At 38.6% G+C, this 125,726-nt stretch overlaps 12 protein-coding genes, 1 long non-coding RNA gene and 4 pseudogenes across 23 annotated transcripts in view; 9 read left to right on the top strand and 8 right to left on the bottom strand.

Annotated features, from left to right (window-relative positions):
• Positions 1–4,248: 4,248 nt before the first annotated feature.
• LOC149044449 (uncharacterized) lies at positions 4,249–6,211 on the top strand. The gene is made up of 4 exons (XM_089208473.1): positions 4,249–4,555; positions 4,927–5,302; positions 5,513–5,585; positions 6,098–6,211. The coding sequence occupies exons 1-2, from the start codon at positions 4,363–4,365 to the stop codon at positions 5,232–5,234; spliced, it is 501 nt and encodes a 166-aa protein (XP_089064599.1). The 5' UTR covers positions 4,249–4,362; the 3' UTR covers positions 5,235–5,302; positions 5,513–5,585; positions 6,098–6,211.
• A 440-nt stretch (positions 6,212–6,651) lies between these two features.
• On the bottom strand, positions 6,652–8,982 carry LOC149044448 (uncharacterized). Its single transcript, XR_016187350.1, has 2 exons — positions 8,908–8,982; positions 6,652–7,423 (listed from the first exon to the last, which is right to left on the bottom strand). It is a non-coding gene; the product is annotated as an uncharacterized LOC149044448 (long non-coding RNA).
• A 3,382-nt stretch (positions 8,983–12,364) lies between these two features.
• LOC149044447 (uncharacterized) lies at positions 12,365–14,843 on the bottom strand. Its single transcript, XM_089208470.1, has 3 exons — positions 14,377–14,843; positions 12,952–13,259; positions 12,365–12,796 (listed from the first exon to the last, which is right to left on the bottom strand). Exons 1-3 carry the CDS (start codon positions 14,669–14,671, stop codon positions 12,689–12,691), a joined length of 711 nt encoding a protein of 236 aa, XP_089064596.1. The 5' UTR covers positions 14,672–14,843; the 3' UTR covers positions 12,365–12,688.
• Positions 14,844–15,512: 669 nt separating this feature from the next.
• Positions 15,513–20,247, top strand: LOC149044446 (uncharacterized). Its single transcript, XM_089208484.1, has 4 exons — positions 15,513–15,940; positions 17,364–17,635; positions 18,126–18,168; positions 18,900–20,247. The coding sequence occupies exons 1-4, from the start codon at positions 15,640–15,642 to the stop codon at positions 19,388–19,390; spliced, it is 1,107 nt and encodes a 368-aa protein (XP_089064610.1). The 5' UTR covers positions 15,513–15,639; the 3' UTR covers positions 19,391–20,247.
• Positions 20,248–20,841: 594 nt separating this feature from the next.
• On the top strand, positions 20,842–25,646 carry LOC149044445 (uncharacterized; annotated as a pseudogene). The gene is made up of 5 exons (XR_016187344.1): positions 20,842–21,238; positions 22,728–23,005; positions 23,221–23,307; positions 24,303–24,399; positions 25,269–25,646. The product of XR_016187344.1 is annotated as an uncharacterized LOC149044445 (transcript).
• A 990-nt stretch (positions 25,647–26,636) lies between these two features.
• Positions 26,637–31,571, top strand: LOC149044444 (uncharacterized). Of its 2 annotated transcripts, XR_016187340.1 has the most exons (5): positions 26,637–27,072; positions 28,311–28,702; positions 29,401–29,491; positions 29,867–30,833; positions 30,933–31,571. XR_016187340.1 is itself a non-coding variant. In XM_089208450.1 (4 exons), the coding sequence occupies exons 1-4, from the start codon at positions 26,772–26,774 to the stop codon at positions 30,199–30,201; spliced, it is 1,119 nt and encodes a 372-aa protein (XP_089064576.1). In that variant the 5' UTR covers positions 26,637–26,771; the 3' UTR covers positions 30,202–31,571. The 2 variants fall into 2 exon arrangements, 1 of the variants encoding a protein (XP_089064576.1); XM_089208450.1 differs by having other exon boundaries at positions 29,867–31,571.
• Positions 31,572–32,506: 935 nt separating this feature from the next.
• On the top strand, positions 32,507–38,631 carry LOC149044443 (uncharacterized). 2 transcript variants are annotated; one of them, XM_089208458.1, is made up of 4 exons: positions 32,507–33,091; positions 34,272–34,564; positions 35,334–35,412; positions 35,830–38,631. In XM_089208458.1, the coding sequence occupies exons 1-4, from the start codon at positions 32,791–32,793 to the stop codon at positions 36,201–36,203; spliced, it is 1,047 nt and encodes a 348-aa protein (XP_089064584.1). In that variant the 5' UTR covers positions 32,507–32,790; the 3' UTR covers positions 36,204–38,631. The 2 variants fall into 2 exon arrangements, with proteins under 2 accessions (XP_089064584.1, XP_089064585.1); XM_089208459.1 differs by having other exon boundaries at positions 32,678–33,091; positions 35,836–38,631.
• A 67-nt stretch (positions 38,632–38,698) lies between these two features.
• Positions 38,699–42,523, top strand: LOC149044442 (uncharacterized). Of its 2 annotated transcripts, XM_089208466.1 has the most exons (5): positions 38,699–39,111; positions 39,909–40,204; positions 40,524–40,578; positions 41,046–41,349; positions 41,498–42,523. In XM_089208466.1, exons 1-5 carry the CDS (start codon positions 38,811–38,813, stop codon positions 41,586–41,588), a joined length of 1,047 nt encoding a protein of 348 aa, XP_089064592.1. In that variant the 5' UTR covers positions 38,699–38,810; the 3' UTR covers positions 41,589–42,523. The 2 variants fall into 2 exon arrangements, with proteins under 2 accessions (XP_089064592.1, XP_089064591.1); XM_089208465.1 differs by having other exon boundaries at positions 40,524–40,566; positions 41,046–41,510.
• Positions 42,524–42,598: 75 nt separating this feature from the next.
• Positions 42,599–48,309, top strand: LOC149044441 (uncharacterized). 3 transcript variants are annotated; one of them, XM_089208456.1, is made up of 5 exons: positions 42,599–43,479; positions 44,853–45,139; positions 46,273–46,344; positions 46,801–46,873; positions 47,327–48,309. In XM_089208456.1, exons 1-5 carry the CDS (start codon positions 43,182–43,184, stop codon positions 47,623–47,625), a joined length of 1,029 nt encoding a protein of 342 aa, XP_089064582.1. In that variant the 5' UTR covers positions 42,599–43,181; the 3' UTR covers positions 47,626–48,309. The 3 variants fall into 3 exon arrangements, with proteins under 3 accessions (XP_089064582.1, XP_089064581.1, XP_089064580.1); XM_089208455.1 differs by having other exon boundaries at positions 46,801–46,912; positions 47,333–48,309; XM_089208454.1 differs by having other exon boundaries at positions 46,801–46,912.
• A 612-nt stretch (positions 48,310–48,921) lies between these two features.
• LOC149044440 (uncharacterized) lies at positions 48,922–52,677 on the bottom strand (annotated as a pseudogene). The gene is made up of 5 exons (XR_016187349.1): positions 52,485–52,677; positions 52,144–52,324; positions 51,343–51,544; positions 50,454–50,730; positions 48,922–49,884 (listed from the first exon to the last, which is right to left on the bottom strand). The product of XR_016187349.1 is annotated as an uncharacterized LOC149044440 (transcript).
• A 693-nt stretch (positions 52,678–53,370) lies between these two features.
• Positions 53,371–61,054, top strand: LOC149044439 (uncharacterized). Of its 3 annotated transcripts, none has more exons than XM_089208427.1 (9): positions 53,371–53,507; positions 54,945–54,992; positions 55,298–56,048; positions 56,277–56,519; positions 56,750–59,037; positions 59,237–59,285; positions 59,464–59,718; positions 60,259–60,336; positions 60,613–61,054. In XM_089208427.1, exons 2-9 carry the CDS (start codon positions 54,987–54,989, stop codon positions 60,804–60,806), a joined length of 3,864 nt encoding a protein of 1,287 aa, XP_089064553.1. In that variant the 5' UTR covers positions 53,371–53,507; positions 54,945–54,986; the 3' UTR covers positions 60,807–61,054. The 3 variants fall into 3 exon arrangements, with proteins under 3 accessions (XP_089064553.1, XP_089064552.1, XP_089064554.1); XM_089208426.1 differs by having other exon boundaries at positions 60,241–60,336; positions 60,613–61,045; XM_089208428.1 differs by lacking the exon at positions 59,464–59,718 and having other exon boundaries at positions 60,613–61,045.
• Positions 61,055–62,299: 1,245 nt separating this feature from the next.
• Positions 62,300–66,441, bottom strand: LOC149044438 (uncharacterized). The gene is made up of 4 exons (XM_089208438.1): positions 66,010–66,441; positions 64,847–65,698; positions 64,056–64,286; positions 62,300–63,457 (listed from the first exon to the last, which is right to left on the bottom strand). Exons 1-4 carry the CDS (start codon positions 66,377–66,379, stop codon positions 63,126–63,128), a joined length of 1,785 nt encoding a protein of 594 aa, XP_089064564.1. The 5' UTR covers positions 66,380–66,441; the 3' UTR covers positions 62,300–63,125.
• Positions 66,442–70,030: 3,589 nt separating this feature from the next.
• LOC149044437 (uncharacterized) lies at positions 70,031–76,523 on the top strand (annotated as a pseudogene). Its single transcript, XR_016187339.1, has 6 exons — positions 70,031–70,167; positions 70,896–71,288; positions 71,662–71,842; positions 73,172–73,389; positions 74,009–74,284; positions 74,995–76,523. The product of XR_016187339.1 is annotated as an uncharacterized LOC149044437 (transcript).
• Positions 76,524–79,795: 3,272 nt separating this feature from the next.
• Positions 79,796–106,213, bottom strand: LOC113683253 (uncharacterized). The gene is made up of 26 exons (XM_089208479.1): positions 106,068–106,213; positions 102,846–102,984; positions 102,344–102,393; positions 99,559–99,622; positions 98,607–98,666; positions 97,605–97,670; positions 97,178–97,228; positions 96,479–96,579; positions 95,796–95,915; positions 95,188–95,290; positions 94,491–94,590; positions 93,535–93,600; positions 92,210–92,315; positions 91,660–91,747; positions 89,924–89,997; positions 89,101–89,151; positions 88,346–88,394; positions 87,412–87,507; positions 86,996–87,082; positions 86,462–86,627; positions 83,654–86,034; positions 83,238–83,283; positions 82,908–83,087; positions 82,387–82,623; positions 81,983–82,060; positions 79,796–81,392 (listed from the first exon to the last, which is right to left on the bottom strand). Exons 2-26 carry the CDS (start codon positions 102,921–102,923, stop codon positions 81,199–81,201), a joined length of 4,692 nt encoding a protein of 1,563 aa, XP_089064605.1. The 5' UTR covers positions 102,924–102,984; positions 106,068–106,213; the 3' UTR covers positions 79,796–81,198.
• Positions 106,214–106,691: 478 nt separating this feature from the next.
• LOC149044436 (52 kDa repressor of the inhibitor of the protein kinase-like) lies at positions 106,692–108,320 on the bottom strand (annotated as a pseudogene).
• Positions 108,321–108,881: 561 nt separating this feature from the next.
• The window catches only part of LOC113678483 (uncharacterized), a 41,280-nt gene continuing 24,435 nt past the window's right edge, over positions 108,882–125,726 (bottom strand). Inside the window, exons 15-23 of the mRNA XM_089208480.1 lie at positions 125,614–125,709; positions 125,192–125,278; positions 124,717–124,882; positions 121,981–124,364; positions 121,566–121,611; positions 121,236–121,415; positions 120,735–120,953; positions 120,319–120,396; positions 108,882–110,979 (exon numbers count right to left, since the gene is read on the bottom strand). Coding sequence (XP_089064606.1) covers positions 110,786–110,979; positions 120,319–120,396; positions 120,735–120,953; positions 121,236–121,415; positions 121,566–121,611; positions 121,981–124,364; positions 124,717–124,882; positions 125,192–125,278; positions 125,614–125,709 — 3,450 coding nt within the window. The 3' untranslated portion in view covers positions 108,882–110,785. The remainder of the gene's footprint in view (positions 110,980–120,318; positions 120,397–120,734; positions 120,954–121,235; positions 121,416–121,565; positions 121,612–121,980; positions 124,365–124,716; positions 124,883–125,191; positions 125,279–125,613; positions 125,710–125,726) is intronic.
• Positions 112,207–117,161, bottom strand: LOC149044435 (uncharacterized). The gene has a single exon (XM_089210012.1). The coding sequence runs from the start codon at positions 117,159–117,161 to the stop codon at positions 112,377–112,379; it is 4,785 nt and encodes a 1,594-aa protein (XP_089066138.1). The 3' UTR covers positions 112,207–112,376.

The following is a 125,726-nucleotide window of genomic DNA, read 5'->3' as shown; positions in this document are numbered from 1 at the left end:
TCCCTATTTTGGGTTACAAGAAAACCAATTAAATAAGGATGAACCAAATAACGCGCACTGATAACAATTGGGACGAGTGAGGTGTGAGATCGCGGAATCAGGACAATTTAATTTCTCACCAGTATAGGCCGAGGAAAGACAATGTCTTGCTTCTCTCCGATTTTTAAATAGACATTATCAATTTCAGTCCATCAAGCCTTTACGAAAAAGTAACAGTAAAGCAAGAAAACAGTAACTTACCCTTCAATTCCTGGTTATTTTGTCACATCGAAGCAAAGTATGCAGCTGTATGTTTAGAAAGTGCTGAACCGTGCCGATCTGCTGCCCTTTGACATCTCCTAAAGTGGATGTCTTTCTCTGCGATTTGCTGAAAATCTGAACTTCTCGTAGAGCCTCTGAAATGCGTTCCATTTCTCGTGGAAGAAGATAAGCCAGTGCATGCGAGTCATACGTGTTGTCGTCTTCACTTTGAATAACAAGCGGTGTTCCACGTGGAGCTTTGATATTGAAATTATGATACCTGGAAAATAAACGCCAATAAATACATGAGTGGGATAAAATAAAATCAAGTGGTCACAATCTATATTAAGACCAATACACATGATTGAATTCAATGGAAGAGAATCATACAAGGTATTTTGCGCGCTATTGATCGATTCGCTGGAGAATCTAGGTCTCAGAACACTACAAATTCGGTCCTACAGCTTTTAGTCAGCAATAATATGTCCTTTACAATTACCCTTTGATTTGAACACCCTGTATAGAAAGTTTGTTTAGGAAATCACTGCAAAATGTGAAAGCACGAGCGGTGTTTCTAAACGAGTTTCACAATTACAGACAAGTCCCTTGTGGTTTTAGACGAAAATTTCACTCTCATCAGTTCGTGTAGTTAAACTCCAACCTTTGTTTCCGGAATGCTGTAAAAGAGACACTTCGGCAAGGCTTTCCACCAATGTGATTTCTTTATTTTCATCTTCATGCCGCTCTTATCGCACATTTCCCGGATACGATACCTGAAGATGTGAGAGCTCAATGAACGAATACCTCTTTGTTTTATGTTTGCCCGAAGGAGAACTAACTCGCTGGATAATCACATTTATGTGTTAGATCCGTGGTTTCCTGAAATTATTTTTTAGTGTGCATTCGCCTTGGCTGAATGAATCTCTCTGATGTCAAGATCGACATTGATTCGAAATTTCATCCAGAGCTCCGATTTAAAAGATTCTTTGTTTGTAGCACTGACCCAGGTCCGTGGCAGATTTGTGCCACAAAGACGACAAAGTGTATCGAGATACTGAATGTGTTCATCCATGCTGTTGGCTTGATCTGAAATTCACAATGTAGGCTTATAAAGTTCCGATAAATAATTGTCCCTTCACTTTAAATTGGCCGGCCACAACGTATGGTTAAAATTTATGGTTTACACGATACTCCGATGGATCTGAACAAAGGAATCCGTCTGGTAGTTTGCACACTAACAGACTTTCAACATTCGTGCACTCGAGCAAAAACCTCGTGCACTCGATTGGAATTTTGACAAATTGGAAGCAAATTTACTCTAGTTTTTTAAAAGATTTTTTTTAGGAATCAAAAAAAATGTTGCATACCTGAAAACCTCAACTAATAGAGGTTATTCCTCGATCGAGCCCTTCGCAACATGGACCTCCACCCGACTTTTCTTCTGAATTTTTCCTTCTCGTCATCGCGACCACCATCAGTTCTTTGCTTGTTGTGTGTAATTGCTTGTCTTCTGTAATTTTGCAAGGTTTCATGGGATATGGGTAGGGAACTAAGTCGCTAGGGCTCGAATAAAGTAATGAGTGAGTTTCCTCGATGTCCCACTACGACATCCATGTTGGTGACGTCATCAAGTATCCAGAAATGGTTATGGCCCGGACTGACAAATGTCGTTTTGAAATTTAAATAGGACTTCCGGTGTTGGTTGCGAATATTAAAGTACGCCATTTACAAATGTATTATTCACAAAAATCCGGTGTAATGATAACGAAAATATAGTAGCAGTTCATTATTTTTTTCATGCAATTACAATTTTAAACGAATGGGAATATATGAAATCATCATTACTGCGAAGATCGCTTTCATATTCACAAATTACAGTTTTGTTTGGCGGAAGTGAACCATGGGAGGGGAGGGTAGAGAGTTTTATACCCTTTTGATTTGTAGATTTGTCGATCGTATTCGTTCGATTGCTTTCTTTCTATGTTTTTTAAGGCTATGTTGAGCTGATGTCCGATTCAGCGTTGAGGACAAGAGATCTACTTGAGATGGATCACGGCCAATCATCAAGCAAGGAAATAGAGAAAAGAAAGGAGGAAGAGAGGTTGATCAAACTTAGAAGTGAACTTGTGAATTATAACTTTCATGCTTGTCCAAGAGTCATGAAAGAATCCTTCAGGGGTTTAGATGCTGACGACATCGACTTGATTCGAATTGCTTTAATTGGGCCTGCAGCTTCTGGGAAAACTAGCTTCGTGGGTAAGTAAACCGTGACTCACGTCACATAAGATGCCAAGGGTTTTCAGAAAATTCTCAAGGGATAAACTCAGTAGTTTTTCCCGCAGGTGAAAAATATGTAATCTGGAAATCCTAGACAAAACATAGAACTCCTACCACAATATTGAAATGGCATGGTGATCTGGTCTTATGCAGAGAATCTCCCCGTTTATATCTAGGTATATCATAGAGGAATGTGATCGGGACGACTAAACCGGGACTACCTGATGTCAAAACTCTTAAACTCTCTCGATATGACTTGTGATTTTCCCCTAGCTCTAACTACCATAGATTTTCCTTCTTAATTAAAGAAACGTTTTCGAATTTACTGGTGTATCAAGATTTTAAGTAGTAAGTAGTAACCTTCTAGCTTAAAAGTTTTGCTATTCTCACCTCTTCCATGGAGGGGGATGCATTCAGAGTTGCAAAGAGAGGCTACATTTTAATAATTTCTGGAAGGAATGATCACAGGTCCCTTCTCATTTTTTTTTTTTGATTCAAGAATTCGACCAGGAGAAGAAATCACGAGGCATTATCACGAGACATTGTACTAGAAGGTAAATATTTTATTTATCGCACCAAGCTGAATAAGACTTCTCTATCCTTTAAATCCTTTTTCGAAAGAATTAAGAGTACGTTTCAAATAGAACGTTTTAAAGCCAGAAAGAATTAAGAGTACGTTTCAAATAGAACGTTTTATAGCCAGAAAGAATTAAGAGTACGTTTCAAATAGAACGTTTTATAGCCAGAAAGAATTAAGAGTACGTTTCAAATAGAACGTTTTATAGCCTGAAAGAATAATAAACTTGAGATCCATTACAACAAATGGAAACCCCTCCTTCAACTGATAGAACATAAGCTGAACTATTATTAAACTATTTATTTATATCAATACGCGATGCCTCTTTTTTTTTTTTTCTTTCTTTCTTTCTTTTCTTTTATTCTCGTAGTCCAGTGTAGTGGTATTTTCTTTGTGTAATAGAGTAGTGTAATGTAAATTTATGCATGTAGAAGTTTGTGATGTATCTTACGTACTTGTAAAAACTGTAAAAACCCAAAAACAAATAAAATACAGAAAAAAAAAAACGAGGCATTATGATAACTAAGATGAGGGAGGACTGGTGAGCACAGCGGCCAGAGGAACTCCATCACTTGCTAGATGTGCACACGCTGTGATTTTTGTTGTGAATGCGAACGAAATGGTAATAATATCAAAGGTCTCAGTAATATATTCCCAGCTAAGAAAAATTTTAAGGGGCAATGTGACGTTTTCACGAGTAGTTACTAGAGACGTACAAAACTACAATTTGAGGCTACGACATCATTGTTACTTTTATTAGACGAAGAGGGCAAAATAGGCAATGATAACTCAAGAAGAAACAAGAGTGGCGTAGATTGGCAAAGATTACCAAGGATTACTATTGAAAAATATGAAAAATCCAAAATAAATTTTCCTGATACATTGATAGTTTCGTAGCACCCATAAATAAACATTACCAAGTTCTCTTGACACCACTCACTACACTAAGGTCAACTTCTATGGTAAACAGTCATCAAAATAAATCTTTTCGCTCTTGAAATTCTGGACTCCGCGTTGCTTTTTGCTGAGAAGTTTATCTTGATTCGGAAGCAGTATGACAAAATGAGATAGACAGAGAAGTTATTAATTTAATTAATTCCTTACACCACCGTGAAAATGATTTTTTCCACGTGTTTGGCAATTTATAGTCTTTTGGCACCGATTATCCTTCATTTCATTTTCCAGGTTATGCTCCCGTAACTGTGATTACCTTTCTAGAAAAGCTAAAAACTGAGGAGGATAAGGAGGAAGTGTTTGACAAAGCATCTATGGTGACCAGTAGTTCCGGTGAGAGGACTTATTTCATTGCAAATTATACACACGAGAATGCTGAGCAGTCCAATGAAGTGGATCTTTTAGCTCTTGAAATTCTGGACTCAGTATTGCTCTTTGCAGAGAAATTTATATTGGTTCGGAAGCAGCGAGAAAAAAATAAGATGGACAGAGAAGTTATGGCTAAAGGTAAGACATTTTGCAAAGAGAAGAACCAAATAACAGACTCAATCCCTTTCTCTAGGCATTCTCTCCCTACTCAGGAATTAAATACTGCCCTTTCCTGAGATTCCAAAGTAAAACAGATTTGTATATTTCTCTCGTGGACACTATTTTCAAAAATGACATATAAAGTAGCACGTGATTATCCTTGAGGGGGGGAAAGAATCTTTATCATTCTAATTACCAACCCCCTCCCGTTCTCAAAATCCTGCGACCCCACTTCCCAACTCAAAATCCTGCAACCTCCGCCTTCCCTCGAGTTCTCTTGCTTCAGTTCTTACAAGATGTTCCATTTTTCCCTTTTCCCTTTTACTTGCTTTTCCTCCATTGTCAATTAGGAGCGTCCAGCTTTGGGGAGACCCTAGAGCAATTTTTAACCCGCCTAAAGAATAAGTACCACTGGACTGACCAAGGAAGATTGGAGGCTCTGATGAAAGAATTAAGAAAAAGAAGGATTACCACTGTAAGAACCCTCAGAGCAATATGGGACGATATTAATTCAGAATTGCCGCTATCGATTGGAATTAAGAAAACCTTGGAAAAAGGTTCAAAACGTCCTTGTTCAAACGAATGTAAAATGGAGAGCGGTTTTACCGGACATGATGGGTTGAAGCCTTCTGCGTTTTATTTTGCCCCCGTCGCATAACAAATCAGCGTTTAACCGGAAAGAGAGAAAGATCTTACAGTTTTACAGCTTTGGAGTCTACCCGAGAGGTAATTCATTAAATATATATCTGTATATCTTCTATAAGATTGGGAGTAATATTCCCCTTTGGCAGATTCTGATCCGTCTATGGTATTTCACGCCATGTGCATGGGCACTGGTACCCGGCCGTGAAATTCATATCTGACTGGATTTTCTAACATCTAACCACTGACCTTTTTTTATAAGTTGTGAAACTCAGAATTCTCCTCCATTTGTAGGTCATTTTTTGCTGTGTAATGGAAGGCTTGTCAGCCTTTCGGCTTTCAGGGATGTTGTCGTAACGTCGAATTGGTAGGTGCCTTACTATTTTAATTTTTTCAGCAATCCCCTTCTCGAGGTGGAGTGGGACTTGACTTCGTGAGAGAAGCCAGTGTGATTAGCATTTTGCACGATGCAAAAGTTAGTGCTTTGCTTTTTCTCTTCAGAGAAATTGAAAAATATCAAATTTCGGCATTATGTAAACATATAGTTTTTAACTTTTACCGCCCTGACTGCACTCTGTCTTAATTACTTAAAACTTTGAACATGATTTTATTTTTCAAATTACTCGCGGCGTTCTGCGAGAGACTGTCTTTAGTCCTGTGCTATATATTCTGAAGAGCATTAAGTCTCCTCCAAAGTGTTTTGAAGTGTGCAATTCAGTGGTGCATCTCTCTAGTGATTAAGGAGAGAGAAGGATAGCGTTTTCTAATGCGTCCATAATGATCCATTTGAGCATATAGACATCAATCGATTGACAGTCAGGTAGACAGTTCAGTTGAAAGCTCGGTAGATTCAAATCGACTGAATCTCGTACTTTCTAGAGACTAAGATCATGAGATAAAGTGCACCACGAGCTTATAGCCCACGTGTGATGTTTGGACGCTATTCAGATAAAACATTGGTCGGATACATCATGTAGAGGTGATAAACTATAAACTATCCGAGCGCATTTATTAAAACGACAGTTTTTAACAGTAATCATTGGCTTTTTATTCTTCTTTCACGTTTCACAGAATTCCACGATACGTGCATTAGTCCCAAATTCCCGTACACTTGGGCTCAGAAGTGATTATAACGGATTTTTCCTTCTTTTACCATAAGGAAATACAACCTTTAGCCTAGAAGCTTCTCAATCGATGTCTCTCTCATGTTTTATAAGACTGCAAACCAGCAAATCGAAAATTAACTTCTACTAGCCTTGAAAGAGAAACAGATACGAATTTTCATCGCAATAGAAGATGGATTGAGACCGAATTAAGTGTCCCTCCCATTCCCCCCACATTACATTCAGAGGTTATCTAACGGTATTGCATATTTTTATTGCAGGTTGTTAAATTCTATTGCTCAATGAACATAAGCTACTTTGTTGCTTTCGTTTCGTTTCGAGTGTAAACTAAAATGTTTTTCCCATTAAACTTAGGGGTAAAAGAGAAAAAAACACAAAAGTTGAGTGTTATTTAATGCTACTGACTGTCCCCTCTTCTCTAAGTCAAATTAATTTTGCCATAACCGATAACTTGTGAGAAAATATCATTCAATCAAGCTGTCTTTTTGATTGAATTAAACTGATTAAAAATTAAACTGCAGTTAATTAACCATTGAAGCCCGACCTCGGAAGTACTACAGCTATTGAAATCATAAATATTGATTCGGTGATTACTAACAAACAACTATTTGTGAAAGTTCAGTTTTTTGGGGGACTAATGTATAGGGAATGTCAATTAGCTCTTGCAAAGTTCTGCTATAAAGCGACAGTAGGTGGCGAAAAGAGGCAGATTTCTTGATTTGACAGTAGGGTGAAGATCTGAAAATCAAGAGAGGATATCCTGCCCCTAATTACTAATTTTCATCACAACAACCACAAAACCAACACATCCTAAAGCAATCAAAACATTTGCGCCAACAAGGTGTGGGAATAAAAGCGTAGATAACCCCATTGTTGCCTTTACTCCTAAACTGCACTGAAAAACTTCCGGGTTGCTTGGGCTTGTCTGCTCTCACATTCAAAACCTGTGTATCAGATGGCTTCCATGCATCTTGTCGTTCTCTAATGTGCCACTTTTTGTATGAAATCTGGCCCTGAAACAAACGCGTCTCCAGGAGTACAATGCCCTCTGGGTAATGAGGATTGCACCTCATGGCTGCAGCTTTGATAAACAAAGACAGGTTAATAACAACTAAGAATTCAAACAGACAATATTCCACATTCGAAGTAAGGGTTAAGTTTCTAAAGAAACTGTGGTACTGCATCGGTGGGAGAGTATAACAGGGTAATTTAGTGTTAACAACTGAGTTGAAAACGTACATCTGCCACCGTAGAAAGTTTCAGATCTGACGTTTCGAGCGTTAGCCCTTCGTCCAAGAGCGAATGGCTAACGCTCAAAACGTCAACTTTGAAACTCTTTACCATGGCCAATTTACGTTTTAAACTCAGTTGATAATACTAAACTACCCTGTAAGATTCCACATTCGATATGTTAGAATGGGGTTCGGGAAAACTCTCTGCTCAAGCTCATCGTGTAAGTGTAATGGCGCGTAGGGTTTGACATGATTTCTTTCTGTTTCTTTTGCTCTTTTCCTGTTTTTTTGTTGTTGTTGTTGCTTGCTTGTTTATGTGTGTATTTTTTTTTTAATTTAAGCAGGAGTTCTTGCGGATACATGAACACTGGTCTCGAAAAAAGACAAATTCATCATTATTAGGATTATTTTTTTTGTAACAGTATTAGTTCTGGGAGCTTTCCTTGCCTGTACCAGGACCAGTTTTTCATGGCTTGAGCGAAGCAAATTAAACATTAGCCTTCAGTTTTAATTTTCTCTGTCACTAATTTGTCCTTCTGCATCACAAAACAAAGGTAACTTGGTTTACTCGTGCATAATTCTTAAGAGAGGATGTCAGAATCCATCGAACAAATTTGAAATATTGTGGCAAGTCGCCCAAAATTCATTTTCTCCCCTACTTTCGCATTTTGTAGCCCAATATGTCCTAATTATTGTGGTGTAGTTTTTTTGTGAAAATATATTTTAATTTTCGAGAAATGATTTTTTTCGTTCGACCGCTCAAATATGCAAATTTTCACCGTGAATATTACCCGAGTTGTGTGACCTCATGTAACGAATTTACTGGACGTCCGATATTTCTGACAACATAATCCTTTGTTTTATCATCTAAACTTAATCCCCTGTCATTATTGAAGTTGGCAAATAAATATTTATTTTTTGGTGAATATTTTTGTTAAATTTCTCTGTTCGTCTGACGCATGTTGACATAAGCTCTTAAGAATTATTTCTAGAGCCCCTCGACTGCATGCTACTGAAATGAGAAATTTACCATTAATCAGTTTCTTTCACTCTAACATTTTTCATTTTTGTGTATTCCAGATGGGAGGGTGCCAAAATAGATTTGCGCTCAATGCCGTTAAACCTTAACGGCATGGATAATGATTTAGTTTATGATCATTTTAGGATAATGATTTAGTATTGAATTTTTCTCATATATCGCAGTCTTTTCCTGAGTAATGATGACCGCGAATAATAATTTCTACACCATCCCTAGATCTTCCAGATAAACAACTCTTCACAACATAAAAGTAGTTCCATTCTCAACGGAAATTTAACAAACTAACGCTATTACCTCCATAATTAGGTTGGTTTTGGGAACGTCTTAACTCACTAGTTTCTCTCTCTCCTGTCTTTTCACACTGCGTGAATTAACAAATATCAGGGGGTGTAATGAGCCCGTATACATGACGTACACGGAGAGATATACTGACATATAAGGATATCGATGTATAAGGACTGAGTAATGATCAGTATATGTTTGATTCCTTATTCCTATGTATACTAGATGTTGCACATGACCGTATACTAAGTGTTAGGACATCGTATAGCCAGTATTTCACCAATTGTCATGAAGCTACAAATTTACGTAATTTACTTATATACAACTACTGAAGATATTTCTATACTGAATATTTACTGAGAGGCAGTTTTTTTCTGTACCCTTTCCCGACAATTTTGTCTGGACATAAGTGTATACTGTTTTGTGTACTGATTATTACACATAACCGTATACTAAGTATTAGGACACCCTATATCTAGTTTTTCACCAAGCATTATAATGCTTTAAATTTACTTGCATACAGGTACTGCGTATATATTGCACTAAAAATTTACTGAAAAGCAATTTTTCTGCACCCTTTCCGACAATTTTGTCAGGACACAAGTGTATACTACTTTGTATACTGATCATTACGCATAGACGTATACTAAGTGTAAGGATATTGTATATCCACTATTTTTTACTAATTATACCAAAGCTCTTAATTTGCTCATCTATAACTACTGCAGAAATTCTTACCCTAAAGCTGTTAGAGATTTTTCACTTTACCACCCTTCAGCAACTTTGTCAGGACACAAGTGCATACTGTTTTGGATACTGTTAATTACACATAACTGTGTACCAAGTGTAAGGACATCGTATATCCGTCATTTTACCAGTTATTCCAAAGCTTTTAATTTGCTTACCCATAGCTGCTGAAGACACTCTTGTCCTAAAGTTGTAAGACGTTTTTCACTTTTCCACTTTTCAAAAATATTTTTTCAGGATGCAAGTGTTCACTGTTTTGTATACTGTTAAATATACTTCTGACTTAATACTAAGTGTTAGGGCATGTTATTGTACATTCATTATTTACCGAGTTGAGCACTTTTGAGAAAGTGATGTGAAGGACTTGTGTCATTTGAGCTGGTAGTGCAATCTGAGTATCTTGCTGAGCATTTCAGTTGGGTCGTTTCAGCCAGTTTTGCCATCTGAGATAGTTAGGTTATTTGTATCAGCTGGTCACCTAAGCCAGTTTGATCATTTGAACCAGTCCGATCACTTAATCCAGTTTGTTCATTTGAGGCACTTGGGCCTTTAAGGGCAGCTGGGTCACCTGAGTCCGTTTGATAATTTCAGCCGGTTGGGTCATTTGAGGCAGTTGCGTGATTTGAGCCAGATAAACCGGTTTAGTGACCTGTGGTAGTTTGGCCATTTGAGGCAGCTGGGTCATTTGAAGCAGTTGGGCCATTTGACTTAGTTGCATCATTCGACGAGGTTGCATCATTTAATTTGAATGGGTTTGGTCAGTTGGGCTAGTTTGGCAGTTTTAGACAACGCTGTGCCGTTTTCACCGGTTGGGTCATTTCAGCCTGTTTGGCCATTTGAGGTAGTTGGGTCATTTGAAACAATTTTTATTATTTGAGTGAGTTTTGTCATTTCAGTCAGTTGGGTCATTTGAGGTAGCTGTGCCATTTGAAGCAGTTGGTAATTTCAGCCAGTTGGGTCATTTCAGCTAGTTGCTAGTTAGTTGAAACAATTGGATCATTTGAACTGATTTACTCACTTGAGCTGGTTGGCAATATTAGAGAGTTGCATCATTTGAACTGATTGAGTTATTTGATCCAATTGGGTCATTTGAGGCAGTTGGGTCATTTGAACCAATTTTGTCATTTGAGTGAGTTTGATTATTTCAGCCAGTTGGGTCATTTGAGGCAGCTGTGCCATTTAAGGCAGCTAGTCATTTCGACCACTTGTGCCATTTTAGCAAGTTGGGTCATTTTAGGTGGTCGAGTCATTTGAAACAATTGGATCATTTAAACTGGTTACTCATTTGAGCCTGTTGGTTCATTATATTTGAGGCAGCTGAGCCATTTGAGGCAGCTGTGCCTCTTGAGGCAGTTGGTCATTTCAGCCAGTTGGTGTCATTTGAGGTAGTTGGGTAATTTCAAACAATTGCATCATTTGAACCGGTTTACTCATTTAAGCCAGTTGGGCCATTTGAGACAGTTGCATCATTTGAACCGGTTTAGTCATTTCATCCAATTGGGCCATTTGAGGCAGTTGGGTCATTTGAACCAATTTTGTCATTTCAGCCAGTTGAGTCATTTGAGCATGTTTGACCATTTGAGACAGTTGCATCATTTTAGGGTTTGGTCATTTGATCCAATTGGGTCATTTAAGGCAGTTTGGTCATTTGAACCAATTTTTGCATTTAAGTGAGTTTGGTCATTTCAGCCAGTTGGGTCATTTGAGGCAGCTGTGCCATTTCAGCAAGTTGGGTCATTTGAAACAATTGGATCATTGTAACCAGTTTACTCATTTGGGCCTGACTGGTCATCGGAGAAAATTGCATCATTTGAACTGGTTTAGTCATTTATAGAATTGGGCCATTTGAGGCAGTTGGGTCATTTGAACCAATTTTGTCATCTAAATGAGCTTGGTCATTTCAGTGAGTTGAGTCATTTGAGGCAGCTATGCCATTTGAGGCAGCTGTGCCATTTAAGGTAGCTGTGCTATTTGAGGCAGCTGTGTCATTTGAGGCAGCTGTGCTATTTGAGGCTGTTGGTCTTTTCAGCCAGTTGGGTCATTTCAGCAAGTTGGGTCATTTGAGCCGGTTTGGCCAATTGAGACAGTTGCATCATTTGAACTGGTTTGGTCATTCAGCCAGTTGAGTCATTTGAACTGGCTTGGTCATTCAAAGAAATTTGGTTGACCAATTGAACTGGATTGGTCATTTGAGGCAACTGGGTTGACCAATTGAAATGGTTGGTCATTTGAGGTTTTTTGGGTCATTTCAACTGGTTTGGGAATTTGAGGCAATTGGGTCAACAGAGCTGGTTTGGTCATTTGCAGTAGTTGTGTTATTTGAACCAGTTTGGTCATTTGAGGCAATTGGGTCAATTGAACAGGTTTGGACAATTGAGGCAGTTGGGGAATTTTAACCAGTTTGGTCATTTTAGTAATTTTAGCCAGTCAGCTCATCTTACCCATTTGGATCATTGGAAGCACTTTGGTCATTTTAGAGAGTCAGTATCAGTGAACCTCTTTGATCATTTGAGACATTGTGATTGTTTGAGGAAGTTGAGTAATGACTGTAGTCAGTCTGGTCATTTAACACAGTCCAATCACTTGATACAATCTATGATTTAAGTTTGGTGAAAATAATCTATAGTCCAAAGCTAAGAATCTTGCCAAAAAAACCCACACAAGAATAAAGGCAAAAAGTTGCACTATCCCGCTAGAGGTCACTACCATCACCATACAGTTGTTTACTAAAGTAAAATTTCATTTATTTGCTAACTGTATTGCTAAGAATTACAGTGCAAACCACCACTGATGAAAATATATAGGGCATTACTCGAATTCAACAAAACAAAGAAATCAGTGAGTTCTATTTTGTTGAATTGTGAAGTACATTGACCCGACTTGCCCTTTTTCTCGCAGAAAAATAGTGATAATTATATTTGTTAGGCAATATATTTGTTTATAATAAAAAAAACAAGAATCATTAACGGCAGATCTTGCATATTGCTACAATTTAGCCTATTCAAAAATAATCATTTTAACTTTAAGTTTGTAAACAATAAAATGATTAGTTACCTCCATGTTCTTCTGACCTCTCGTCCTGGGTTGATTTTTCATGTTCAAGATTCAGTACATCATTATCCATAAGCTGATCAGCGGCACCTTCTTCTATAACCTGTTTAGGGAAATTAAGTAGACTCGTAAGAAATACTCTCCTTATTTCTTGCAAGTGATGATAACTTGTGAACAAAGGGAAGGGGAAGGAGAGGAACATACTTCAATCAGCCATCCGAAAAGCGATAAAAAGAAAGGTATTTGGCACCACCCTACCTTATCACCCTCTCCTGGGGTGGTTACTGACGAGGTGACCTGGAACTCAGGGAGAGGCTTTGGTTTTGGTTGATATTGAAACTTCTGTCCTTCCTTGTTTGGATCAAAGAAGTGCAGAAGTGCCTCCTCGTGGATCGTTCGGTGCTTTGAGTTCCAAGAAAAAATAAAACTTTTCCTTCCATCAAGGTACTCGTCATCAAACTGCGAGGCCACTTTTCTCCGTGCCCAGCGTGAGATCACAAACTGTTCCTGTTCAGTTTCATCTTTGTAATACGTGTCTCCAGCGATGACTATCAACACTTTGTCACCTGTATAATCAAACAACCATTATAACTAAATAATAATAATAGTAGTAATAATATTAATAGCAATGGTGTCATAAAAAATACTATGATGATGAATGATATTGACGACGACCATAATGATGACAATGACAATAGTAACGGCATGGGTAAAGGCAGTCGAAAGTGACAGGCACGGGGACAGGTACAGGTACAATAACAGTGACAGTGACAGAGACTGTGCTGGAGACGATAAAAGTGGTAGATACTGTAACAGAGAGAATAACAGTGACAGAGATTGTGACAGTGACAATGAAATTGAGAGAGATTGTGACAGAGACAATGGCAGTCAAAATGGCAAGGAAGGTGACTGAGACAGTAACATTAATGACGACAGTGTTGGCGACAATAACAACAACAGTGACAGTCTGTGACCGAGACGATAACAGTGACGATGCGAGTGACAGTGGCAGAGACAGTGACAGGGTGAGTGCAAAGAAAAAAACAGTAACAGCGACAGTGAAAATTTTTACGACAGAGTCAGTGGCAGTGACAAAAACAGTGGCACTAACAGCGAAAGTAACAGTAAATTATAGTGACATTAACAGTGACAATGAAAGTGACAGTGACAGTAAAAGTAAGAGAGACGGTGACAGTGATCATAATGATGAAAAGGAAAACAATATATATCAATGTGAGTGTCATGACTTTTGTAGCTTTGGGCTTGAAAATATCTCTGTTAAAATTGCCAAGGGTACCCTCCATTTGATTTTGCACTTAAAATTAAAAAAATAATGCTTTCATCAGTTGTGTAATTCCTAATTTTATCGATACTCTAAATACTTTATTTCCTCAGTTCACCAGAATAACCCTTAAGTACAAGATTCAAACTCATACTTTGTAGCAAACTAAGCATGGCCCGACTTGTTAGTCTAAGCGGCGGGACTCTGTTGGAGCCATTATCGAAAGTGAAAGTAACTGAATAATGATAAAATAATACGGTAAACCCGACTGGTAAAAGCTGTCATCGATGTTTCATAACAAAGTGGTACTTCAGACCCTTTTATGCTTGTTGTGTAACACCGGAACGGGTTTATTTACGAAAGTACGACTTTTCAAACGCTTCCGCCCTTGAATTACTCACCCGTGGCTCTTGACAATGCTTTATACAACTTGGCGTAACCAATTCCAGCGTTTTCTTCGTTGATCGAAAGCCGAGATTCATCTGCATGGACAGCGAAAACGGCAAAATCAATTTTTAAGTGAGGAATCTTACTGTCGCAAATTTCAGACATGCTTTTCAATCCAAAATATAGCTTTTCAACATCGATCTTCAGGTTGTGCTTCTCTTCCATTTCAAAGAGAAGTGCTTCGACTTCTTTTAGCTCGCATGTCTTGTCACAGTTGAACAAGTAACCTTTCATTGATTCTCTTTCCATTTTTCCACTAGCTTTTAGAACTCGCAAGCGCTATAGGAAGGATTACTGTGTTTTGGAAATTAATGTTAACCGCCGTTCCGTGAACTGTGGAATCGATTGTTACAGATCGATTTCTTAGAAACGAGATCAACCTTCGCCAATCATAAACAATAGCTGTGTTGTTGACTTCGTCACGTGGCTAAAAAAAATAATTTGCCCTTAAAATTAAATTTTAAAAAAATAAAATACAATTGAAATAACATGTACTAAAATGAGAAAGAGCTTAAGATATCTAGCGAAGCTATTGTAAAGTACAAAATCATCTCAGTCGCACTGTTATTACAATATCACGAAAAAAAGTTTGTATTGATTCATCGTGGTGATCACTCTGAAACAAATACGAGGTATAATCGTTTGTCTGTCAATAAAGTAATTAACATAAATCACTTCGGAAGTGAAACCAACGATTTTACATAATTTCTTGTCTTATTACAGTTGGATGTCATTATAATTTGTATAGGAGGAAATAGCTCTGAACATTCTTAGATGTGGCTTGAAGATTTCAGCACGAACCCAAAGTTTTCGAGGAAAACCAAATAAAAATAATCGACGATTTCTTCTCAGAAGCATGTCCTCGCAGAAATGGTACACAAGAAGTAACATAAGATACCGCCAACAGATTTGCTCTGAGACAATCCAAGATATCAGTATTGCTATATTCCATTCAGGGACAGAAGTCCCCGTTAGTGTCGAATCATTTCTCAACCTTACTTGGTTTTTCAAATGAGGGGTACCCAATGGCGAGATATTCGATAAAAAAAAACCGAAAGTGGCGAATAAATAAAGAAATTATTGCGTGACAATTCCGAGAAAGGCAAATGAACTTTGTACTAGTAAAAAGAAAGCTATCCGTCTGTAAACGAAGTTTTGAGGCCAACGAACGAAGACGCATGCATTGAAAGCTCCCTGATAATAAGAATTGTTGAAAAATGGCCAGCCTAGGAAGGCCGATAAAGTTCCACCTTTTTAACTGTGATAACACGTATAGGTTGGACTCAGCAGAAACCTTGTTGCTCAAAATGGCAGACGATCTTAACCTTGGAATATCGATGGATAGGCGAAATTTTCGCCTTCATGAAATGTCGGATGTATGTGAAAACATCATTCCTCAGCTGCAGATGGATTATGCTGTCCTTGTTGTCCATGCTCATGAATCTCGTCTTTCTATCAACGAAGACAACGCTGGTATTGGCTACGCGAAGATCTACAGAGCTCTGCTGCAAGCGACTGGTAGATCGAATGTAAACATTGAAATGATTATTTAAAATTTGTGCACTGGTAACCTATCGCTACTTTCGTGAGATGAGTTATTTGCGCAACGTAAGAGGTTTTCTTACAAAAGTGGTAAATCGTTGTACTTCGAGAAGAAATTTAGATATCAATGGCATAACCGAGGTGCTTAATTAATGCATATTTACATACTCCCATCTAATTTGGCTTCGAAGGAAAGGAGAAAAGAACATAACTGGATCCGTTTGTAAATGCCGTTAATAGTGCTTATAATACAAAATGACCCAAGCACAAAATATAACAATGTCTCATCAATGTGGTCGACTTTTGAATCTTTCTTGGAATATATCTGCACTCAAACGTAAAGGGACCCATTAAGCCGAATTAACCATCTCAGAGTGCTCTGAATAACAACAATTTTGATTTTATTCAGCAGGGCAAAAAAATTTTTAGAGAGAACTTTATTTAGCTGAGGTCGAGATACCTTACTTTCAGATCAGAGTCCATCATGATGGCGTAAGAACTTTTGTTTTCTAAAACACCACGTGCCATTCATACCTTGCAAGCCTCTCACCTTTCCTGTATTATGATTCGCGAGAGGAACTGTTTCGTTACTCATGTTAGTTGTAAAAAAGATTTTAATTATAATACTCTTCTCTGACCAAAATCAGTTCAACTGAAGCCAATAATGATAAACTTTCGGTTGTCATTCGTATTTTGTCCAGATTCCGCTCTTTATTGTTAGGAGGATGATATCATTTACGACTTATTTACATATCCCGGACTTTGTACTTTTTGTAAAAAAGATACCTTTTTATGAAATCGGAGGTAAAGTACAGCGATTGCTTTCGTTCGTGAATCTTATCCCTGCCGAAATAAACATCACTTACACAAAATACGCTAGTTTTCTGAGCTTTGATTCATTGTTTGGTACGAAGAAAGATTGAGGCTGAGGTGTAAGACATTTTCCAACATGTATGAGTGACGTAATGGTATTATAATATCCCTTTTGCGGGGTTTTGGTCTGTTGAACATGGTTGACATACAGTTGACAGAAGCACTCTGGAAAAAGCATGGAAAATTCTCCCCGTCAAGCTCTCTTTTAAAGAATTGTTTACTTCTCCTATATAATACTTTACTAGTAGTGGAGGTAACCGTGGACTCCAGGTAGCTTTCAAACCCTCTTTTAATTGGTCAAAACTAATAATTACAAATCAAAACGAACATTTCTGAGCGCCTGCATTCCCCCCACAACGAAGGCCCCTCCTCTTCATGTTGTGGGGTAGAAAGGGGCAAGTAAGAAATATGAGAGACACTGATGACTTTAAAATGAGCAACTTTTAACCAAGAGGTAAAGCCACCCTCAGTTGAACTATCACCTGTGTAAAGGTGTAATATAATACATTTTGTCCTGTACTTTAAGGAAACAAAGTCTTGATCGTCATCGGTGGCGATGATAATTACAGAGATCAAGACGAGGAAGAACAGGTTGTTATCTCACGCTGGGCACGAAGGCAAGTGGCGTCACAGTTTGATGCGGAGTATCTAGATGGAAGAAAAAGCTTCATTTTTTCTTGGAATAAAGCGCACAGAGAAATCCACGAGGAGGCACTAAAGCACTACCTCGATCCTAGTAAGAAAGAACAGAAGTTCCAGTATGTGCCAAAACCTAAACCAAAACCAACACAAGACGAGGTATGGCTTATGTTTATTTTCCACTCATTTGACATCTACTTTTTCTGTCAAAGGGTAATTGGAAGTCATGGTAAAATACGGGAACAAGTATTCTGAACTTGTTTCTGGAGATTTGGCTGTAAACGTTTCTTTATTGTTGTGAACTACTTTTCTACAGCCAAATTAGGCAACTGGGGGTGAAAGATTCCTCAGCTCATTAGGTCTTCCTTTCGAGAGGTGCATACACTAATACTGCGGCAATATAGTGACCCACATCCTAGAACTACCAGAAATGCGTCCTTCCCTTTTTGATGAAATTTCGTCAGGAAATGAGGGTAGGACTGAAACTGGAATTTCCGTTCATCAAACCTCAGACTCCCTGATACCCTGACTACTTAAATCTCCAATTTTTAAATTACTTCCAACATCATTTGTTTTCTTTTTGTTAATATTTTGCCGTTTTCTTTCTTATCTTTTTACCTTCTTGTTTACTGTTCCTTTTGAACCGAAGAAATCTGAAGATGACAAGGAATTTCCACGAATAAGAGGAATGGGTGAGTTCAAAGCATTCCCAGTAGAATCCAATTCTAAATGCGAAATTTTGTTTGTGTAGATTGGCCCTCGGTTCAGAGGTAATCTTGCTATTTAAGCTTACTAGATGAATGACAAGGTTCTTTGTAACTGTCACGGAGATGTTGGCATCTTTCACAAATTTCCTCTCAAAGCCTTCCCTCACCCAGCTTGACAATTAAAGAAGAAGGCCTTGAGCCCATAAAGACAAATTGCGCTAGATTAAAGAACAAGTTCATGGTACAGATATGATTCATATCCTTTGCTATTTTCTTAAAACAGTTGATACCTGAACGTATTTGCAGCGCTTTTGCTTCTGTGACGCACCTTGCCTCTCAGAATGCAAGTTATTCATTAGCCATGTTTTGTCGTGAAGATCAGAACAAAACTTTTCTAATTCCGTTTGCTGAGCTTCTAGTTTGGATCCAAGTCAAGACTTTCAAATCTCAAGTCATACTTCAATTATCAATATCAAACTATTAATACACAAAATCCTAAACTATCCCTAAGCGTCTCTTAACACCCCAAGACTCCCACTCCATAGATCATAGGTCTCATAGCTATTCACCGAGTCCCGAATCTGCAAGTCCCTGGCTTCACTGAATTTGAAAGCCTCAGATTCTTTAGCTCCCACTGCGCTTTCCAAAACCCATTTTAATGCTAGCTGATGCCTCTTCTTAATTGTTATTAACAAGTTTATTCAACCAAACTTCAGGGTCCCTACAAGAAGAACCTGTCGATCCCAGACCATACTATCTTGAAGGTACCGTTCTGCTGGACACTGTCGTGCGCTTTGGAAGAATATCGTATGAAGAGGAGGACGTCAAAGTATGGGATCAGAGATGGGAGCCTTCTGGAATGATTGATCGTCACCTGTTGAAAGACTGGATGTTTAGACCTTATGCGAATATTCGATTTGTCGCTACAGCTGACGGAGGTGTCTCATATAGTGTGCGACCACAGAGTATTGCTATCTGGTTGAGTGCTGTATTACTGGGTATTTTGAATTGGTTGTTTTCTGGGTTACATTTCCAACTCTACCAGTCTTTGTTTGTGTTGTTACCCGTTTTGAATTTTTGTGAGTTTTTTAAGTGGCTTATAGAAGAGGTTAAAACGATAGTCGAGCAAGTAAAAAACACAATTACCCAATCCATAACCTGGCTTATGGACGTGGTTAAAGCAAGAGTAGAGCAATTATATACATAAATAACCCAATCAATAATCTGGTCGGTGGAAAGTGTAGGAAATTATGGACACATTTTCTGTGCATTAGTTTTTGTGTGATCTCGTGAGATCGATATCTTGGTGAATTATTATCCATAGGTAGGGTTTGTAAACAGTTACAGAATTTTGCATGAAAAAAAAAACATGATTCTTCTCTCAAGTACAATGATCACTTTATTTTGCTCCAATACTTTTCAGACAATCCTGATTTACCCAAAAGGTGATTCTCTTGGAGACGCGAGCTCGCGCCTTAACCTGTTTCTTGTGTTGTGTTCCTAAATAAGACACTTTACTCTCCAGGTGCATCCAAGCACACAGTAGAGAAATCGATTTTCCGCGAAACTGTCGGGGACCGAAACTGTTCTTAATGCTAGGTAATCTGTAATGCACTGACCTTCTGCTCATGGGGGAAGTAATAGCGCTCCTTGTTGTTTTCAGGGCAAGGAAACTCTGCCAGGATAGGCTGCTCGCCACCCAAGTTGGCGATACCTTTAACTTTTCGGTTTCTAAGGTTAATCTTGTAGGAAACCTTTCGCAGTGTTTCTACGCAACTTTTATATGCGATTGCCGGAGTAGTCGATGCAATTTTGTGAATTATTATCTTTTGTCCCGCCTGAATATGAAACATATATGCCTAATTCTCAGAAACAGGTTTTGCGTTAGTTTAGGTAGAGTGGACAAGTCACATAGTGTTAATGAACAGTGTTTCAAGTTATGTCGCTTGCGCTGGTATTCATGATCAATGCCAGCCGCCATTAATGTTGACTATCTAGGTCGTGTCAATGTAAGTATTACCTTTCTGTTGTTTTTCTATGATAATAAAGTGTCATTTGGAACGATAACTCGATTTTAGACTGATCTTGTTTAGGGTCTGACTATTCGCCATTTGATATGACGCAGCTTTCCTTTTTACTTGGTTTTTTTTGGTGGAGGGGGTTGTCTGGGCATTCTGAGGTTTTCCTAAGATCGTGATTACGGCAAGGCCGGGGCTCCGTGAATTCCACCGCGAAAGAACCATCCAAGGATTCATTTATTGTTATCAAGACAATTCACTTTCCTTGGAATTAGTTACCCTCCATATCGCGCTTCTTTAAAAGAAAGCCATACTAGCCATAATTGTGATGCCTTATGACGTCTAATCTTTTTATATAGACCAATCTATGAAATATATAGTATCTTCCTAGAATAATATTTTCTGGGAGTTAGTTTCGGAAGAAATATTTACTTTAAAACATTTTATGGAAATGAAAACTATGCAGACATACTCTGGACTAGACCCTCCGGTTCCAGCCACCAGCAAATCAGTCATTTCTGAAATCAGCTCGCTTTACCAGAGACGAAAAAAAGGAGCAACATTGAAATGCGAGTTAAGTTTTTAAAAAAACCGGAAGTCATTTTGAAGTAGAGTGATAGCATTGCGTGACGAATTGAATTTCCGTGAAAGACGAATGAACTTTACTCAAAGCCAAATGGTCGCCATACTGCAGTAATCGATTCGTATCCATTGAAAGTTCTTTAGCAGAACCAATAAAAATGGCGAGTCAAGTGTGGGTAATGAAGTTTCATCTTTTCAACTGTGATAACACGTATAGATTGGACTCAATAGAAACATTTTTGCTCAGAATGGGAGACGATCTCCTTAGAATATTGGTGGATAGGCGAGATTTCGCCTTCCTGAAATGTCGGATGTGTGTGAAAACATCATTCCTCAGCTACAGATAGATTATGCCGTCCTTGTTGTCCATGCACATGAATCCCGTCTCTCTCTCAACGAGGACAACGCTGGTATTGGCTACGCGAAGATATACAGAGCTTTGCTGCGAGCGAGTGGTAAGTCGACTGTAAACATTGGAATGATTGTTTTGGCAACTTATCCATATTTGCTTGGGATGAACTGTTTAAGGGCCTATTTACACGGTACGACTTTGTCGCATGCGACAAGCTTACGACAGGCTTACGACACGAATTGTTTCGTGTAAATCAAACCTACAACTCGCTTACGACTCTTAAGTCATGTCGTAGGCCTGTCGTAAGCTTGTCGCATGCGACAAAGTCGTGCCGTGTAAATAGGCCTTTAGGGGTTTCTTGTAAAAGTGATAATGAACGTAAGACATCGGGTTTCAAGAGGAAGTTTAGATATCAAAGGTATTTGTGCATGTTCTGTAGTTCCATACTCTCATCTTATCCTGCCGGCTACAGGGAAAAGGAGAGAAGAGTAAAAGTGGATCTGTTGCCACTAGATGTTAGTAATGAGAGTAAAATGCTTAATACCTAAGCACAATATCTGATAATAGCTCATTGTTCAGTTCGTCGTTAAAAATATCCTCGAAATCCATGTTTACTCAAACTTACAGAGACATCCTAAATGCATGGCCTATTAAGTTGAATTAACCATGTTAAAAGTGCTCCAGGTTACAACCGTTTTCATTATACTACGAGCCTCAGACTTGTCATGTCATATGATTCTTGCGAGGAACGTTACTAATGTTTTTTTGTTCCACTCAGAAATTGAAATTCATTGACTAAAATGATTTCAGTTGAAGTCAAACGTGATGAACTTTCTAATGTGATTTGTAATGTGTCAATATTTTACTCTATATTTCTCGAGTATGGTATAAAAACCTAATTCGATGGTTTAACACGAAAACAACAGAGAAAAAATTTTTAAGTGTTCTTTGCGCCCAAGAAAATGATCTGTCGTGCTTAAAAATTCGTTTCTGTGAAGGTGAAGCCTAGTTAGTTTAGTGCGGCCATTTTGTTGCTCCCTATTAAAGCACCCAAAGGCAAGAAACATTCTCCCCCTAAACCACCCGTCAAGCTACTTTTTGAATAATATTTGATTTGTTTAAAATGTTCCAGTTCATTGTGGAGGTAGCCGGGGACTCCAGGCAGCTTCCAAACCTCAGTTTAAATTGTCAAAAGCAATAACTTAAAATAACATGATTATGCTATTCCATCCAACTCCAATTATTTCAAGTGAACTAAGGCCGAAAGGAAAACATGACAAAGATGAGAAACGAACAACTTGTCAACGAAGCAATAAAAACGCTTATCAAATGATCTTTTGCAAAGATATAAGGTGCAATACTGTTTTTTTTAATTCAAGGAAAAAGTATTGATCATCTATGAAGGGAAGGATAACTTCGATGATGAAGACGAAAAAGGAAAGGTTTTTATCTCACGCTGGGCACGAGAGAAACAGGGGCGTAACATTTTTATTTGTGCAAAAGTTCTTAACTCTGTCAAAACTACTTTCGGTGCAGAATCAGTATTATTTGTTTAGCGGTGTTATGTGTAACAGTGTGTTTTGTACTTTAAGGAGGCAAAGTCTTGATCATCATTGGTGACGATGATGAATACAAAGATAAAGATGAGGAAGAACAGGTTGTTATCTCACGCTGGGCACGAAGAAAAGAGGTGTCATAGTTTGATGGAGAGTATCTCGATGGAAGTAGAAGCTTCACTTTTTCTTGGAATGAAGCGCACAGAGAAATCCACGAGGAGGCACTGAAGCACTACCTCGACCCTAGTAAGAAAGAACAGAAGTTTCAGTATGTGCCAAAACCAAGAGCAGAAACAAAACCAACACAAGACGAGGTGTGGCTTATGTTTTTTTCCACTAATTTTAAATCTACTATGCTTCTGTCATGGGGGATGAAAGTCATTGGTAAAATATGGGAACAAGTATTCTGAATTTTTGCCGAGGGAGAAAGCCATATGCTTGTACCTGGAGATTTGGCAGAGAACATCATTTTATATTTGTGAACTTAAGCAGATTACCCCTTTTAACTACTTTTCCACCCTTTCATTAGGTAACTGGAGGTGGAAGATTCCTCAGCTCATTAGAACAGAAGTTCCAGTATCTACCAGAACCCAAACCAAAACCAACACAAGACGAGGTGTGGCTTATGTTTTATTTTCCACTAATTTTAAATCTGCTATGATTTGGACAGGGAGGATAAAAGTCATTAATGAAATACGCGAACAAATATTTGGACTTTTTGCCGAGGAGCAAAGAAATTTACTTGTATCTGGAGATTTGGCTGTGAACTTTATTTTATAGTTGTAACATCGAGCAGACAACTCCTTTCAACGACTTTTCCACCGCCAAATTAGGTAACTGGAAGTGAAAGACTCCTCAGCTCATTTGTTCTTCCTATTGAGAGAAGCATACACCAGTATTGTGGCAATGAGTGGCCCACATCCTAGAACTACCAGATTTATTTTATTTTACTTCTTATTTTCATGGTATTGTGTTAACATCGCTATGGTTTTATCACTATTATCATCATCATTTCTATTATTGTCTTTTTCGTTTGATCATTATCATTTTTATCGTTATTAGTATTTTCATTACTATTCATTATGGTATAAATTGATGAGCCTCATTAAAGATAGTTTGATAGCGATGAACGAGAAGGAACAAGGACTGGAGCAAGCAGCACCGTTCAAACAAACTTTTAATAATGAGAACAAATATATTATTCCGTCTCTTAATAAACATCACTTGGAAAAAATGTTTGTACACCGAAGAGCGGTTGCGGCGTGGGTCGGAGAAGGTTGTAGTTATTATCAATTTCAGGACGATATTGATGTCAGCACAATCTTCCTTGCCCTTTAGGACCTCAATGGTGTTTCCCTTACTCTCTACTGCGGTTTGTTACATGCATGACGCTAACTGACAGGTATGACAATATTACATCGAATGGGTGGGGGCTAATATAACAATTCATAAAGAGTGGCGTTGTAGTTTAAAAGCACTGTTTACCAATTAAAATTTGTGGCTGATTGTGATATATATTATATAAAGTCTATTTACAAAGGCAAGTTCAAGAAAATAAGGAAAGGGGCTTATCCTTAAAATATTCAATGTTACATCATTTTCCCCCAACAGGTAACAAGAGCAAGCTCCCGTGATCTACTTGTGGAGAATGATGAACTGGATATTGAGTTTAATTCAAATAATAGGGACAGGCACAAACGTTATGGAGGTAAACAATGATTATTTGTTTTATGCACTCCTGTTATCAAATTTTATTTGAACAAGCTTAAGCATGGCTCCATGAAAACCGTGCAGGGCACCGTAAATGTTCTCCAGTCCATAAAGGCGTTTTATTGTATTTATGCAAATGACATGATATTTCCATGTGGATCTACAAGTACGTCGTCCTTTTTTCTCCCTCAAAAGTGCCACGCCAATCTTAGTTGCAGCTTTTTTATTTTTTTGCAGAACTGTTTTTCTTCCGCGCCCCAGATATAAACACCTCGCACGACATGATCATGGCGAGATATGATACAATCCTTGATCAATCAGAGAGCGCGTATCTCGATAATCACTAGGTCCGGTTGTTCAATGGGCAGATAACGCTATCCAACGGATAAATCAATATCCAGTGGATAGACAAAATTATTGCACTATCCACTGGATGGCGATTTATCCAATGGATAGCGTTATCCAACCCTATGAACAACCAAGGCCAGGGCTAGTAAGAAAGAACAGAAACACTAACAGTTTACATAGCCAGTCTAAAGTGTACTTAAATGAAGAAAAAAAAAAGCGCGAGTAAACACTCAGACTTGGCAGACAAACTCCATTATAAAGAGGATAACATCTTTGCAATTACCAAAAACCCAAAAGCTTCCTAGCTTTCTTTTGCTGCGTTATTTCTTTTTAGGGTTTTCTTCTGAAATTTCCCTCTGACTGACATATTTTGATCATGTTTGGTATTTTTATTGTACACTGAACATTTTAAAATTATGCGAATGTTATTCCCTGTCACAGGGGTGGCTGTGATATTGAGGGTCGACCGTACCCAATAATTTCATAAAATAATTATTTTTTCCTTGGCGGCCACTTTAGGTACAGACAGAATACCTGCTTCAGTAGACTACCCAGAGGGAACCTTGCTGCTTGAAACGCGTATGCGTTATGGAAAAGTATGGCAGCCATCTGTAGAAGCCGTAGAAGACTTGGAACGAAAATGAAAATTAGTCCGTGATGCAAACGTGCGATTCATTGTTAATGATGATGGTACGGTCAATAGTCACGTTACCAGACAAAAAAAGGTTTTTGGCAAAGATTGATGCCCTCAAGTCAGCGATGGTTTTGCTGCTTGGCCATTTTCTATCGTAAAAGGGCATGTTGTTGCAATTGTTGTTACGACTGTTGTTGTGATTGTTGTTGCGATTTTCGTTGCGAATGTCGTTGTAATGCATGCAATAAATAAGTTCCATGTTTCTGTGTCTGTGGGCCTGTTTAGTAATAGATTTTAGAGGACGTCAAGAGTAAAAATGAAACATTCGACTGAGCTGCAAGCTCGTATGCCACTTTTTAGTATTTACCACTATGACGTTTTCTGTAAAGTATAATTGAACAGAGGCACGACAACATGGAAAAAAAGTTGTTGATCGTGACGTCTGTCCTCCAACAGCTAAGAAAAATGCGTATATGATCGCACACCTTATACAATAAGCACTTAATGACTGGCCTCCAGCGAAACAGTGACTTATGTCTCCCGGACAGCCTTTATTCTTTCGATACGAAACCGAGGGGAACATTGAGGATCGAGGGGAGACAATGGTTACTGCTTCGCCGACATTCCCAGCTCTTCAGGCGGCTAGTATGTCGGCCTATACTGTTTGCGTAGGAGAGACTCTAAAACAAAACCAATATTCAGACGAAAAGTGAAGCTTCGAGGGCAAGCGTGACAGTTTGAGGAAAATTTCTCAGCGAAAAACACGATCAGCCGATAAACCAGTAAACCAGAAAGGTGTTTATTCATTTCATCACCCCTCCCCCCTCCCCCCCCCCCTCCTCCGTTACATTGCACCGGTTACATTTGTTCATTTATAATTGTTTTTAATGCTCCATGCTTAAAATAAGATTAATTTGGCTGTTTATCTAGACATGGTTGGGCTGAAGGGTGAATAGTTGTGTAATGCAAGCGTTATATCTTAAGTGTAATTATGATGCGAGCGGGTAAGTTGTTTTATTTGCTGACGCTTCTTGTAGAATGATGTAAACTGTGGCCTTAACTTGGCGATTTAAACAGGAACTTTTCACTTCAGCTTTTTCTTATTTGGATTTGACCCTTGGGTTCCAGCCACCAGAAAATCATTTCTCAAATCAGCTCACTTTACCAGAGATGAGAAACAAGGAGCAACACTGAAATGCGAGTTAGGTTCTAAAAAAACCGGAAGTTATTTCTAAGTAGAGTGAGAGTATTGCGTGACGAATTGAATTTCCGAGAAAGACGAGCGGACTTTACACAAAGCCAAATGGTCGCTATACTGCAGTAAACAAAGTTTTGTGGCAAGCAACTGATTCGTATTCATTGAAAGTTCTCTGATATAACCGACAAAAATGGCGAGTCCAGTGAGGGTAATGAAGTTTCACCTTTTTAATTGTGATAACACGTATAGCTTGGACTCAGTGGAAACCTTGTTGCTCAAAATGGCAGACGATCGTAACCTCAGACTATTGGTGGATAAGCGAAAATTTCGCCTTCATGAAATGACGGATGTGTGTGGAAAGACTATTCCAATGCTACAAATGGATTATGCCGTCTTTGTTGTCCATGCGCATGAATCTCGTCTCTCTATCAACGAAGACAACGCTGGTATTGGCTACGCGGAGATCTACAAAACTTTGCTGCGAGCGACAGGTACGGTCGGTCGTCTAACATTAAGGACCTTTAGCAAACCACGACGGCGACGGCAGCGAGTAGGTGGCGAAACAAAAGATCTAATGAGCAGAACAATAGCTCAGCTCGTACGTTTTCGAACTTTGTACATTTCTTAGCCGTCCTCTGCAAAATAACAACGTGAAATCCTCAAAATTACCGAGGTTCGAGAAAGGAAACCTCGACGGCAAATTATCTAAGTTTCCATTTGGAACTCAACACTCTTTCATATGCTATGATGAGGTTAACTTGCGGCGCTGTAAGGGATGGTAGTCACATCCACTCATTCGCGAAATTTCAACCGAAAATATCTCTTCATTTTAAATTCGACGTCTTCTTTGGCGTTGCCGTCTTAACTACTAAAGGTCCCTATTTCAGTATGATAACGATGCCATACTAGTATAAATTCTCATTTGAACTCTTGTCAGTTTTCTTGCAGTAAGTGCCATGATATTTTTGCTTGTCAATCAATATCATTCTTAAATTGTCGGCCATCTATCCAATTACTCAATACTAAGGCTTCAAATGACGAAAAGCGAAAGACGCTAAGATGAAAATATTGCTGTTTTACACATGTTTCAGTTAAATACAAAACGACGCGAACGCAAGATCCGATTAAGTTTGGCTTTTGAATAAGCTGGGAATACATGGCCTGGCATCAGAATAAACCGTTTTAAATGTTCATTACTATAGTATTTAGAATTTGATGACTTTGGACACGGATTTTCGATGCCGGGTAAATGCTATTAAAATAGTTTGGGTTTGACTGATGCAGGAATTTCAGATCAGAGTCCATCGTTACACACCAAAAAATTTCTTTCGAGGAGAACGCTTTGATACTTTGCGGGCTTCCTTTCCTCAGATGTGGCATTTATTTTCATGAAGAAAATCGTCATCTGCATCTCCAATTGTCTTCTCACTAATCCTTTTCACCGATTCATCTGAACTGAGGCCAAAAATAACCACCTCTCCATTTAGGAATTGTATTTTGGTAGAATCTAGTAATGTTTCGGATCGATAAGCATTTAAAGGAAACAAACGACTACAGCGGTGCAAACTCTTTGTGAAAATGTTGATTAGAGCAGAGTGACAAGTGTTCATTCGCTCATACTACCTCTCCCCTATGGGTTGCCTTGAAGAAGTGCAAAACGTTTAAAAAGAAAATTTGTCATCCATTTAAATCCATGATGGATGTGTAACGGTGTGTCTTGTACTTCAAGGAGACAAAGTGTTGATCGTCATTGGTGGCGATGATAATTATAGAGATGAAGACGAGGAAGAACGGTTTGTTATCTCACACTGGGCACGAAGGAAAGTGGCGTCACAGTTTGATGAAGAGTATCTCGATGGAAGAAAAAGCTTCGTTTTCTCTTGGAATAAAGGTCACAGAGAAATCCACGAGAAAGCATTAGAGCACTACCTCGACCCAAGTAAGAAAGGAGAAAAGTTTCAGTATGTGCCAAAATCCATAACAGTAAACATTGCTTCTGGAACCGTTGATGATTCAGACGAGGAAGCAGAACTGCACTTCTTAGAGTTTGGTAAGGAAGAGCTAAAGTTAAGGTATGTGCCAGGATCACAACCTCCTCCCACCACAGATGTTTCAGAAGAGGTATGCGCTTTGATTCAGATTGTTTAGTGGTCATGATTTGCACGTTTTTGCTATCGACTAAATTTGTCTCAACAAGCAATGCGTGAATCATTAGACTAATTTGAAGCTTTAAATCACGCAAACCATACCTGAAACAAAAAAGAGCTGTCCTTGTGCTGTCTGTGACTTCCATTCGCAGTTACTTATATGTTCACTGAAAATACACTGTATGGAAAATTTATCGTAATTTTCTCTGACAGGGCAGTTGGAGTTTAATTTATATATTGTGCCAAGACGGGACGACGAGCATACAGAGAGTGACAGGAACACAGACAGAAAGACAGACAGACCAGATGTATAGCGCATATAAGGACGGACAAACAGACAGGCAGGCAGACATAGCTGGAAACTGAACGAGAGAGGAAGTCGACTGGATGCATGCTTCATTTCCTGTGATAGCTCCAACATTTTTTCAGTTACCAAACTTGTGATTCTTTTGACTTCCTTGATATTTTATTCCCTAGATCCTTTTAATCTTTAACTTCTCGATTCCTGGGTACCCTTATCTCCTGACTGGTTGTTTGTTTCATTTTTCAATTGATCTATTAACCATCTTCCATTGTTTCCCTTCTGTCGTTCCCACCTGGATTCATTCTTCCTAATTTCTTTCTTTCTCATTTGTCAGAATTTTTTGTTTATTCATCCATTTATTCACGTAGGACGTAAGTGATGATGCCAAGAACCCTCTTCTACCTCGAAGTGGAGACGACTCAACCCGAGAGAAACCTAAGAGGAAAGAGGGAAGAAAAAGTAAGCGCAGAATCCAAATCTGGAGATAAATTATTTCTAGGGGCAAAACCTCTCGTTCACGAAGTTGCCTTGTTTATTGCACTTACGAATTGTTAGGGATTAGGGTATCATTTGAGAGGTCCTCTGACCCTGTCCTAACTGAAGAGAGGAAAAGGAAGCGCTGGAATCAGAAAGTTATTTGGCAAATATTGATTTGATTTAGCTAACAAACTTATATCTTAAGGGACTTAATGCAATTGATGCTTTTATGCAAATTATTTTGTCATCTTTTTTTCTATCATAAACTAACCCAGGCTTCTATTGAGCAAGGGCCAAAATCCTTAGTAAGGGTTTTTTCAGTTATTAATGAATCTATTATAATCTAACCTTAATTAGGGATTAGGCCAGATCCATTCAATGCTCAGCCGGAATTTCTCGAGGACACCATTCTGCTAGACACGGTCCTGCGTTTTGGAAAAATCTCCTACAGAGAAGAGGATGTGAAGGCCTGGGATCAGAGGTGGGAGCCATCGGAAAAAGTTGTTCGCCACTTGTTGCAAGTTTGGATGTGTAGACCGCTTGCGAATATTAGATTTGTCGCTACAGCTAACGGTGGGGTATCTTACACTGTGAGACCTCGCAGTTTCTGTTGTGGACTGCGTTTGATCCTTTGGGCGTTCATAATTATCACTATTATCATCATTATTTCTATTATTGTCTATTTCGTTTGATCATTATTATTTTTATCGTTATTAGTATTTTCATTACTATTAATTATGGTGTAAATTGATGAGCCTCATTAAAGATAGTCTGATCACGATGAACGAGAGAGAACAAGGACTGAAGCAAGCAGCACCGTTCAAACAAACTTTTAATAATGAGAAAAAATACATTTTTCCGTCTCTTAATAAACATCACTTGGAAACAATTTTTGTTCACCGAAGAGTGGTTGCGGCGTGGGTCGGAGAAGGTTGTAGTTACAATCAATTTGAGGACGATATTGATGTCAGCACAATCTTCCTTGCCCTTTAGGACCTCAATGGTGTTTCCCTTACTCTTTACTGCGGTTTGTTACATGTATGTCGCTAACTGACAGGTATGAAAATATTACATCGAATGGGTGGGGCTATTTTAACAATTCATAAAGAGTGGCGTTGGGATCAAACCTGGGAGCCATCGGAAAAGTTGTTCGCCACCTGTTGCAAGTTTGGATGTGTAGACCGCTTGCGAATGTCAGATTTGTCGCTACAGCTAACGGTGGGGTATCTTACACTGTTACATGTTTGAATGGTTCAGTGAACGAATTAAGCGATGTACATGTCCAACAAAGGGAACTAGTCAAGCGATGTCCATGTCGAACAAGGTATTGCCTTTTTCGGATGTTTTATTACTTGTATGGAAAATTATCAAGGCGTTTTGAATGGTTCAGGGAACTAGTTAAGCGATGTGCATGTCGAACAAGGGATTGCCTTTTTCGGATGTTTTACTGTACGGGAAAATATTGAGGTGTTTTGAATGGTTCAGAGAGCTAATCATCTAATGTATATTTTGAACAAGGGAATGCCTTGTTTGGATGTGTTAGTGCTTGTAAAGGAAATTTTCAAGGTGTTTTGAATGGCTCAGAGAACGAATCAATTGATGCAGAATCACTTTTGGATTTATTCCTCGTTGGACGTAACTTTAAAAATGACCATTTCTTTATTAAGTACGAACTCGGGATTGATATCATGTAGCCGTGAGTTTTTTCTCGAGTTTCACAGCCTTTCTCAAACTTGAAAACACGAAACGTACTTCTTTGTTCAGAAAAGTAAAAACTGGCATATTAAAGGAAGTGTGTCATGATTGTGAGGTAGCGAACGCGTGTGAAAATACATCACCGGCGTTCGTCCAATCGATCAGAGACACGAACGATAGTACTTCACTGTGTAAATCTCAGTGTTTATGAAATAATTTAATTTACGCCGCACTGTTAGAATAGTAATCTGTACTAATTGTGTATTGCCAGGTATGTAAGCAATTTAATAACTGACAGACGTGTAAACTGAATTTTCGTATTTTAGTAATAATAATGATAAAAATAAAGGTCCTCAATTGACTCAAATTGTTGTGGCGTAGTTCCATCAATCTTGTAGACGCAGCGGCTGAATGGCAAGATCTCTATTCAAGCATCCGCTCGATGTTCTTTTGAGGCAGGGGAGGGTAGGGGTTAACTTGCAATGATTAGCTACATGGTTATGCACTTCAGAGTGGATGGCTTTTATGAGTGCAGATAAAGACTCAAAAAATATGGCTACCTTTGTAAACTGTCATTAGGCGGCTGATAGGAAACTTAAATGTTCAGGGAAATATTTGCTTGATGTGAAAAAAGGACAGTGGGTTTCCTTTATGAATATGAAAAGGGTGGTGCTTTGGTCAGATATGAAACGTGAAAAGGTGAGGATATGCACCAAACCAAACACACACGTGTACACGAATGAAACTGTCTCCTCTATTTCTTATAACTGTATATACCTCCATCCTGCAAAACCAAAAAATTACAATCAAACTTCAGGTTTTAACACCCCCGTCCCCTCCTCCCCCCCATCTTCTGAACGGTGACACATAAAGAACAAAGGTTAGCACAAACAGAACGACAACCTCTGTGTAAACATTATGGCGAAGAGTTGATATCGCGCTTATTTAGCAATTTCCTTTTCTCTGCCTTCGCGCTTAGAGTATTTTCTACTATTGCTGGGAAATTTATAAGTTCCAGTTGGTAATGTATCACTGATGCCGGAAACTGAAGCTCAGGGTAATTCATCTCGCCCAGGATAATGCAATATTTGGACAAAATACAAATAGCCTTGTAGATATTTTCAAATATGGTTATGCCGGCGGCTAGCATACTTCTGAAAAGTTTTTAGTTCTTTTGCCTTTTCGCACCTTTTATTGCAGTGAGCTTTCTCCATTTCGGAGAATGCACAGTGATATAGCCCAAGACGTTTCATGACACTTGATTGTACTCTCAATGCCACCCTGTACCTGCTGCTTTGTTTTGTCGTGTGTGACAAAAATGGCTCTTAGCCACTTCTGTTTCCAGAATTGAAAGGATTTTAAATAGTTAGATATATACGATTTATTCGTATTTTATCTCTGGTTCCATCAAAGGATTACATGCCTTTGGCTTAAGCGTCACCAAAAAGTTAATGTTAAATCCCGGGTAACGCAATATTCTCGGAAATCATTTTCGTGGAATGACAAACGAATGGACTTTGTTCGGCTGCATTCAAGACAGATGGCCCTTACTGTTCGCTTTTTAACTGTTACGAAAGAAAAATACCATGGAAATGAAAGGAAATTCTACCAACATTTATCTTTTTAACTGCGATAATACTTGCAGTTTGGATCCAATAGAATCCTTGCTACTAGCCGTGCAAAACGACGTGAAGATGCGGTTTGCTGTAGACAAGCGCATTTTTCGGTTGCGCGAAATGTCAGAGATGTGCGAGAATATTATTCCTGAACTGCAGATGGATTATGCTATTTTTGCTGTTCATGCCCGAGAATCGCGTCTCTCAATCAACGAAGACAATGCTGGAATTGGTTTCGCAAGGATCTACAGAGCTTTACTGAAAGTAACTGGTGAGTAAAAAAGATCGAGTTCATAGGGTTTTCTACAATATCGTGTCAAGCCATAAAATCTTACCATTTCCTAATTTTTGACGATTCATAGTCAAAAGGCTTAAACGTTTTTTATGTCCCTGATTAAACCAACCATTCTGAGAATTAGTGTTGCGTAAAACTTATGCCTTAATTTGTTGTTCGTATTTTTACTCCGAGAAGAACACAAAGCAATCAATCCAAACATACAATGGCCTGTCAGTCTCTCAAGGTGATCGAGTTTTTCCACTTTTACTTGGACAATGAAAGTTCGCTTTTCAAAGCTAGTTTCTCATTGTTATCACTCTCGCTTTGCAGCAAGCGACTGGTAGGTCGACTGTAAGCATTGAAATAAGTACAGTGATGTTTGTGCAGCGATAAATAATCAAAATAATGCGGAACATTTATTCCGAGAAGCAACATGGTTCTCGATTGCATGCAATGCCGAATTGTCCTGTTCTCTGGCATTTGGGGGAAATTATGTCAATTGAGTCAAACTGATGTTACTACATTTAGCTTAAGGAAAGATGCAAAATGTCCCATATACTTCCTCTGAAAGTGTATGCAAGCTCGAGATAACAAAGTTCAGATCAGAGTTCACCTTGATATGAACAGTAACTGACGTTAACAACGTTAGCCTCTCAGCCTCACCGTAATGATTCTCGAGAGAAGAAAAACGTCTTCATCTTCATAAAAAATGAAGAAATGTTTTAACTTCACGTGCTACCAGTTGAGACACGTTATATGCCAAAGGAGTTTCCTCTCGGTCTCTTACCCATTCACTTGTCTTTTTTTTTATTTGTTTTGGTTTTTTAACGAATAAGTTATTTTTTCATGATACTAGTAATTCTGGTAAGCTTGCAGACAGTAGCGTCAAATATTTACAGACAATTTTTCTGGATGAGTAACGTGGTATAAAAAACTGTCATTTCCAAATATTCCACCTTGTGTATTTTTACCCAAATAATACTGCCTTTCTTCCAAACGTTCTATTGGTGGGATCCAATCGAAGAGGGCAATCACGTGCAAAGTGAGACATTAACGATTATCAAACCTTGACCAATGTGTAAACTGCCCTTCAACAGTGAAAACCACTACCACTTCAGTATCAGTATAACTCGTTTAGAATAGTAAGGTGTAATACAGTGTCTTCTATTTAAAGGAAATAAAGTATTGATCATCATTGGTGGGGATGATGAATACAGAGATGAAAACGAAGAAGAACAGGTTGTAATATCACGCTGGGCACGAAGGAAAGTGGAGTCACAGTTTGATAAGGAGTATCTCGATGGAAGAAAAAGCTTCATTTTTTCTTGGAACAAAAGTCACAGAGAAATCCACGAGGAAGCATTAAAGCACTACCTCGACCCAAGTAGGAAAGGAAAAAAGTTTCAGTATGTGCCAAAACAAAAGCCAACAACCTTTCCTCCACCAGTCAATGATTCTCCAGACAAGGTTTGACCGTTTTTTGTCTTTATTTGTTTAACCCTTTAACTCCCATGAGTGACCAAAGCAGAATTTCTCCTTACTATATCGATACAACATTAAGCAGACAATTGATGAGAATAAAGAAACAGATTAATTAGGGGATTATTAGTAGATCCAATACCAAAAACTCCAAACTAACATCACTAGAACTATATAGCAGACAGTTGGGAGATTAACTAATGAGATCTTGGGAGTTAAAGGATGATCAAGCATGCATCCGGCTCAAGACACACATAATGTAATATCAAGAGGAGAGGTAGCATCTAGTGCCACACAACGATGAGATCAAAGTTCGTTTATGGTTGTACCCTCTGATGGTAACCTATAACCTTATTTCGACATTTGTTTATAACGCATCCACCCTGAATTATTTACAAATTGAAAACTTAGAGAAGTGGAAGAGAGCAATTATTAGCTTACTACTCCTTAGATTACTATTCGGGTTGTGGAATTGCATTTTAGAGTCATCAAGTCTATTCATTGGTGTCCACTCTTCCATTATTCTCAATGTAAGTAGTAGATAGGCATGTTGCAATACCGAGTTAAAGTGTTTAAAACCTCTAAAACATGTTGAGTCAAGATTCCTGTATTTGTTCATCAAGCCAATCTGGAGTCCCATATGTGGTTTATTCATTCATTCATTCACATTCTTTCGTTCCCTCTAATCTTGTTCCTCCTAAATCATTTGTGCTTCTCATTCAAGTTTGTTGAACGCTTTCTTTCATGTATCCTGCAGAACGGTATTTCTGGTGATGATGTACCTCCTCAAGGAGGAAGAACCCAAAGAAGGCCCACAGGCCAAGAAAGAGAAAAATGTGAGTCAACTATTTTACTTAAAGAATCCATTTCTTGTGATAAAATCATTTCTCAGAGGCTGAACACTTATTTTGGAGGCAGTGTACTTTATCAAACGAATAATTTGGTTCAGATTAAATATTTACTTATTTTAATATTTACTTTCCATACCTTGTGACATTGCATATCAACCATGGTTGTGAGCTCTCCGACACAAACTCTACGCTCTACACCAGTCTCGAGTCCCTAAAGGGTCCCAAAAATCTTTAAGTTTAATTTTAGAAGCCACAAGCTCTCATCCTTTGTCCAGTTCCCAAGCACCAAATTGCGTAACCTCAACCTTACCTTCTCAGTATTGGGCGAGGGCTGAAACCTTCAGTAAGGGTTATTAATATTTATTTATTTATTTATATATTCAGAAATCTATTTTAATCTAGCCTTAGGGCCCAGGCCAGATCCTACTGATTCCCGACCGGAATTTCGCGAAGGTACCGAACTGCTGGACACACTCGTACGTTTTGGGAGAATCTCGTATAAGAAAGAGGACGTGAGGGTCTGGGACCGCATATGGAAGCCGTCTGGAACAACTGTTCACCACCTGTCGAAAGATTGGATGTTTACACCTCTTGCAAATGTTAGATTTGTCGCTTCAGCTAACGGTGGGGTCTCTTACAGTGTGCGACCTCAGAGTATTTGTAGTTGGGCGAGCATACTGTGTTGTTTAAAGTTAGTCTGGAATTTCCTTGCTTGGATTTGGTCTTGCATACTGTGGATTTTAGTAGCAGTATGTGAATGGCTTGGAAAAAAATGATGGATAAAAGTCGCTGTCCATAAAAATTATAAACATTTGGGCCTATGGACCTAGTTAAACCTGATTAAACCTAATTAAACCTAATTTCAAATTTTATTGCAATTCATCAAGTCAAGTTCAAACTACAGTCGAACTTCCTCTTTAAGACATCTATTCATATATTCATATTGGACAGCTTCATATATTCCGATCGTATTCTGGCATGCTTTCTTCTAAAACAAACCTCTGTAATATGCAATCTCTTTAATACGGTAAAAGGGAACATTAAATCTCAGCTCAGAGTTGCCGTAATTATGTAAAACAACCTCCTGTTTTCAGTTATATGCTAAATACTAACGATTTATTTACCAGAGCTGAGCCTTACAAAAGTTAACACTGTTGCAATTAGTAACCAATTAAGATAAAAATTTCTAAATGAAAAAAAAATTCGAAAAGAAACGAAAACTATTCATACACTTGGCAGGAAATAGGTACTGCTTATTAATGATAAAATAAATGCATTTGTACGCCTGTTTCTAGATACAGGACATTTTGAAATTCGAAGTAACGTCACCATAATGACCCAAACGAAGCGGACACCCTTCCAATACAGCTATTTTTCATATTTTTTTAAAATGTCGTGGCCATATCAGCTTTACTTAGGTTTGATTGTGTATGCTCTTTGCTTTGTCCTTTTGTGTCCGATATTCGAGAGCTTTACCTGTACCTCAAGATAGGCAACGGAAAGCAATTAGCGATGGGCGATCTCTGTTTTATTTGTTTTCAAATTTTACAGGGTATCAAATCACGTCAAAATTTAAAAATAAAATCATGGTTTTTGTAATGGATGGCCTAGGAAAGGATATTATAATTGTCGAGCGTTAGGAGAAATAGAAACAGTCTCTGAATATGTGAAAAATGTATTTTGCTGAAACAGTTCTGTTACCTATATTCACACTTTTAACGGCTCAGTTTTACCTTCATTCGTCATCTCATTCGTAATTTGCATTGTTATTTTATCTGTTAGTTATGTTTAGTAAAGGTAATCACATGATTTCGAGTGCAATTTGAAATAAATAAGCCCGAGTAAATTTTTTCAAACACTAACGAAATTGCACGAGCCCGTAGGGCAGGTGCAATTTGTAGTCTTTGAAAAAATTTTCAGTGCTTATTTGTTCCAAATTGCACGAGAAAAATCATGTGATTGCGTATTAATAACATACATAAAAAAATACGAGATAGCTTATCATAATTATGCAGAAGCAAAGCGCGCTCATCAAATGCAAAAATAATTTATTCAAACCCTACAAGTGACACTGTGCGTTCGGTCAAAACAACCGCCTACGATCAAAACAATAATATACCACGATATTTTCACATCTTAAGTATAGGTAATCATATGATTTCGAGTGCAATTTGGAATAAATAAGCACGAGTCAATTTTTTCAAGGACATACAAAATTGGACTGAATTAACCCTCTTCCCCATTGAATTACCTGAAAACTACATTTATCTTAACCAATCAGACCTAAGTAATTTTTTCATGTATGTGATTTTAATCGTAATTAGCTGGATTTAGTTAGTTAGGAGATGAAGAACCTCGTAGGATGGATACATTTTCAAAAACTGTTTTATTATTTCTTTTTTTATTTTTATTAACTGATTTCCTAACGATCGAGTGCCTTGGAAACACAGATTTTTAATATTTTGTGGAAATATCTGTTGCGTGTTTTCACAGTTTAAATCAGTTAGGATTTCATCCCTTTATTCCTATATTTGTTTGCATACCTCAGTCCAAGGTTCCAACATCCTATTTTCCCAGTAAGGAATTAATCAAACCAGGGGGAATGGAAATTGACGTCGACACTCTAAGCGGTCGAAATGTCTCTGGTCTGTTTGATAGTAAAGTTAAGGTCCAAAAATCTAGCATTTTATATCATCCCCTTAACTGAACGCCTCCAAGTAAGAGAGCGGGATGGACAGCATCGACCTCAGATATCACGACCTGATTTGTTATGCTCTGATTTCGTGTTGTTTATCGTGCTCGTCCATGCATGCAATACTGACAAGAGAGCGACCGTTTCCGAGACATTTTCAACCAAAGGTCATATTCGCTTGATTAATTGTCTTATCTTTCGAAGAAATCGTAGCTTTTAATTGCAATAAGCTTCCTCTCTTTAGAAAGCTGTCGGTGATTTGGTGACAGATGTATGGTGTTACATGTGACTGAAATCTGTATTCTTGAGTGAACTTGTTGTTTTGTTCGCGACAAAGCTAATGAAGACGTTTGAGGAATAATGACAAAAATTGAAACTCTTCGCCTCGGGTAATTAGCCGCTCTTACCCTTCCAGCTGCAAGTATTTAAATAAACTAAAAATTTAACTTTCATATTTTTTGTAGTTACTGGTTTCAGTTGAGGATTTGAAAAAGTAAAAATAAAAAGAAAAATGTTGTGTCCACGTGCAGTTGCCGTACACGTCATCAAGAGGTTCGGTTACAAATGGGAGTAACGCAACATTCTAAGAATTCGTATTCCGGGAACGACAATCAAAGAGACTTTGTTCGGCTGTGTTCGAGAAGGGTTTACTTTCCTGTTCGTTGGTAAAATCATTCCAAAGAAAAGTGCCATGGATACTAAAGGAAAGCCGGCCAACATCTATCTTTTTAACTGCGATAGTACTTGTAATTTGGATCCAATAGAATCCTTGCTACTAACCGTGCAAAACGACGTGAAGATGCGGTTTACTGTACACAAGCTTAATTTTCGACTGAGTGAAATGTCAGAGATAAGCAAGACAGTCATTCCCGGACTACAAATGGATTTTGCTGTTTTTGCTGTCCTTGCCCATGAATCACGGCTCTCGATCAACGAAGACAATGCTGGAATTGGTTACGCAAGTCTCTACAGAGCTTTAAAGAGAGCGTCTGGTGAGTCGAAACGATTGAGTAGATAGTGTTTTGCATCAGATCTTTTCAGAGCGATAACGATACACTTTTTCCTTTTTATGACGATATATACTCTCTGAAGAGGTTAAATGTCTTTTCAGTCCCGGATAAAAAAACGATACATCGATTCTAAAAATTGTGGCTGTGTGGCATTTGTAATGCTTCTATTTATTATTCGTATTTTTGTTCGTGAGAAACATTAACTGGCGTTTATCTCTTAAGGAAGTCGAGTTTTCAATTTTATTTTCTTGATGAAAGAAAAGACGCGAATCATTGGTCCGATTAACTTTCAAAGCTTGCTGCTCAGTATTAACTCTCTCGCTTTCGTGGAAAACACTTGGTTGTGTCTACGTTGGGACTAACCAAAAGCGGAAGTTACTTCCGACCTCGCTTCGAGTTTCACTTTCACAAACCGTTCTATGATTCACGGTTTCTCGGAAGGAACTTGGATGTCTGAAAATAATAGAGAAAAAATTGTATAAGTATTTGTTAAGGCATGCTTAGGAGGAGAAAAAGCATTCAATTCCGCTGAAAACTCGTTTTATTGGGTATTGCTATATTCAGATATGGATATCCGATAGATGTGATGGTAGCTTTTTCGGTAAAATTACATGCAATTTTTAGTTCAGTGATTTTAATGATGACAGTGATACAATAAATTAAATAAAATTATTTTTTTGCGCGTGTGTGTGTCCAACTGGGAGAGAGGTCTCTACCCTCAGCATCGATCGTTGACTCATAACAGTTTTCAAATTAATTGATTCATTTTGTTATCCAAGGTGGCAAGGTGTTGATAGTCATCGGTGGAGACAACAGCTACAAAGATACAGACGAGGAAGACAGATTTGTGATCTCGCGTTGGGCACGTAGAAAAGTGGCCTCGCAGTTCGGGGAGGAAGATCTTGACGGAAGACAGAGCTTCATCTTTTCCTGGGACAAGTATTACAGGGAAATCCATGAGAAAGCATTGCTGCATTACTTTGATCCCAGCAAAACAGGAAAGAAGTTTGAATACCAGCCGAAACCAAAGCCACCACCAAAGCCAGTGCCACAGCCAGAGCCGATTCCTCAGGAAGTATGAGAAAATTGAATGAGCTTTTTTGTATAAATAAAATAATTATTTGGTGTCATGAGAAAGGAGTATAGTTATTCACCAAGAGAACATCTTAGTTAAACAGTCAGCAAAAAAATATCGTTTAATACCATCGAGTGATTACAAAATGTCACCCATAATCATAGGGTCCTGATCAAAGTCAGCAAAAAGTTGCTCTCGTCTTGTCATAGACTTCTAGCAATCTAGGTCCTCATTTATCACCACTCGCTCTTTAGAATTCTCATTTCGTTGGTTTGCTCGATTATTTGCTTTCCCTATCCAATAATTTTTTTCCTATCAGCTTTTAGAGCATGGAGAAACGAAAGTTGACGTGGAAGAATCAGGTCCGTATCCAGGTATAATAAGTAAATGTAATCAAATTACGACAGTCATTGGCAGCTAGTTTTGGAAACAGCTGAAGGCGAAACTTTTGTAAAACTATGCGTAAATTTCCGCGTACCCAGGTGTTCGTAATGATAACATCGAAGTGCTCGATTCATACGGTTTTTACACTTGTTTAAAATGAAATTTTATATACATGTAAAATCTACCGTATAATTGGCATACGAAAAAAGAATTCGAAAAGCTGGTAAAACATTACATCAATGGCTCACAGTACTTTCAAATGCTTCTCTTTTTTTAAATAATCGAGGCCAACATGAGAAAAATCAGACTTTACGCCCACTTTTAAAATGTTGACAATGTTTTCTGAACCAAGACAAACGACCCGTGTTTTAAAATTCAGTTAACCTCCATCTTGTTGTAACCTTTCGTACATCATTCCTCTCTAAACTAACCTTTGCTTCTTGATTTGGACCTTCAGGCCCGTTGCACTACCCAGAGGGCACTGTCCTGCTAGAAACTCTGGTTCGCTATGGTAGGATCTCTTTCAAGGACGGTGACGTTATGATCTGGCACCAACAATGGAAACCGTCCGAGAGGACCATACTGGACATAGCACGAGATTGGGGAACAGTCCCTGAAGTTAAAGTGCAATTTAGATCTCTTGGTTCCGGTAATGTCACTTACACCGTTTCTAAGGTTCAGCCGCGTCTTTGGGCGAGCTTGTTTGAACGGTGTAAGAAGCAACCACAGATCGCTATTTTAATTCTTCTCATTGTGGCGTTGTTTATAGGAAGAACAAGACACACACAGGTGAAGTAACACAGGTCTATTTAATCGATGTCCGACGAACTCTACAAAACCGGAAAGCATGGTCTCTAAAGTTTTGTTGCCATGGTAGTTATGACGTAAATGCGGACCGGAAGTAAATAGAACAATAAACATCGATATCGTTACACTGGGCACTTATTGTATTTGGAGGTTAGCTCCGGTTTATAACCGACCGAGAATGCCTGATCAGTAGGGACAGTATTAGAGTACTTTTAAAACAGTTTGAAGATTATGTTGTGTAGATGTTGAAATATTATAACAGTTTTTCGTTTGAACTGTCAGAACCCCAGACAGATTTAAGTCTACATTAAAAACAGTGCACAGGAAAATTAACCTTTCGTTCTTCTACATAGCTAAACCTAGAAAACAGATCTTAACTTAGAGGGTTCCTAGAAAAGATTTGGTCAGATATACAAACAATCTGATTTGTCGACTATTTCCCACTTTTGTTGCTTACTTTCATCCGAGGTTAATATGTTATATGGGGTGAGATTAGCTAAACCTGGTATTCCTGCGAACACAAACCAGATTTACCAACACAATGTACTGGCTTTGGGAATTCATGAAGTTATTCTTTCAAGTTTACTGCTCAGCACAGTGATGAGCTCCGACAGAATCGGCTGTAAGGCCTCTAAGCTGCCTGTCCTTCGAAATTTTTGTTTCATGACTTCAGTACTGTAGTATACCTTTTTCACTTTATTGAAAAATTTAAAATGTAATTTCGAGTGTAATTGGTAATTTTCAAGAGAATATTGTCAGTTTTAAGTTGTTATGGCAAAAAACAATTCAATTAGGATTACAAAAAACGGTTTTTGTTTTGTGAAGTCAAAGTAAGCAATCAGCTGATTTCTTTATGACTTGATTCACGGAAGTTCTACTGTAGCTATTAAAGCTAATATACCTTTATTTTTACCTTTGGGGAAAAATAATTTTCTGTTGTTGTAGTTTTTTTTATTATCATTACTAACCGACTATTTTCAACATTAGATATTTTATCAGGTTTTTTTCTTTCCTGTGATAAGTTATCATTATAGGTGTTCACATCATGATCATCGACTATGTTATCCAAGTTGTTCAAAAAACATAAAACAATGATGGAGGTCTAAAGGAAGATTAAAATGGACGTTACACATACAATGGACATGATTTAGCATTGCAATTTCTCTTCTCCTACCAATCCCATCCTTGCCTTGAACATCCAAGCAACTATTTATTAACATAGTGTCTTAACATGGCCGTGTAATATTTACATGGGAATAGTGATGCTGAAATGAGATGAGGTTTCATGATAAGAACATATCCTGGGCTAAGGTTTTGTTCAGGACATATTTATGCATTGTTCAATTGACCGAAGAAAAGGCCAAAGAGGGAGTTATGTTGGCTGCTAATTCCCGTTGGGGTAACAGAATGTCTTAAAGCATAACAATCATTGTTTATCGTCCATCGCGAGGTTCAATGTATATCTTTATCCTTTTGAGACTGAAAGGAACTGTTTAATTTTGCTCAATCCGTTTTTCGTTTTAACAACTAAGGAAAGACGAGAAGCAGAGTTTTTCTCTTGTTTGGTTGAGCACTTTGTGCGCTGAAGTAAGAGAGTATCACATCACGGTGTGAAACACTCTTTTCTTTTTTTGAGACTGCATTGCGTGACAAAACAGATGAAAAACAACGTCACAAGATTACCGTTTCTGGGAAATCTGCTATTCATAGAATCATCACCCTGAGATAAACGACACTCACTGATAACATAAAGTTGAGCTTTTGGCGAAGAAATAGTAGTCATATTATGGCGGATAAGTCGAAGAAAACCATTTGTCTTTTCAATTGCGATAACACCTATAAGCTAGATGTGGTTGAGGCGTTCCTGATGGAAATGAATAAGAAACATGGCTTCAACTTCGCGATTGGGAAGCACAACTTTGAATTGCAACAAGTGGCTGATTATTGTAAGACCAAAATTCCTCAAATTCAGATGGATTGTGCAATTTTTGTCGTACAGGCACACGAGTCGCGTCTCTCGATCAACGAAGATAATGCGGGGATTGGCTACGCGAAGATCTACAGAGCTTTGTTAGATGCCACAGGTAAGTTAAGGGAGAAAAACTGTTTCATTTAACGGGCATGGATGGCATAGAACTAAACAACAGACAGTTTATCGCGTTATTAAGTGTTGAACGGGAGATTCGGTAAAAGAGAATATGCGCAAATACTTTACTTTCTCTTTCGAGCCGTTGTTGTCACACACCATAAGGCGGAAGCGGTTTAGGGGTTTTTTTCGGCATTTGATCCATTTATCCTGTGAAAACGAAATGACATGTTCGTGATACAACATTCGAGGTCATATTTTTTTAAAATAAGGAGAAATTTATTTTTACGAAGGATGGGAAATGTGATAATATTCAAAACATTTGATTCAACTCGCCTGGTAGGTAGTCTAGGTATGCGAATGCTTATGAATAAAGATTCTACTTGCAATTCGTACGGGACTCAGTTTATTTGTAACAGAAGCTAAAGAATTTAGAGTCTTTTTTTGGCATTTGATCAATTTATCCTGTGAAAACGAAATGACATGTTCGTGATACAACATTCGAGGTCATATTTTTGAAAATAAGGAGAAATTTACTTTTACAAAGGATGGGAAATGTGATAATATTCAAAACATTTGAATTAACTTGTTTGGTAAGTAGTCTAGGTGTGCGAATGCTGATGGATAAATCTTCTAGTTGGAATTCGCACGGGACTCAGTTTATTTCTAACAGAAGCTAAAGAATCGCATTTGTCATCAGGGGAAAAGAGGGTATTGGTTAAATCTGTGACATTATTAAAACCGCGCAACACACCGGCGGAGCGAAATGGAAACAAATATACATGTAAGACACGCATGAAAAAGCTTGGTACATCAGCTGCAATATTCACGCTTGTGGTAAACAACTCGGATGAATTGCAAATAGCAAGTCGGCGAACGACGCTTCCTTTTTCTTAACTATCTATTACTATTAACTATTGGTTACTAAATGCTGCCAATTCGATACAACAACGATAAATTTAAGTTCAGAGGAAGCAATGACTGAAGTCATGGGGGAATTAATTTAGCTTAATTACTCATTGTTATAAGAAGCACGAATGGCCGAACAAAAATTCAGTTAATGAGTAACGTAGAAAAATATAAGGGGTATTTTTCTCGGAAAAAAGACGGATCTAAATTTCATTTACGGTCAGAACTTCGAAAAAAAGAGGGAAAAAAAATATCGATGTACTTTTTCCTATAAGATCTATATTTGATTATTTGATAGAATATATATCTTTTGAACTTTTAGTTTATTTGAGGAAAAGGTTAGTTTACAAGTGTCGCAAAGAAAATAGTTGCAAAACAGAGAAGAACTGCAAATATCGTACACTTAAGTAATTATTGCACGCTTCATGTTGTCTAATCTTTTTTTGAAACATTGTTTATCAGACAACAAGGTGTTGATCGTCATCGGTGGCGATGATGAATACAAACAAGATGAAGACGAGGAAGGACAGGTTGTTATCTCACGCTGGGCACGAAGGAAAGTGGAGTCACAGTTTGATGAAGAGTATCTCGATGGAAGAAAGAGCTTCATTTTTTCTTGGAATGAGACTCATAGAAAAATCCACGAAGAGGCGCTATTGCATTACTTTGATCCAAGCAAAAATGGGGAAAAGTTCCAAGACCAACCAAAACTGAAACAAAAACAAGAACCAACAACTCACTACGACGAGGTATGACTTAATTAAGCGACATTCACTAATGGTGAGTTATGGAAAAATGTTTTAGACGCTCTCTGAAACCAATGAAATAAGCCAGGTTTGTTCAGATATTATAATCTCGATATTTGGTTGGTGAGAAATGAATTAGTGCGATGTTCCTATACTAGAATAGTTGAGATATAAAATTTCAACTACGTTTGCAAATGTTTACGCTGGACCAAAAAGTCACTGATAACGCCGTCAAAACAAAAAAGCGTCCTTGAATGTCCTGAAAGAAAACTGAATAGTGAAAAAAAAAATACAAATAATTATGATAACGGTAACGAGGATGATAGGTATAGTAACAATTATAACACAAATTTTCTTGGTCATGCAATATTGTTCTCTATTATCAAAGTTATAGTATTGTGCTTTGTGCTAGTAAGGCTCAGAGGTATATAATGGTGATTGAACTTAGTGGAGTGCAAGTTGAACTGAAATCATATGCGTGATCGGCATGATTGCAAAACGGAACTAGCGCGCAGCACGAGTTTGATTTGAAATCACAAGTATGATTTCAGGCCAAAGTTACACGACATAAGTCCAATCATCACTTTATTACATTCTATTTTGAAATTACAATTTTTAAGCGCCAAAACTGATACAGGACTTAAGTCAGTACAAATTCTTCATTATCATTCATTTTTTCTTTCTTTGTCCGAAGCTCGTGACAGGATGAAAACACCTTTCCCTTTTTCTTTAACGAGCTCAAAACTAACCATCTCTTTTATTCTATTGACTACATCGTCGTTATTCAAATGCCGTTAGAAAGAGAATTCATCCATTTTTGGCAAAGAGAGGAATTCTCCACCCAATGGCCTCTTTGTCTTCCGTTTTCCTGCAATTTGATCGATTATACGTAAAAAAAGCCATGACATCTGATTGATTATTTTGGTTTTAATGTTACTTTTTCATTGGTTGGGGAGATGTTTTTAGGGGAAAACAGTGCGAATCGAGAATATACTACATTACTGAGAGCCAATTAGTTTACAAGCATCACCAGAAATTTCAAAATGCATGTATTAAACTATAATTATGTGGAGTGCAAGTTGTAAGAAGGCTAAGAGAGATGCTATATACACGGCATCTGGTCATTCATATTGCAGGCACCGCTTGGAGATAGCAAGGAAACACCTTTTCCGAGAGGAAATGCAAGGCAGGAAAAACCCTCCGTTGAGGTATGAGATTACCAAGGCTAGCCCACCAAAGTTAACCCACTTACAGAATTAGCGCCAAACGACTTAAAAACCAAACAAAAAGATTTCTCCATTGGGTGAAAGTTTAAAGAAAATGTGTATGTTTGTCTTCATATGCGTGTTCGGGTCGAAAGGAAATGTCTGGAGATTGAATCAGACACACACACCAAATCTTAGGAAAAGATAACTACAATTTAAAGTACAATTCGCCCGAGTAGGGAGCAGGGATCTCAGCAGTTTCTGTGAGAGGAATAAATAGGGGCCGTAATTTGCGAGTTTGTGATATGGTTTACATCAAACAAGCTAGTATGGCCAAACGAGAATGGAGTCCGTGAACCACAAAACTTAGTTTAGAAAGTAAGACTGAGCTTTATAAATTCAAGGAAATGATATGAATGGTTGAATGAGTGGAATGAAAACTGGGCTTTTATCTTGCAGCCGAAATTTGTAGGCGAGAAACATCATTATGAAGGAAATGAAGCAAGTGAAAGGACAGGAATGAACGAAACTAGTGAGTTAAGACGTTCCCAAAATCAACCTAATTATGGAGGTAATAGCGTTAGTTTGCTAACTTTCCGTTGAGAATGGAACTACTTTTATTTTCCCGAGTTTTCCTGAACCCCATTCTAACATATCGAGTGTGGAATACTACAGGGTAGTTTAATATTATCAACTGAGTTGATAACGTAAATTGGCCACCGATGAGTTTCAAAGCTGACGTTTTGAGCGTTAGCCATTCGCTCTCGGACAAATAGCTAACGCCAGAAACGTCAGATCAGATACTCTCTACGGTGGCAGATGAACGTTATCAACTTAGTTGATATATTTAACACTAAATTAGCCTATTACACTCTCCCATCGAAGCAGCACCACAGTTTCTTTAGAAATTCAACCCTTAATTCGAATGTGGAATATTTTCTGATTGAATTCTCAGTTGTTATTGACCTGCCTTTGTTTATCAAAGCTGCAGCCGTGAGACGCGATCCTCATTACCCAGAGGGCATTGTACTCCTGGAGACGCGTTTGGTTCATGGCGAGATTTCATACAAAAAGTGGCACATTAGAAAACGACAGGGTTCATGGGAGCCTTCTGACTCACAAGTTTCGAATGTAAAAGCAGACAAGTCAGAAGGAAGTTTTTCAGTGCAGTTTAAGAGTAAAGGGAACGGTGGGGTTAGCTACGTTTTTATCCACACACCTTGGTGGCGCAGATGTTTTGATTGCTTTAGGATGTGTTGTTGTTTTTGTAGTTGTTGTCATTAAAATCAGTAAGGACTTTGCGGCAAGAAAGGGTGTCCTCTCTTGACTTTCGATTTTCAGATCTTTACCACACTGTCAAATCAAGGAATCTGCTTGTTTTCGCCACCTGCTGTCGCTTAATAGCAAAACTTTGCAAGAGCTAATTCAGATTCCCTATACATCAGTCTCCGAAAGAATTGGACGTTCACCGAGTTATTTATTAGAAATCACCGAATATTTACGATTTCAATAGCCTTAGTACCTCCGAGATCGGGCTTCAATGATTAATTGACTAAGTTTTAATTTCTCGGGTTTTTTTGTGTAGGTTTTTTTTTTTCGGTAAGGGAGTTTCTCCTCTAACTGTTACAAAACAATCGCCTTGATAAGAAGACAGCTTGATTGAAAGGTATTTACTCACAGGCTATCGGTGACCTCGGCAAAATTTATTTGACTTTGAGAAGAGGGGACAGTCAGAAGCACTAAATAACGCTCGATTGTTTTTTTTTTTCTTTTACTACGAAGCTTTATGGGGAAAAAACGTTTTGGTTTACACTCGAAACGAAAGGAAAGCAACGAAGTATCTTATGTCCATTGAACAATAGGATTAAACAACCTGCAATTAAAAAATGCAGTACCATTAGATAACCTCTGAATGTTATGTTATGTCTGTTATGAGACTACTTTTAGATTAAACTGCTATGTTCTAAATTGTGGCAGGAATAAACATAGCTGTTGTGTGGCAATTTTCATCGGATGATATTGAACTGTTTAAAACTGCTCTGCAGAAGAAAAAGTTTATCAAAATATTTTCACCAAAGGGAAGGTCACCATACTCGCTTAAATGCTGACTTCATCATTTTCAACTGAGATGGAAAAAATAGCAATCTTTAGTTTGATTAAAGATACTTCACTCATAGCAACCATTAGCACTATCGAGATAGAAGAAATGGCGTGAAATATCTCCTGGTATTGGTTGTATGGTATTCCAGAAGAAATTTTACGTTTTATTTGGATTTAGGTTTGCAATTATGTGTAGCGTTCCAGGAAGTCACCTATTTTCTTGTTTGAGAAAACTCCTTTTCTTGGTTGAGACAGCTCATTTCGGGGGTGGGGGAAAGGGGGGGGTGGGAGAGACACTTGATTCGGTCTCGGAACGAAAAATGTTTACATACCAAAATAATAAACTGTGACGATAAATGGAAATTTATTGATGCCCGCATTTCCGAAAAACTACTGAACTTCACTCTGTATTGATGTATTGAGGGCATGTAATCTCACACAACTACAGTTAGCAGTTACAGATGAAAAACTTTAGTTACAGATGAAAATTCGAACCTGTTTCTCCTTCAAGGCTATATATTTAAAAAATAGAGAAGCCTTGATTGTGCTCTGTTCTGTTGTAAAGCACGCAGGAAGCGATTAGAGCACGAAAGAAGTGTAGGGAGAATATATAATAAAGAATCCATTCAATTCTCCGCGCATTCTACTTTCACTTTTCAAAATCAATTTTAATTCTAAAGCGAGCCACAGTGTCGTCAGCATGCTCTATACTCTCCTAAAGCACGCTATAACAAGCCAATCATAATCATCATTAAAATGGTTCAAATAATCTGATTGGCTGTACAAAACTAAAGCTGTCAAAAATTTCAAACCTTAAAGTTCACATTCTGCGGCAATTGTTTACAAACTTAAATAGTTTGGCAGGTCGAATCTAACACAGCAAATAATGACCTACAAATGGAAGAGAATTCTGAATTTTAGAGCTTTAAAAAAGTCAGTGGTTAAGTTTTAGAAAATTCAGTCAGAAATTAATTCCATGGCCAGTTACCAGTGCCCATGCACATGGCGTGAAATACCATAGACGAATGAGAATCTGCCGAAGGGGAATATTACTCCCAATCTTATAGAAGATATTAATATATATATATTTAACGAATTACTTCTCGGGTAGACTCCAAAGCTGTAAAACCGTAAGATCTTTCTCTCCTTCCAGTTGAACGTTGATTTGTTATGCGACGACTTTAACCCATCATGTCCGGTAAAACCGCTCTCCATTTTACATTCGTTTGAACTCTTTTTCCAAGGTTATCTTAATACCAATCGATAGCGGCAATTCTGAATTAATGTCGTCCCATATTGCTCTGAGGGTTCTTACAGTGGTAATCCTCCTTTTCTTATTTAATTCTTTCATCAGAGCCTCCAATCTTCCTTGGTCAGTCCAGTGGTACTTATTCTTTAGGCGGGTTAAAAATTGGCCCAGGGTCTCCCCAAAGCTGGACGCCTCTAATTGACAATGGTGGAATAGCAAGTAAAACAGGAAAGGGAAAATAGAATATCTGGTAAGAACTGAAGCAAAAGACTTGGGGGGGGGGGGAGAGGAGAGGAGGGGGTTTACAGGATTTTGAAAACGGAAAGGGGGGGCGTGCAGGATTTTGAGAACGGAAGGGATTGGTCGTCTCTAAAAGGAAGAAAAGGGAGCACTAAAGAAATTGAATGCCAATAAGGGGGATCATTAGAAGAATAGAGATTTATTTTACATAGAGAATAAATAATGACCGGTTCCTGAGATCAAGGGAGATGTAAAGCCAAGATGTAAGAGTCCTCCTAAGGGCTTCATTACAGACGAAGTCCTTCCAAAGCTATTGTTGGACTCGATAGATTTGGTTTCCAAGGATAATCACGTGCTACTTTACATGTCATTTGGGGAAATAATGTCCACGAGAGAAACACACAAAACTGTTTTACTTTGGAATCTCAGGAAAGGGCAGTATTTAATTCCTGAGTAGGGAGGGAATGCCTCGAGAAAGGGATTGAGTCTGTTATTTGGTTCTTCTCTCTGCAAAATGTCTTACCTTTAGCCATAACTTCTCTGTCCATCTTATTTTTTTCTTGCTGCTTCCGAACCAATATAAATTTCTCTGCGAAGAGCAACACGGAGTCAAGAATTTCAAGAGCTAAAAGATCCACTTCATTGGACTGCACAGCATTCCCGTTTGTATAATTTGCAATGAAATAGGTCCTCTCGCCAGAACTACCGGTCACCATAGATGCTTTGTCAAACACTTCCTCTTTCTCCTCCTCAGTTTTTAGCTTGTCCAGAAAGGTAATCACAGTTACGGGAGTATGACCTGGAAAATGAAATGAAGGATAATCGGTGCCAAAAGACTATGACCGCCCAACGCGCGGAAAAAATCATTTTTACGGTGGTGTAAGGATTTTCTAAATTAATAACTTCTCTGTTCCTCTCATTTTGTAATGCTGCTTCCGTGTCTATATAAACTTCTCTGCAAAAAGCAACACGAAGTCCAGAATTTCAAGAGCAAAAAGATCTACTTTAATGGGACTGCTCAGCCCTCTCGTGTATATAATTAGCGATAAAACAGGTCCTCTTGCTAGAAAGGTGATTGTTTACTGTAGAAGTTAACCCTGGTGTAGTGAGTGGTGTCAAGAGAACTTGGTGGTGTTTATCTATGGAAGCTACGACACGATCAATGTATCATAAAAACTTATTTTGGATTTTTCTTTGTTTTCAGTAGTAATTTGCGTTAATCTTTGCCGAGCTGTTTCTTCTTGAGTTATCATTGCCCATTTTGCCTTCTTCATCTAATAAAAGTAACAACGATGACGTAGTCTCAAATTATAGTTTGGCGTGTCTATAGTAACTACTAGAGAAATCGTCACATTGCCCCTTAAATTGTTCTTCGCCGGTAATATATTACTAAGCCTTGAGATATTATTATCATCTTGTCGAAGGTGCCCTTTGATCATACGAAATATTTTTCTGTATTTTCCGTCAAACAAATACAGATCGTTCGCCTTCACAAAGAAAATCACAGCGTGTGCACATCTAGCATGTGATGGAGTTCGTCTGGCCGCTGTGCTCACCAGTCCTCCCTCATCTTCGTTGCCATAATGCGCCGCGATTTCTTCTCCTGGTCAAATTCTTGATTCAAAACAAAATGAAAAGGAACATGTGGTCATTCCTCCCAGAAATTATGAAAAGGTAGCCTCTCTTTGTGAGTTAATGTTTGATTATAATTCGAGCATTTGTCGAAAACTAAATGTGCGATGTAAGCGTATATAGCAGAACACGGGAAGGCTACAAATCAATCCAGAAATTAAGCTCAGTAGAACACCTCGTATTTTACTATCTTAGGAGTTGGACAATATAAGTGATCGCTTCTTTCAACATTATTTCGTTTTCTTGCTTCCTTGGTTCAAGATTTTTGTTTATTTGGTCTTCGATTTTTCATTTTTTAGTTTTTCCACCACGTGCCATGTGATTTAGAGCATATTCAATGAATCCGATTGAAAGTAACTGATCTAGCGTGGGACATGGTTTCAACGGCGTCACTTCGATTGACTCCAATCGCAGTCGAAAACGTGACATCTTACTCAAGTGAATTATGTGGTTAAAATGGAGAATATCACAGACACATCGTGCAGTTGAGTCAAGTGAATCTCGCCTGTGCTGAAAAAATGGCGAAGTGATAAAATTGGCATGCACCTCAGTATATCTCCCAAAAACGCATGATAGTTCACCTTCCTGACACTACGTTAAGACATTCATGGACATGTGCTTCCTCGTCCTCAAGGAATCCTCTAGTATCGACCATCCGAATACCTTTCTGCAAGAAGCATTCTTCAAGAAGAATAGTTCCTTCTTTTCCAGTTCTTTGCTCAAAGGCACTCTGAGTCTCTCCGATGGCTCGCTGTAGAGTCCCTTTAACATCAACCAAGCATAAAAAATATTGAGATTATCATAGACTCTTTAATTGTCACGAAACTCATGAAACATCAAGAGAAAAAAAAGAAAACAAACGTGGAAGGAGTAATAGAGAACTAATTTTATAGACAAAACAGTAGAATCAAGGTTTACTTACCTACAAAGCTAGTTTTCCCAGAAGCTGCAGGCCCAATTAAAGGAATTCGAATCAAGTCGATGTCGTCAACATCTAAACCCCTGAAGGATTCTTTCATGACTCTTGGACAAGCATGAAAGTTATAATTCACAAGTTCACTTCTAAGTTTGATCAACCTCTCTTCCTCCTTTCTTTTCTCTATTTCCTTGCTTGATTATTGGCCATGATCCATCTCAAGTAGATCTCTTGTCCTTCAACGCTGAATCGGACATTAGCCCAACGTAGCCTTAAAAAACATAGAAATAAAGCAATCGAATGAAAACAAAAAGACCGCTACAAATCAAAAGGGTCCAAAACTCTCTACCCTCCCCTCCCCTGGTTCACTTTAGTTATCATTACACCGGATGTTTGTGAATAATACACTTGTAAATGGCACTTTCCATACTCTAATATTCACAATCAACACCGGAAGTCTTACATAAATTTTAAAACGAGCGGAAGTCTTACATAAATTTTAAAACGACCTTTGCTGGTTCGATCGATAGCGAGCGAAATTGGTTGGCAATCGATAGCGGCATATTTTCTCTGATTTTTCTTTATGGTTCAAAACAGTTCTATAACCTGGGTTAATCAGATTCCTGCTTGTCTCTGGAGCAAGAGCCACTTAATTACAAATAAATTACATCTGGACAATTACTCATGATAATTGCATTGCTATGTGTCAACGCTATGCTAAGTCACGTAAAACGAGAATGTCTCTATACTGAACGAAAGAAGAAAACTTACGTAGCCGACAAAGTGTTTCCGAACAACTGAGAAAAGCTTCCGAAGTACAACAAAGTACTTTGGAATATTCTTAGTTCCACCGTGGCTCTAGAGAGAAAACTGTATTAAATCATGTGATCAACTGGGTTATTTTGAGCACAGCATGTGATCGATTCAATATTCGAGAGGCCGGCGCGGCTGCTTTCTTCCTTGTTTCATTGAACTGCATGGAGTTTGCACTTTGGCCGAGCGGAAGACCTATTTGACTGGCTTCAAAAAGTAAGTCCTTCTCAAACCGTTAGATATGCGAACTACCCAGAACCTCCATCTACGTATTCAGCTGTAGTTGGCTCGCTGCTTTTGCAATGATATATTCGAAAAGGCGATTCGAACGCAATTTCGACTCGAAATATCGGGGATCGGTTCCAACTTGGGCCGTTTAATTCGAATCTATAGTACCATTTTTACCACGAACGAAGTATGAAAATTTAGAGGCAGTACTAGTTTTCATGTTCCAAACTATAGCGCCTATTACCAAAATCCTGCAACATGACGGTAAACTTCGTGGATGACTTGGATCACCTCGTTTCACGGTTACGTGATTGTTATGGCAAAACTTTGACGACAAATTTGCATTTTGTAAATACTTTCACGTTCGGTCAAAAGCATTAAAACACTGATTTGTAAATGAGAATAATTTCCGCTTATCAGATCAATTTAGACACTTCCATAAATACTCATTTAGATTTTGTCTAGTGATAGCATGTTGCGACAAATCCGCAGTTTAAACGACCCGCTGTATACTGAGATGTTTTCAAAGTTTAACTATCTTTAAGTTTATGCTAAGGCTGTGCCAAGGACGTTAAGTTGTTCAACGTTTTCAGCTGAGGTGCCTAAGGGTAGCGGTTTGTGTCAGGAGTATATCTCTCTTTGAGAGCTAACGATCTTTAAGTTTATGCTAAGGCTGTGTCAAGGATGTTAAGTTGAAATGAAAGGGTAAACCAAAGCCGAGATATGTATTAACCTTTAGGGAAGGGCAAGCTTGTTATATTTTCATTACCAATGCGAACTTCCACCCGCTTGAAGTAAAATTTGTTAAATATTGTGACCTACACCGTCTCAAAATGCATTCATACCAACTGTTGCGCGCATTCATCGTAGATGGTTTTACTACAAAAACTAATTTTACTCCTCTCATTGGTAAGTGACGCAAAACAGATCACTTCTCGGTTCTGTACACGCTCGAATAAAGATGCTAAAAACTGTAGCCATATTATCGAATGATGACTTAAACACAGTAAATTTATTTTATACCTGTACATGTACAAATTTAATTATCATTGATGACAAGCACAAGCGTTACATCTGCGTGACACAGATACACTTCAAAGCGTTTTTCCGTCTCGCTTGTCTGGCTCCAACAAAGACTGAATTCACGTGATTCAAGGGTGAAGTCCATGCACACGTGAGGCACAAATACTCCACGTGAAACAAGCACACGTCACTGTGTGATGATTGATGTTCTCACAGCTTCTCAAGAAAAAAATTGCGAAATAATATCAGGCGGTTTAGAAATAGATTAATACCCGTGACGTCGCGTTAGCCTGTTACTCGTCTTAAAACTCGAATTATATCAGAAATGCAATTTCATCGACAATTTGTCTATGCCTCAATTGACATAATGATATTATTTGTATGCTATTATCATACTTCCAGACAGATTGCATTTCAAGGTTAGAGCTGGTGACAAATCGAAACATGGGGGTAAGCTATACAATTAGCATTTATCTGCCAAATATTCAGAAACTCTAACATTAGAAAGTTTTAGCCTAAAAATATAGGTCTTGCCAAGATGCGAGTTCCCAATAGGGTCAGCTAGAAACCATACAGGCTTAAAATGGAGTAGAAGTTTGAATGATGGATAGCTCTTTTCTCTTTTCACTGGATGAATCGTCATTCGGCCAAAGTTGTCGAGAAACAGATTTCATTAAAAGGATGGGTTTAATCACCTGCTTTCGACAAGTTGGTCCCGGTGTTCTTAAGAGATAATGTTACTTGATTTCACTTAGATTTGCGGTTCCCGTGCCAGGCCTACCAACTATGCGTACGTCACTAGCAGAGATAGTTACGAAGGGGAGGCACAAGAGAGAAACGTTCCACGACTGGATGATAAGCCAACGCAACAAGGACAGAATGAAGGAGGAGAAAATAACCACAATGAACGCGAACAACAAGCAGGGAAGGAAATAGACCAAGGGGAGGCGAGAAGGAGAGAGGAAGAGTTAAAACAGTTGCAGCTTGAGGGCAACCTTTACCGAAAAAAATTGGTTGGTTATAAATTCGGAGTGAACACTGGACAAAATAAGAACCTGTTTACCAATATCACCCAATTGAGGATCGGGGTATTTGGCCCCACGGCTTCGGGAAAGACCAGCTTCGTCAACACGTGCGAGAGAGCTTTAAGGGAAACCGAAGAAGGACATGCGTTAGAAAGTACTCCCGGAGATGAGTGGACCACTAGACCCCAGGACTATCTGCCAGAAATGTTCTTCCACTTGGTTGACACGATAGGTTTCTCCAATTTTGATTTTAATGAATCTGCTGAGTTTAAGAACATCTTGAATGGAAAAATACAACCTGGTGATGCTATCGCCCATCCTTCTGATCGACAGATCTATCTACAGAAGTTAACGAGATTCCCATTGTTTGAGAAACGAGTTCATGGAGTCATTATTGTTGTTAAGGCAAATGACCCTCGGCTAACTAACGGAGAATTTAAAGAATACCTGCAGCCAGTTAGAGATATACTTCGAAATAGAGGTAATTTCCTACCAATTTTTCCAACCGAGATTTTTCCACCTTGTTCATTAACGTTTTATTCCAAGACAGGTCGTCTTTCCTCGATGACTGCCGATCCAATTTCTCGATCAAAATCGTATTAATCCTATAAACTCTAGAGAAATATTTTGAGATTGCACTAGTTGGTACGCGAAAGAGGAAACAAGGGTTACATTTTTCTTTGTTTGTTTGTTTTTTTTTTCACACAAGGAATGACACCTACCACAGTCGTCACGCATTGTGACACACTGCGGACAGAAGAGAATAGTATGACCGCCCTCAACGAAGCTTCAGAAGCTGTAGGAAGTTCTCCCAGTAGCACATACTTGATCAGGAACTATACCAAAGAAAACAGGACACGTGACCTTGAAATTGAGCTTATGGCACTTAAGATTCTGCACAGTGCAGTGATAGGAGCTGAGAGGGCAGTCGCAAAGATCGTAACAGGGACAGGTTTGTTGAGCAATTGTCTGGTTGATGGATTGGGAGACTGACTAATTCACTGAGTGACTGATTGACTAGTTAACTTGCTAGTTTTATTTAACATCTTTCCTCTGTAGATGGCTTATGCTTGTGTGCGATTCTTGGGCTTACAATGCATACGCAAGTGTAAACACTAATCATCCGAACTTTTGCCCTGTATCTATCCTTTATTCCTTTCAAACTATTTAATTTCTCTTTAGTACCTCGAGAGATTCTTCAACGTGCACCGATGGCGTTTGAAGCTCACGATAAAGCCCACTGTGAGGGATCCACTGTCGTTAAAAGAGTTCCCATCATATTCACTGGACAGCACCGTTCTGGAAAAACTAGCGTTAAGAACTCACTCAGGGGCCAACCTTTCAAGGTAAATGAAGATAGCATTGCTGGGAAAGATGAAAATTCCTCTTCGTTCAAAATGTCTCGTGAGATTTGGAAGGTGGGAGAGAAGGACAAAGACGCTAATTATGATTCAGCATTCTCTTTTGAGCATTATCTTGCGCGATCCACCGTTCAATATTTGAGATACAGAACAATTGAATTGGAGCCACGTGGAGCCATTTCCTCAGAAAGCTCAAACCCAAAACACATCAGCAACAGCCCAGAATCTAAATTTACTGCTTCTGATGTGACTCACACAGAAATTCATGACCCTGATATGACAACCGAGATGCCGAAAGATCATCAGCCCGGTGAAAAGCCGGAATCTTCAGAGAATTTCACAAATACGGCACATGGTGTCAGCGACGATTCAAAGTCAGAAGAATTTCTACGCTCCTTGACGGAAGTTTTACTGCAAATGGAAGTGGAGGAAGAAGACTTATATTCTATGCTGTGGGACTTTAATGGAGAGTCAATTAACCATACAACATATCCAGTTTTTCTGACTCACAAAGCAGTCTACATATTGGTTTACGATCTTAGCCAGAATGCAACAGCGATCGCCAAACCCGTCATAAAGCAAGGGCGGTACAGAGAGAGAGAAGACAGCCACTTCTCAAAAACAAATTTAGATTACCTCAAGTTTTGGATGTCTTCTGTTGCCTCCTCAGCCAGCCAACATGTAAATAATCCATCAAATTCTATATCAGAAGTACTACCGGAAAAGCTACCCCCAGTACTCTTGGTGTTCACTCATGCAGACACGCTTGGGGACGATGTTGACGCTAGAAAAATTGTAAGAGACGTTTATGGGTCCTTAAAGCAGACGCCGAGTGGAGTCCACTTGTACAAAGATTTCTTTGTCGTTGATACTACAAAATCTGGTCAAGAGTTTGAGTGTTCGGAGATCGTGCGCTTGCGAAAGGAGGTACTTGCTGTATGCAGTGAATTGCCACAGCTGAGAGAAACTATTCCAATCCAGTCGTTAATATTCGAAAAAGCAATCCAGAAGAAGAAAGAAGAGGGTCATAAATTTGTTTCCCTCGAGGATGCCAGACTACTTGCGTTCGAAGAATGTAACATTAGTGACGAAAAACAGTTCCAGAGAGCAATCAACTTTTTGCATGACCAAAGAATTTTAATTCACTTTGATGAGACTCCGGAGCTAAATAGATTAGTTATCTTGGATTTTGAGTGGTTACTCAACGTGTTCAAGGGAGTAATGTCAGTCAAGTTATATGAAGGGTCAGAGAACATTTTTGAACATCTATGGCGAAAGCTTGAGACGGAAGGAATCCTGGAGGAAAATCTCCTAGAATATGTCTGGGGCCCACTGCATGACAAGCGAAACACTTACGAGAGTCTTCTCGCAATTATGGAGAAGTTCAGCTTGATTTGCCCTTTGCCCTCGCTTGATCATTCTTGTGGTAAGATGTATCTTGTGCCATCCATGTTAATGTCTTATCCCACAGAGGGTATTACAAGTCTTGTTGCAGCTGCACGAATTCCTCCTATTTTTCTCACATTTGAGTCTGGTCAAGTTCCCTCTGGTTTGTTTCTCCGAATTGCCTTGCAATTGGTTCAGTGGAACAGAAAAAACAATCCAAACTCAGCAAACTTCAACTTTTATAGTAATTATGCCAGATTCTATCCATCAGTAAAGGAGAAATGCTCTGTGATCCTCCGGTGTTATTCGTCTTACATTGAAGTTGTTGTACATGGAAATAATCGCAATCATGAGTCGGAGGATGGTTCACGCTCAGAGTTGGATTTGCGGGGACAGGAGTCCTTCGATGAAAATTGTGCTCGAGCAGTGCGCAGGCAGCTGGATATAATAGTTAATTCCATGCTTTCCAAGTTCTTCTGGCCAAAGAACACGACGTACAGAGTTAGCTTCATGTGCCCAGTTTGTTGCCAGAACGGTGGAATAGTTAAACAATGTAAATTTCACCTTGAACAAGGTTGCAAGCAAGAGGAGTGCTTGCATTTTTTATCTGAGTCTGAAATTTGTAGTGCAGACATCATTTACTGTACCAGGAATGCTGTGGCACAGGAAATAAGTGTTCGAAAAGAGCAGTTTGAGCCCTGGATTAAGACCATATCACAACAGATATGCCATTTACGTTAGCTATGAAGATTATCATTCGTCGAAAAATTATACTTTTACCGACTCGTTCAATTTTAATTATGAGTTAAATTGTATTGTCTCCAGACTGTCACGGAATAATTAGAAGAGTACTTGAGCTGAAACTTCTAAAATCCGAAGATAAATCAATTTAAATTTCAATAACCATTATCTTGATCCACAGGAAACAAGTGAAGAACCAGTTGAGGCACAAGTTTCTTTAGAACAAGAAGGTAGTAACAGCTTATGTTTGTTTTCTCCCGTTTTAGATCATTATCCGTCGTCTCTGCTCTTTCTATTCGCAGCTTGAAAGGTTTTCCCAGACCTTAAAGGTCAAAGCATTACTCCAACCCTAGGTTCAAGGCTCCTTACCAATATAACTCACTTTTTCCAAATCTCCCTGAAAACTAGGAGAAGAAATAGTTCCCCAAGACCTTCCTCCTGAGATTCGAGACTTCCTTGCATTACCGTTACGTGATACCCGGGGCGTATATTTGAAAGATCTTGGTGAAATCAAAGTAATTTTGATGACGGACCCAGCTTTCCCTAGACGTTCAGATCCAAAGACAAAGAAAAGGATCCGTTCGCTAGCAAGGGAGTCTGTAGCGAAAAAGCGGCACGACGTGTTAAAACATCTAAGAAAAATTACACCAGCTGGATCTACTGGTGAGTCTTTCATTTGCTTTCATGCTGTGATATCCTTGCTCCAAGTTTTTTTTGTCCGTCTTACACAAGAAAATGACTCCAAAAATTTAAGGAGCCAATGTATCCATGCCAGGACAAGAAATTTCTCAACCTTTCTCAAGGAAATAACCCAAATGAGGGTTTACATAGACATAACCGTTTCAACTTAATTCGACTAACACTTTTAATTAGTTCTCGATGCAGTTTAGATATATTAAAATGAAGAAATACTTTGAGAACTATGAATTAACTAATGTACATTGAAAATAATGCGAACAAAAACATTTTGAGTTCGGGTTTGAAAGGGGTTGTAGTGAATAATTTGATGCTGATATTATTTGAAAGCATCCACCTCAAATAGGTGTCCCTGGAACACTAGCTTCTGATTGGGCGTTCACCTTACTCGTTAAGTCTAGCCTTTTCCAAGCAGGACATTTTTAAGTGTAATATTGGTAGTATCGAAGGCACTTGATGCCAGAATTTAACTGTCTGACCGCACCACAGCTAACTTTTATTTCTTAGGTCCTTCTATTCCTGAAAACACCGACGTTCGTAACATTTCTTATCGCCGGAAGAAGAGGCTTACAGAAGCACTGAGTGGTGAGTCAGACATAATACTTGTATGAAATAGATATCTGAAAAGAGAAAGCAGTTGTACCAAGGAGACCCGACCATTGTCTCACATCTCGCTTCTCTCTTATCATTTTTAGTTTCTGGTGAACAGAGGCAAACTAGGCGGGGCAGGGAAGGGGAGCTGTTTAAAACACTCTCTATCTCTCACCCTTTAAGATTTAAGAAGATTCAGGACTTAATCAGTAAAAAAAATCATTGGAAACGAGCATTTTTTTGCCAAACTTTTTTTTCTCCTGCATTTAGGTGGACAAGACTGGAAGTTGCTGGCCGAAAAACTTGGTTTACGCGCAGATGAAATTCGATTTTTAGACTTCCGCGTTAAAGATCCTTGTGAAGGGGCCTTAAACAGAGTTGCTTCACAGGGTTCCCTTAATGTTGGTGATCTGTACAACTACTTAGTCGAGCTTGGTTATCCTCTAATAGCTGACGAACTGTGAAGCAAAGATACTTATTGTACATCTCAATATCTTAGACTTAATGTGTGTTTTTACATTCTGCTGAAACAATTCTCTAACATTTTAAGAATGTCCATGAAAAAAGGATTCGGCAAACTTCTCGTTTTAGATTAAGCCTTTAAAAACATTCGATGCATATCTCTTGCCGAGGCACTCATAACCTGCGATGATGCTCTCCTTGGTAGCGTGGAGGGGATTCAATAGTTTGTCAGCGAAAGATGACAGCCATGGTAGCCTCGCCGTGGACTCTACCACTAAAGCTTGCACTGTATTCCAGCTGGTAATAATCTTCTGATTACATATCACACATCTAGGTGGACAAGACTGGAAGTTGCTGGCTTAAACCCTGCGTTCCTAATCCTTGTTAAGGGGTCTTTAACAGAGTTGCTGCCCAGGATTCCCTTAATGTTGGTGATCTGTACAACTTATTAGTCGAGCTTGGGTATCTGCTGATAGCTGATGAACTGTAAAGCAAAGATACTTATCGTACATCTTATTACCTTACATTTGACGCGCGTTTTTACATTCCGCCGAAACCACTTTTCTTAAATTTTAAGCATGTCCAGGTAAAAAGAATTCGGCAAACTTCTCGTTTTAGATTAAGCTTTGAAAATTTTCCGCTGCATATCTTCTGCCAAGGCACTATTAACCTACGATGATGCTCCCTTTAGTAGCGGGGAAGGAGTTCAATATATAGTTTGGCAGCGCAAGATGACAGCCGGTTGTTTGAAAACGCCATGTTCTCTCGGGTCATTCTTGACGTATCTAATGCGATTTTTATCAGTAATAAACACAACATTGAAGGTTCGAAGGTATCAAGTAGTGCTGCAATCCTTCTTCTCACTCTTTACTGATGTATTCCGAGGGACTTGTTACAAAAAACAGATCACTAGAAGGATGCAACTGAATTATCATTTCCATTATCAACCTCTACATTACACTCTTGCATAACCATGCTTAAGCTATTGATCCTTCCGGTTCATTGTCTCTGCACATCCCTTAGCGATTTGCGAATGAACGCTTCGAGAGACTTAGTGATGCTCTTCCCATCATCTTCGGCGGGCTTCGTACTGACTTGTTCTACCTTCTAACATGTAGTCATGCAACCAATTCAGGACATGGCTCAAAGTAATTTTTTTTGACAAATTAGACAAAAGTCCGAACTCTAGACAGGCGACAAAAAACTGTAAAAGCCGGACTATTTTTTTCCGCGTCAGTCCCTCTCTGACTCTACGCTGCTACATGTACATTGAGGCCGGAAAGTCCTTTGCGACCTGACACGAAACAGACGCAGGAAATAAAGGAATTTATATATTACACATGATAAAGGAGCAAAATGTTGTACATGGTAATATCGACTTGGCGTTTGTGCTTCAAACTTAGTCTTAAACTGAAACATTCATAGTAATAAAAAAGTACTCTGCTTTAGCTTCTCCTCGACAACGGTCAACTAAACGGAATAATAAGACCATACAATACCATACAAGTTTTATTGTCACACTCTTAGCTTTTCAGCTGTGACATTACATAATAAAATGACACACCACCTTATTTACAGGTGTTTCACATGAATTAAATTATATTTTTAAGTAGATACTATAACATATGAATAAAAATTTTAGAATTCACAAAAGCCATTTAGGTCAGGATCATAAAATACAATCTAAAATAATACTAACAATGGCATAACAATTGTGAAAATTCGGGTTAAAATGCCTAAAATGCCTATTGACCTAAAAAGGTCAATTTTCTTGAAACCCCTTTTTGAATAATTCCCTACATATTTAAAAGCCGTCACCTCTCTCTGTAAATATGCTTCTCGTCTAAGTTTAACCAGAACTTGCATCGTACCTGCTCAACTAAAGGCAAAAACAAAATGACCTATTATTTTCATCAACTTGAGTTTAAAGCCATTACGCTCGGGCAATTGTCCCTGAAGCCATTTAAACCATTTGGATTTTAGACCTAAATTGACACCTCACTAGCTAGAGAGGGTAATCAGGCAGTCTACAACTTCCAGTTGGAGACAAACTTTGCGAAGAGGATCTTAGCTTTCGATGTTTTCAATAAACTAAGTTTTACGTTTACGTTACCTTAACGTCAACCAGATTACTATTTGAGTACTGACTTTCACCAACCTAAAAAGTTCTTAAGACATATACATGGTTCTAGCATATAATTATTTACAAAAGGGGGAAGGGAGGGAGGGGGTTAAGGGCTCTTGCCGCTTGTTTCAAATAGTGAATTAACTTTTGCGCTTCAGTTCTCGAGTTTATTGAGCCGCCTTTCAATATCGTTATCTTAAAGAAACAGATTGTAGACACGGTCAAACATCCCGGTCATCATGTGCCAAAAATATGTTATCATGTCATAAACGACCGATAAGTTGGAAACCTCTCTTGTTAAAACGATCAAAGCGCCTGTCTCCTCCATACGGTAGATTATCACTTCAGCTTCTGCCACATGTTGTAGCTGCTCAGTTATATGTGGTAAAAATCCACCCGGCGGTATCCATTGCGGGTTCCTTACCATCTCATCGTCTCTATAGGAGAGGCAGCCATTTCGCACTAAAGATTTCATCATCATCGTCCCATGTTTTGTTCTGCCGTTCATTTGCTCTTCCTCGGAAATCCCTGAAAAGTTTGAAATATCGCTTACACGTGTTGTGTTCACTAAACATGTGACAAGAAAATTGGTTTTCATGAGGTAGAGAACATTTAATAACAAATGTAAATGAACTGAGAAACTAGAATCTCTCTGAGATTGGAAGTACATTATTTCAGGCAGCATTCAAAAACCGAAACTTGCGTCGGCCTAGGTTAATACTCTCAGAAAAGGAAGATGCTGTGTATAACATTCACAGTATCTTAAATATGTAAGGACCTCAATCCACCCTCTGGACGAGGAAAAACATTTCACACGAGCTAGACCCCTAACGCGTTACAATGGAACAAACATTGTCCTCTATATTTCCTAGCCAATGAAATCATATGAAAATAAAATCGTCAAAATCATCTCTCTTAATATGACTAAACTGAAATCCATATAATAAAGACTTATTTGAAAATCGATAATTCTGGAAAAATCTAACTACATGTGACGGAGATTTCATCGAAGTCTTCATTAAAATAAAGAAAAACTTGTGTCAACTCAAAATAAAAACAAATCTATTAATAGCTTAAGGTAAAATTAAACACATCGATAATCTCAAAGAGTTGCTTCATTCCTCACCAGCAAGGTCATCTTTATTTACCACAACATATCCATCGCTGTTTATTGTGCCAATATGGCGTAAATGAGAAGTCAACACATCTTTTGTTTCCGTTGCCTTCCTCGAAGCGATTTTTCTGGTACAGTCTTCCGAGAGTCCATTCCCGTTATCTTCAAGATCTTTACTCTCTGTGCCCTTCTTCCTTTCTTCTTTTAATTTATCTCCTTTGTCATAATATCCCGCCTCCGACTCTGAAATATTTAATATATCCGTTACGCGAGAAGAAAATTGGTTTTCATGAGGTAGAGAACATTAAATAACAAATGTAAACGTACTGAAGGACTAAAATCTCTCTGAGATAGGAAGTACATTATTTCATACAGCATTCAAAAACCGAAACTTACGTCGGCCCAGGTTAATACTCTTAGAAAAGGAAGATATTTTGTATGTAATTCACACTATCTTGAATATGTGAGGACCTCAATAAATCCGAAAAACATTTCACACAGACTAGTCCCCTAACGCATAATAATGGATGAATATTGTCTTCTCTATTTCCTAGTTAATAACATCAAATGAAAAAAAATCGACAAAATCACCTCTCTTAATCGAACTAAATTGAAGCGTCCATAAGATAGATACTTACTGGAAAATCAATAGTTCTACAAAAATCTAACTACATGTGACGGAGATTTCATCGACGTATTCATGAAAATATAGAAAAACTTGTGTCAACTCAAAATAAAACCAACCCATCAAAAACGCAAAATTGAACACATCGATATTCTCAAATAGTTACTTCATTCCTCACCACTAAGGTGATCCTTATTTACCACGACAAAGCCATCGCTGTTCATTGTGCCTGTATCTTGTGAATGAGAAGTCAACACATCTTTTGTTTCCGTTGCCTTCCTCGAAGCGATTTTTCTGGTACAGCCTTCCGAGAGTCCATTCCCGTTATCTTCAAGATCTTCACTCTCTGTGCCCTTCTTTCTTTCTTCTTTTAATTTATCTCCTTTGTCATAATGCCCCGCCTCCGACACAGACGTTTGTTTGTTTACTTCTTTCTCCGCTGAACTGTGCGTAATATCCATTGCATGTGGATGATCTGTAAATTGCACATGCTCTTTCGCTCCTGGCTTCTCAGTCACGGGTGTCTTGTGGAGAGTTTCCTGAGGCACTCCTGGCCGATCATTTGGCTTCCAATCAAACTTCTGTCCACTCTTTCTTTCTTCTTTCAATTTATCTTCTTTGTCATAACACCTCATCTCCGACACAGACGATTGTTTGTTTACTTCTTTCTCCGATGAACTTCGTGCTATATCCCTTGCATCCGTAAATTGCTCGTGTTCTTTCGCTTCCGGCTTCTCAGTCACGGGTGTCTTGTGAAGAGTTTCCTCAGGCACTCTTGGCCGATCATTTGGCTTCCTTTCAAACTTCTGTCCTCTCTTACTCGGGTCAAAATAATGCAATAGCGCTTCCTCGTGAATCTTTCGGTAAGTTTTGTTCCACGAAAAGATGAAGCTTTTCCTTCCGTCAAGAAACTCATCTGTAAACTGAGAGGAAACCTTTCTCTTGGCCCAACGCGATATCAGTGATGATTCTTCTTCATCTTGATTCTTGTAGTGATCGTCTCCGCCAATAACAACTATAACCTTTCCGCCTGGTTAAAGGAAAAAAGAACGATTAATCATTCGTTGACTGCACAAACAAAAGCTTTTGAGAGTCAATCGCTTAAGTCACGCCACCGACTCCAACGTAGGTTAAAATAGAAATGGAATGGCCGTCTTTTGTTTACAAATTAAAACTGCTTCTAGGAGAAATCTCATCGTGCATCTGTCACCAGTAAATGATATCATGTCTTCCTCAAACATTTCTGGCTCGGACCGTAAAATCATTACGTATTTTTTCAATCACTACTGGCAAAATAGAACTATTGTTTGAAAAAAATAAAAGAATACGTCATTGATTTACCAGTGGCTCGGAGCAAGGCTTTATAGAGCTTCGCATAACCGATTCCAGCATTTTCCTCGTTTATGGAAAGACGAGATTCATTCGCATGAACCACAAAAAAGGCAACATCCATCTGTAGTTTAGGAATGGCCTTTTCAGCCACATGCGACATTTCAGAAAGGCGAAAACTTGTCTTGACGATGTCGAAGCTGAGTTCTTGTCTGATATCGCCTTTCATGTTAAGAAGCAATTTCTCCACTGAGTCTAAACTGTATGTACTGTCGCAATTAAAAAGAAAGACACGTTTGCGACATTCTGTCCTCGCGTTCTGATGTGGTTCATCATCAATTGCGTCTGAAATACTTCGCTCTAATTCGTTCTGTTCATCCATGTTAACCGCTGTTTACCGTGAAAATGAAAATGTCGTTGTTTCTGAGAAAAATGCATGACGGTAAATAGAACGTCACGCGAACAGACAGGAAGTGCGTGACACCGAGCGGTTTGGTTCCTTCAGCTCGCGTAAACGGTGGCATTAACTAATTTTGTTCGTTGCGAGTGATTTATCTCAAGCAGGAAGTTAGTGAGCTAACATTTTATTGTTACAGAAGAAAGCGAACGGACAATCTGGTTGAGATACAAACCACCTATTTTGTCAAATCGTCTCAATTTTGTTGGATGTTCGATAACATAATTTTGAAAATTACTTTCTATATGACAAACTAAAAGGCAACCTAAATTTCTCAGTCATTCCAACTACTATTGTGTTGCATAAAACTTAGCATGGTTTCTCCAAAAGTTGTTTCGATCTATTTCAAAGTTTGAACTACGAATCTAGCCCGAACTAGCCTGAATTCTGATTTCGTGGTTGGAAACGTTTGTTCGACCCGAGTGCTCTTCAAGTGTATCGCCAATCTCCGAGCTCTGTTGATTGCTTTTATGCAAGGGAAATCCAATGTATTTTCTAGAGTGGTTGAAGCCTCTATTAAATATAACAAAAAAATCATAAATGAAGAAAAAAAGAAATATCGCGTGAAATGTGTAACAAACGTGCACGTTTTACGATTTGATTGATTACTAAACTGTGATAAATGTGATCAACTAAATCTAAATAATCACTTATTTACAAAAGTTTTCTTAAAAATTCAGTTCTTACATGAGGGACAACCTAATTATGGCTTCGGTCATGTAAACGGTAACGGAACCTCTCTATGTTAGAGAAGGAAAGGGATTTTTGTGGTGATCGGGCTCATTTTTACCCTCCTAAAATTTCTATATGGGAGACATAATAGAACAAGACGCTGTTGAAAGCGTTAACTTGAGCTTGCCTGAGGAGTATATAAGTAATAAAGAGCGAGTTGTTTTTTTGGCGGCATGCGTGTAGGTATTGGAACCATAGCGGTCATGAGGTAAAGGGTGCCAGTTACTGAAACCAATTACTAGGACCCAACGGCGAAAAGAAAAAAATTGATAAAGTACCCAAGTTCAGAAAAACGTGCTAAATGTAATAATCATAAGAGCTGAAGTCACATAAATAAAAAAATTATGTATACCGAATAACAAATCAGGTAAATCGTTGATAGGCTAAATGCTTGCTCTTTGTGAAAATCATCGGTGCATACAATTTGAGCATGATCAAACAAACAAAGGAACTTCTTACTCGGAACTCCATACGTGCTTTACGCTTGAGTCAACCCTTTCCCGTTTTATTTTGTTTTCATAACTAGATTTCCCGCGAAACATAATTCCCGCATATCATAATTCGCACAATTTTCATCCAATAAATCCGATCATTCTTCCATGCTTACACTACTGGTATCAAAGATTCCAATTTTCAAGTCATACATGTAAATGAGCATCGTCTTAGCTCTGCTCCGATCGGTTACTAGTAATAGAGAAACAAATATTCCGCGAAAACTATTTCTATATATAACTTTATAAAAACCTTTAACCCCACATAATTCAGTCATTCCATATAAATTTTGAAAGTATTGTACTACGTAGTGCTTAGATGATATGTCTAACAGTACACAAGTTCCTTGAGAATGACTCTTACCATAAATATCTCTAGCATGAGTGTCAAACACTTTAAAATGTTCATTATTAGGGGAGTAAACAAAAGCAATTGTTGCCAAAATAAATGATCTGTATTTCTCTGATTTCAATGACTCAAAAGCTCTTTTAAAGCCTACACAGTACTCATATCCCTTAAATGTCCTCAATGGTGACCTCGCAATGGACTCTACCACTATAGCTTTCACTGTATTCCAGTTGGTAATTATCTTCTGATATGAGAGCATTGTTGGCAATTCAGTTAGTAGTAAATACGATTGTCTCGCTAGTTGTGACAAGCTACTGTAACGTTCATTTCCAACATGTATTACTTGTTCTAAGTCACTAGGGTTACTTATTCCTTTCATGTTATGATATATTCAAGCACACAAACGCATTCCAACATAATGTTGTCCTTTACAGTGTGCATTTTCTCCAAATACAAAAACATATCTGCCAGACTATGTGGTGCTTTTATTGTTTTACCGAGATTATACGCGGCACGAGACATCTTCCCCCCAATTGAAGGAAACAAAATATAACGAATAACATCAGATAATCTAAAATGACAGATGAGGCAGGAAATGAACCAAGCTACAGATGTCAAACAATGAAACTGATCTTCGATTAGCCGCCATGCAAACAGCTTTGAGCACTTATTATCAAAAGCACAAGACATAATTTATATTACGTAAATGTATTCCTTAAAACCCATGTTTAATAGAACATCCTTACACTATACAAAAAATCTACAGTCTACTTTACCCAGCTATAATTTGAAGATTTGGTCTCAAACGTTTGAAAATGACCATGCTCGTACACAGTAGTCTTTATTTACGTAGTTTTCTTGATGACCCTTTATGTAGATCATGTTACGGTAGACTTTAGAGATGCTTTTCATTCAAAATTGATCATACTCATATTGTATGCACCGATGATTTTAACTGCATAGAGCGAGCATTTAGCCTACTAACGATTTACCTGATTTATGATTCGGTCGACGATATGAGTAAGCCGTCTCGTAGCTCAATTATGTACTAGCTTGCTGAATGCAAGGAAATCGCAATTCCTCGTCGGATGTTGAACCTATTCTCGCCAAACAAAAATATACGTCTTAGCCATGTCTAGGTTGAGTTCTTATCTAATACCGCCTACATGTCGAGGCAGTTTCTCCACCGGGTAAAAACTGTACGTTTGGTCGCAGTTAAAAAGTAGGACACGTTTGCGACAACCTATCGTCGTTTGCGACATCGCTCTATTTCGCTCTGTCTATCCATGTTTAACAGCTATTTTCTGTGAAACCGGAATAACGTTGTTTCTGAGAAAAATACATGCCGGTAAACAGAACGTCACGCAAACAGACAGGAGGTGCGTGACACCGAGCGGCTTGGTTTCCTTAAGAAGGCTCTCTTCCGCTCACAAGACGGTGGCGACAATTAACTTTGTTTATTCCGTGTGATTTATCTCTAGCCGATACTTATTTATTTATTAAGGTACTTTTAGAAAGAAATGCCAGCCAGTGGAAAGTCATTGAAACGTCAAACTTCCAGACAGGGAGGAAACTATTTCTGAGAAATAAGTCCTTAGTCTTAACGTAATAGCGTACTATCTCATCATTTCAGACGATGCTTATCATAAATTCACGGCCACCAAATAAATTGAAGCTAGTGAATTGTACTATATGATCGATGAACTGATTTGGATAATTTTTTTTTTGAAAAATCATCAGCGGACCTGTCGATTTCCCGAGGATCGAGTTCTACCATAAATCTTACTACAGTTTTCCCGACATTGAAGCACTAAAGAAGGTCTGAAGCGAATATTTAGCTGAGATTGCAAACTTCGCTGATAACCTTCTAGTGTCGCCGACGTCGGCAAATGCAGATAATTTTCTCCTTAGTTAGGGAAATGATCTTTAAATGTCTTATTCACTATCTACGTTATGTACAACAAAGCAATCTGAGCTAAACTAGAAACGAACGGCCGGAGATCTGGGGTCAACTACGTCATTTCCTAGAATCAAAGTCCCACGAAAAGCGTAAAGCGTTGTATCCTGCAGTCAGTTTAGAAGAGAAAGAGTGTTGCAAAATCGTCTCCTGTTTCAAAATGGGAAGTGAAGAGTCAAAAATTGTGAGTATATGTAAATTTGATTCTAAAGACTTAACTTTAGTAATGATGCATGGGAATTGCCATGGAAGCAGGCAATGCGCCAATTCCAATTACTTTCGAATTCCTTGCGGCGCTTCGAATAAACATTCAATTGATGTTGAAGTTCGCCTTGTTTCCCTTAACAAAACATCAGCTGAGGAGTACGGTTACAAAGATGATGAATCCAAAAACTTCAACATCAATCGCAAGACATTATCGTTATTCCATGGCCACAATGAATTTTCTATTGTCGCTACCTCAAGACATATTAAAGGCGACTTCCGTGAACTTTCTAAGAAAAAATACCTCTGTCAATGTGCTATACTATCAAAAATTGGATCAAAAAATCGATTGGTTTCCTTTCTTCTGAGATGGTAATTGCCGCCGCTCATGAAAACAGCCCCTTGAAGCGAACAGATACAACTTGTCACCGGAACAGGGATTTTAATTCAAGTTTGATAACACATCAACAAAGTAAGCCTCTCTCTCATTCACAAAAGTCTTCAGTAATACACAAGTCTAGAACAAGTCAATTTTAATTTGATACTGACGTATCCTTCCCAATATCTTCCCAGAACAAATAGATGCGGTAGTATTATCTTAGCAAGGAGATTGCCCAGGAACACTAACCTGTTTTCGTTGACAATTTTCACATATTTAGAGATCCTAACAAGTATGCATATTTACTTATTTTGTTTTACTTCAATAAGGAATACTCAGGAACAGACAGCGTGGATCCGAAAGTGCGCGAACAAGGTCGGCTCAGAGCCCAAGAGGAGCACGAGAGGAAAATGAAAATGTTGCAAGATGAGTTAGAGAGACTGCGTTTGCAAGCGTTGCGTGACGCCGAAGAAATTACTAGAATTGAAGACGAAGAACAAAGAGAGAATTTGGATGTCCAACGACGCGAACAGAGAGGTTAGCGAGAGAACTAAAGGAAGAGGAAAAAATGCTCAAATTAAAAGAAACACTGATGAATTACGACTTTCAATGTCGCCCACTTATCAGGAAAGAAGCCTTCCTTGATTTGCAGGTAGACGACATTGAATTAATCCGCATTGCCTTAATCGGGCCAGCAGGTTCCGGAAAGACCAGTTTCATAGGTAAGAATAAAGTTTATTTAGGCAGAATGAGAAGTGCTTTGTTTCATCTTTCATGTTGCGATACGTCCAGCAGGTTCTTGACCAGGATTTTCAGGCCTTTCAGTTAACTGTTATTGTTAATTAAAAGTAAACTGGATGTCTTACACTTCACTTCATAGTAAAACTTACAGCGTTGGAAGTTTTAACTCAGCTGACTTTGTGATGCGTTACAACATTACTTTTTTGTGTCAATTTTCAATGCTTTTGTCTTATTTTGATTTTGGTTTGTTTATTTGCTTTCAAGTAGAGCTCACAGAGTTGGATGCGAATTATAGTAATTATTATCTGTACGTATTCATCCCCAATTCCATCTTCTTATCAAAATTTTTACCAGGAACACTACAGCGAGCCATCGGAGAAACTCAAAGCGCTTTCGAACATGGACTTGGAGGAGAAGGTACTATTCTGCTCCATGAATATTACGTGCAAAAATATATTCGGATGCTAGACACGAGGGGATTTTTCGCTCAGGACGAAAAGCTTGTGGATGAATGCCTGGACATCCTGACAGGAAGGTAAATAAACGTAATTTTATAATCCTGCAGCGGGGAAACGTGTGAAAATCTTGGCTCCGATGAAAATCGAAGACAAAGCATAACATTTATATAAGATATGTCAAATACTTTAGTCCGCACGCGGTTGGTCTAAGCGCGTTCCACGACCGAATTTGCCCCAGCTACAAGGGGAAAATACCAACCGATAATATAAGTCTTCTTTTGAAATTTCATTCAAGATGGAAAGCGTTATGCTGTTGTTAAAGAAGCAAGGTCACGCTTGTACTTCCGTGAACATCATATGTTCCTAACTGAGCTTCGCTCTCCGAAAACTGCTTACATCTCGGATCGAACACTGAACCTCCGCAGACAAATATCCGAGATGTAGGCTATTGTTAAAACATGAGACATCAACACTGCAAACCATTAAAATCCTACCCATTACAATTTCCCCAAATATGATTGGTGCACTGACTGCTTAATTTTTCACTAACCATTTTGTAGAGTTGTAATCGGACAGTATAATCGGATACTTAACTATAAGCGGACACCTGTAATCGGACAGCTGAAAGAGCCAATCATACTTAGTCCACTCAGCTAAATCCACCAATCACAGAATTGATCACAATAACCATAGCAACAAGTACTTATCCTGGGGAAAAACTGGGGAATTTCCACAATGGAAAAATATTTACCTTGAGATATTGTTTCTATTGGAGATATTTGCTCTAGATGTATTTTTTTTTCGAAGATTGTACTGGTTATGATTAATCGGTAACAGGACTTCGTGTCGTGCAATTCTGTCAGTAATCATACTCGTGATTAACGAATCGGACTCCCGCTTCACGGTCGTCCGATTTTGTTGATCACTCGTTTGATTACAGACCGAATTGGACTCCATTCAGTCCTATTACCATTATTTATCACGCAATGCTTTGGAATGAATGATCATGACGATGGAAAAGAATAAACAGTCAATATATTTGGTGCGCGGTTTGGCCAAACATTGCTCAACTAAATCTAAATTCGGGCTTAAACGAAACAGCTGTGGAAACAGTACATAAGCAACTAAATCTTGACCCCCTTTCCTCTGAAATATCAACCCCTCTTTCTGTCTGTGAAAAACTCAATGCAAATGCGGTTATATGCACATACTGGAAATTTTTTCAGTTTGAATGCTGCATGATCAACTACATTTTTTTTTTAATCTCCGATTCTCATTCATGGAATTGCCAAACAACCTGCGCTATTGCAGCCTCGAAGGGAAGTTTCGTAAGGGCCCTTAGGTTGCAAAAGTTATATGTGCAAGTTTCCGAAAATTAAATCCTGTGTTGATTCATTTGTGAACAGAATTCGCCCTGGAGAGGAAATTGAGAGAGAACACGAAAAATCTGAAAATCGCTCTAGCGATGGAGGGCAGGACCCGATGAAGACAACAAAGAAGACTTCTCCGCTCTCTAAATGCGTACACGCTGTAATTTTTGTCGTAAAAGGAAACGACCGTCGACTGGAAAAAGGCATTTACACTGAGCCGCTTAGGAAAATCCGGGCTCACTTTCAAAGAAATGGTAGGAGCTCAATACAATCATATAATCAGATTATGAAAGCAAAATTTTAATAATAATTCATTACGTAACTTTATGGCAATTATCATGTTAAGTAGAAGTGTCTTGTCGGAGAGGACTGAGGAAAAATTACCGGTAGAAACTGTGCAATTGCAACTGCAATATATGTGAGGTGCCCCCTCGCGTTGTGCATGGTTTTGTCCAAAAAATAGTAATAATTAAAAACAAAACAAAGCAATCTGTCAGCCTTCTCCGCTGACTCAGTCATTATCTACCAGTAGTTTTGTGCAAATTTATAGTGAAGTGCATGTATTTACAAATTCAGACAAACAACGCACTTAGTGCTTGCCACCAAGAAATGTTTGGACAAAAATTGTGTATTGGTAAAATTGTTTTTGCAAGTATGTCATTTTGGTGTTATTAATTTGGGCACCTTTTTGAAAAGGTAATAGCGAAAGTAAAATGTTTCAATAATTTGCTTGCATTTTCGCTCACCTAGTTAGTCTGTCATGCTACGACCAAAGATTGAGGGTACTTCTGAGACAAACAGGGTAGGAACTTTGATTAATTTGCTATTTTGCACGTGACATAGATGCATCACACCTCATTTCATCCATACCAGGTCACGCTCCTGTAACCGTAATCACGTGTCTGGACAAACTGAAAACTGAAGAGGACCAAAGAGATGCGTGTTACTTGGCAGCTGGGGTAACTGGCGGTCCAGGAGGAAGAACTCACCTCATTTCTAACTATACAAAAGAAAATAACTGCAGGAGTCTTGCAGTAGAAAGAAGCGCCCTTGACATTTTGGAGTCTGCTTTAATTTCTGCTGAAAGCTTCATACGAGTACACAAGCAGAAAGAGAAAAATCAGATAGAAAGGGAAATAATGGCCTCAGGTACTAAACTAATGCCTACAGTAGCCAGGAGGTCTGTATCGGGAAAAACTGTGCCCTCTGTCTTAAGCACCGCCCAAGGCCTCAAGACCTCGGCCACAGTTTATCCCAATGAAGACCGACCTAGGCTGGTGAACCAATCAGATTGCAGGATTTCAGAGTTCGTTACTGAACCCCCTGATAAAAAGTAAACAGTTATATCCAGCATTCATGAAGAAAATGGCTTCCATGTTTCCTTTCACAATGCGAAAATATATCTTCATGAGACCATTCCCGCGTCAATTAAATTTGTAACTGGGCGAGCAATGTTTGAAAACAGCGTCTCAATCACACCAAGGTGAAACAAACCTATCTGTTTCCCGTTGAAAGAGACATGTAATGGGTTGTTATACGTTCTTAGGATGGGATCAACCATTAAACAAACAAGCAATCACATTGAAGAGGTAAAGTGAAAACCGACAACAATGACTAAAACAACAATCATTGCTTTCACTTACTCTCTCTCCTATCATTGTTGGGTTTTGCATAGAGGTTTAATAAGCACACACTAATTTCAATGGAAGATATGTATTTGAAATGCATAAAATTTCATTGCCTAGTGTGCCAAATGAAAATACGCCAATGGTTGTCTACTGTTATTTCCAGCCTACCCTATCCAACTGAATATATTAAGGAAGAAAATAATAAGATAGCTAGTTGCAATCATTCCTCAGAACCAAAAAGTGGAGTGGACAGTGTTGAGAGGTTCTTTGCCCGTCTCATGCAACAGCACCACTGGACCGAACAGGGGAAAGTAAATTCTGTACTTGACCACCTGAGAAGACAGGAAATCAACACTGTCATGGTCCTTAAGGAAATGTGGGAAGAAGTCAAGTCGGACCTGCCATTGTCAATGGGCATGAAGAAAGTTTTAGAACAGGAGATGGGACGTATTTAAAGTACAACTTTAACAAAAGAGCCAAACGTACTTATTTTATCTTTTGTAAAGCGATAAAATTGAGGCACATAGGTAGGTAGATAATCTTTACTTACCCACGGACAATTCATCAGCCATAAAAACATTCAAACATATAAACATGCATTAAATGGATAAGATACGATAAAAACTATACTTAAAGCACAAACCTAACTAAAGCTGCTTTCCAAGAAAGCCGTGCCTGAACGTACTTCTTTAATTAAACGCTTAAATAACCCAAGGGACTCTGCTTGTCTTATGTCACGAGGAAGTCTAATCCAAAGAGTGGTGCCACTATAGCTAAAGATATTTTTGTAATAGTTTGTGCGCGGCAAAGGAACATTAAGCTTATTACATCTTATTTAGAAGCAGTATAAGAGCTTCATTACTTTGGTGTTGGGAATATGAATGGAAATAACATATTGGCAAAAACCACTCAGTTGACAAAAATATTGTAAGCAGTTGATAATTTCCTATTTCAATGACGCTTTTACTTTGTAAGTAGAGTAATTGTTACCTTTTCTTTCTGAGAGAAACTATTCCATTTAAATCTACAAAAGTTTGTACTAAGCTGTTAGTGATTGAGGCATATTAGCCAATCGCGAGTTCGACATGAAAGCGGATGTACAATTCTACGGTGATTAAAACTCGGCGTGAGGTATTTTAATTATCTCGCGGTAAGATATATTTTAATTAAGATATCTGCTTGATGAGTAAGAGAGTAATTTGATCTGGAAAAAGTTAATCTCGTACCGGAATTCTTGGAAATTGCTACTTTTTACACTTTTGGTTCTTTTCAGGCTCGTTTTTTAGTTCAATTTCATGTCGAGTTCTCAGTCAAGAAAACACATCTCAATTTAACACTTCTTTCTTTAAGGAGATGAAGATGTATACAACTTGTACCTATCGTCTTCCGCACTGAATCTATTATCAATTGACTCATATGAACGGCAAATAGTTCTCTTAGGGGCCGTACTTGGGGTAAGCCTTTTCTTCCTCGTATTCCTTGTTTATTCTGTTGTTATGTAACAAACTTCGAGGGTTATTATCAGCTTTGCTGAAAGCAATGAATGAGGTACTGTGGTGAAGCAGATGTTGACGGATGTTGTCGACCGTGGACGGAAGTTATCTAACGTGGACGGAAATTGTATTCCGTAGACGGAAGTTGCATTGTGGACCGTGAACGGAAGTAGTCTCGCATGCTACCCCCCCCCCCCCCCCAGAAACTCAGGTGGGAAGAAATAAAATGTTTGTATGGTTTAATAAAAATGACAACCTTAAATCACATTTCCGAACTTCTCAAAATGCAATTCGAGTCAAGAAGCCGAAATGTTCACACCTGAGTAGCCCGTAGTGGGTTCACTTTAACACATGCTGTGATCACGCACAGGAGCATCAGGGGCAGCAATATTGGTAAGCCACGCATCTGCGTTCGTCCTCAGTTGGTATAAAGTAATCATTGTTCTATCATTGTGCTTGTCCTCGGGAGCTCTTCAACATACAGTCTCACTAAATTTTTTTTTAGAGCTCCGATATTTCGGTCCGGACTTCAGGCTCGCTCGAACATAACCAGCGATACCAATCTGGTCAGTACAAAATGCAGACTGCAGACTGCAGACCGGGTACAAAATGCAGACTAGGCTCAAAATGCAGACTGCAGACTGGGTAGAAAATGCAGACTGAGAATTTATACTGTTTTTTCGTCTGATACGTGATAACATTTCATCTTACAACTAACCGAGCGTCACGCAATGCTTTTCCGCGACCATCTTTCACTATTATTTGCACTATTGTGGAATATTCCTGGCCTGTTTCTTTATCATAATCGTTCTTAATATAATTTCAAGCTTTCACGCAGTCTTCTCACTTTGCGCGCGAGTTGGTTGGTGTGATGTCTGTACAGAATTTACCAAATTAATAAAAGTGGTTGCAGATGTAAATTGAATATTTATCACATAAACTCCGGTGTTGTATAAGGTTGTCTGGCCCGGAGAAAAGCCGTTACAACATGCGTGAAAAAATATCGTATTTTTTCACGTGTGTTGATATAACCAATCAGCTGCTTACACGTCACTTGCCTTTGGCGCCATCTGGTCAGGTTGATGAATGAACGGCCAAGCCTTCATGATTCTCAATACGAGTTGTTTGTCGGAGCTTTCTCAAATTATGGCGTCTAAAACAATAAAAAATCCGTATCGTTGATAGACGGTAAGGTTCAAACTTTCCTAGAAGGGGAATGAAACCAATATATTAAAAGAAAAACCGAAATTTGTGTATTCCGTGGCTTTGGTGTTAGCATTTCTTTCGGCTGAGAATGAAAATCGACAACAGGAAGATTTGCTTCTGGCCGATCTTGGCCGTTTACCTGAAGACCTTCATCTATCAGTAAGGACAAAGTCAATAAATGAGAATTTTGTAAATTGAAAATTACGACCATTTTTGTTTTTGTAGTCATGATTCAACGCATTTTTCCATCTTAAGAGTCAACACCAACGCGCTCTACGATTGTTATTCGAGGATTGTCGACTCATTTATTGTCATTCATTAATGGAATCGACTTTTCTTCCCAGTAAAGGGCTATTGTGTTTATATGATAACAAAATAATACATGGTTGCTTGAAGATATGGAATTTCTCTTCTCGTGTTCAACTCGACATCTCACTCGTTCGCTGCGCTCTGCAACACTCGAAGGGAAATTCCATATCCACGCGCGCCCATGTATTATTCTCTATTTTAAACGCGCAATATTCGAGAAACAGTTGACAGCTTTGCACTTGGTCCATACGTTTCATCTTTTTAACCGATATGTATTCATTTTGTTGACCAAAATGCGGACCAAGACCAAAACTTTTCACGAGTGTACACGCACTGATTTTCACATGTGTTCCTTATATTGTTATTGGCTTACATGAGGAACTGGCGATTTTGATAGGGAAAAGCGAAGTGTTGCTTTCGTGGCTGGTCATTTATTTACTTTCCTGGTGGTTTTATTTCTCATTTGTTCGGTGACTACGCAAATATCAATATGTGAAAATCAGACTACATGAAGGCTTGAAATACTATTAAGAATGATTGGGGCCGCTTTGTTTAAAACAAAAGATGTCATGAAACGGGCAAGGAATATTTCACAATAGTGCAAATGATCGTGAAAGATGAGGGTTATTAATATTTTGCTTCTAGAGCAACATTTGATGCCTGATTATACCCACCCAGCCCACCCTCCGCCCCACAAACACACCCACACACACCGACAAAAAGGACACTGTCTGCCTAATGACCCCTGCCCATCCCACCTCCAGCCCACACTTTTTTTTTTCTAATTCCCATCACGACGAATACACAAGTTTTGTTATCACACAACTACCAAAAAATAAAAGAAAATTTATTCCATAATTCTTGAAAGTTCACATAAACCGTAGTCAACCGTACCTATAATCAACAAGTCCAAGAAATCAATACAAACTTAAGCCATAACATGAATAAGCTGATTTCAAGAGCCCTTTGATCTTCTCTTTAGTTATCTTTTTAATTGAAATTCTAATCTACGCAACGGTTTCTTTATCATGTTCATGTTCTGTAGGCCTGCCTATACTAGGGGCAATTCGCGAATGAAGCTCAAAAATCAGATATTGCATAATTTGGCGATATTTACATCTAATGTTTTCAACAACAAATGTTTCAGACAAATGAAACATGCAAGGCTTTGAAAGAATGTTATCTTATGAGCAATATCCCGAAGAGAAATCTCGCCTCTGGTTGTCATCTTTTAAAAAAACAATTGATCAACCTTCATGGAGGACTACTCGACGTAACTACAAACATATACCTCAAGTCGTGTGCATATCATCCAGATTCCGAGTGCTGCACCTGTTCTCAAATTAGTTTGTATTATGTGATCTAGCTTTTCGAGGGCCCACCTGAGAAAACTATCTTTCCGGGTGAGTTCTCTTGTAAATAAAAGTAGCTTTCAATATTTGTGGGATTTCAAGAATGTACCCAAGAAAGTCTCAACAAATTAAGGGAAAGTCATCAATGTTTAAAATTTAACAAACTATTGAAATGCAAGCGCACAAACAATTGGAGACCAATAATCTAAAGGAGGGTATAGTCACTACGCTTTGCGCATGCGTAAGTTACTGGCCATGTTACTGCTCCGTCCGTTTCATTTCTTTGCGCATGCTAAGTTACTGGCTGCGTTGATGTTCCATCCGTTTCGCTTCGCAGAAAATGTGTTGAGCTCCATGCGTACGAAACTTTACTCCAAAGATTGCTTGAATAATGGAGTATATGTCATTTCTGTCATAAGCTTATATCCCTTATGAATCCTTACATATATTTGAAAAAAGATTTCCAAGATAACAAAGTTGTTCACACGTTACTACATATCCAGGAGGATGGAATTCCAAGCACAACCCTTTATTGTTGGTGAATCTGCGTGCTGTGTCGGAAACCCCTTGAAATCAGACGGCCTCTACCCTTCTGATATAGTTAGAAGGGATTCTTTGCGGGGGAAATAATGGTGATCACACCACAACAAGTCAACAGCACAAATAATAAACACTCCAAAAGGTTTATTTTTGGCAAACTACATCGAAAAGTCTTATTCATTTCAGATATGCGTAATATCTTAAAAGCTTTCCTCAAAGAGGCAAGAAATGAATTTTTTTTTCTCTAGAAGATCAACCAAGCCTTAGTTCGCTTTCAAACGTAAACCGCTGTGACCGATGGCAAGCGCTTATTTAATCATGATTTTGAGAACTGAGTGCAACCATTGAAATGCAAACGTTACTTAATTAAAAATCTGTGAATAGTTTCATTCATTTCCTCAGAGAACAACATTACTCTTTTCGAATTTCGCGCTTCATGTAACTTTTGGTACTTAAGTAAGTATCTCTAATATACGATTAGTTTACCTTTACATTTAAAACATCAGATTCATCAGACATTAACTGTATTGAAATACTATGAGGTAAGAATCTAAATTTCATCGACGCAATAACTTTTCAAAGAAGCATATTTCGCTTTGAAACTTCTAGGTCCTTTCATTAACTTTATAGCCTACAAAAATGAATCAGAAATTCTTAAAGCAGTGATGCTCCATCTCCACTATGTCATTTTACTTAAATGGATGTGCCAGTCCTTTACCAAACATTACCCAAATTTTACTATATCGAGTACTCTATAAAACGCCTTCAGCAAGTTTTCCTTATATCACAAATTATAACCATTACAATTTCTTCGAATGTGATTGGTGGATGAACTCCTTTATTTCTTACTAATAAATCTGTAGAGTTGTACTTGGACAGTGTGATCGATCAAATTAGTATACTCAAATGAATCCATCGATCACTGAATTGATTCGAATAACCATGGCAATGGCTTACCATCCCAAGCTGGAGACACTATGTTTAGAGCTTTTCAATGTTTCTCTCCATGAGGTAATGTGTTTCAAAATAAGAATAACGAGCCCCTCTTTCAATTAATCCACTTTATTTTTCTCGGAAATTGCAATGGTTAGGATTACTTGGCAACGAGACTAAGTGTCGTCTAATTCGGTCCGTTATCATATCTGAGATAAACAAAGCGGTGTCCCGCTTTGCGGTGGTTCAATTTTGTTAATCTCGCGTACGACTAACGATGACCGAATAGCAATGGGCAAATGGTTGGCAGTCCTATGTCTAACAGACAAGGCATAGAACCGAACGAAAAACTCCTCAAAAGTATAATACATAAAGCTAGAGTCCCTAATATTACCGACTGTATCAGTTCTAAAGCCTTCTAGCGGATCCCCAGCATAATAATGAAGGGTTTTAAACCTCACTTCCTAGTTTTTTTTTTCTGTTTTTTTTCTTTTTGGGCGAAGCAAAGATATAAGCCCAAACATTCAGGCATATAGGGTCCTTGAAGAACTCAGAATGACCGTTACCTAAAATCAACAATATGCTGAGGTCAGACAATCCTCCTACAAAAGATCAGCCAACATAGGAAGGTCACGTTCATTCAACAATTCGTACAGCTCACCCACGCTTACGAAGCGCTGTCTGGTTATAAAAGATAAAGCTGCTTCCATTGGGTTCAGTGTACGCTTGTCAAGAAAACGAATCTCTCGTGGAGCTAGTCCAAGTCCTTCAGCAAGCTTCATCCACTCATCGCCACCTAAATCAAAGGGGTTTTTTATCTGTTTGTTTGCTTGATTATTTTTATGTTCTTACAACAATATTCCGAATACGTATCAAGAATTATAAATTGCATATATAATATTTTTTTTTCAACCAAATGTGACCTTCCACTCGAAAACGTGTACTGATCAGATGAACGCACGGGCAAGGTAAAATGGTACCCTAAACAATAGGCAGTGCGTGGTGGCTTCAGAGCGGCGTGTCCGATGGCAAGACTTCGTAAAAATTTTTCCTTTGTAGAAAGAGCACGACAAAAATAAAGGTGCGCGTCAACAAGAACAATACGCAGTTTAAGTTCGCGAAAAGGCACGGCAGCGAGTGAAATGGCACCCAGTTAAAGTGAGCAAAATGACACACTAACTGTGTCCGCCTATGAATTACTATGATAAACAGCCTCTGAAGATACATAAAAGATTTTCAATTAAGTCTATTATAAAAAGAAGTGTTAACTTGGAATTTAATTTTAGAACTGACATTTCAAATTAAAAATGCACATGAATTAAAATATAGTTGTGCTTGCAAGAAATTTCTTCCACAACTATTTGTGAAATAAATAGCAAAGCTTACCACCTAAGCTGATTGTAAGGTCCCTCGCTTTAATGATTGGCATGTCTTGAACAGGAAGGTTTTCTGGAAGTAAAGGACCTAATAATGGAAAAAGAAACCTTTTGTTAATATAGGAAGATAAATAGTTGAAAAGTCATCAGAAATATACATGAAAATTTGTTTTAGCGTAAACAAACACCTTGAACCCACTACTGGTCAGTCTTTCTTTGGGACACGGCTGGTAAGTCTGCTAACGCATAATAAAGAGACATCAAAAAATGTAGTTCGTCAGGTCAAACATCCGCTTCAAATAAAAAATTTATAAGAGTTTATGTTTTCTTCGTGATTTTTATTTGATTTCTGCAGCACTCTCACGTATCCCATAGTTTCATGGCAAGATAGGTTTCGCGAGATAAGTAACTAACCAGTAGTTCCAGCCGGTGCATTCTCTCTTAAATATTCGAAGACATCAAGCCTCTTTAAATCTTTTGCTTTCTGTGCCAGACTACGGATTATTTTCTTAGTGTCATGGTCTGGCCACTCAAGAACGTCTTTGTTTAATTGCAGGTTCTCCTTCAGTTGATGAACAATCTCTTTGGCGTCGCACGACGCTGACAGGAGGGATTGTTCAACATTATCAGGTAGGCAAATTTCGGTGGTTGCTTAGAAAAAACAAAAGGAAAAGACCAGTCATAAATCAATGATAATTAAAATAGAAGTTTTCACAGCATACGTTCTTCGGAAATTATTGACGACTGCTTCGGAGATTTTCAGCACATTAGTAATTACACAGTATCCCAACACGATACCAGCAAAGTTAAACGAATATAGCTCAGAACCTTTCCATATCATTTATTCTTATTATGCTTGAATAAAATAGCGAATATTTTTAGATGTTATATTCATATAAAAAAAATCCCAAAGGGGAAGTATGAGATGCACTCACCGGTAGTTTTACCCAGATTAGGCAACATTTCACCACTTTTGGACTCAAAGTCCGGGGTATCAGGACAGGCTCCCTCCAGCTGCAGACTCCCCTTTAATTGCGGCGAAATAGTTTGGTCGTCTCGCTGCTGTGTTAAACGGATTTGTAGAACCTCGTCGGCAGAAAAAGTTTCCTCATCGTCTTAAAACAAATAAAAGATGACAATTTCTTAGCCATGCACTATTTGCTTCTTCTGGTATGTCAAATGAAATGTATTTTTCGAACAAAATGAATTTTTTTTCTTTCTGTTATCTAGAGAGAACCACCAAAAAACTTATACCGTAATGTTACCTTCAACTGACGCTAAGTTTCCACCATCACATTTATCAATAGTCAGCTGTTGGAAAGAAAGAAGGAGAATTAAACATCATCATGGAAATGCAACATTTCTGAACTGTTGTACGTTTCATGAGAAACATTTTGCTTGATATTCATTACAATAGTTACCTTAGGCAAGTGTGATAGGGTGATTACTTGGCTTACTTTAAGGAAACATAGCATATTTCTGATCTCTTAACAGTTACAACTGAACCCAACCACAAGTGCCTTTATCATCTCTATGGACCCGACTCCTGCTGCTTTCAGTAAGCGTTCGTGGTCTCATCTCATCTTTTGATGACAAATACAACGTTTCCAAGTTTTCTGTTAATCTTTACAAAAAGGAAGTCACCTCCGAAAATGATCACAGGTTATCTACAATTATTTACCTGATTTCTCATAGGAGAAAACCAAGGCTCGAAGTCTTTCGCCAACACTCTGTTCGTCTTAGCAAATGCAGATCTGGTGCAACCTATGATCTTCTTTCCGCTGCACAACTCTGACTCGGGCCAGAAGTGCAAGCATTCTTCTTGCTTGCAGCCTTTTGAAAGATGTGTGCGGCAGTTGCTGACGACACCTCCTTGACAACAAACAGGGCACAAGAAACTCACTTCATATTTCATATTCTGTAGCCAACAGAATTCCCTTCGCATGGACTCAAGCATCAATTCGAGTTGCCTCAGTACTGCACAAGCAAAGGGGTCATGGTTACTATTTACAGGCGAACTAACCGCAGACTTAGAAGGTTGTGCCACCTCGTCACCGCCATTGCCTCTATGAACAACGACTTCAATTGATGACATATGGCACAGAAGGATTACGGAGCAATTCACTTCTTCAGAACGATAAATTCTGACAACATTTTGGTATAGCTGAGGTTGCTCTGGGCTGGCACATTCTTGTTTGCACCACTGTAAAACCTGCAGCACCAATCGGGGAAACAAGCCAGGTGGAACTTGTCCAGTCTCAAATTTAAGAAAAAGAGAGGGAATTTCTGCAGATGCAATCAGCTCCATTATTTCCTCGGGTGGGTGTGACATTAACATGGAAGGCACTAGGTACTGCTTACCACATGAGCCATCCGAAGAAGGCCAAGAGCAAAGTAAACTGAACTTCTCCATGATAGCAATGAGACTTTGGCAAGTATCCTCTTTGCGATATAAAGGACCCCAAACATGTTCTAAAAGAGGCTCCTCCAAGACTCCTTCTTTTTCAAGCCTAGACCAGAGCTCTTTGAATTTTTTCTCCTTGCTGTCAAATGGCCGAATGGTAATAACCTCCTTAAAAACATTGATCAACCACTGAGTGTCCAAGACTACCATTTTACGCAGCTCTTTAGTGTCATCAAAGTGTATTAAAACTCTTTGATCATGCAAAAAATTTAGTAAAGTTCTAAATTCTTCTTCGTCAGAAACGTTACACACCTCCCAAGCAACTTCTTTTGTCTCTTCAAGAGAAATCCACTTGTTACCCTCATCTTTCTTGGCTTGCATTTCTTTTTCAAACTTAAGCCACTTGATTGGAACTGCTTCCTTCATGTGAGGTAGCTCCTTGGCGACGGCACGAATTTCCTGGCGCAGGCGCAAGACTTCTGGGCATTCCAGTTCATGGCCAGACTTGGTATTATCCACAACAAAGACATCATGTAGGTGGATCTTGTAAGGTTTGGTCTGTAGGTAACCAAATACCATCCTGCCAAGCTCACGAGGATCTCCTCCATCACAAGGTTTGTCAGCGTGAGTGCAAACTAAAAACACCGGTGGAAGTTCAGGTAACAAGTCAGATTTCGTCTTTTTAGAGTTACTTTTGTCCTGAATGGCGAGAGATGCAACAGATGACATCCAAAAATCAAGATAATCGGCATTTGTTTTCAAACGAAAGCTGTCCTGTAATTTCGTGAACATTCCTTGCTTCATAACTGATTTTGCTTTATCGTGCAGGTGCCGGCTAAGGTCATTCACCAAAATGTATATTGCCCTCGACGTAAGGAAGAGTGGGTGGGTATTGTAGTAAACTGTCTGTCCGCCAAAATCCCACAAAACGGAATATATATCCTCTTCGCGTTCTAAGTCATTATCATGTCGCAAGAAAACTTCAACTAAACTTGCAACATCATCGGGCACAGTTCGGATATCGCCAGTAGGGCTTTGATTGCTGATTGTGTGATCGTGTGACACAGAGATGGAATCCGAACCCCCAGGTAAGTCTTCACCCTCAGAGTAGGAAACGAAGTCATGGCTGATTGTGTTAGTTGCTACTGAAGCTGCAGGTATGGGATATATGTCCCCTTCAAATTGTGAACAGCTATCTACCATATTCTCATCTCGTGCACATGATGAAATGATATCTTCGCGCTCGCTTATCTCGACTGACTCCACCGGCACAAGGTGTTCAATCAGATCAGATTCTAGACTCTCTTCTTCGAGAGCGCTTTCTTCCTCACTCAAAGTTTGGACGATCAAGCGCGCTGCATGATGCTCATAAGAACATGCCTTCTCAATTTTTTTTCGTTGGTCTTTCTCTCCTGGTTTCCAAATCTCAGTTGACACTTTGAAATGAGAAGGATCAACGTCTATGCCTATGGTGCAGTCCTCCTCCGAGTTGAATCGCTCTCCTTTGAGGGATTTCGCTAAGCTGGTTTTTCCGGAGCGGTCCTGTCCAATTAACATGATTGGCACGCGTTTGATACATGTCCTCCCCTCTGACAGGGCCTTTTTGTAGGCCCTTAAAGCCAAACTTCCTCGTGCACGAATCTCTCGAGGCACCTCGTCTATTTGTATGAATAACTTTGGATTAACGCACATTTCAAAAAAAAGATAAGCCTTACCTTATTCAAGTTACAATGTTACTTTAACTCAGTATGGTAAAACACTGGCAAATACCTGAAAATTCTTGGAATGAAAAAAAAGTTAATAGATCAAATGTATTGGTAACATAGCTATAATGAACTCGGAACCACTAAGCGGCGAATGGGGTACAAAACATCAAACTTGACACCGTGATCTGAAGAAAGCAATGATGAAGTGATGAATACGCTCAATAAATCTAAGAAAAAAAAAACTTATCACTGCCAGACTGCTAAAGAAAGAGGCAAAAAAATATATCTGATGCTTGTGCGGAAAGTTTTTACATTGCAAAAGAGATTTCAGTTTCATGGGAATATCTATGGCACAGTTATACTACATGAGATTACGTACCAAAAAAAAATTTGGCCAACAATTCACAAATCTCTTTGAAATTCGGACGTTCCATTAGATCAATATGCCAGCAGTTGCTCATCATACCATAGATGACGGCATTACATCCTATAGGACATTCCATTCGATACCCGCTTTCGATCTTGTCGACTAATTGGTCTGCGGGCTTAAACAAGAACCCAATTAATTTAATTTGAACTCCCATGGAAATAACCTTCAAGCAACCATTGCTAACCACTTGCATTCCAATTTTTACTTTTCTAAATAAATCCATACTAAAAAAAATACAACAATAAACCTTCCATTTGTCTATTTCTTTGAACTGTTTGGACTTTGAGCTTTGAGCTTTGAACTTACAAGAATGACTTAGATTTTCTTTCCTGTTTCGTAATATTGGGGTTTAGTAACGTCAATTGAAATGCAAATGAAAACAAACTACACGATTCGAAATCAAAAGTTTTAACGTTACCAACTAGGAGAAAGCATAATGACCTTTGAAGGTGATCATATCTATTGATCAAACTCAACACTAACCAGGTCCGAATACGGATTTTCACCAAACGAAAAAAGCACCCATAATAAGACGCCATAACTCCATACATCGGACTGGGAGGAAAATTCCTGCAGATAAAACCAAAACCAACAAATCTGGATTAACTATTCGCTGATACCTGGTTTCCAGTTATGATATGCGCGCTTTGTTTATATAACAAGATCTTCAAAAAGATAATTGTTATGTGCGACCTAACGTCCGATAGCAAACATATCATGATCCTTTTCTCCGTGACGGACGAAAAGATATCCATCTATATAAAACATTATAAATTATTGCAAACAAAAAATAAAATAACAACAAAAACAACAACAGAATTATTGATTCAGAACAAATGTATCTTTCGTTATTCTTTAAATTGTGCTACTTGGGCAATTAATCGAAAAGTACGCCGTACCCCCCGCTTGATTGCCTCTGGAGCTGTCCACTTGTCAGAAGTATTTTTCCGCTCAGAGCTTAAAGATGGCACCTGTGCAAGTTCAAACTCTGACACCTAACAGAGAAAGAAAGACGACAAAACACTGATAGCATTCGTGCATATGCAGGAATTCTTGAAAAGTGACCCACACTGCTTCACAATTTTGTGGCTTCGTCTGAGTTGATCAGTTTGAAGCTGTTAGATTACAGAAAGTAAATAAACCATAGCTCTCAAAGCCTCTCTGGGCAGAAGACAACTTCGGTGATCTGACGTTTAAATGTAACTTGTGGAGTCTGAACAATGTTTCACTCTGGTGATTTTAGATATATGAAATTCATATATTTGCACTGCGGTGAAGAAACGAAATTAAGAGATCCTCGCAGCTAAGAACACTACTGAACTCGTAGTTGAAAATAGGACCTGAAAAAATTCAGGCCTATACGGGATTTGAACCCATGACCTCTGCGATACCGGTGCAGCGCTCTACCAACGGAGCTATCAAGCCAACTGGATGGTTTATTTGGACCCAACAAATTGACCAGCTCCCAGTTGGCTTGTTAGCTCAGTTGGTAGAGCGCTGCACCAGTATCGCAGAGGTTGTGGGTTCAAATCCCGTACGGGCCTGAGTTTTCTCAGGTCCTATTTTCAACTACTAGTCCAGTAGTGTTCTTAGCTGCTAGGATCTCCTAATTTCGAATGTTTCACTCTCTTAATCCTATCACAGAATAAATGGCTGTTGTGGAAGTCAAGCTATTTCCTCATCTGATATAACAATATAGCTCCACGTTAGCTGACTTATAACTGACAATACACAATCATACAAAATAAAGGAGGACTGAAAAAGCTGTAACCAACTATGCCCGAGATACTTGTTTTCATATTTGGAAGTTTTATAACCTATTAATAACCCTACTTTTGCTGTTCCATCTTCGTGGATTAGAATATTCCTCGCCATTAACCCCCTAGAGTAAAAATATATAAATATTAAAAAGAGGCGATAGTTAGGATGCGAAGAGCTGCAAATATTGATAGAATATCCCAGTTTATTTGACTCTGAGCAAAACAAAAACTCTTTAGCTCAGAATTTTAATCATTTGGGCTGTAGGTTGTATTACTGGTGAGACGATTCGTAATGTTTCTAAGCACTTTCTCTTCTCAAAGATATCGTTTGCGTATTGCATCATTTCTACTTTAAGTTTCTTAAATGATCAATTCAAAGACAACACAGTTTTAGTTAGGAGAGTTTTGTTGAGGGTGTAATAAATCAATAAAATTTGGTGTTGAAGGCCACTTGTGATGTTTTGATAGGTTTTCAAAACATCAATTATGCTCATAAATCCTGAAAAGCACTTGGTTCGTTTAATTTCCCGGACTTCTGTTCAATTCAACAAACAGATTTCATGTTGCCCTGAGTCTGTCCAGTTATAGATCACAGATGAAGTCAAAATGTGCTTTATACGATACCATGGGAAAATGCTGTTAATGGTGACGTCACCTATTCACCTGTCCTCCAAAAGATCACAAGTGAGAACCAATCAAAATACGTATACGATTCGATTATGTCTCTTATTTCCCTTTCAACTAAAAATCCAAACTCCCCACAATTTGTCATCATGTGTCATCTTTTCATGACTCAGTGTTCTAAACATTTGTTGCGAGAAATTTTACCTGTGAACCACATGTTTGGAGTGTAAATACCTCATACCATCAGCTACATCCCTGCGAAACAGGAGGTTTTTATGATTTAATTTTGATGCAAAAAAACTGAGAGATAATTTTAATTGAAACTTGCCATTGGGCCACTTTCACGAGTAACTTTTTTGCCGTTTAACCCTTTCACCGACATGAGTGACCGAGAGAGAATTTCTCCTCACAGTGTCAATGCGATATTAAGCAGATAAGTGATGAGAATAAAGAAAAATAGCAATTAGAGGATTTCTAGCCGATCCAATGCCTAATTCTCCAAACTAATATCGTAAGAATCGCATGGCAGATAGTAAGGACAATTACTGATGAGATCTTGGGAGTGAAAGGGTTAATGCATACAGAATAAAGGTCGCTTTGTGGTCTCTCTTGTTCTGCAATTTTGAGTTGACATAAAATCACTTCCCCAAAATAGGTTTTGTTTGCTTCTTTTTTTTTTTGTTTTTAGCAAGCTTTCAGAGCAAGACATATAGCTAACACTTAATATTTTCATCTCTGATAAGGAATAAACAGCTACTTTGCTCACCGCAAAGAATCTTTTGTTCTCCGCAAAAAGAGACATTTATTCAAAAAAAGGGAAGGAAAACAAAACAAAAAATAAACAAACAAAACACTATTAGTACAGTTGCGGACACATCAGCCCTTGATTTGATCCTCCACACAGGAAAAGACGCCTTATAATCAAATAATTTACTCGTGACATTTGGAGTAACCATAGATAGTAAATATGAAAAAAAAAATTTAATCTAGCCTCTCAATAAATGTTTAGTGAGGTCAATTTCCTTACGCAGCAAGTCCCACAAGATCATCTTCCTGGAGTGTACCTGTGCCTCTTCTCGACAAGAATTCCAATAAATTTCCCTAGAAAAAAAGGTGGAAAATATTTACCATACTTCAAAGGAAACACTAATCCAAAAATGATAAGTAATATAATCAGATGAAAAAAACCTCAGTTAACTGACTGGATAGCCGGCTCTGTATGGCTTTTGGTCCAATAGCACATTTCATCCTTTCAGAAACATCATATTGGACCTCTCTTTATCATTATTAATAATAAAGTTCGGATATAACGCGTGCTGTTATTGCTTGAAAGAGCGTGCATTATAAGAGTATAGAGCATAGAGCTGAGCAAAAGCTGTCACGCCATCTGCCAAATTGTATTGCATGTGTTCGACCGTTACTGAGACTTCCTACTCGCTTTTTTTCGATAATTGAAAGTGAAATTTCGGAACAAGCAAGCCGGCAAGTAGCAACAGAAGAACCAAAAAAAATTTTGTAAACATACCAGGCGCCGTAAGTTACGTTATCAAAACGTGAACAGAGACGAAAATCCTCAATGGGAAAACAAAATAGAAAGTCCGAGTTTTAAAGGTTTTGACGCTCAGTTAGATTGTAAGCTGACGTGCGGTAATAAAAATGAAACACAGCTAACACTCGTACAGTATATAAAGTTTTCTGTTCAAAAACAAAACAGAACAAAACAGGAATGATGAAAAATATAGTCTAACTGGCATAACTGTTACAATTCATACTAATCATGACGGTGTCAGAGCGAATATGATCATGCTGAGGTCCATCGCGGCTAGCTCATCACGGTGATCTCCGGTCATCACAGTGAAGCAAGCCACAGAAACTACATCGGCCGCCCTTCGAGTGAAAAAATAAGAGCTTGCTGATATCCTTTCTGATGTGTTGAGTGGAAAGCCACATCAGTCACTGCAGCCGAGATTTGCGGCGCTGTCATCCCGAGCGATCTTCATGTTCCGGTGAATTCGGCTGTCGTTCATTCATAAAACACTCGCCTTGAACAGTTTGTTGTCTACCTTTTCAAGTCAAAAAACTCGCTTGTTTTTATGAGCAATAATTCGGCTAAAGTTCACAAAACATTTCAATTTAAGATTCTGTATCAGAGACTTTTAAGTCTCTAGGTCATTTAGTTTTTAAAAAAACTTCAAGCAAAAGTGTTAAATTCGACCTGCCGAACTATTTTGGTTTGTAAATTATCGCAGAATGTGAACTTTGATGGTATGTCATTTTTGACAGCTTTTGTCTTGTACAGCCAATCAGATTATTTGAACCATTCTAACAGGGATTCTGATTGGCTTATTGTGGCGTGCTTTATGTGAGTATAGAGCATGCTGACGACACTGTTGTTCGCTTTGGAAATAAAGTTTGTTTTGAAAATTGCGAGTAATGCTGGAGGAATTTCACGGACTCTTTATTATAAAAAAAAACAGAGAAGCCTTGACTGTGCTCTTTTCTATTGTAAAGCACTTAGGAAGCAGCTAGAGCACTCAAGAAGTGGGAAGAAACACAAGACTTAGTCGAGTGTTTCTCCCCACACTTCTTTCGTGCATATTACATCAGCACAACCTTACAAAATTCGGTGCACTCTTAAAAGAAGTTGAATTCCCGAAGTCTGTTGATTTTTAACTGTTGTGGACATGTTGCTGAAAGCTCAACTCAACTGGCATGCAACTTTTCGATCAAAAGCAAGTTCTCCCATGGCGTTAAAATGCTTACCTTTGCACAAAACTGTGTCACAAGGTAAAGAGGGTTTTCGGCCGAAGACACTCCAAGTATTGTCACAATATTCTTATGTTGTAAATTCCTGCAAAACAAAAAAGACAAGCACAGCTGCCTGTCAGCCTGTCAGCCTTTCTATTTCTAAACAAAGAGTTAAGAATTAGTTTGATAAACGCCTTAGTTATTAAGTATTTTATCAAGAAAAAGTAACATGAGCAACTGTTCCTTCAAATCTTTCTTTTAAAAGACCATGCGAACTACGAAAAGTTTTGAAATACAACCTGATCGCCTCCGTATACACAGCCAATGAATATACAAGAACTTCCTTTGATACACTTTCTTACGTTAGTTACCATGACGATATAATTACGTTCTCTTGTAGTAACTTATTTACCTTCATAAGTTGATGGGGTTACGGGAAAAGGTTCTCAGGACAAGCCAGGTAAGAGATCAACGTGCTTGAAATAATGCACGTTGAAGATAACAAACTCGCTAAAGAAGCAAAAAGCCCCAGCGCTACAACAATACAATGCCACGCCTTACTTACGTCATGATGGCAGCCTCTATCAAAAACGCCTGAACATCTTGATATCTCTCTGCTGAATATATTTTCACAGCCACCTTCTGATCAAGGTATTCAGCTTGAAAAATATCTGAGGGGTTAATGAATAATCGATTTGAGTCTCCATGTTAAGGTAAATTACCTCAGTTTCCATGCACCTACGGCTAACTGCTCTAATTTTCTCCTCACTACTTATAAAATTACATGCCTATTTAACAAATGCTATTTCCCGCGAATGAGCTTGTGGTAAAGGGTGAAATGAATATCTCGTGGGCAAGAAATATAACAAGGCCTGGTTACTGTGGTAGGGTATCACGGGTGTAGGGATAAAAGTCCGTTTAGGACCGTTAAGGGCATGTCACTTGGTGATTATCTATAAGCCCCAGAATCCAATGAGTTGGGGGTCAATCTGCTAATTTTTTTTCTTCGTTTAGTTTCGCAAATTTCACTCATTGAAAAAAACCATGATCTCTCAATGAATCGATTCATTCATATTCTTTCTTATCTTTCTATCTGTAGGCCTATCTATCCATCTACACATTTGGTAATATCCTATGTAAGTGTTGTAGTATTTTTATTACACCCTTACAGTGTGTAACTCCTAAAATGTTATTGTGTAATTAAAGTGACGGAAGGTATGCTCTGACAAGAGAATCTTTTAGAGACCTGACCTTCCGGTAAGCAACAGTTGGGGAAATAAGGATATATTTGCATCAGGGTATTGTTTTCTGAAATAGAGTACCAGTGTTTCATAAGACTCTTTTTAAGATTCAGGTTAGTAGGGTTGAAAGTCATAAAGAACGACAAAATATTTTTAGTTGTTTCCGTTTTATTTTTTTCAAAGCCGTGTTGCGTGATGAGAATTGTACTTCGGCTAAGATCTTTTCGACGAGGTCCTGAGGATAGCCTCGTTCTATAGGGCGAGTTAAAACTTCTCTCTTTTCTAAAGCAAAAGATTCCTTAACAACGTTTTTTTTCAGTGAGTGTAGCGCTTCTTCTTTTACAAAACCCTTCTTGACACGGACTCACTTCAGTGAGTATGCATCACTTTTATTGTCGTCAGTGGTGGCCAATGTTTCCTTAAATAACTGATATAGGTAGCAAAACCGGTTTTGGAAAAGTACAGCGGCTTTCTTCGTCAGATACTTTGTAGGTGCTCGTGTGGATGCGAGAAAGCTAACGACTTTTTACTCGCAGAAGTAGTCCCTAAAAAGCCCAGAAAGGGTGCGCTTCTACGCTTGAAGCTTAGGCAACATTATGTACCCTCACGGCAAATGTCAATCAAATCGAGAGTGATTATTTATACTTACTCCCGAAGTCTCCTCTTCTTATGCAATCCTTGGAATAAAGGCAACTGCGGTCTATTTCCCACCCACCTGAAAATAAAACAAATTTGGTAGAGATTCTACTTTTCGGTTAACCTGTGGCACGTTAATCGCATCCAATGATCTCAAACTGCCCACTCACTACAACTTGAGGTTACGTACCACTTATTAGCGTTAGTGTATACTTCAACTTATTGCCTAACTGTGTAGAGTACGAGTAACCCGCGAATAGAGTACAAATATCACGCAATAATTGGACAGTTTTATATTTTGAACTGTAATAATTACCTGTTTAACCGGTCAATTGGCCATGCTACGCTTCTCTATCTACTTCGCTTTTCCTACCTTGTAATGAATGCGCATTAAATAAAGCAGATAGAGAAGCGCAGCGCGCGCAGCTTATAGGTTAAACAGGTATTTTACAGTAAAAATAACCAACTGCACAATATATATATATATATATCTCATCAGACGTTTTGGTGTGTAGTATCGCTGAGTATTTTTATGGGTTGTGCTTGTCCAAATACAAACAACCAGTAAAAATAACAATAATATGGAAAATATTTATACGCTGCTCTTTTAGCAAAGAGAGATGAATTTTTTGTAAGAGGGTCTAATGACTGAGCCTTCATCCGTGAGTAGGCCAAAGGTTTGAGGTTAGAATAACTGGGAGATTCAGCAACAAAAAATTCCTCAACCAGTTAACTTTTTTACAAGGAAAATGAAGTGGAGATTACCCATATTACTCAAACCTAATTTTTTTATAAAAATTAACAAAAAATATTTAGGCAAAATCTTCCGTTGAAGGTAAAACATTTTCGCGTTACCAGAGCCTACGATAAAAAAAAAATAGCGATTCCAAAAAGTTGTCACCTCAAGGGCGTCATAGTTACTAATCAGCAATTATTAGATCAATAATCAGATCCTGCTTGGCTGCTTACCTTTATAAAAGGAACTTCGAGAAACACCAGTGTTAAATGTTCCGCTATGCAAGGGTTCTGCTAGCCTCGTGCAAAGTTCATACGCTGACCTTGAATAATGCTAAGAAAAGCCACACCGTAATTCAAAGGAGCGAACGTTGGGAACAGGTCAAATGAACAAAATGTAGTAAGAGCACGTGTTTTTTTTTTAAGAGAGATTCACGTGTCTGGAGCAGTATAGGTTGAATCAATCAAATATTTGCCATGTCCTTCTATGCTTCGTTTAGTTTGTTTTGCTTTGCTCCGAGCTTCGTTTGCTCTGTTCTCAGTGTTCTGCTCTGCCATTCGAGGCACAGTGACTCTAACATACAGTAGAATACTTTTCTTTGTAAAGAAACAAGCCGAAAGATTTCAGTGAGAATGAATTTGTAAGAGAGGGGGGGGGGGCATTTTTTTTTTTTATCTCAGGAGGCGATCCCCCCAAGGTGATGGGTGACGAACTCGCAATGGGGCGAAAACTCCAAATACTCGAGGTCTTTCCGTAATCGAAATGGAAGTAAATTAAACTAATTTTGTGATGTCATAACGTCATGGTAAATGCGCCTGGTGGTTAACATTTGCAAGAGTCTTGACCTAGTTACGAAAATATCATTGAATCCTATAACAATTGTACTGGAGCACTGATTTTAATCCACCTTAATAGAAATACCCTTCTTACCTCTACAAATTCAAAAAGACTTTCAAAAACAACTTCATCGTCAACTGTAAGTTTTCCGTCATCCGTCGTCCTGATTCTGTAGTGTTCAATCTCGTTAGCATAGCTGTGAAGAGGAATGCAGGATATGTAAACTTGTGAGCGGTAGGCTAAGATGTCGAAACGGTGAATTGATGTGTTGAAGCTACAGAATGCACACAATAGGGGTCATCAGTAAAGGTATTTCCATGTAGACTGCCAAATAGTTAATAGGAGGAAAATTAGCCACTGCAGCACAGGCATAAATAGGGTAAGCCTATTACACCTCTTACGCAAGTACGGTGACCTATTTTTTTCTTTTGTATTTTCCGAAACAGACAATCGTAGGGAACGTTTAAGGAAAGTTTAAGAAAAATCGTTAGATAACTATTTCTTCCAAGGAATCACCTCAAAGAGCTAAGTGATGACTACGTACCACCTAGGGGTTATCACGACCAAATTTCTAAGAACATTACGTAACGAGTTCGCCAGTGACACCTTGCGATGAGCGAAGCGTTTGTCTCTTCAGAATTCCTCGAAGATACAAAGAGTTAACTTTGTAGTTCGGTAATTACGATAACCTACAGACATACCAGACCGAAAGAGTATAGTCCCCCTGATATTTTTCACTGTTCCTTATCAGAAACAATCCTTCTTCGCAAGGGTTGAGGAGCCTCTCAGCCTCTATTCTGCTTATATTTCCATGAAACCATCTGTGATTTTGATCGGAAAAAAAAATCAACGATAGCTTCCAGTTACGAATTGATAATCTAAGCTGCAACTACGGGTGACTTCTACGATTCAATACATCCATCAAAAATGTACAAGCCGGCAGGTGGATTAAAAAACTGAAAGGTTTGAAAAGATCATGCAACTTATCAAGAACAATTAAGTTAAAAGAAATCGCAATCCGGAAGGTAAAGGAACTGTTAACATAGATACAGTTTCATCTGTTTACCCAACATTGCGAAAGAGTTTATCATCGTTTTCGTTGGCATCACCATCTTCTTTGTTATCACTTCTGACCTACATAATACGCGTAACCCCTCTAGTGCGGCCATTTTCACTCAAATTGAAAGCTCGTGCTTAGCACCTGCCACTATTGCCAATCACTATATTTTGGTTTACGCTAAGCCTTTGCGCGGTCAAGAGAATTATTTGATTATCAATGGGAACTAGAAAACAATCTTCAAAGTCTACAACATTTTAACACACTTGGCGATTTGCAAACATTGAGGTCTAACTCTTCCGAGGGCATTCAAAAAAATTAACTTACGGCATGGGCATGAATTCCACAGAGCTTGGTTCCTTAACAAAGCTGTAAGGAATTAACCCTTGTCGTCCATTACAATTAACTACTAGATACCAGTTGGGATCCTAGAGGAAACAGACAAGAGACAGAATTAACAATATCCGTCAGATAAACCCAAATTGAAATTACCTTACATCTCTAAGATATCTTCCGAGATATTTATATGTTATTGATTATAAGACTGACTTTCACTGATCCGAGACCTCAGTAACCAACTGAATCTGCCGACTGGTGTGCTCAGCTCATAAAGCGCTGAGTAACGGTGAAGGAGGTCAAGGCTCGAGTCTCGGAGGGTACGTATGAACATCATTAATGCTCTATCCTTGTGTAGACGCCTGTTAGACAGACTAATCCGTAAGCCCAGTAAACGCAGGTCCTTTACACTCATAGGTTTAACTTGATAACATAAAACTATATAAACAAACCGAAACCCCATTTCATCATGTCATCCACTCGGCAGCCACGCTCGTCCCCAAACTTCCGAGAAATTTCAACCCGAGAAAGGTGAGTCTCACCGGAAATTAATACTTGAAATGACCTATCTCACAAACAAGAGGTAGCACGAAAATATACCTTTTTCCACGTGAGTTCCATAAGCTAGCACAACGCACAAAACAGCCGGGGAAATGCAAAACAGTTTTGCAAAGTTTTTATATGACTCACCCTAGTAACACTTTTAATGACGAGAAATTCTCCCTTTCTAAACGGCAAGTCCTAAATCAAAAATTAGATCTGTCAGCTCTTTATCCCAGCCGTGATTTGTTTCCATCATATCCTGAAATAGAACTTTGAAGAACTAACTAATTAGCTTTGTCCCTTTTTGTTCATAAACGAAAAGCAGTTACAGTACAAACTAAAATTGTAGGCTCAGTTTTCGGCTAATCAATATTTTCCTTGTTAAAAATCGTAATAAACTGATGAAACACAGTCTCAAGAGAGTTTTTTTCTTCTTTGTGTTAATAACGGATTACTTTGTGTGTTTTGTTTTGCAAAAGAAAAATAAATAAATGTTGAGTAATCAGTGAGCATTGTAACATCACCACTCCCTCAAACACGGGTCAATTTTTTATAAAATCATTAAAAAGCTTACCGCTTCTGTCCTAGCCCTGAAATCAAATTTTCCTACCACTCTAGTTCCAGGTGACAACACTGACTTCTGTATAGATGAATGCAACATCAAAAGTATGTGTTAGTTTCGAAACGCGTAACTTGTGTACTTTTCTGTTAGGTTTGTTCCGGTCTATTATTTCTTCGTTGGTTAATGATTATTACTTAATAAGTTTTTTATTTCAATCAGTTTCATTTAAGCACATGTACCAGATATTATATTTCATATTTCATCGCTATAAGTTGCTGTCGACGCCACTGATTTTCTCTGCTATTCATGTGCGATCCGCTATTGGCGATTTACCTATAATCATTAGGAGTTACACCAAAGTAAGTTGTTCTTTATTTCACATTTATGATATTTCCTCTTTTTTTTGATACGTATATCGATCTATTTCTCGCTTTCAGTTCACTCTATAATTGCTTCATTTTTAATTAGGCTAGTGTTACATTTCTCAGGGATATTTTCTTAGTTTAGTTTCTGCTGCATTTTCTTTTAGTAGCGATCTCCTTATTTTCGTTTGTAATTTTGTTTACGTACTTCATTTGATTAAACCGTGATTTATATTGTGCGTTCGGATTGTCTTCTCCACTACACCAGTAACCTTTGAATGTTACAGTATACACCTAATTGAAAACGTGTTTTCTCATAACAAGTATAAACCATAAACGATGCGATGTGAGTGTAATTTCTGTTATTACCAAGCTGCATCTGCCGTTGCATAAAAAAATCGGTTGCGTTGTACTAGCTGACTCATCTAAGTAGGTAAACATTTTTCTGGCATTTTATGGTACTCCTAATACCAGGTAAAAACTGAAAATAAAGTCATTATTGAAATGCATCCAGTGCTTGGCCTGATATCAACACCGTCAGATGAACTCTATCAATTAGATATATTACTCTTCAACCCCAAAGTATACCAGGATACCTCCCTTTGGTCACCATGATTTTTCACAATGACAGGTAAGATAACCACTTACTTACCGCAGCAGCATTTTTTTCTGATGCAAACACCTGAAAAGGAAGAAATGAAACTCCGTTTGCCTCTGAAAATTTAGCGCTTTCTTCTTAAAAATTCATCATTACCAGTTCGAGTCTCTAGCAGACTCGCTCAGGTACCTCGCATCCGAAAGTAAAGACGTACTTACTGGCCTCTGAAACAATTACACAAACGAAGCAACATGTATTACCTTCCACGCCCTTAAGGGTTCATATTAAAGTGCAGATAAGGCTAAAGTATATTTTGGACTGATATGCGTCCCACCTAAAATTAATAACAAGCTTACAGCCTAAAAATTCGCAAAGCATAATGGTGGCATCGCAGTTATTTTAGGCGATGATTTTGCTTCGGACTTTGTGTAAAGGAGACGAGGAGAAGAGGGCGGACCAAGTTTGGTATAAGCAATAATAAAATGCGCTTAATACAATTAAGCAAATACCAAATGGGTAAACAATTCAAACGCGAGTACACACGGAACAGTTCACCATGTCAATTAGGGTGATTGCTCCGGATTTTTTCAAAAAGTATAAACCATGAACGGCGCGATCGAGTTGCTACAAAATTGCCTTTATTGTATGAAAAAAGTGTTTATCATCTTGACAAGTACAAAATTGATGAGATAAAATGGGAAAAATCTTATTTCTGTGATTACCAAGCTGCATTTGCCGTTTAATAAATAAATTGATGGTGATAGAATAACTGACTTATCTAAGAAGGTAGACATTTTTCGGTGGTCCTAAAACCAGGTAAAAAATTGAAAATTAAGTCACTATTAAAAAGCGTCCAGTGCTTGGACATATGAACACCGTCAGATGAACTCTAGCAAGTAGATATAAACAGATATATTACTCTTCAACCTTTATGTATACCAGAATATCTCCCTTTAGTCACCATGACTTTTCATAATGACAGGTAAGATAACCTCTAACTTACCACAGCAGCATTTTTTTCTAGTGCAGCATTTTTTCCTGGTCTAAATGGCTGTTTAAAAAAAAAAACCCTGTTCGCCTCTGAAAAATTTAGCGCTGTCTTTTTAAAATTTATTATTGCCAATTCAATTCTCTAGCAGACTCTCTCTGATCCCTCGCATCCAAAGATAACACATATTTACTGGCCTCTGAAACAATGACACAAACGAAGCAATATGTGTGTATTACTTTCCACCCTCATAAGGGTTCTTATTTTAAAGTGCCGATAGGGTTAAAGAGTATTTTGGATTGATATGCCTCCCAGCTAATATTAATAACAACCTTAAAGTCTAAAATTCGCAAAGCGTAATAATGGCATTGTTAATTTAAGCGATAATTTTGCTTCAGATTTTGTGCAGTGTCTAGGAGACGAGGAGGAGAGGGCGGACCCAGCAACGAGAAAAGAATATTCAAATACTGAAATTCTCGGCGGGAGCTAGTTAGATTGCGTAACTGAAATGAACATTAAAATTTCAACTTAAAATTAAGCTCATAACCTTATGGTAATCACCAAATAGACCAAGATAACTAATAACTAATTCTACTTGGCCGAAAAAAAACGAAACACGTAACAGTTTACTACATTAATTAGGGTGATCGCTCTTGGACTTGGAAGGTGGGGCCTAATTTGATCGTTATAGTTGAAATGAACGTTAAAGGTTGCATTGTAAATTAAGCTTTTAACATCGTAGGCAATCAAAACTTAGTATATACTAAACCAGCGGATGGCGCTGAAGGGGTGCTCTGATTGGCTACTCAAACTCCGAATAACCCTTCTTATTTTTTTTTTAAGAGGGCACGGTAACGAATCCTGCAATCTGATTGGTTCTTTACCCGGTCAGTATTTTCCTATCTCTGCGCACGGGCCACGGTAACGCTTTCGTGAATCGCCGAGTACATCCCAAATTTCGTTGCCATTTTTCATAAATATATCTCGTTTTTCCGGCTGGGCAGTATTTCTAAGCAAACGAGTCGGTTACTACCTCAAGCCGATAAATAACTTATGAATCCTCTCTTTTCTCTCTCTCAAATCACTTTGGTTGACAGAAAAATATTAGTTTCAGAATGAATTTGTAGAAACAATAGTGTCAATACGTTGGTTGACAAGCGGCCTAAAAACCGTCTGCAGTTAATTTTAATCGTCCACAAAAAGTACCTAGAAAGTTAAAACGTGAGGTATTTCGTTACAGTTAAACGATGGAACTTTCATTCTTTTAATACCTGAATTTTCTCAAGCAATTTGTTCGTAGGGAAAAGGGCGAGCGAAGTTTTTAAGTTCTACGACAAATATACACTCTCGGTGAGTCTTTCCAGGTCCATTCAATTTAGACATTTGTACCGTAAATTGCACAAAGAAATTGAAGGACTTTTTTGAGAAAAGGCCGCATTAAATCCCCTTTTGTCTTGTTGGAGTGTTCCATTCGAATTTAGTTTTTGTGAAGGAAAGACCAGATTTACACACGCCATTGCAGCAAACAAACGAGCAAACTCTCACAACTTCAAAATAAAAAAATTTGAATTTACTCACAATTATTTGCCTCGCCGTTTACTTAATGAACAGAGGTAAATCTTCGTACACGAATGAATCGTCGATGAGAGTGAATAATACTTTCCGTTAGACCATTGACTGTTTTTGAAGAAAACATTGTGGAGACAGTTCTTGCCAAACTGTCTCCGTTGTTTTTCAAATGTCCCTACGCATTTTTTTGTTACGCGCTCTCTAATTGACAGGTGTCAGATTGTGACTGAAGAAATGTAAAATGGTTTCCGTGTTTACATAGCCTGATGTAAACACGCGGGAGGTTGGAAGAACACGAGATAAGCGTAGGAAATCATGACGCTAAGCGGAGGAACGAAAAGAAAGAGGAACGAAAACCGTGTTTACATACACTCATATAAAATGGTGTTATGGCCAATCAGAGCGCACGTACTATTTGAATTATTTTATAAAGATACTTGTAAAAATAATGTTTCAAAGTTTGTTTGGAAGCCTTTTAAATCCCCTTTATCATTACGGAGATGAAAATGTTTCGCTGAGGTATCTCTCTTGAATTTGCATCACCTCTATTTTAACCACCATTTACTCGCTCAAAAATTGTTCAGTTCATGGAGGATCTTGCCGTATTTACAGCCCTAAATCATTCGGGTTCTTTCGGAAAGAATTTCGTCGAGTTAAAAAAAAATAAATATATGTTATTTACCGGCTAAGGGTCGGTCCGTATGGTAAAAAACTGTGACCTCGGTCTTGAAAATCAGTATTTTCAAGACCTCGGTCACAGTTTTTCACCATACGGACCTCCCAGCCGGCAAATAACATATATTTATTTAATTCGGCGCAACTCGCGCGGGATTTGCGTCCAAAAATACTGTAATCGTTGCAAAAATAAATTAATTAATGTCATCTTTTTGTGCAACATTATTTCATTGTTCAAGTTTTTTACTAAAACAACTATTCACCTTAGTGTCGGTGGCCAGCGGTGAATATTTACCGGGACATTTCGCAGCTCGGTTAACATCCATCACTAGTCACCTCAAATTCGGTGAATGGTTGTTACACATACAAAGACAGATTCCTATCTTTAGCATTAACGAATCACAGCCTCAAAGAAACAAAATCGACCCGAGTCTTTCCAAACTTCCAAAGTTTAGGCTGTGGTTGTTTTGAAAAGAGGTTAGGTACCATACCTTTGCCGTAGCTCCCCACCTGAAAATCGCAAAAAAGTTATACAGATGTAAATGCGCGCTTTGTGAACAGAAAGTTACCTACTTCTTCATAAGGATCCTCCTCTACAGATTCTGGTACCTGTGGAGACAATTAAGCCAAAGTCAAATGGGTAAACAAATTAAACTCGAGTACACGGAACAGTTCACCGTATTTTAATTAAAATTAGGCTGATCGCTACGGATTTTGATTTATTAGCAGGCTCACTTTTTTCTTCTTCCACTTCATAAAGCAAAGACACACACCGTTGCCCTCATCATAGAGCGCTTTTCGATTGATTTTTATGAAACCAAAACCAAATTTATTACAATAGCCAAACAGTACATTGGAAATTATCACAGGGAGCCAATGAGAATACAAATGAAACAAGTGAATTATCTCGAGCGCCAAAAAATAGAACTTCACCCTCTTCAGATTCCAGCTAATTCAGGGTAATTTTGGAAAAGAAATCTTTGTTACAAATACCAACACATCCGCATGAGATAATGGCAAACAAATTTTATCCAACTTTAGTAAATAAATGAATGACAAACCTGTTCTTCGTTATTTGACGGATTCGATTCCTTGGTTTTCTTTGCTCGCCGGAACAGACTGAGAAACTTTGAAGCCATTTGCAACTTACAAATGCTTTGGATTGCTTCTTGAAAATCATGAATTCAAGCGGTGCCTCTCCTGGTAAATAAAATACATCAATAAAAGAAATACCTCTTTTACTTACCGGGGAAATCTCTGCTGAAATGCTGTAATGAAAAGCAATTGAAAATCTCTTTTTATGGAACACATTAGAAAGGAAGAAGAACCAACACGACGTCAAATTGTACTATGCTTGGCCTACGAATAATCTCGCTCTTCTTTGTACTTCAGTAGGGGTCATATTAGAGACTGAAGTGAAAAAAATTCGCACAGTACGCACCACATCAGTTGTAGCGGTGTGTGATATCGCGAATTTCAAGAAATTCTAGGCCAACTAGAGCGTTTATCACTCGACCGGTCTTTTCGTTGGCTGAGAGCTCGCCGAGTGACTTTTGTGTAAAGCTGAAGGGACAAAAATGGATTTTTGCAAAGGTTTATTTTGAGATATTTTTTTCTCCTCGTGGAACGTGGATGTGTAAAATCCGCAAGAAATAAGAAGTAATGAAATACTTCACGTTGGGACTCAATTGTTTAAAGGCTGTATACAGTCGTGTAATAATTATCTTACCTGGCAAGCAAGACCTCGCGCCGAAATATAAAACCTATCCTCCGAGTAGAGTTAATAAGCTTACAGCAAAATTTATATAATTCGATGTTATTCCCAAATGATTGCACATGCTTTAACCTATCTCAGAACTTTGCGCTTGTTGAGAAATACTTTCATCGGCACTGCGAGACCACCGCTGATTAACTTTTGTAGCCACCATGCCTTCCCGGGAAATGGTCGACAATTTTGGTCCTCTTCCTTATTGCTCTTTATTGCTTCAGAGGTCGCTGACTTTCTCATAACTTGTTTTTGCTTTGCTATTATTGTTTTTGTTGGAAAAGAAGAGCTCAGCAACTTTTTAGTGACTCGCTTCCAAATTTTTCGAATCCAAATCTCGCAGAATATATTTGGGATTTACCCTGCATAAAAGGCGAACACTTCTCGGTAATGCATTATACTAGCCCTCGACTGCGGGTAAGCCCTCGAGAACCCATCATGCCTGTCTCCGCTCGCCTGAAGCACGCGGAAATTAAGAAAAGAGCTTTTCAATCAAAGCGTCTACACTGATAGAAAGGCTGGATCAGAAATGCTTTTTCACTGTTCAGTTACACTGACAACGCAAACCTTCAAACCCTTTAACTAAAAACCTTATAGTCTTCAGTAGTCCGCATTTATTGGTTAAAACTGTCAAAAATTACAGAGCGTTTTCTAAAATCTCAAATAGATCTGATGTAAATGTTAGTATATGATATTGGTAACAGTGAACATTCTAGATGACCTGAACTGAATTAAGGTAACGTGCATACTCAGAACATTAAATCCGAAAGTGGAGTGGAGATGAAATGTTAAAATCGATGGAGCTGATGACCAGCTTCGTTTCAAGGGTAAGGAACGTTCTAAGTGTACTTACATTTTCGCGCATTGATATTAAGTCTACTTGTTCAGAAAATTATACGAATGTAGCAATCAAGAATTAACAAGAGTTATCTATTTCGAGGTTTTCTGGTAAATTAAATTTCAAAGTTCATTGGGCTAATATATTTCCAGTGAAGAACTTTCCGTGTTTCTTAAGCATAATGCCACTGGACGTACAGCTCTTTGGTTAATAATATACATGAAAAAATTACTCAGTTCTGATTGGTTAAGATAAATGCAGTTTTCAGGTAATTCAGTGCAGAAGAGGGTTAATTCAGTGCAAAGAAAGTAACAAAGCAGACATTCTGATTAGCCAATAATCAAAGAAACTCATAAACAGCCAATCAAATGCGAGCCTTGGAGTCGCAACAAAATTTGAAAATTTGCGAGCGAAACAATGGCCGGCGTTTTATGCAGGTTTTCTTTCGCCACCGCGGCTGAAAAACAGCTCAAACAACGAAAACACTATAAAAAGCACTGCTTTTTGGTTGTCGGTTTGGAAAAAGTGGTGTTTAGAGAAGAGAATTGCCAAGGAAATCGAAAATTACGAACCGACCCAGCTTCACACTTTGCTCGAGTGATCCAACGCCGAAATTAAAAACAAACATGATTAAACCTCGGAAATGACGATTCCATTTCATCCAAAGTGACTCGGACACAGACTGAACAATTCCTTGAACTGTTTAGCCGGACATTGAACTTTTTTGTGCCTTAAAAATGTGAAGCTACCATTGCATGTCATCGTTTCGATCGTACGCGGTTGTTTTGACCGAACGCACGGTTTGAATAAATTATTTTTGCACTTGATGTGCGCGCTTTGCTTATGCTTAATTGTGATAAGCTATCTCGTATTTTTTCATGTTTATTATTAACACGTAATCACATGATTTTTCTCGTGCAATTTGGAATAAATAAGCACTTAATTTTTTTTTCAAAGACCACAAATTGCACTCGCCCTACGGGCTCATACAATTTTGTAAGTCTTTAAAAAAATTTACTCGTGCTCATTTCTTCCAAACTGCACTCGAAATCATGTGATTACCTATACGAATTAAAGTTTGTAGGGTATATTTCTCTATTTTATGAAACGTGGCCGGTCCATTTTACTTTTGTATCTAGTCGTTCATTTAGTGTCGCTTGAGTGTTTCATGCAAATTCTTCATTGCTTTCAGTACTTACAAATTAGTGCCCAATTGTAATTCAAATTCTTTGAGTAGGTTTTGAAAACTGAGTGAGAGAAATGAAGAAAAGGTCTTAGTTTAAGAGGTATAAACAAACGAGTCCAGTTGAAGCTTTGAAAATAATACGTTCCATTGCGTTCGATTACCCTAATATTTTTCCTTGTCCATTGCGGTCTATTACGCACCGAATCTTTGATAAGGTATGCCCAGGTTGGCTGATAATTTCCGCTATCCGTGATAAACTTTGCAATATTCTCGCGATCAATCTATCGCACACTTCTCCCCCACATGCCACTCAGACACTTTCGCCTTGCCCAAGTTTTTCCACACTGAAAATGACCAGCAGAATGGATACTATCAAAGATAATTACAGTCAGTCCACAAGACGAAGCTTTCATGAAGTTGTTCAGCCATGTTTCCCCGGGAATCGAAAAACAACGCTAAAACATTGGAGTATTTGCCTACTAGTTCAAACTCACCAAATTTTGACAATTGAGCGATTCCCGGCGCCCCATCCTCATGATGAAATAAGCGAAGCAATGAATCATCGTTTTCGCTTGAGACAGATGAAAATAACAATTATACGCAGTGAAGTGGAATAAGAATTTTAATCACTGGTCTACTTGTGGAGCCCAGTCTTAAAATACGTTTTGTGTCTTCCGTGACACAAAGTTGCAAAATTGCGCATTAATTCTGCCAAGCACTGTGTAAAGTTGTTTCGCTCCGGGGGCGGATCCCCGATTTTTTAAAGGGGGTGGCTAATATCAATCGGCCACCAAAAAAAGGAAATGTTAAGTTTAACTTTTTACAACGGCAACCCCAAAACGTTGCAATAGTCCTTATGCATCTTTACCTCAGACGAGCAAATTTCACTACCAAGCCTCGTTTTGAAATTGCAAATTTGCATAACTTTAAATTAATAAAATTTCCAAGGCAGTAAATTTAAAAAGAATACCCAGGAATAGATGAATAGGATTTTGTTCACAAATAAGGCTTAGTGGTGAAACTTGCTCTTGTGACGTAAACATGGATAAGCGCTATTAAGGAAGGACGAATAGGAACCTGCAACATCGCAAACCCTCATAACGCATCAAAGTAAAAGAAATAATTACATGACTTCCCTACATTCACGTAGTCTAAATGGCAATACATGATACCTCTAAGCAGAGCATAAAATTAAAATACAAATTAAACTCTTTTAAAAAAGGCCTGTTAGTCGACCAAGAGTGAATGCGTACTCATCCGTCGAGGATGCTGGGCCATAGATAATTTGTCACAAACCAGCCTTTTATCGATGGTAACTATATTTGCATTCATGGCGATGACGGGTAAATCTGATAGTTGTTCGGTGGTCATTGTGTTGCGAAGCCAAGTATGGATCCTCCGAATAGAAGAAAACGACCTCTCCGCCCCGTGCTCCCCACTGGCAAAACAGCTAGAATTTTGAGTTCCCTAATGTTTGGGAAGAAGATATTGTTTGCGCGTTTCGCTAGCAGTGTACACACCGAGATGGATTCGTAGTTCGACGCTGCCTGACACTTCCAGTAGTTTATCCAGCGAAACAGTTCACTTTTAAAAGATGATGGCAATGGTATCAGATGGCCCCACTTCTTATTAAGTATTTGACCACGCTCCACCGTGGCTTCTTCCGACTTTGAAACCATGACCTGAGGAATTAGAGCGCATAGCTCGTAATGTGTCCTCTTTTCGTTGCTGAAGTGACCTTTGAGTTTTGAGCAAATGACGTCAAGGAAGGATATCGCTACTGTTCGCTTCCAATATTGTGCATCCGACTCTGCTGGTTAGTTTTCATGATGTCTTTGTCTTCTGCAAACACGTGGACGTCCTTCAGTCCATCCTGCTAGTTGTGCTAGAGAACACCTTTGCGTACATACGTTGAAACCAAGAGTAGATCACTTTGCGTATTTCTGCCAGTATAGGAGCTGATCGTTTCTTCAATTTTCTGGAAACCAAAAAATTCTTCTGCTTGCCTGCCTTGCGGGGCCGTGACGAGTGGCCGGTTCTAGCATCTCCTTAGCTCAAATAAAGTTGACGATTTGCCACTGTATTAGTTTTGGCATCCCAGCTCCATTCTTAGTTGTTTGGGTAAAACCGCTTGTCATCATCTGTGGGTACACATCTCTCATTCAGCATAATGACACTGTATTCATACAATTCGAAAATTGTTTCAGACATGGAGGGCCTCTCGACTGGTACAAATCTTTCAGCCTGTGCTTCTTATTCTCCGGGGAAAGGGCGTCAATTACGATCGATAAGAATTTCTGTCGCTTTGGTGGGTTGTCAAAGAAACTGAATAATTCATGGCAATAATCCATCATGTTCTGAATTGACTTGATTTTACATGCGTGGCAGATAACGAGGTTGATCGAAAGAAGGCAACAACCTTGATACTCTGCATCGGGTACACACCTCGCTATTTCAGCTTGAACTCCCTTTTTATCTGAGCTCATTGACGCATTAGCGTAATATGCTTCTCCACGGCAATTTGTAATGTCAATTGCATGCTTTTGTACACTGTTTAGGATTGCAGTAGTAATAGCTGCATCAGTGGTTCCTAGCAAATCGCGCATGCCAATCAAAACCTCACGCTTTATTGGATTGGACGGGTCAGCAATGAAATCAAGCAGTTGGAGACACACGGACAACACTTCACGTCCCTGAGACGTCGTTTCGTTGGCAATTAATGTGAAATGCGGATTCTTTTCAAGACGTTAAGTCGACATTTAAGACGAATATAAGTACTTCTGAGACAAACAGGGTAGGAACCTTGATTAATTTGCTATTTTGTAAGTGACATAGATGCATCACACCTCATTTAATCCATACCATATCCAGGCCACACTCCTGTAACTGTAATCACGTGTCTGGACAAGCTGAAAACTGAAGATGGCCTCATTTCTAACTACACAGAAGAGAATAATTGCAGGAGTCTTGCAGGAGTACGAACCGCTCTTGACATTTTGGAGTCTGCTTTAATTTCAGGATTCGTTACTGAACCCTCTAAAATAATGTACACGGTTAAGAAAATGACTTTCATGTTTCCTTCCACAATGGGAAAAATACACCTTCATTAGGCTATACCCGCGTCAATTCAAATTGTAAACTAGCCGAGCAATGTTTGAAAACAGCGCCTCAATTACACTGAGGTGAAACAAAGCTATCTGTTTCCCGTTGAAAGAAACATGTTGTGGGTTGTTATACGTCCAAGGGATAGGATTAACTATTAAAAAATCAAGCAATCACAGTGAGAGTTAAAGTAAAAACACAACAGCGACTAAAACAACCTTTATTTTCACTTGCTCTCTCTCTCTCTCTTATCATTATTTGGTTTTACAAAGAGGTCTAATAAGCTCACACTGCTTTCAATGGGAAGTTTTGAATTTCAGAGTCACAAGCATTTCATTACCAAATGTATTACATGAAAATTCAGTAATGGTTGTCTAGAATTATTTCCAGCCTATTTCTACCCATGTTACTGCTCCATCCGTTCGTTTCGCTGGAAATGTGTTGAGCTCTATGCGTACAAAACATCGCTCCAAAAGTTGCTTCTACACTAATTATTGGAGTATATGATTTCTGTCATAAGCTTATATCCCTGATGAATCCTTACATGTATTTGAGTTAAGATTTTCCAAGATGACAGCGTTGTTCAACCCTTTAGTGTTGGTGAGTCAGACAGCCTCTAGCGTTCAGATATAGTTTGAAAGGATTCTTTGCGGGGAAAAATAATGGCGATCACACCAAGACAAATCAACAGCACAAATAATAAACACTCCAAAAATTTTATTTCTGGCAAACTATATCGAAAAGTCTTCTTCATTTAAAATTTGCATAATATCTTAAAGGCTTTCTTCAAAGAGGCAAAAAATGAATTATTTCTTTCTCTGGAAGTTCAACCAAGACTTAGTTTGCTTTCAAACGTACACCGCTGTGACCGATAGAAAGCGCTTATTTAATCATGATTTTAAGAACTGAGTGCAACCATTGAAATCCAAACGTTACTTAATTAAAAATCTGTGAATAGCCTCATTCATTTCCTCAGAGAACAACATAACTCTTTTCGAATTTCACGCTTCATGTAGCTTTTGGTACTTACGTAACTACCTCTAATACACGAAATATTAGTTTACCTTTGCATTTAAAACATCAAAATCATCAGATATTTGCTGTACTATACTATGAGGTAAGAATCTAAATTTCATCGACGCAATAACTTTTCAAAGAAGTATATTTCGCTTTGAAACTTCTAGGTCCTTTCATGGGTATAATATTCGAGGAATTTCAATTCATTAAATTTATAGCCAACTAAAATGAATCAGAAATTCTTAGAGCAGTGATCTTACATCTCCACTATGTCATTCTACTAAATGGATATATCAGTTCTTTACCAAACGTTACCCAAATCATGCTATATCGAGTACTCTATAAAACGCCTAAAACAAGTTTTCTTATATCATAAATTATAACCATTACAATTTCTTCGAATGTGATTGGTGGATGAACTCCTCTATTTTTCACTAATAAATCTGTAAGGCTATACTTGGACAATGTGATCGATCAAATTGGTATACTCAAATGAATCCATCAATTACTGAATTGATTCGAATAACCATGGTAATGGCTTACCATTTCAAGCTGGGAACACTGTTTCGAGCTTTTCAGTGTTCCTTTTCGTGAGGTAATGGATTTTAAGATTAGAATGACAAGCCCCTCTTTCAATTTTTCTCGGAAACTGCAATGGTTAGGATTAATTGTTAACAATACTTGGTGTCGTCCAATTCGGTCCGTCATCATATCTGTAATAAACAAAGCGACGGAGTCCCGCTTTGCGGTGGTTCAATTTTGTTAATCTCGCGTACGACTAACGATGACCGAAAGGCAATGGGCAAATGGTTAGCAGCCCTATGTCTAACAGACAAGGCATAGAACCGAACGAAAAACTCCTGAAAAGCATAGTAAGTGAAGCTAGTGTCCCCTACATTACCAAGTGTATCGGTTCTCAAGTCTTTTAGAGGACCTCCAGCATAATAGTGAAGGTTTTGAACCTCAATTCCCAGATTTTTCTTTTAGGCAAGACAAACGATATAAGCCCAAATATCCAGGCATATCGGGTCCTTGAAGGTCTCAGATTGACTGTTACCTCAGATCAACAATATGCCGAGGTCAGGCAATCTTCTTACAAAAGATCAGCCAACATAGGAAAGTCACGTTCATTCAACAATTCGTACAGCTCACCCACGCTTAAGAATCGCCGTTTGGCAATAAAAGATAAAGCTGCTTCCATTGGGTTCAGAGTACGCTTGTCAAGAAAACGAATTTCTTCTGGAGTCAGTCCCAGTCTTTCAGCAAGCTCCATCCACTCATCGCCACCTAAATCAAAGGTTTTTTTAATTTGTTTGTTTGTTTGATTCTTTTCATAACAATATTCTAAACTTGTATCAAGAATAAGAAATTGAATAAATATATGTTATTTGCCGGCTGGGAGGTCCGTATGGTGAAAAACTGTGACCGAGGTCTTGAAAATACTGCCCGAGGCCGTATAGTCAAGGAGCTATTTTCTGAAAAAAGCCTTATTTAAGGAGTTGGTTCAACCCATCCGACAGAAAAGGTTTGACAGCTGATTCTGATAGACCAATACCTGCTTTTTAAGATAAGATACTATGTAGTCCCGAATTGTGGTACCCCTGACGAGATAATCGGGGTTTTATACAATGACACGGCACACAACATGGAGACGAGGCTCAAACAGAAATTGACCTCAAATTTCATCTTCTTCCACTAAAGTGCCCCAAACCCTACTAGAAAAATGATGAGCATGTACCTGCCTACAATATAAGTGTTCACATGGTACGACAGCATGTCACGTGATTGTCACATGACTATTTTTCCGACAAAAAGCGGCCTCCTTTGTCGATCCGGACATATTTCATATCCTGCTGAGACTAGGGTAAAGGACGTATTCAGGCCTTTTATCATATCAGGAAACAAAGAGATCGTACACTTTTGAATTACATTTAAAAAAATATATTTGGAAGCGTAGAACTCCAGAAAATCGACAATATTAGTGCTGGTCTCTCCTCCATCAATGTTTACATGGAAACGAGGCTGGAATAAAAGTAACCTCAAAACAGGTGAAAATCTTTGAAAAAATGAAAGATGCTGTGAAAATATGAAAGCATTCGAATGCCGGCATTTCTATGATAGCCTATAAAAATTGTTTCTATGCATATCTGCGAACATTTTATGTTTATTTCAGTTAATTTATGACAAAAATTAAAAAACGCGGATTTACTAATATTCTGCGGTACAGAGACTGGATTCTGTTTATTGAGCTAACGACCACATGTGGAACAATAGGTATGGAAGCTTCTTGCCGTCAGTCATTCTTTGAAATTCAAAGGGAGACGACTGCGAATGAAAGGTACTGGCAACAGCTCTTCACAATGTGAAAGCAGTAGGTATTTTTAAGTGGTGTCATTTTGTAAGTCAAAAAGATACCAGTTTGCAACATGTTTTAATTTCGTTACGTGTAAACTACAACCACTGATGATAATCTGTCTTACAAACACTTAGGTCTTGAAAATTACCCCCTAAGAAATTTGCTATCTTTACCAATCTTTGTCGCATACTAAAGAATCGTTGAATCGGAATTGTAAAACATCAGTCAAAACCATAATTTATCGGCCCGTTGTTCGGATCTGTATCGGGAGAGGTAATGATCTGATAAGTACATGTAATTTGCAGACTGACATAAAAAACAACAACTGTCACTCAGTGTCAGAGGCACTAGAATCATTGTCAGACAACAACTCTTCATTCAGAGGATTGCAGCATCCTTCATCTGCCATACATAAACAGGCCTCCGTACAAGGGAGGTTACTTTTCCTACAGGAACAACTACGTTTACATTCTGAAGTTGTGCAGCGGCATGTTGTTAGCTCCGTCATGCCTTCTGGGGCAGGACTCCTTGTCATCAGAACAGGGAATAGCTTGCCATTTTCCAGCTTCCATCCATGTTCATCTGGCGAGGGAATGTTCTGAAGTGGAACCAAAGCTCTATTCCAAACAAAGGCTTGGAAGTTAGCCCTCTTGATATGATGAGACAAGCATTCTGAAGTCGGTGGCAGGTCTTCACTTTTCAAATTTCGTTGACAAAAAAGAAAATATCTAGCGTCGTCTACATTTGAAAAGTTCTTCGCAGAAGTGTAAAGGGAGCAGATAAAAGACTCAGTAGCCTTCTGCGCAGGCTCGTGTATGGCAGGATTCTGTCCTAGAGTACAGAGATCACGTTGCATCTGTTCTTTCGTCAGCAGTACCTTCCACGCCTTCTTCTTCCCTATTCCAGAGAAGGCACTTGTAGAGTCGCAGCCAGTCAGTGCATGGAACGATGGAAGACATCTACAAAGAGATTCCCCCAGGGAAGCCTGAATCTCATGGACAGGTAGGTATCTCAGTCTGTCTTTGACGCCTGTTTTTAACCACACTTCCTGGCAGTTTAAATCTGAAAAATGTGCTACTGAAAGTACGGCAACATCAGTGTCTGGTGATTGTATCACAATGCGTGGATGAGTGGCTGCAGCGTGTTTGGCATGAAGCAGAAGTCTTGTATCTGCCTCTTCATGATCCGAACGTAGATTTGGCTCAACAACTGCGGAACCACTAGTTAGACACACTGCTTTTAATCCATCCTTGAATCCTCCTCCTAGGACGACCTTCTGCCGAGGGCCTAAATTTGCCGGTAAGTTCTTTGTTAACGACTCACAGAGAAAGGCGGCTAAGTTTTGTTTGTTCTTTGGGTTTGAGATATATTTTGACCACTGCTTCGGTACTGGCGTGGATCCACTGTGGATGTTAATTTCAAACGAGCTTGATTCTCCTCTCTTGCTGCGTTCCCCTGCCTTAATTGAGACAGGCCTATATTGGTCGAAAATTAGGTCTACTCTGGTGTGACTGTTCTGATGAAATTTACTAGTGACAATGTCTTGGTATTTCTGCGATAACTGGCTAAATGTCGCAGACCTTGCTGATTTGACCATCTGAATAAGAGCCATCGCATCAATTAGACATGCTGTAGGGTGCTGTGATGAAGGCAGGCTTGATCTACACGTAACATTGTTTTCAAGTACATGCATTAGGGTACTTTTTGTCGTCTTCCTGAGGCTGCCATCAGGATGTACAAGTGCGACTGGTACACTGCAAAGCTCATAAGAAAGAACCTCTTTGAGATCAATATCCCTGTTCCTCGCAGCAACCAGAAGGCGACCAAAAAGCTCACGATCAGCATTAACAGTTACAGTTTTATCTTTCTGTTTGCTCACTGCAACTTTCTTTGCCACATAACTGAATGTTTTAATCTTCAGCCGCTGGATTGGATCCCAGAAATTTATTTCATTTCTCTGGATTCGCGATGAAAGAAAGGTTTCCATGCTTTTTCTGCCTAACTCTTCTGCGTTGAGAAGAATGCTTCCATCTGCGCCTGGGAGAACAACACCAGTGGCAAGATTACTTAAGGTTAAGGGTATTTCCTCCTCTGAGATTTCTTCTGGAATCTGAAAAGGGTCACTGAGGAGACCACTCTTGAAGGTTTCAAACAACTTCTGTACGTCTCTCTCATCTCTGCTCACTCTTGTGGCTTCAGCCTCCTTGTGTGTCCCAATGCGGTCGCAGTTTTCTAGACCACACATCTCCTTTAGTGCATGTGTCATGGCTGCTCGCTCGTGAATGGTTAAGAACCATCGGTCTACAGCATCTTCGTTCGTACTCATTCCAACTATGCCCCCCTTTGTCTTGGTATCAAGGTTAATTGATTGTTCCAGGGCCATATCCGGCCAAACTTGCGCAAACGGTTGGTTAGAGCGGCTTACACTGTGGTTTCCAGCAATGAACTCTTGGTGAACTGCGGGGTGAGTTAACTGCAACATGTGCATGTCAGAGAGATAGACTGGAAGCCATCTGGAATAGTTGACCCTGTCCATAGAGAAAAAATGGGGAACCATTTCTGTTGTGGCGGAGAGGTGGAGTTTCCAGTTACCGGTTCGTTCAGCTTTAACGAACTGCAGAAGCAGCAGCACCATATTAATGTATCCTTCCCAGAAACTAAAAACTTTGGACTTTTCTCTGCCTTCAGATTTGAACCGCTCAAACAGTGTCATGAGAGGATTAACACAACCTTGAAATGCTTTCCAGGCATCGTTAACGAAGCAACCCTGTCTCACTGTATTCCGACACTCCCTGCTTTGGTCAGCAACACTTTGTCTGACTCGGTCATCCATACCAACTGCTTGTCTTGACAGCCAGTCTAGGAAGGCTTTCCACAACAACCGGAAGAGCGCCTCCATGGTTAACTTGTGGGCACGAATACCTCTGTTATATGACTTGCCAAGCATCAAAACTGAGGTAGTACCAGCTGCATAAACCCCTGACTCAATCAGTAAGTCTTCCAAGCCTGACTGTGCATACTTCTTTCCAAGCAGAGAGAGAAAGTTAAGGGCAATGTGGAACCCCCCCATTCTGATCACAGTGTTTTTAAATACCTCTGGGTATTTCATTTGTAGCTGCTTAGCTTTTGCGTAAAGGGCAAGATCAAAGGTAATTACAGAATCGTGCTGTCCCATTGTGTCGCATATCTTTTGGGCCAGTTTCATCAGGGTGTAAAGAGTGCTAAAGTTGCTAGACTCTGCATGGATCATTGGGTGATAGCCGATATTGGTCTTCACAGGAATGGTGGGGTGTGTGATGGCATTGAACCCACTCCAACCAGGTATAGTCTGTTCCTCTGGAGACTGTTGATTAGATGCCATGAGAGGATCAGAAAGACGAAGTAACATCCAGCAAAGGTCATCCATGCGAACAGATAGAAACTGTTGGTCGCACTGAAACCAGGTAATAACATCGTTCCCAACAAAATTAGTTAATGTAGGATGTCTGCCTCCGAAACTAACTTCCTCCATGGCAACTACATTTTGAGCAGAATCCAGTGATCGCTTCTTCTTGGAGTGGTCAGCAAGCACAATCCGTTCTGGCAGAGGACCGTACTGCTTTGGCTGATATATAGCAAGTGTTGTTGCATGCGTTGTGTTCTTGCCGTCAATGGTTTCTTCATTAATATCGTTGTTATCAGCCGCCAACTGAATGAATGCACCAGGTCTTATGTTAGTAGGGATCACAACACCACTGGCATGTGCTCTCGCTAAGCTTTCATTTGCCAAGCTGGTCTCCACTTGTTCGATCTCTTCATAGGAAGAACAGTAACCCATTCTGTTTAAAAGTGTTATCAGTTGTTTGGAACCAGTTAAGTGCTTGATGGTCATAGCGAGACCTACGTGCTTGGGCAACTTTACTCTGGCATGTGATGCACAATGAATAAGATCCTGCCCAGCCATTACAATCTTCCGCTCATCGGTTGTACTCCTTGCACTAGAAGGTGAGTCGTCGCTGTACTGTTCTCCAGTAACAATCCACCTGATAAGCCAATAAAGGCTCTTGGGAAGAAGAGATTTTGCAGTATCCAAGTGTAAATCTCGGATGTCAAGTGGGTTGATGTTAATGCCCTCACATCTCAGCATCTCCCGCCTGATATTGGAAGCTATAGTGTAGATGTCTAGGAAACTGAAAGTTTCTGACTCTGGCTTATCCATGCTGATAGAGTTTGTTTCGTCACGTAATGGACAAGTGCTTGCTGCATTTATGATATCAATTAAGGAGATGGAGCTGCTGAAAACAATTTCCGGTCTGGATTGTTGAGGTGACTGATGGAAAACAAGACGTTCCTTAAAATGAGCCATCAATCGTGCTTTCAGCTTCTGCTTTGTGTAGCTACCTGCATCAATTCCTATCTTTTCCAACTCCTTCTTGAACATTGCCAGCAAAACATTCATGTCGTAGGCTTTTCCTTCCTCAATTTCGGGGGTTATGACCTTCAGTAACTGATTGAAGGCTTGATCAAAAGTGCTTTCCTCTCTTGTGGATGTAGCGACGTTCTGTTTCCTCTTGATATTAACCTTGCTGATATAGCAGGCATGACACGCTTTGTGGTATTTTCCTTCCGCTGCAATAAGATCATAGCTAACCGACCGAAGTATGGATAACAGTTCATGGTCTCCTCTTGCCTCTGCAGATTCCTTTATACTGTTGCATGCTTCAAAGGTGGCGATGTTTATTAGCTGTCGGTCCTTTTTTCTTGTTGTATTTTTGCAGAAAAGACACTTTGACCAATCAAACACCAAGCGTCGCTCTTTAGATTCTGCTTGAACATCACTTGAGGATTGTACTCCATAATACCGTAAATTCTGTTTGCTGGTATATGTTTCGTAACACGATGAATGCCACAAAATATCTTTCCCGGCTACATTACGGAGATCGTCAGCTGACAAACGATGCGAGATTTCATCTTGCCGAACTTTAAGAGCAGATATGACTTTCTGTATTGAAGAGAGTTTTCCAGAGCGAAGGACGTCACTGCTACTCTGGCAAAAAATGCACTTATCGAAAGAAGTTTTCTTTGCTCTCTTTGCTGGCATGGGAAAAAGCTGCCAACCATCCTTTTCCTCCATGTCGTCTACAGCATTTGTGAGACTTATTACCTGTGCAGATAATTTATTTCCAGACGTTTTCACTTTTAAATCGGCTTTTACAAAAAATACATCAGAATTACGTATCTGACGGAGTTTTAAAATAAAAAAGAGCTGTCTAAAACTCCTGCTGATAACCTCAACACATTGCTAAAACATGTTTTTTAACGGAAGGAATATGATCGAGCAGGAAAGGAAATACAAATGATGATATTACTAGCAGGTGCAATAGCGATGTTCTAGAGTCTCAGCGCATGAATTTTGAGAAAAACGAGAGCAAACAAGTCGCCGTAATACAGTTAAGATATCAAACCTTATCTATCTTGAACTCTTTGATGGCCGTTTACATCCACAATCGCATACAAAACTCCGTTTACAAATCTGATTCTGAGGATCCAAAATGGCGGTCTGAAAATAAGGCCTGGATACTAATTTGCCATGGCTTGAACCATTCCTTATCTTTCAGAGAAGACAAGGCATTCATTGTTCCTAAAGCAACCATAACTACTAAAGCTCACTACTTTAAACCACACCAGACAGAGATCAAGGATATTTAAGGCGATATATAGCCTTCATAGAACGTTTTGTTGAAAAAAATATTGAATATTTTAAACTTTGAAATAACACTGCAGTCTACTGATATTCATAAAATCTGAATTTATATAAGAAAAATATTCATTAAAATTATATTCTTGTGATATTACTTTTTTACATCTTTTTCATACCACTTTTTCAAAGATTTGACCCGTTTTGAGGGTGCTTTTATTCCAGCCTCGTTTCCATGTAAACAGTGACGGAAGAGAGACCAGCACTAACATTGTCGATTTTCTGGAGTTCTACGCTTCCAAATGTTTTTTTTTAAATGTAATTCGAAAGTACACGACTTCTTTGCATCCTCATATGATGAAAAGCCTGAATAAGTCCTTTACCCTAGTCTCAGCAGGATTTGAAATATGTCAGGATCGACAAAAGAGGCTGCTTTTTGACGAAAAAATAGTCATGTGATAATCACGTGACATGCTGTCGTACCATGTGAACACTCATATTGTAGGTAGGTGCATGCTCATCACTTTTCCAGAAAGGTTTGGGGCACTTTAGCGGAAGAAGATGAAATTTGAGGTCAATTTCTGTTTGAGCCTCGTCTCTATGCTAAGTGCCATGTCATGGTATAAAGCCCCATTTATCTCGTCAGGGGTACCACAATTCGGGACTACATAGTATCTTATCTTAAAGAGCAGGTATTGGTCTATCAGAATCAGCTGTCAAACCTTTTCTGTCGGGTGGGTTGAACGAAACCATTTTTTGTTGGGTCTGGCTCCTTGACTAGTAGGCCGAGGGCAGCATTTTCAAGACCGAGGTCACAGTTTTTCACCATACGGACCGACCCTTAGCCGGTAAATAACATATTTATTGTTTTTTAAACTTGACGAAATTCTTTCCGAAAGAACCCGAATGATTTAGGGCAGTAAATACGGCAAGATCTTCCATAAACTGAACAATTTTTGAGTGAGTAAATGGTAGTTAAAATAGCGGTGATGCAAATTAAAGAGAGATGCCTCAGCGAAACATTTTCATTTCCGTAACGATAAAGATGATTTAAAAGGCTTCCAAACAAACTTTGAAACATTATTTTTACAAGTATCTGCCACAATCTGACACCTGTCAATTAGAGAGCGCGCAAGAAAAAAAAAAGCGAAGGAACATTTGAAAAACATCAGCAGAACTAGTTTGGCAAGGGCTGTCACGACAATGTCTTCTTCAAAATCAGTCAGTGATCTAACGGAAAGTATTATTCACTCTCATCGACCATTCATTCATGTACGAAGATTTACCTCTGTTCATTAAGTAAACGGCGAGGAAAGTAATTGTGAGTAAATTCAATTTTTTTTTATTTTGAAGTTGTGAGAGTTTGCTCGTTTGTTTGCTGTAATGGCGTGTGTGACTCTGGTATTTTCTTCACAAAAATAAATTCGAACGGCACACTCCAACGAGACATAAGGGAATTTAATGCGGCCTTTACTCAAAAAATTCCTTCAATTTCTTTTGTGCAATTTACGGTACAAATGTCTAAATTGAACGGAATTGGAAAGACTCACCGGGAGCGTATATTTGTTGTAGAACTTAAATTAAAACTTCGCTCGCTCTTTCACTACGAACAAATTGCTCGAGAAAATTCAGATATTAAATGAATTAAAGTTCCATCGTTCAGTTTAACTGTAACCAAATACCTCACGTTTCAACTTTCTGGGTACTTTTTGTGAACGATTAAAATTAATTGCAGACAGTTTTTAGGCCGCTTGTCAACCAACGTAATGACACTATTGTTTATTCAAATTCATTCTGAAACCAAAATTTTTCTGTCAACCAAAGTGATTTGATAGAGAGAAAAGAGAGGATTCATAAGTTATTTATCGGCTTGAGGTAGTGACCGACGTGTTTGCTTAAAAATACTGCCCAGCTGGAAAACGAGGTATATTTATGAAAAATGACAACGAAAGTTGGGATGTACTCGGCGACTCACGAAAGCGTTACCGTGGCCCGTGGGCAGAGATAGGAAAATACTGACCGGGTAAAGAACCAATCAGATTGCAGGATTCGTTACCGTGCCCTCTAAAAAAACAATAAAATAGAATATTTTTTCAACCATATGTGACCCTCCACGCGAAAACGTGTACTGATTCAGGCGAACCCACGGGCATGGTAAAATGGCTCCCTAAACAATAGGCAATGAGTGAAAAGATACGGCGGCTTCAGAGCGGCGTGTCTGATGGCACAACTTATCAAAGGTTTTTCCTTTGTAGAAAGAGCACGACAAAAATAAAGGTACCTGTCAACGAGAACAATACGCAACTTAAGTTAGCGAAAAGGTACGACAGCGAGTGAAATGTCAGGCAGTAAAAGTGAGCAAAATGACTCTCCAACTGTGTCCGCCTATGAATAGCTATGGTAAAAAGCCTTTGAAGATGGGTGGAAACCTGCTCAAAATTTTCAGTGAAGTCTATTATAAAAAGTATTGTTAACTTGGATTTGTATTTTAGAACTGACGTTCCAAACAAAGAATGGACATGCATTAAAATATAGTTGTACTTGCAGGAAATTTTCATCCAAAACTATCTGTGAGATACATAGCAAAGCTTACCAGCTAAGCGGATTGAAAGATCTCTTGCTTTAGTGATTGGCATGTGTTGAACAGGAAGGTTTTCTGGCAAAAAAGGACCTAATAATGGAAAAAGAAACCTTTAGTTAATGTATGAAGATGAATAGCTAAAAATCATCAGAAACACACATGAAAAATTGTTTTTAGCGTAAACAAACACGTTGAACCCATTACTAGTCAGTCTTTCTTCGGGACACGGCTAATAAGTCTGCTAACGCTTAATGAAGAGAGTTAGAAAATGTAGTTCGTTGGGTCAAACATCTGTTTCGTAGGTGGTTGTCAAATAAGAAAATTCTAGGAGTTTATGTTGTCTTCGTGATTTTGATTTGATTTCTGCAGCATTCTCACGTATCCCATAACTTCATGGCAAGATAGGTTTCGCAATATAAGTAACTAACCAGTGGTTCCAGCCGGTGTAATCTTTCTTAAATGATTGAAGACATCAAGCCTCTTTAAATCTTTTGCTTTGTGTGCCAGACTGCGGATTATTTTCTTGGTGTCATCGTCTAGCCCCTCACGAACGTCTATGTTTAGTTGACGAACAATCTCTTTGGCATCGCACGACGCTGACAGAAGGGATTGTTCAACATTATCAGGTAGGCAAATTTCGGTGGTTGCTTAGAAAAAACAAAAGGAAAAGATCAGTCATAAATCAATGATATTTCAAATAAATGTTTTCACAGCATAAGTTCTTCAGAAGTTATTGAAGACTGTTTCGGAGATTTTCAGCACATTAGTAATTACAAATATCCCAACACGATACCAGCAAAGTTACACGAATATAACCTGGAACCTTTCCATATCATTTATTCTTATTATGTTTGGATAAAATAGCGAATATTTTTAGCTCTTATATTTATATAAAAAAATCCCAAAGGGGAAGTATGAGATACACTCACCAGTAGTTTTACCCAGATTAGGCAACATTTCACCACTTTTGGAATCAAGGTCCGGGGTATCAGGACAGGCTCCCTCCAGCTGCAGACTCCCCTTTAGTTGTGGCGAAATAGTTTGGTCGTCTCGCTGTTGTGTTAAATGGATTCGCAGAACCTCGTCAGCAGAAAAGGTTTTTTCATCGTCTTAAAACAAATAAAAGATGACAATTTCTCAGCCATGTACTATTTGTCTCTTCAGGTCTGTCAAATGAAATGTATTTTCCACCAAAATGAATTTTTTTCCCTTTCTGTTATCTATTGAGAACCATCAAAAAACTTATACAGTAATGTTACCTTCAACTGACGCTAAGTTTCCGCCATCACATTTATCAACTTTCAGCTGTTATAAAGAAAGAAGGAGAATTAAACAACATCATGGAAATGCAACATTTCTGAACTGTTGTACGTTTAATGAGGAACATTTTGCTTGATATTCATTACAAGAGTTACCTTAGGCAAGTGTGATAGGATGATTACTTGGCTTATTTTAAGGAAACAAAGAATATTTCAGATCTCTTAACCGTTACAACTTAAACAAAACACAAGTGCCTTTATCATCTCTATGGACCCGACTTCTGCCATTTCAGTAAGTGTTCGTGGTCTCATCTCATCTTTTGATGACAAATACAACCTCTACAAGTTTTCTGTTAATCTTTACAAAAAAGAATTCACCTCCCAAAACGGTCACGCGTTATATACAATTATTTACCTGATTTCTCATAGGAGAAAACCAAGGCTCGAAGCGTTTCACCAACACTCTGTTCATCTTAGCAACTGCAGATCTGGTGCAACCTATGATCTTCTTTTCGCTGCACAACTCTGACTCGGGCCAGAAGTGCAAGCATTCTTCTTGCTTGCAGTCTTTTGTACGATGTGTGCGGCAGTAGCTGACGGCACCTCCTTGACAACAAACAGGGCACAAGAAATTCACTTCGTATTTCATATTCTGTAGCCAACAGAATTCCCTTCGCATTGACTCAAGCATCAATTCGAGTTGCCTCAGTACTGCACGAGCAAAGGGGTCATGGTTACTATTTACAGGCGAACTACTCGCAGACTTAGAACGTTGGGCCACCTCTTCACCGCCATTGCCTCTATGAACAACGACTTCAATTGATGACATATGGCACAGAAGGATTACGGAGCAATTTACTTCTTCAGAACGGTAAATTCTGACAAAATTGTGGTATAGCTGAGGGTGCTCTGGGCTGGCACATTCTTGTTTGCACCACTGTAAAAACTGCAGCACTAATCGGGGAAACAGGCCAGGTGGAACTTGTCCAGTCTCAAATTTAAGAAAAAGAGAAGGAATTTTTGCAGATGTAATCAGCTCCATTATTTCTTCTGGTGGGTGTGACATTAACATGGAAGGCACTAGGTACTGCTTACCACGTGAGTCATCCGAAGAAGGCCAAGAGACAAGTAAACTGAACTTCTCCATGATAGCAATGAGACTTTGGCAAGTATCCTCTTCGCGATATAAAGGACCCCAAACATATTCTAAAAGAGGCTCCTCCAAGACTCCTTCTTTTTCAAGCCTAAGCCAGCGCTTTTCGAATTGTTTCTCCTTGACCTCATATGGCCGAATGGTAATAACCTCCTTAAAAACATTGATCAACCACTGAGTGTCCAAGACTACCATTTTACTCAGCTCTGGAGTGTCATCAAAGTGTATTAAAACTCTTTGATCATGCAAAAAATTTAGTAAAGTTCTAAATTCTTCTTTGTCAGAAACGTCACACACCTCCCGAGCAACTTCTTTTGTCTCTTCAAGGGAAATCCACTTGTTACCCTCATCTTTCTTGGCTTGCATTTCTTTTTCAAATTTGAGCCACTTGATTGGCACTGCTTCTTTCATGTGGGGTAGCTCCTTGGCGACGGTACGTATTTCCTGGCGCAAGCGCAAGACTTCTGGACATTCCAGTTCATGGCCAGACTTGGTATTATCGACAATAAAGACATCATGTAGGTGCGTCTTGTAGGGTTTGGTCTGTAGGTGGCCAAATACCACCCTTCCCTGCTCACGAGGATCTCCTCCATCACAAGGTTTGTCAGCGTGAGTGCACACTAAAAATACCGGTGGAAGTTCAGGCAACAAGTCAGATTTCGTCTTTTTAGAATGACTTTCGTCCTGAATGGCGAGAGACGCAACAGATGACATCCAAAAATCAAGATAATCGGCATTCGTTTTCAATCGATAGCTGTCCTGTAATTTCGTGAACATTCCTTGTTTCATAACTGATTTGGCTTTATCGTGCAGGGGCCGGCTGAGGTCATTCACCAAAAGGTATATTGCTCTCGACGTAAGGAAGAGTGGGTGTGTAGTATAGTAAACTGTCTGTCCGCCAAAATCCCACAAAACGGAGTATATATCCTCTTCGCGTTCTAAGTCCTTACCTTCGCGCAAGAAAACCTCAACTAAACTTGCAACATCATCTGGCACAGTTTGGATATCGCCAGCAGGGCTTTGATCGTTGATTGTTTGATCTTGTGACATAGAGATGGAATCCGAACCCACAAGTAAATCCTCATACTCAGAGTTGGAAACACAGTCATGGCTGGATGTATTAGATGCTACTGAAGCTGCGGGTATGGGATAAAGGTCCTCTTCAGACTGTGAACAACTATCTAACATTTTCTCATCTCGTGCACATGATGTTGAAACGATATCTTCGCTCACACTTATCTCGACTGATTCCACCGGCACAAGGTGTTCTGTCTGATCTGATTCTAGACTCTCTTCTTTGGGAGCACTTTTTTCCTCATTCAAACTTTGGACGATCAAGCGCGCTGCATAATGCTCATAAGAACATGCCCTTTCAACATTTCGTTGTTCGTCTTTCTCTCCTGGTTTCCAAATCTCAGTTGACACTTTGAAATGAGAAGGATCAACGTCTATGCCTACGGTGCTATCTTCCTCTGGGTTGAATCGCTCTCCTTTGAGAGATTTCACTAAGCTGGTTTTTCCGGAGCGGTCCTGTCCAATTAACATGATTGGCACGCGTTTGATACATGTCCTCCCCTCTGATAGGGCCTTTTTGTAGGCCGTTAAAGCCAAACGTCCACGTGCACGAATCTCTTGAGGCACCTCGTCTATTTCTATGAATAAGACGATAGCCCCATCTTATTCCAGTTACAACGTTACCTTAATTCGGTAAAACACTAGCAAATGCCCGTAAATTCTTACAATAACAAAAGTCAATCGATCAAATGTATTGGCAACGAAGTTATAAAGAACTTCGTGAACCACAAAGCAGCGAGTGGAGAACAAAACATCAAACTTGACACGACATCTGAAGAAAGCGATGATGAAATGATAAATACGCTCAATAAATCTCAAAAAAGTGACTTATTACAGACCAACTGCTAAACAAAAATTTTAAAAAAATAATCTTTAACGCTTATTCGAAAAGTTTTTTCAGTTATAATACATGAGAATACTAACCGTAATAAAAATCACCCAATAATTTACAAATCTCTTTGAAATTTGGACGTTCCTTTGGATCAATATCCCAGCAGTTGCTCATCATACCATAGATGACGGTATTACATCCTTTAGGACATTCCATTCGATATCCTCTTTCGATCTCGTCGACTAAATGATCTGCGGACTTAAACCAGATCCCAATTAGAAGCAACCATGGTGAAATACTTTCATTCCAATTTTTACTTTCCAAATAAATCCAGAGTAAAAAAATACAACAGTAAACCTCTCATTTGTCTATTTCTTTGAACTGTTTGGACTTTGAGCTTCTAACTTTGAACTTACAAGAATGGCTTAGCTTTTCTTTCTTGTTTCGTCATATTGGGGTTTTATAAAGTCAATTGAAATGCAAATGAGAATAAACTGCACGATTCGAAATCAAAAGTTTTAACGTTACCAGCTACGTAATCTGAAATTAATCAAACTCAACACTAACCAGGTCGGAATACGGATTTTCACCAAACGAAAAAAGCACCCATAATAAGACGCCATAACTCCATACATCGGACTGGGAGGAAAATATCTGTAGATAAAACCAAACCAACAAATCTGGACCAATTATTCGCTGAAACCTGGTTAACAGTTATGATGTGCGCGCTTTGTATATATAAGTTCCTCGAAAGGATAATTGTTACGTGTGACCTAAAGTCCGGTGGTAAACATATTTTGAATTTTTTCTCCTCGACAGACGAAAAAAAATCATATATACCAAAGAGTTTCAATTAATGCAAATAAAAATGAAATATGAAAAAAAATAACAACAAAAAGAAGAACAAAATTATTGATTAAGAACATTTGTATCTTTGGATATTCTTTAAATTGTACTACTTGTGCAATTCATCGTAAAGTACGCCGTACCCCCCATCTGATTGCCTCTGGAGCTGTCCACTTGTCAGAAGTAGTTTTCCGCTCAGAGCTTAAAGATGGTACCTGTGCGAGTCCAAACTCTGACACCTAACAAAGAGATAAAG

Source organism: Pocillopora damicornis, chromosome 6 (assembly GCF_964200805.1).
Source record: "Pocillopora damicornis chromosome 6, jaPocDami1.2, whole genome shotgun sequence".
Taxonomy (NCBI): domain Eukaryota; kingdom Metazoa; phylum Cnidaria; class Anthozoa; order Scleractinia; family Pocilloporidae; genus Pocillopora; species Pocillopora damicornis.
Note: the sequence above shows the minus strand (reverse complement) of the source record. Positions and strands in the feature narration are given on the sequence as shown.

What these genes read in the sequence shown, in the direction of transcription:
- LOC149044449 (XM_089208473.1), top strand. Translation starts at nt 4,363, where the DNA reads ATGGTGACCAGTAGTTCCGGTGAGAGGACTTATTTCATTGCAAATTAT. An exon ending in CAGAGAAGTTATGGCTAAAG is followed by an intron (nt 4,556 to 4,926) that starts GTAAGACATTTT and finishes ATTGTCAATTAG; the next exon opens with GAGCGTCCAGCTTTGGGGAG.
- LOC149044446 (XM_089208484.1), top strand. Translation starts at nt 15,640, where the DNA reads ATGGCCAGCCTAGGAAGGCCGATAAAGTTCCACCTTTTTAACTGTGAT. An exon ending in CAAAACCAACACAAGACGAG is followed by an intron (nt 17,636 to 18,125) that starts GTATGGCTTATG and finishes TTTGAACCGAAG; the next exon opens with AAATCTGAAGATGACAAGGA. An exon ending in TCCACGAATAAGAGGAATGG is followed by an intron (nt 18,169 to 18,899) that starts GTGAGTTCAAAG and finishes ACCAAACTTCAG; the next exon opens with GGTCCCTACAAGAAGAACCT.
- LOC113683253 (XM_089208479.1), bottom strand. Translation starts at nt 102,923, where the DNA reads ATGGCTTCAAAGTTTCTCAGTCTGTTCCGGCGAGCAAAGAAAACCAAG. An exon ending in CAGAAAAAAATGCTGCTGCG is followed by an intron (nt 97,671 to 98,606) that starts GTAAGTAAGTGG and finishes TCATCTATACAG; the next exon opens with AAGTCAGTGTTGTCACCTGG. An exon ending in GTTGGCCAAATTTTTTTTTG is followed by an intron (nt 86,035 to 86,461) that starts GTACGTAATCTC and finishes TCATACAAATAG; the next exon opens with ACGAGGTGCCTCGAGAGATT.
- LOC149044441 (XM_089208454.1), top strand. Translation starts at nt 43,182, where the DNA reads ATGGCGGATAAGTCGAAGAAAACCATTTGTCTTTTCAATTGCGATAAC. An exon ending in AGCTTTGTTAGATGCCACAG is followed by an intron (nt 43,480 to 44,852) that starts GTAAGTTAAGGG and finishes ATTGTTTATCAG; the next exon opens with ACAACAAGGTGTTGATCGTC. An exon ending in AGGAAAAACCCTCCGTTGAG is followed by an intron (nt 46,345 to 46,800) that starts GTATGAGATTAC and finishes TTTATCTTGCAG; the next exon opens with CCGAAATTTGTAGGCGAGAA.
- LOC149044439 (XM_089208426.1), top strand. An exon ending in TACACCAGCTGGATCTACTG is followed by an intron (nt 59,719 to 60,240) that starts GTGAGTCTTTCA and finishes ACCGCACCACAG; the next exon opens with CTAACTTTTATTTCTTAGGT. An exon ending in GCTTACAGAAGCACTGAGTG is followed by an intron (nt 60,337 to 60,612) that starts GTGAGTCAGACA and finishes TCCTGCATTTAG; the next exon opens with GTGGACAAGACTGGAAGTTG.
- LOC149044435 (XM_089210012.1), bottom strand. Translation starts at nt 117,161, where the DNA reads ATGGAGGAAAAGGATGGTTGGCAGCTTTTTCCCATGCCAGCAAAGAGA.
- LOC149044447 (XM_089208470.1), bottom strand. Translation starts at nt 14,671, where the DNA reads ATGGAAAGAGAATCAATGAAAGGTTACTTGTTCAACTGTGACAAGACA. An exon ending in AGCATTGTCAAGAGCCACGG is followed by an intron (nt 13,260 to 14,376) that starts GTGAGTAATTCA and finishes TTGATTATACAG; the next exon opens with GTGACAAAGTGTTGATAGTC. An exon ending in CCCCAGGAGAGGGTGATAAG is followed by an intron (nt 12,797 to 12,951) that starts GTAGGGTGGTGC and finishes TTCCCTAAACAG; the next exon opens with GTTATAGAAGAAGGTGCCGC.
- LOC149044443 (XM_089208458.1), top strand. Translation starts at nt 32,791, where the DNA reads ATGGAAATGAAAGGAAATTCTACCAACATTTATCTTTTTAACTGCGAT. An exon ending in AGCTTTACTGAAAGTAACTG is followed by an intron (nt 33,092 to 34,271) that starts GTGAGTAAAAAA and finishes TTCTATTTAAAG; the next exon opens with GAAATAAAGTATTGATCATC. An exon ending in TCAATGATTCTCCAGACAAG is followed by an intron (nt 34,565 to 35,333) that starts GTTTGACCGTTT and finishes TGTATCCTGCAG; the next exon opens with AACGGTATTTCTGGTGATGA.
- LOC149044444 (XM_089208450.1), top strand. Translation starts at nt 26,772, where the DNA reads ATGGCGAGTCCAGTGAGGGTAATGAAGTTTCACCTTTTTAATTGTGAT. An exon ending in CCACAGATGTTTCAGAAGAG is followed by an intron (nt 28,703 to 29,400) that starts GTATGCGCTTTG and finishes TTATTCACGTAG; the next exon opens with GACGTAAGTGATGATGCCAA. An exon ending in GAGGAAAGAGGGAAGAAAAA is followed by an intron (nt 29,492 to 29,866) that starts GTAAGCGCAGAA and finishes AACCTTAATTAG; the next exon opens with GGATTAGGCCAGATCCATTC.
- LOC149044438 (XM_089208438.1), bottom strand. Translation starts at nt 66,379, where the DNA reads ATGGATGAACAGAACGAATTAGAGCGAAGTATTTCAGACGCAATTGAT. An exon ending in AGCCTTGCTCCGAGCCACTG is followed by an intron (nt 65,699 to 66,009) that starts GTAAATCAATGA and finishes TCCTTTAACCAG; the next exon opens with GCGGAAAGGTTATAGTTGTT. An exon ending in AAATAAAGATGACCTTGCTG is followed by an intron (nt 63,458 to 64,055) that starts GTGAGGAATGAA and finishes CAAACTTTTCAG; the next exon opens with GGATTTCCGAGGAAGAGCAA.
- LOC149044442 (XM_089208466.1), top strand. Translation starts at nt 38,811, where the DNA reads ATGGATACTAAAGGAAAGCCGGCCAACATCTATCTTTTTAACTGCGAT. An exon ending in AGCTTTAAAGAGAGCGTCTG is followed by an intron (nt 39,112 to 39,908) that starts GTGAGTCGAAAC and finishes TTGTTATCCAAG; the next exon opens with GTGGCAAGGTGTTGATAGTC. An exon ending in AGAATCAGGTCCGTATCCAG is followed by an intron (nt 40,579 to 41,045) that starts GTATAATAAGTA and finishes TTGGACCTTCAG; the next exon opens with GCCCGTTGCACTACCCAGAG.